Source organism: Varanus komodoensis, unplaced genomic scaffold (genome assembly GCF_004798865.1).
Source record: "Varanus komodoensis strain SLA01 unplaced genomic scaffold, ASM479886v1 scaffold91, whole genome shotgun sequence".
Lineage (NCBI taxonomy): Eukaryota > Metazoa > Chordata > Lepidosauria > Squamata > Varanidae > Varanus > Varanus komodoensis.
This window is the reverse complement of record NW_025336610.1, coordinates 1,764,396-1,903,697: the sequence shown is the minus strand read 5'-3', so window position 1 is coordinate 1,903,697 and position 139,302 is coordinate 1,764,396. Positions and strand designations below refer to the sequence as shown.

General features: G+C 56.7%; 3 protein-coding genes and 1 non-coding gene across 4 annotated transcripts in view; 2 read left to right on the top strand and 2 right to left on the bottom strand.

The window, feature by feature from the left end:
- The first annotated feature begins 11,911 nt into the window (after positions 1-11,911).
- Positions 11,912-12,190, top strand: KCNE3 (potassium voltage-gated channel subfamily E regulatory subunit 3). The gene has a single exon (XM_044418556.1). It carries the CDS (start codon positions 11,912-11,914, stop codon positions 12,188-12,190), a length of 279 nt encoding a protein of 92 aa, XP_044274491.1.
- An 18,867-nt stretch (positions 12,191-31,057) lies between these two features.
- TRNAK-UUU lies at positions 31,058-31,130 on the bottom strand. Its single transcript has one exon. It is a non-coding gene; the product is annotated as a tRNA-Lys (tRNA).
- A 26,139-nt stretch (positions 31,131-57,269) lies between these two features.
- Positions 57,270-106,829, top strand: PGM2L1 (phosphoglucomutase 2 like 1). The gene is made up of 15 exons (XM_044418548.1): positions 57,270-57,310; positions 57,672-57,813; positions 81,460-81,627; positions 87,872-87,978; positions 89,004-89,088; positions 91,570-91,653; positions 92,820-93,013; positions 94,194-94,383; positions 94,490-94,587; positions 95,744-95,924; positions 97,383-97,476; positions 98,468-98,597; positions 100,252-100,441; positions 100,847-100,980; positions 101,920-106,829. The coding sequence occupies exons 2-15, from the start codon at positions 57,703-57,705 to the stop codon at positions 102,020-102,022; spliced, it is 1,869 nt and encodes a 622-aa protein (XP_044274483.1). The 5' UTR covers positions 57,270-57,310; positions 57,672-57,702; the 3' UTR covers positions 102,023-106,829.
- A 31,506-nt stretch (positions 106,830-138,335) lies between these two features.
- TPBGL (trophoblast glycoprotein like) overlaps positions 138,336-139,302 on the bottom strand; it is a 2,854-nt gene continuing 1,887 nt past the window's right edge. The window contains exon 2 of the mRNA XM_044418609.1: positions 138,336-139,267. Coding sequence (XP_044274544.1) covers positions 138,336-139,267 — 932 coding nt within the window. The remainder of the gene's footprint in view (positions 139,268-139,302) is intronic.

Here is a 139,302-nt window from a genome sequence, read left to right as displayed (position 1 = left end):
AGATCTCCTCCCAACGAGCCCTGGGGACTTTGCCCCTTCTCGCAGGAGTCCAGGGTTCAGCACCTCCCATGAAACCATGATCTACAGAAAGTCCCCGCTGCCTGAAGGAGGCACCTGCCCTGCTCACGCCCACCAGAGCCTATGAAACCCTTTGACATGGGCAATTCGAGTGAAACGTCAGTTCATTTCATTTGATGACGTTCACTTGCTTATCTCAGTCACTTATAAATGTGTGCTAAGTTCAGATATTCCTTGTTCAAGACATCTTTTTTGTATGGGGTGGCAGAGATAGGGAGAAAAGAGGTTTTGAGGCTAGGAAGACTGCATGGTGGTTAATGCTCCAAGATCACAGAAGATGGTCACTTGCCTGGGAGATGGCCTTTCTGGAGAGGGAGAAATCCAGATTATTTCCTGGGAATAGCTCTGTCCAAATATTCCCAGTGCTCCCCCCACCCCGGTCAAATTTATGTTCTGGTTGTGCAATTCAAGTAATTGTTGCTGCTATGAGCCACCAAGTCGTCTCAGATCTGTGGTGACCCTGTGGAGGAAATCCCTCCCCCCCAAAAAATGCCCATCCACCAACTGTCGGTGAGGGTATTCAAAGATAGGTTGGACGTCCACATGGTGGGCATGTCATGAGTGGAGCCGGCTGGTGTCAGAGGTCAGACTAGATGGCCTGGGAGACCCCTTCTGACTCGCTCTGCTTCTGTGTTTCTATGTCTGGCCTTCCTTTTCTTCTGCCTTCGACTTTTCCTCGCATAATGGCCAGAAGTAAAGCTCCCGCGTTCAATTGATGTTTCCCAGCAGGTGAACGTCAGAAATGGCCCTGCTCTCTCAGGCTTGGGATTGTCAGCAGCGGTTCCCCCAGGCAGTGGTTCTCCGAAGTTTCAGCTGGGAGGTTTTCCCAGGGCTGAGTTGGATTCAGCTTGGAGCTGCTGGCAGACGCAGACTTTCCCCTCCCCTCCCATGGCTACCCCCTGAAAATGGCGGCACGAGTGGGGTTAGCTGTGTGGTGGCGTGACGGGCCGTCAAGTCACCTTTGACTTGCGGCGACCCCCTGAATGGAGGCCATCCAAGCGGTCAGTCCTTGGCAGCCCCGCTCAGGTCTTGTGAATTCAAGACCGGCTCCCTTGACGCCGTCCATCCATCTCATAGCTGGGCTTCCCCGTCTTCCTCTGCCTTCAGCTTTCCCTGGCATGATGGTCTTCTCCAGGAACTCGTGCCTCCTCATAGAAACAGAAACAGCGCGAGGTGGAAGGGGCCTCCTGGCCATCTAGTCTGACCCCCGTCTCCAGCCGGCTCCGCTCGCGACAGGCCCGCCAGGCACAGGTCTCACTTATCCAGAGTTGGACAGCCTCAGTTTCGCCATGTTTGCCCCAGGAAAAGCTCTGGTTTGACTTGATCTGGGACCTGCTTCTCACTCTCTGTGGGCCCACCTACTTCATCCTTAGGAAGTGGGTGGGTGTGGGTTGCATAGCTGCAAGAAAAAGGATTCTGTGTAGAAGCCGAAGAGCTTGGCGGGGCGTTTTGGAGGGCCGTCATGCCTAAGGCGCAGCAAGCTGGAGGCACTCGTGGCCTGTGGCAGCTGCAGCGCATGAGCTTCCTTGCTCCAGGAAGGGCGGTTTGTCTTCGCAGGGCATTCGCTTCGGCTGACGGGCGCAGACGGGGGAGTATGGTCCAGAACAGGTTTGCCTTCACCTCTCTCCGCGAGCTGCCGTGCTCCGTGCCCAGACCTGGATGCTGCCGTCCTCCAGGGCCGCCTTCGGAGCGTGCCGTGCCGTGACACGGAAAAGCGCGCAGCTGAAATGTGCCTCCTTCCGTGCCCTCCAGTCCATGCTTCATAACCGGCGCTACATCCCTGATACACGAGATCCACAACGCCAAATGGAGTAGCTTCTCAGCCCTGAATTTTTAAAAAGGGGTGGGGGGAATGCCCTGAGTGTGGGTAATCTTGCACCAAACTAACTTGAATCACAACATCCCCCCACCCCCGACTAGAAACAAACAGGGAACTCGCTGCTTCTGCCCTTTGAATAATGCATTGACCTCAGAATAAGCACTATTTTGGGGTGGAAAGGGGTAAAATACATGGTAAACACTTTAAATAAATATCTGTGACAAAGGATATGCCCAGTCAGCTGCCCTCTACTTTTTAAGAAGGTGTCAGAAGATGGAAGGGGTGCCAGGTCTGGTGGGCTCCACCCAGCCCGTGCAAGGCCAGGTGCTGGTGCTGTTTGCCGCTCGCCTGTTACTTCCTGGATGGCCAGCGTGGCACAGGTCCAGCTGCACAGGGTGCAAAATGCATGCTCTGTGCATCCAAGGAAGTGCAAGGAAGAATTTACCGCCCCCATGCCCGATAATCATTCACAAGGCAGGTAATATAACTTCTTGCAAAGAGTGAGGGAATTGTTGTTTCGCTTGTGTGCTGACATCTAATCCAGAGCTCTGGATTGCTTCCTGAATAAATATTGATGGGTTTCTCTCTGGGCTGTGAGAAAGTATCAGGTGAATCAAGGTTGTTATTGTCAGAGCTGTTGCGGTTTGTCCCCCGCAGAAAGCAAAATAAGCAAAGATCCACATGGAAAACAAAGGTCCACGTGAAAATCTCCAGCTGGGCTACAAAACTGGGCCAGAGGGAGCAGAAAGGGGCTGTGGAAGCATTGAAATACCACTAGTGAAATCCAAGGGTTGTTTCAACTGTGTGACGCTTGCTATGGAGAGAATGTGGACTTGGACACAGAAGAGCCAAGCTCTGCAACCTGAAAGCCCTTTTTCAATTTGTTCCCAAGCGTGTGGGAAGGAGGCTTCGGGTGCGAGTGGCAGGTCCTCAGTAAGTGCTCGGGGTCCATCCCTCTGAAAGACTTTGTAGGCGCCTGCAGCCCTTCCGAGAACGGTTCCCAGTTTCTCAGGAGAGTCCCTGGTGCAGAAACTGTGCAAATGTCTCTCCTCGCTGATGCCGGAGTGCAGGACACGGAATAACCAGTTCAAGCTGCAACAGCCCAGCTCCAGGCTGGACATCAGGAAGCGCTTCCCCACTGTCAGAGCAATGCGACGGTGGAACCGGCTGCCTGGAGAGGTGGGGGGCTCTCTCACCCTAGAGACATCCATGGTGAAACTGGGCAGCCCCCCGAGTGGGGTGGTGGGACTTGGTGTCCTGCAATGGCAGGGGGTGGACTCGATGGCCTTCCCGGCCCCTTCCAGCTCTGCCGTTCTATGATGCTCTGATCAACTGAGGTGTCTGCTGTGCCGTAACCTGTGCAAATCAGGACTGGTTTCCCCCTCCCTGAGTCTTTCGCCATTTGTTTGTTTATTATATTTATACCCTGGCCTTTTTCCATTCAAGGATCTCAAAGAGTCTTAACATAATTCTCCCTGCCTCTCAGTCTTCACAACAACGACCCTGTGAGGTAGGTTGGGCTGAGAGTGAGTGACTGGTGCAAAGTCGCCCAGGGGGCTCCGTGGCTCGTGGAGGGAGGAGGCTACTGTGGCCACTAGCCTGGCTGGCCATGGCTCCTTCCTTCCACACCGCGGTTGCTGAGGAGCCGGGCGGTGGGAGGCCTTGCACCCTTCCTGCCGCAGGGATCCTGGACGGCTGAGTTGCCACCGAGTGCACGGAGTGCCGGACTGGACGGACCGTTGTTCTGGTCCAGCAGGACTGTTCTTACGTCCCTCTGGCGGTGGGGGAACTAGGACCCGGGGCGCCCGAGTCCTCACCCTGCACTCTTCGCCACCACACCTGACTGGCCCGCTTGCAACTGGCACTCTTCACGTGCACTCGACCCCCCAGCTCATCCTCCCCAGCTAGCACATGCATGCTGTCACGATGATGAGAGGCGCAGGGAAGCGCATTTCGAGGGTGCCATCGGGAAGGCTGCCCATTCACCGTCTGCTAACAGGGGGCTCGGTTTATGCGAGGTTACTTACTCAATGAATTCGGAGGCTGCTTGGTGGGTGGCCTTGGCGAAAGAATCGTGGCACACACAAATGAAACAGAGAAACAGCGTGAGGCGGAAGGGGCCTCCCGGGCCATCTAGTCTGACCTCCGGCACCAGCCGGCTTCGCTCACGACATGCCCACCATGTGCACGTCCAGCCTGTCCTTGAACACCTGCACCGATGGAGCCTCAGCCACCTCCCGTGGAAGCCCATTCCACCCCCTCGGGGTCCCGACTGTCAGGAAGTGCTTCCCGGCATCCGAATGGAGCCTGGGTTCCCTGAGCTTTGAGCTGGCACAGTACGGAGGGGCCGGGGCGTAGCTCCCTCGCGGCGTTTTCTCAAGCCCTGTCCCACTTGCAGTCGCTGGGACTCCTTGCGATATTCTCCCCCGAGCGCCATTCCCACCTAGTCGCGCGTCCGCCGTTCCCACACTCAGGTGTGCATTACGCAAGCCCGTCTCCACAGTTTTCTCATTCCCACCTCATGCGACTGTTCCATTATGTTTCCCACGACCCTCTCAAATGGAGGCCGCCCAAAATTACCGTGCCACCGAGCGGAGCCCGAACTGCTTCCAGAGGAAGGGCTTCCAGGACCCGCAGTGCAAAAGCGTGGCTGGTTTTCTGGTTGGGGGGAACCTGGCAGGACAAAACGGAGACAGCGGCTGTGAAACTCTGTGGCTGAGGCAGGGACGCCCCGATGCGCTGCTCCCCAGGGGTGCTGGCCCGCAATGCCCATCATGCCCAGCCAGCCTGGCGAGGCTGCTAACCTGAGCCGGTTAACCCTTTCCTGACTTGGCCACGCGCGCTCCTTCCGCAAAGGGCTCCGTGGCTCGGGAGCAGCCGCGCATCCCGGGGGGCCCGGCTCCGCGGAGGAGGAAGGGAGCCGCACCCGCGCAGGGACCCGCCGCCCTGGGCCGGGGAGCGCGCCCGACAGGCCGCGGCGGGGGCTCAGCCACGGGTCGCCACGGCGCGGCGGCTTTGCTGCTGCAGTCCGAGTTAAAAAGGGCACGGGACACCATTCCGGGACGGAGAGGGAAAAGGCACAGCCAAGGCTGCCCAAGTCACGAATCCTGGGAGAACTGCCGCGGAGCAGGTCTCTGGCGCCCGCGGCGGGGCGGGGCGGGCAGGCAGGCGTTCAACAGGTGAAGCCGCCCGCCGGCCGGGGAGGGGGAGGAGGGAGCAGCCGCGAAAGGCGGCGGCCGGGAGGCTCCTCGGCGGCCGGGAAGGGGCGGCGCGCTTCGCCTCGCCTCGCCTCGCCCCAAGCCCCGGGGCGGGCGCGGGCCACGCTCCCGCAGACGCTCGGGGCGGCGGAGCAGCGCGCGGAGCTGGAGGCTTCCCGGGCGAGGTGAGCGCGGGGCGGCGGGGCGCGTGTCCCCCGCGCGGTCGTGTGAACGGGGCGCCTTCCTCTCGGCCGAGCCACGGAAAAGCCCGGGGCGCCCGGGGCGCGTACGGGATGCCTTTCCCCGCAGGAGCCGGGGCGGGCTTTTCCATGGGGACAGCCCCCGAGACGGGGGTGCCCCCAAGCGCGTGCAGAGTGCCCCGCGCTCGGCCGGAAGGAGCGCCTTTCCTTCCCGGCTCAGCGCCGCCCCAGGCCCTTGGGAATGCTTTCGTAAGAGGACGAGCATGTGCAGAGGGCCCGTCCTGGCGGGGCAGTTCGGATGGGGGAGCGGGGTTGCTGGGAATGCGCCAGGCAAGCGTTGGGCTCGCGTCAGAACTGCAGGCGAATGAAAGCAGCCATGCCAAGGAAGCCCCTCCGGGAGTTGATCTTCTCCCCGCCCCCCGAAGTATTCCAGCCTTCCTCATGCTTGTACCCCGGCGGTGTGTTGGATTGCAATTCCCATTATTCCCAGCGAGAACGGGGATTGCAGCCCAACACCCTTGGAGAGTCAAGGTGGGGAAGGCTGGGCCCCATCCTCTCAGACTTTACCCAAGTGGGCATCCTCCAGATGTGCTGGACTGCAAGATCCCATCATCCACAGCTGGGAGGATCTGCAAGGTGCCGGAGTCAGGCTGTGCTGCAGCAAGGCCATTTCAGCCCCTGGACCTCAGGGGCTTCTGGGCAGCCTCTTGAAAAGGCCACAGAAAGCACCCGGCTGGTTTCCCCTGCCTTGCAATCCTTCTCGCTTTCCTGGTATTTTGCAGCAACCCTTGGGCAGCTCGGATTTTTAATTTTCTCAGAAACCCACCCTGAGCGCCTGTGGTGTCACTTGGTTCTTTGCATTGCTAGTACACGGCTCTGCGTCTGAAGGGAGCGCTGGGAGGTGAGCCCTCGAAAAGGAAAAGTGTGAAATGCCTGTGCAAGGGATGCCTCCTGGGCCAAAGGAGGCCCTGGGGAGGCGGTGCTGGGCCCCCCTGACCCTTAGAGGCAGGGACCTCCAGAGGCAGGGAGCCGGCCGGCCGGCCCTCGCTGTCGGGCTGGGGCCCTGCGTAGCCACGGGGGCCTGCTGCCCAAGACCCTCGGGGACTGGCGAGGCTGCCGGAGGAGCGAGGGCTCCGACAGGCATCCGGGCTGCAGATCATTTAGGACTCTGTGCTAGAACCGAGCCTTGCCGTGCGCGTTCCAGAAGCACTGAAGCCACGGGTGGATCGTGGCGATGGGAGACCCTTGCTCTGCTCCCGGGGGGCCTTCATCACCTGCCACCTTCCAGGGGGTCCTTTGCCACGGTTTTCCCAGGCTGCAGAGAGCCCTGGAGCCTGAAAGTCTTGCCCGAGCTGCGCGATGTGGGAAACGCTGCCTGGCACGCCGCCTCTTCTCCCAGTCTGGCCGGTGGCTGCACTTCCAGCGGGGTGCGTGGCTCCGTGCCTCCCCGCAGGACATGGCCCAGCTTCCTTCCTCAGACCCAGGCAAGGGGTTCTTGGTGCTTTGTGGCTGTTTGGTGGCATGCGCTCCTTCTCATGGGGTACGTCGCGTTTCCCAGACGGCCCTTTGCAAGCAAGGAGATCCATTCGGCCTCATCCTGCTCAGCGCCTCCCTCGCGCTGTGCTTTGGTCACCCACAAGAGGAAGATCTTGGGTGCTCGGGGTGGCGGCACTTGGAAAGGTTCACAACTCCCAGCCGTCTGGCGAGGTCCAGCTAAGGAAAAGCGCAACCGAGTGCATAGATATGTTTTGAGGAACAGCCTGCAGTGGGAGCGAAGGCCTCGCTTGGGAGAGTTTTGCTCCCCGTTGCACTTAGAGCTCTAAGCCAGAGCCAGCGTTTCCTAGGGCCTCTGTGCTCCATAATTCGGCGGTTGCCATTTTTGAAGGCCGGTTTAATTTGGCTTTTTCCAAAGAGTTTCGGGGACTCCAGTTTGATGGAAGGAGAGCGCTGCATTTGGTGTCCAGATGAGCAGGATGGCCCTGAGAAATACTGGAGGCGCCGAGTGCGGGTTGACTGCACGAAGGCACAATCCTTTCCAAGTTTAGACAAAAACCTGCCCACAATTCCCAGCATGCCCCAACTGTTGGGGCATGCTGGAAGATGGAGGACTTTCTTGGTCTGGATTTGCGAAAGAGCACTCCTTAAAAAGTCTGCAAATGCCATTTCATGCTCCCTCCTTGGCAACTTTGCCACAGCAAGAGACTTCGCAGCTGGCTTCTGTGCTCGCTTCCGTTCCCGGCACGAGATGCGGCCAATCTCTGTACCCAGACAGGAGTGTTTGAACACCTGATTGCTGTATTTACCTTTTGATGGCTGTGCTCCCTGACGCACCACACAAGCAAAGTGGTCCATTCAGCATCTCAAAGGCCAAGCGGGGAGGAAGGGTTGTTTCCCAGGCCTGGAACGGAATCATTTTGCAGGATGTCCCACTGAATTCAGCTCCACAGACTTCTGAAGAAACGTAACTTGGGCTGTAAGCTTTAAGGGCTGTGGAAGAGCTTCCTCAGCCTGGTTCTGGGGATGATGGAATCTGCAGGCTAGCCCATCTGGAGGGCACCAGGTTGGGGAAGGCTTAGCAGATGAAGGAAGAGCAGCAGTTTTGCTCTTACTGTGTACAGTAAGAAAGAAGAGAGACAAGGTAGAATCGTGCAAACCAAACCCCCAGCGGGGTCACCCCAAGAAGATGCTTGGTGGGACAGTGCGGACAGACCCAAGGAAGTCCTTCACGCAGTGCAGAGTGACACTGTGGAACTCACTGCCGCTGGAAGTGCCAAGGGCCGTCGATTTGGATGGCTTTCAGAGGGGTTTGGACACTTCCTGGAGGAGAAGGCCCCTGCCGGCCACTCATCCCGATGGCTGTGGGCACTGTGCTGGGGAGCATGGGTGCGGAGAGTGCAGTCGTGCGCCCGCCCTGCTGGCCTGAAACAGGCCCGTGGGTGACCCAGCAGGGCTCTCCCAGGTTCTCGGGGGCGTCCTCCCCGGCCTGGACGACATCGCAGCCCCGCATGCCGTCCCTCCGTGCGCCGGTTTGTATCCCAGGTCCGCCTGCTCTCCGCGGGGGGGGGACGGGGGGACCACAGCTGGGGTGTGCTTCCCCCGGCAGCAGCTGCAGGCAGGCCTTTTCTGCCCGGGACCCTGCGGGGACCAGAGCTGGCCGAACGGACGAGCCGCCAGGCCTTGCGCAGGAGCAGCCCCCGCTTCTCTCGCCTCCATCCGGGAGCCTCCGCTGCCCCGCGGGACGTGGATACTGCTGGGGATGCCAGGCGCTGCGGCCGATAGGCGCTTCTGCCCCGGGCTGCTGAGAAGATCGCTGGCCCTGTGCGTGCCCTGAATCTGGAGAGTTTTGTTTGCATAAATCAGGGAAAGCACACCTTGCGAGCGATGCTGAAATAGGCAGCGAGGTCCCCTGAGCAAACAGCCGTGATAAGAGAGCGTGGAGCTGTTCCAGGTGCCGGAAGTGTGAATGGGCCTCGCTGGAGGCTTGCGGACCTCTCCGGAGATGCTGCCTGGGCGAGCCGGGGGGGGGGCCCTCCGGGGTGTCTCGGAGGAAGTTCGGGTGCCCTTCTCAAGCTGGGCCGGAGGAGGTCATTCCGTGACTGCGCTCTGAAATGCAGCAAGGGGGGCTTGCTGGAGCCGCTGTCCAGGACCTGCTGCCCAGGACCTCTTGGACTGGGCCAGGGGACCTCTTGGATCCTGTGTGCCGCTGGGCAATGCAAGTGTGGGCTGGGGCCGCTGGTGCAGCGAGGGGCCTGGATGCCTTTCCGGCACAACCGTCGCCCCCGCACCCTAGAGGGGGCGGGTCAGTGTGGATCCCACTGAAGAAACCCACCGAAGCCTCATTCAACAGCTGATTGGGCTGCCTGGTCCTACCGCTCACAACCTGCCATCCTTCCGAGGAGGGACTGCAGCTCCCGTCCTCCCCCAGCCAGCTTGGCGATCAGACCCCACGTCCCGTATTACAGCCTCCCCAACGGGGGCTGCCAGAATCTACACCCCCCTGCCCTGCCCAGCTGGCCCGATCACTGCTGAAAATGATGGGGGCTGAGGCAGAACACAACCGGCAGCCCCCCCCCCGGGGGGGGACACGCTCGTTAGATGCACAGGCAGGCAGTGGGCCCAAGATTGCGGGCTCAAGACGAAGCACTTTCTTCCTCTGGGTCGGTCTCTGCTGTGCGAGCACCTTGGGGCAGGGGCCTGCCTGCCTGCTCTTAGTTCTGAGCTGTGAGCGGAGGACGCTGAAAGAGATCATTCCTGGCCCCACAGGCATCCAGCACAGCTTTGTGGTGCCCCACCTTCTGGCCCCCCGGCATGGCTGTGCAGGGAGCAGGGGGGCGCACGCACCCACCTGCCCCCCCCCCCCGGGTGCTGCGTGGCTCTGCCTGCTTCTGAACATCTCCCTTCAGGGGGAGCCCGCCTGCCTGCAGCGCTCGGTCTGGAGAAGGGGCTGCGGCAGGCCTGGCTGGGCGAGGGCTGGAGCGGCCCTGTGGTGCGGGGGGGGGGGCTGCCTGCTGGCTTCTTGGCGTTTCCCACCCGCCCTCCCAGCCCAGACAATAGCGGCGTTCAGCGAGCGCAAAGGTGGGGTTCCTCCTCGGTGCCCCGGTGCAACCAGGAAACGCACAGATGCCGCCTGGAATGCGGAGGCTGGCGTGGCCGGGGGTGAAGGAGCCTGGCACGGCCGCAGGAATGTCAGGCGACGGCCTCCCCGGGGCAGGCCAGGCCTCGTGCTGGCGCTTCCTCGCCCAGGCTTCCCCCGGCCGGTGCCTTCTGGATGTGTGGGACCCCGGTGCCCGGCACCCTGGAGCTGCGGGATGGGAGTCGTTGTCCAGAGGCATCCCGCCGGAGGGCACTGGCTCCAGAGGATCCACGGGGCACCCCTGCGTTAGGCTGCTCCGGGCTTGCCACCAAATGGTTTTCCTCGGGCAGAGAAAGAACGTGCCTAAGCAAGCCGGAGCGCCATCTCAAAGCAAACAAGTCTTTTCCTGGCTGAGTTTCTCACTCTCACTAGCTGAGATAAATAATATTTGCCCACTTATCAGAAGGGCAACAAAGCAGAATTCATTCATGTTTGCAAAGCCCTCGAAAATCCTTGAGCAAGCAAAGCCACAATGGAAACAGCTCGGCTGGAAATTCCCAGCCTCCCTCCGTGAAGCGGGATGTTTGCCGTTTCTGCCGTTCTGCAAACCATGTTTCAGCTCCCAAGACATGTATAAAAGAGGAAGGTTCCAGCTCTCATTGTGCAGAGTATAACTTTACAAGCTGATTCTTTAAAAAAACCCCCCACAAAACTCAGAGCAAACCAGCTAAGCCAGTATTTCAGGGAGCTGGAAGGTTTGGGGTGGCTGAAGGTAGTTGGGCTGTGGTGGGAGCCAAGCTGGTGTGTCGGGGTGGCCAGAATCTCCCCGGGCGATTCGTGCCACCCGTCCCCCCTAGCCTGCCCTACTCCACAGGGCTGTTGTGAGGGTCCCATGGAGGGGAGGAGGGCCCCAGGTGGGCTGCCTTGGGCTCCTGGCAAGAGGAAGGAGGCAGGCTAGAAACCCTATAAATCAGACCCCGTTGTGTGTTTCATCCTGCGGGGTCTCCCATGCAAATGGGCGCTGGATTGCAGCCTTACGGTGAGCCCAGGCGGCACCTGCGGAGCGGCCAGTCGGGGTGACCTGGGCCATCGCACTGTGGAGGGATTTTCGCTGCTGCTCTTCCCCATCAAGGAGCAAATGCGGACGCGCCCCATGTCTGAGTGCTGGGATGCTGGCAGGTCTCGTGAGAGCTCAGTCCGGCTGACCAGGCCGCCGCTTTCTGCAGCGGCTGTGCGGGCCGCTCGCCGGGGGTGCTGGGGTCCGGCACGTGCCTGCGTGGCCGCGGCCGTGAGCGAGGAGAGGCCTCGCCCGCCAGGCCTCGGGAACGGGGGGCTCTCCGGAGCAGCCCGCCCATGCCCGGCCCTTTCCCTCCCGGGTGTGGGGCGACTGGGGCCACAGCCCCCCTCTGCCGCACAGGGCCCTCCCGCCTCCCTGCCCGGGCCCCCCTCCCGCCGGGCTCCCCTGGGCCGCACAGCCGGCCGCTGCTGGCTTCGAGTCAGCCGGGGCAGCGATTTTCAGGCAGGCCGTCGCAGCGTGGCTCGGCGGGGCCGCGGGGGCACCCTGCCCGTTGCCCTGCGTCGCTTTCCCGGTGGAAGACGTTCCGTGTGCCAAGGGCAGAGGCAGCCTGGAGGCGTGGGCAGGGGCTCCGTGACTGGCCACGTCCTTTCGTGCTGTCCTCTGTCCGTGGGTCGAGCCTGGTGCTTCCTCCGCTCGGTGCATCCCGCTCGTTTCTGCCTCGACCCTTCTGTCCTCTCCAGAGCAATGAGATTTCTGGCTCCTCTTGGAGAGGGGGAGCTGCACCTGCAGCCCAAGCCAGCTGAACCCTCGGGGATTGTGCTCCTTCCCCCCCACCTCGGAGGACAGCTTGGCTTCCTCCGAGGGGCGATGCCCAAAGCCCCGTGGGAGCAGGGGTGGAGCGGGAACGCCTGCTCTGCAGCTCCGCCGTCCCGCAGGCCTCTCGGGGGCTGCCTGTTCTGAATCGCCTCCGTCGTCGTTCCCGCCAGGGGCCGCGGAGTCTCCTGGGACCAGGCAGCAGCCGCGGAGATGGGGAACCTGACGCAGAGCTGGGTGGAGAAGCTCGACTCCGTGCTGAGGGCCCTGAACCAGACCTACTGGGCAGAGCTGTGCCCCCCGGAGGCGAAGCGTCGCGTGCGGGACGGGGAGAGAGACGCCTACGCGTACCTGTACATCCTCTTCGTGATGGTCCTTTTCGCCGCCACCGTTGGCAGCCTGATCCTTGGCTACACCCGCTCCCGGAAGGGGCTGGACAAGCAGAGCGACCCGTACCACGTTTACATCAAGAACCGGGTGTCCATGATATGACGGGGCGGGCGAGGGGAAGGCGGGGGCGTGGGGGGGCAGAGCCACGGGGCAATTCTCAGCATCCGGCGGGGGCTTCTCCGGAGCGTCCCTCAGGCGCCGTCCCGGCCTCTGTTCGGGTGCGCAGAGAGGGAATCGGCTGGGACGGGCATCCCAGCTGGCGAGAGCTGTTTAAACAACTGAGCCGCGTTACATGGATTCCCTTCCCGCAAGTGAACAGAGAGGCCCTTTGGGGCCCCCCGTGGTGGACCATCTCCTCCTGCCCCTTTCTATGGGTCTCGAGCCTGCGCAGACCCTCTTGCGCTTGTGCGCAAGTCGCCGCGCCCCAGACGTTCCGTTGGGAAAGCTGCCACCTCGTGATGCGGGCCCTGTGGCCGATGGGGTGGGGGGAGCACGGTGAAAGAGGCCCGTCTCTACAGGCCCTGCAACACCCCCCATTGCCCCCTCCCTTAATAGGCCTGAAATCAGGATGCCGCCTGCCCTGGGGCTTCCCCCCAGCAGTCTTTCTGCCTTGTCATAAAGCGAATTGTGGGGCCGTGTGTCTTTTTCCCAGCATTCTTTGGACGAAAGCAAACAGCACCTGGCTCTGTGCCCCACCCCACTGGAGACCCCCCAAGAGCCGAGCCGGGAGAATTGTTCTGTTTTTATGCCTCAGTTCTCAGCAAATCCCACAAAGAACCGGAGGGGCCAGAAAACAGGGCCGCAGGGCTGGGCCTCCGGCCTTCTGCACTGGGCCCCGGCGGGGGGTCTCCCGCTCATGAAGTCCCCTCGTCCTTCTCACAGCGTCGGCCCCGGGTGCCCCTCCCGTGTTTTCCAGCATCTTCACTGCTTTTTCTAGAACAGGGCAAGTGCCATCCGATCCCCTGCAGAGCTGCAAACGAGCGGCGTGTTTTCCGTAGGTGCGCTGTACCGCAGCACCACTTTGTGGTTGTGTAAAAAAAATTACAGGAATGCAGAGAATGAAACCCCGGGGGGGAGGGGAAGCACTTAAAAAGGACATGCTCCCCTTCTGCAATCAAAGCAAAAGAGACCCAGACAAGACGATGCCTCGTCTGGGCGCGCACATCTTTTTGGCGGCTGTGGCCGCGGCCGTAAGGCCTCTGGGCCCATGGACTCGTGCACACGGGGGCTGTTCTGACGACCGAGCCAGCCAGTGAGGTCCGTGTGACCGCAGCCTCCCTGTCTTCTCGCTCTCGCACGTGCCCCCACATGCCGGCGGGCTCGAGGCAGAATGTTTCACGGCACGGCCAGCAGACGAGGGGGCCTGAAGTGGAGTTCGCCGTTCCCAAAAGCAAGGGGGACGCCCCAGCTGGCTCGTCTCACGCGGCTGATTCAGCTCCCCCTCCCTCTGAAGTGCCCCCCAAAAGGGACCACTGGCCCTGGGGGGGCTCTGCCCCCCCTTCCAAGAAGGGCACCCCTTTTTCCTCCTTCAGAGGCTCCGTCATCCCGGCCTTTCTCTTGGTTGCCCCACCCAGGGCAGCTCGAGGGAGCCTCGGGTGGGAAGGGTGGTGGGCCAGAGAAGTGCTCGGCTGGCTTTCGGATGGATTTCAAGCCTCTCCTCCACCCAAGGCCTGGGGGCAGGCGTGCTCCCGTGGGGGGCTTCCAGTTCAGACCCCCACCGCCCTGCCACAGCCCTGCTGGGTGGTCCTCCGAGGCCCGTGGGGGGAGAAAGCGGGCTCTGTCGTCTTGGCTGCCTGCTCTGACGTTCCCGTCTTCCGTCCCCCCCTGGCTGCACTGAGGCCGGGCACGGAGAGCACCGGCGCCCCCTCCCGGGCTGGGCCGCTGCCAGGGGGTTGCTGCCGGCTTGGGGTGCCGAGCCGGCCGAGAGGGCCAGCGTGGCAAGCAGCCCACGGGTCCCAACCCGCGGCAGGCCACGTGCTCCCTCGCCGGGAGGGCCCTGAGCAGGGGAGTTTCTCGGGCTCAGACGGGGCAGCCCCGGCTCTTGACCCCGTGACGCGACGTTGGCAGAGGAGGCCAGCCCAGTGAGAACATTTGACGCGCTCCCCACTCCCCTCCGACCGGCCTGATTACCCCCTGGTCCTGCCCGTGTCTGTTGTGACGCTTCCCTTGGCAATTGCTTGGCGTACAGGTGTGCCAAAATTGAGTTATGGGGCGGAGGGGGCGGGAAAACTTGTCCGCCAGAGGGAGGGTGCTGGGGAGCAGGGCCAGAAGCGACACAAGCCGCCGCTGCCCAGGCGACTGGCCGGAGGGAGGAAAAATGGGGAGGGAGCCGCATGCCCAGGGCCCGGCTGGCCTGGCCTTGTGACGGGCGGCAGAGTCCCCACGAAGGGTGCCCCGCAAAGGGTGTGGGAGTCTAGCTGCTCAGTGGCGAGAGGAAAGAGTTCTGCACATGCCCAGAGGCACTTGTTACCTCACTTTTACTAATGCTTGTGCGATTTAAATAAAACAGCATGCTGCAGGCGGCCTTGGAGAGGCTGTTTGGTGGGAGCGATCCCCCAGGACTTTCTGGCGAGGCAGCCGGTGCCCTGCCCTCGTTCAGGCCCAAGCTGAGGGTCCGGTGTGGCCCTGATGCCCGGGATGGGTCGAGAGGGCGCCCGGGGGGGCCAAGCGGGCACCAGCTGCCGAGTTGCAGACAGACAATCCGTGGACCCAGACTGGGAAACGGCCGTGGACTCGAACAAGAAAAATCCTCAGGAAAGACACCCAGCAAAAGCTCGGGAGGAGAGACAGCCGAAGGTCTTGGAGAAGCTCCGCGCCATCAAGGTGGTCTTCTTGCGAGCGAGGAGGGACTGTAGCGGACTGGTAGAGCCCTCGCCTTACACGCTGGAGGCAGTTGTGTTGCGCCCATACCTCCAGTTTGAAGAAGGGGCGGGGGGGAGGCCCGGGCTGGAGCAGGATGGCGACTGGCAAAGCACCAGTGTTACTGGTCTACGGTGTCCATGTGCCTCTGCTGGTAGCGGAAGATGGGAGAGGCACGTGGATGGCTGCAGGGCCGAGAGGGCTGCCCCCGGCCCCCTCTGGATGGTGGCGCGAATCTGGAGAGGCGCAGGCATCACGCTGGGCGGGTGGGCGGCCGTGACCGGCACCTCGCTCTGGCCCTTTCCAGGCCCCCTGCCCGAGAAGGGCCGGCCAGTGCTCTGCTCACTCACCCCCAGTGGGCCGCAAAGACCCCCGCCCGGTCTTCCAGCGCTGAGGAAGCCGGGCCCCCTTTGCATGTGCCCCACAAAACCACGGGGCAGGCACAGCCTGGGGGGAGAAGCAGGGGGGCCGGGGGCAGGGCGGACAAGGCCTCGAGGCGCTTGCGGGGACGAGCGTCCCCCTTCGCACTGGCAGAGCATCCCATCTCCCCCAAGGCAGGCCGTGCCCTGCGGTGCGGAGCGGAGCGGCGAAGCAAGCCAGATGCCGCCCCGCGCCGGGCAGGCCAAAGAGCCCCTCCGGTCTTGGGACGGGGGCTTCAGGCTGAGCAGAGAAAGCGGAGCAGCAGCCGGATGGGCCAGAAACGCCGACGGCACCCGAGGGGCTCTGTGGGTCACTGGGAGGTCTCGCACGAGGGGGTTCGCAGCGCCAGGCCGCTTCTCTGCCCCCAAAGGCCAGGCTTGCTTGGGGGGCGGCGAGCCCCGAATGAAGGACGAGGGCCTTGCATTCCCTCTGGGCCTCGAGGGGCAGGTGGCAAAGCGCCTCTCGCCACAAACAGTCCACGTGTCACACACACCGCCTCCTCCTCGCTTCCTGACACAAACAGGCTTTTGGCCTTGGTGAATTTCGCACTTCTCCAAACGCTGCGATGCCACGTCGTGGCTCCAAAGACCCAGGCATGCGCTTACAGGTGCGCATTCCAGGCGAAAAGGTTGAAAAGGGCACATTTAAAGATGCATTTGAATGCTAAATCTCGTGCAGTTTTTATCCACCTTCCTATCAAGGATGAATGCAGAATTGGGCAGAAAGGGACTTGGGGTGTCAGATGTGCAAAAGCGACCCAGATCTAAATGGGGAGAATTTCCCCCTGCTGTGCACCATACCCCACTCTCGGGGCGCAGGTCTGTGTAGGAACCTCAGAAAAGCCCAGGGGCCATCCAGGCCTGTGTTCTGGTCCCACGGGCACAAGCGGGGCGGAGGGCGGCCACCGGTTCCCACCCGTGTCCCCCACAGGTGGAGCACATGGCTGCCCAGCCTCTAAAAGGGGCTGGCGAAGAGCCACTGGCTCTGGGAGCCGCGGAGACGTTCGCCCCCATCGAACGGAAAGGGAACGGGCAGCCTGTGGCGGCTCTGATCTGTCACTGAGAACGCGCTTCTCCACCAAAGCGCGGTTCCCAGAATTCCTTGTGCGTGGGGAGGGAGCCATAGCAGCGCATTGTGCAGCCCCCCCCCCCCCGCATCAAAGGAAGGGCTTCCTTGCACGGTGCAGAGTGAGTTGTGGGATTTGCCGCTGTGCTACGGGGCACCGGTCGCCTGTCTGGCTGGCCTCCCCACGAGGCCGCTGCACCACCTGCCTCGGGCGGCTGGCGCGCATGCCGGCTCCCGGGGGGCGTCCGATCCGGCCGCACTGCTGCTCTCTCCGGCGCAGCCAGTAAAACCGGTTCGTTCAAGGCACGGTGGAGGGACAAATACCAAGCCAGTTTTGGTTCCTGTCAATTTCTCATTTTTTAAGTCTTGTGTTCAGTTGCTCTCAAACACTGGATAATTTCCCGCCCTAAATTTGGTTCATCTGGAATTTGAGAGCTTTTTAAAAGCTTGCATGAAAACGCAGAAACACGTTTCTCCCACTACATGCATTTTTGAATAATACACAATTTTTTGCGAGCTGTGTCCTTCGCCTATGCATCTTAGCATTATTCCCCTCCTTTTAAATTCATTTTTTAATTAGAGAATGCCATCACAAGATTTGGAGAGCTGTAGAGTTTGAAAGCTCAAAATTGAACGAAATTATTCTGTTCCTACAAGGAGACCCAAAACAAACGCTTTTGTTCGACTGCTCCGCCTTGTGGCAAAAACCGAGCACCTCGGAGTGGCACGAGTCATGCAATTAGCTGTTAAATGAACATTTATTTAAAAAGGAAACGTGACCCTTGGAATGTGTGGCGGGGTGGTCTTTCGCCCCCTCCTCTGCCCCATTCTGAATTAGGTCATTGGCTTTGGAAGCAAACCTCCCACATGCACCCGAGCAAATGTCTGTTTTTTGGGGGGGGTTTTGGCAATGCAAGTAAGAGAGTTCCTGGACTACACCGGTGGTCAAAGGGTTAAGGTCCCCTCCCCACACCACTGAAGGCCCCACCGTGCGCCCCTGTGAATGTGAGCCCTCCCCACTGGCCTGCCCTTCGCAGCCCTGCTCAGATCCCCTAAATGTACGGCTGGGGCTTCCTGTGCAGGATTCTTCTTTCTCGTATAAGGGCTTCCCCTTCTTCTGCCTTCCACTTTCCCTGGCGTGGTTTTCTGGCTTTCCGAGGATGTGTACGAGGCACAAAGGCTTCGGGTTTGTCAGTTGGGGTGCCAGGAGTCCCTCCGTCTTCCCTTCCCTTCCCTGGCCTTTCCATTTCCCTTTCCCTGGCAGGACGGTCTTCTTCCCCAGGGCACCTGGCCTTCTTGCGATGTGTCCAAATGAGGACGGCCTCGGTGTTGTCTTTGTGCTTCCAGGGAAAGCTCCAGCCCGATTGGATCCTGGGCCCACGCGTCCGTCTTTCCGTCGGTCCAGGCCACTTGCAAAGCCCTCCTCCAAGCGCCTCCGTGTTCTTCCGGTCGGCTTTCTCCCCCGTCCAGCTTTTGCATCCATGCATAGCGGTTGGGAATGCAAGAGCGTGGGTGACCTTGACCCTGCCCCGAGTCGCCAGCGAAACATCCTTTCTGATTCTTTTCTAGTACCTTCATTGTTGCCCATCGTCTGACCTACTATTGATTGACTATTTTCATTTCCCAACTTTCTTCCTCAAGCCGAAGGCAGATTGCAAAGTTCCTCCCGTCTCTCCATTTTATCCCCATGACAACAACCCTGTGAGGTGGCTTAGGCTGAGGGTCTGTGACTGGCGTCCTGAGTGAACAGGGCAGCGGCCAAGGCGGAGCAGTGTCTGATCCGCACTGGGGGCTTCCTCCCGTCCTTCAAAGACAAGGGGCTCAAAGCTGCTCATGGTGGGATAATTCTTTGGCAGGGGGGCAAATGGGCTGAAGGGGAAGTCTGCAAAATGCTGATGTCAACAAACCAACCTCAGAACTGATCACAAGCGCACGCCATCCGTCCCGGCTTTGTAAAACGGCATTAAAAGAGAATCAGGAAAACCAAAGTTAAAGTTCTTAGCGTGTGTTCATATACATATTTATTTTAACATGTAATATTAATTGCTATATTCATGTCCATGATATCCAAATGTTAAAAGCTGCATTTTACAAGCATTTTTCGAGGCTTTACTACAAAGGACTCTTCTTCTACAAGCGACTACGACTGGCTGGCATGGAGATTCCCGACGGGCCAATGATTCCGGGTCTTCCCGCGTGCTGAGGACGACCACCCGTCCTTCCAGGGCAGGTTCTGCAGTGCCTGGATAAGGAAGAGGACATGAGAGGGCCGCCCTGGAAGCCCGTGTGCTCTGGCGAAATGGTCTCTCGCTCAGACGACAACGGAAGGTCCAGCAAGACAGAAGAGCCAGTGGTCCTCGTGAGGCCACAGGGTGTGGGCCGGGAAGGACCGGGCGCCCCTTGGGCCACGCGGGTGTCACGGCCCGGAAGTTCTTGCACACGTCACTCGTCGCCTCCTCTGGGAAGCTGCCTTGCACCAAGTCCTCCTAGCACAGCATTTTCTGCTCTGGTTTTAGGAATAACCACCGTCGCATCCTGCCATTTCTCTCTTTCACCAGGAGACCAAGGTAGCTCCTGGGATCCTCTGTATGTGCCCCATCCCTGGGAGAGATACAGTTGGTGGGTGTCAGAGTCGGGGCCTTGTTGGTGGTGGCCCCAGAGTCCCGGGATGCCCCCTCGGAGACGCAACGGGCTCCCTTTATACCCTGCTTGACCCAGGCAGCCTCTCCATGTCTGCTGGACACGCACATGGTGGGCACGTCGTGAGCGGAGCGGCTGGAGCCAGGGGTCAGACTAGATGTCCCCGGAGACACCTGCGGACTCACTTGGCTGCTATGTTTCTATGCTGTCTCAGGTGTCTGATGCCAACGTGCCCTTTCCATGTTTACTGGGATGTTGCCTCGATCGACAGGAGACCCGAGGAGCTGCCTTCGCCCAGGCCGGGAAACCCACCCACAGATCTGTGCCTGGCCGGAGCTCTCTGGGGTCCCAGGGGCACACTCAGCGCTCCTTCCCGGGAGGGCCCCCAGGGACCCCCCGCATGCACAGCCGCCGCCCGACCTTTCTAGCAAGTCTTTTGGCAGGCCCCCGGCATGAAAAAGCGGGCTGCATGAAAGCAGGACGCACACTGTACAAGGATGCATCCCTGGCGCTGGGAACTCACCCTTCAGCGGGCAGCTGCTTGGGAAGGCGAATGAAGAGCCAGGCAGGGGCCTCGTGCCCAGCGCCACCACCGACCGACAGGCGGGAGCGGTATCCCCCGGGCTCCACGTCTGCCCGGATCCGCCGCCGCCTCCGCAGCCCGGCTTTGCTCAGGTGTGGCGCTAGCCCCGTGGGCCTTTTCAGAGTCCCCCAAGAGGGGGTGAGGGCGCCCAGCAGCAGAATCAGGCCGGGCGGCCTGGTCCGGACAGCCTCCTCTTGGCCGTGCTGGCCACGATCCGGTGGGACACTGGGGAGGCTGGGTTCCAGCGGTGGGTCAGGGAGGGGTCGGACGTGCTCCAGTGCCCCCGCTCGCAGAGCCCCCCCTCCCTCTGCGGGCTGCCGAACTGCTGCGGGGGGATGTGGCCGCCGGGGGAGGCGTAGGGCCCCCCAGAGGCCTCCTGGACCATCTGGATGGCGTGCCACGCGGTCAGGCGGACAGAGGCGTCGGGATCCTGCTTCAGTTTGGCGAGCGCTAGAGCAGGGAAGAGAAGAGGGCGCACGTTTCGTTTTGCACGGGGAGCAGCGGGGCCGGAGTTCCCTTGGGGGGAGCAGAGCCGCTCCCGCCTGCCCTGGCTGCAGTTCGCTTTCCAGGCACCAGAGGGCGCCCCTGCACCATACGGACTAGCGGCGCTCCCAGGGACGGATACAGAAGGATGGGAAGCGAGAACCCTGGAGGCCGGGATCCAGGGCGGGCGGGCGAGGGGCGCTGAACTCGGCAAATAGGAGAAGGAGGATTTATAGCGTCCCGACCAGACCACAGTCTTCTCCTTTTCCATGAATTTATCCCATCCCCTTTTGGGACCATCCGGACCGGAGACGATTTCCAGCTTGCTCGCTGTGCTGCGTGAAGGGGTCCCGCTCCCTCTGGCCTGTCCCACGCTTCCCACTACTCAGCCTCACAGGAGAAGGAAGCTCTCCAGATCTTTCGGACTTCACCTCCCAGAAGACCCTGGCCAATGCTCGGGAATGCTGGGAGCTGAAGTCCAGAGCACCGGAAGGTCTACTTTCCGCCCACCGCGGAGTCTCTTTGACGGGAGCAGCCCACCCAGAGCAGGTCCTTGCACGCCCCCCATCACACACGCAGGCAGGGAAGGGGCCCTGGTCCCGGGCTGGGGGGCCTTTACTTACAGAGGAGAATCAGCTCCTCCTTCTCCTTAGTGATCGCGGCTGGCTCTGTGCACTGGGCGATGCACCCTGCAAGACGGGCGTGCGGTGAGCCCCTTCCCGCCTCCCGGGAGCCCCCGGCCCGGCCCCGTGCCCAGCTGCCCAGCGGACGGACCGCTGTGCCTGGCTCTCCGTTCACTCTCTCCATTGTGGCCGGGAGAGCAAGCCTGGGAAAGCGACCCACGGCTCACAAGCCAGCCACAGCCCATGGGCTGTCCTCCTGGGCTGTGCGTGGCCAAGCATCCCTGGTTTGGTGGCCTGCTGACCCGCGTTCTGAGACCCACCCAGGCCCACGGCAGCCGCACGCAACCTGGACCCAGACCTTGCGTGGGGGTTGTCGTGTCGTCTCGGCCCCTGCTCAGGACGAGTGAGGCGTGGGGCCGGAGAGAAGTGGGGCCCCTTCTGGGCCGGGGGTTCTTTTCCCTTGCCAGAACGGCCCCCCACCCCTGCTATTCTCCGCACGGAGGGAAAGAGCGCGTGGGCCCTGCCTCTTGTCCGGCGCACCTGAGAAGGCAGCTGGGGTGGCGGGGGGGGGGTCATTTGACCAGACATGTGGCCCTCGGGGACCGATGCCCTCAAATGCGGCTCCCTCCCCGGCTGCCGCTGAGGAAACTCCTTGGGGTGAGAGGGCCCCCCAACCAAGGGAGAGGCACCAGCCAGAGCCCCCCGCCCCCGCTCACCGATAAAGATGGCCGCCGCTCTCCGGATGGAGACCTGGGGGCACTGGAGGTGGTCCAGGCACTGCAGCAAGACGGCCGGGATGGCCTTGACCTTCCATGCCTGGCGAAGGAGAGGGAGAAGGGGGGGTGTTTTCTGAGGAGGGGCGCAGCGGCGGGCTTCACCTTGGCCCATGGGGGCCGCCAGGAGCTGCAGCTACGCAAGCACCTCCTCCCCGTGCAGTTGCGAGTGGGCTGAGGAGACGGGGAGAGCCTGGCTCCCCAGAGTCCTGCTCCAGTGTTCTAACCACTGCGCCACACTGCTCCCCTGCCTGGAGCTCAGCGCAGAGCATGGCAGCACGAGGGGCGTCCACGGGAAGCAGCCGCCCAGGTTTGGGCCGGGGTGGTCCCTGCATGGCGCCAAGGTCCTACTTGCAGGATCCACCCCTTCGTGCAAGGAGGAAGGGCTGAAAGTGGGGGCAGCTGCGGGGGCTCCCCAGACAGGCGCCTGCCCCACGCGGCCGAAGCCCCCCGTCCGATCCACGGGCACGGGCGGATCGGGCAGGCCGGCCTCCCCGCAGCCTCTGGAGGTTGCGGGACGGGGCTGGGGGCTCTCCCGGCGGGGCCGGTGGGCGGTCACTCACGATCTGCCGGCACAGGGTCTCCGCGATCTGGGGGTGGTCATGCCAAGCCTTCTTGCTGCCGACCTTCTTCGGAAGGGCCCAGCCCAGGAAGCGGAAGCACCTCGCCAGCGCCTCCTGGCAAGCCTGAGGGAGCAGCGTCAAGGCCGGGGGTCGGTCAGCGCGCGGCACCGTAACCACTGCGCTGCGCTGCTGCCCCGGCTCGCCTCTGCCCCCCTCCACATTGCCCGCCAGTCCCTCTCGTGGGCAGGGGCTTCCCTTTTGTCCTGCTTTGGTGTGACGGGATGGAGAGAAATCCCGCCTCGCCTCGTGACTGGGCTGTGCATCTGGTAATTTATTCTGCTGATGGGGCATGTCTGTGTGAGGGGAGGCCCCAGCAGGCCATGAAAGCCACCCCCCCCCAGTGGCCCTACCTGGGCCCCGGATTTCCCCAGGTGTCTTCCCAGGACTCTTTTAGCAGCCTTAGGATGGAACCCCAGTGTGACCTGCCGCCTAGGCGAGCGTGCGATCGCATCTGTGGGGGCTAGAAACTTGTGTAACGGGAGAAGTGCGGCATTTCTGGGACACAGGCGGTATAATTGCGAGTCAGCGGAACAGGCACAGCCCTGAGGGCAAGGCGGCCCCTGCATCGCCCCACGCGGCCCTTCCGGGGGGCCCGGGCCAGCTCGTGACCCACCTTCGCCACCTCCGGCTCCTCGTCCTGCAGGTGCAGCAGCAGCGGGACCAGGCTCTGGGTCACCTGCTCCTGGATGAGGTACCTCTCCTTCTTCTTCACCACGTTCGGCAGCTCGGCGAAGAGGGCGATGGAGACGCAGCGCGCCTTGGCGTCCACCTGCGGGAAAGGCGCCACCAACCGGGGGGTTCCCAGGAGCCCTCGCACGGAGCCTTTGGCCGAGCGCGTCGGCGGGGGGAGCGGGACCGCATGGGGGGAGCGCGCCGGGCACGGGCACGGGCACGGGCAGGGGCATCCGCTGCCTTCTGGCCCCCACGGACCAGCCGCCTGAGCCCCCACCTGGCCTCCGGCCGCAGGGCTGGAGCGAAGGCAGGGTCGGGTGAGGGCAGGTCGGATGCCTCTGGGGCCGGGCGGGCCGGGGGTGACGGGGCAGGCACGAGCGGGGACCCCGCGGGTCGGAGGGCAAGGGCCGAGCGGGACTCGGCGGGGGTCGGAGACCGAGGCGGCCTGGCAGGAGCGGAGGCAAAGGGCAGGGGAGAGCGGGGGCCCAGCAGAGCGTGGCAGGGCAGCAAGAGGCCAGCAGCCGGCCCCGGCCCCGGCCCCGGCCCCGGCCCCGGCCCCAGCCCCGGAGGTGCGTGGCCGGAGAAGCGGGGGCAGGCGGGCGCGGAGGCGAGCCCCACAGCCAGGCGCTGGGGCAGACCCGCTGGGCGGACCCACGGCGGCTGCAGTGCTCCGGCTGGGCAGAGCAGCGCTGGAGAGCTGCTGGGGGGCTCCCAGAGCCCCGGGGCCACGGCCCAGGTTCCGACTCCTGCGGTGACTCCGCCGCGCTTGCAGGTGAGCCATCGTGGGCGTCACCGCGGGCTGGATCAGGGCCTCGGGGCGGAGAGCCGCTCCTTGCCGGGCAGAGCAGCATAGCATCCTGGAGATCCGCCTCTGGCCCGCCGACATTGCGGGGTCCTCGAGGGGGAGGGTCTGACGGCAAACGTCTTTGCTGTGCTTTACGGAAGGCGCTCATGGCCCGGGGCCCAGGAAGCTGGCCGGCCCCCGTGGGGCTCGGAGTCTCTCCAGCAAGGGGGGTGGCGGGGACGGCCCTTACGCCAGGGGTGCCTGCCCCAGACCCACGGCCACCCGCCAGAAGGCCCGCATTGCCATGGGAGCACCCCCCGGCCACTGGCCAGGGCGGCAGGAGCCCCCCCCCGCCGAACTGGGACGCCGCCCCCGGCTTACGTTGTTGAACAAGGGCAGGAGCTTCTCGGCCAGGCTGACGACGTCGCTTCTCTGCATGAACTTCAGGAGGTTCTGGACGGCCGTGAGGCCCTCGCGCAGCACGCCCCCGTCGGCCTCCTCCAGGCTCGCCAGCAGGGTGGGCATCAGCGCCTTGACGTCCTCCACCTGCAGGAGGGGGCGGCTCAGCGGCCCGCTCTCCCCCAGCGCCTCGCCGCCGGACCCAGCTGGCTTGCGGGAGGGGGTGTGGGCCACTGGCCTCGGTGGCCCGTGAGCCAAGGGCGCCACGGAGGGGGCGGGCCGGTTCAGGGGGCCTCGGGGACCCCCGGAGGCCAGAGGCGCGGGCAGGCCCACGGGGCGCCTGGCTGCCCGGAGACACCTTGCGCCGAGGGGAGGGTGCCGGCGGGGCCCCGTGGAGCGGTCCCCAGGCCCCCTGCCCCCCGCCCAGCCCGCGGCCGCTGCCTCACCTTGTCCGGGTGGATGGCCAGGATGCCGAGGGCTCGCAGGCCCAGGGAGCGGACGTCCGGGCTGGGGCTCCTGGTCCAGGCGGCGAGGCTCTCGCACAGCTGCTCGGCCGGGAGCTGCTCGATCTCTTGGCAGTGGAGCAGCTGCGGAGCAAGCGGGGCGGCCCGTCACGCGGGGCCTGCGCGCTCGGGGGGCGCTCCGGCCGGATGAGAGCCCCCGGGGCCCCTCCTGGCCCGTCCCCCTCGCTGCTCGCGCAGGGAGGCCTCGATGGCGGCCGCGAGACGGGATGCCCGGGGCCCATCAGGAAAGGCCCCTTTCGCCTTGAAGCCAGCAGTTTATTGGAAGGTCACCCAGGCCCCTGCGGTGACTCATGCCGGCATGCGCCCGGGCAGTGGTTCTCACCACCAACTACAAGTTTTTAGAGCATACACAGAGTGTTTTATAGATTCCGAGTCACATGGGCCCAGCAGCTGGGCCGTAGATGGCGAAATAAGGGGAGCGCAGTCAGAAGAAGGGGAGGGGTCTGCAAAGGGGCTCAGTACAATAGCCTTGATTACAAGAGATTAACATAAGGATCACTGAGGCACGGGGATTACTGTGGGCCTTGGCATGCAAATGAGGGTGCTTGCGATGCTGTTAACTGGCAGCCTGACCAGCTCTCACTGGTCAGCGAAAAGAACAGCCCTGGCAGCTTCTAGGCAAGCTCTGAGTTCCCACGTCTAAAACTAACAGCAAATGCTAAACTGTAACCTGGCTTGGAATTGGGGTGCTTTCTGAGAAAGCGGTGCAGGCATTTTATAACATAGAGGCACATAAGCACCCCTTTTCTGCCAGGATTTATCTGAATTTTCCAAGCACTTTGCTTTTGCCAAGCCTCAGTGTTGCATGACCCGCCTTGGGCGCCTTCAGAGAGGAAAAAGCCCAGTTACACACGTATCCCTGACTACTAGTCCTCATGATGCTATGCTGACTCCAGGACCAGGGGCCCTGTGCCTGCCTTGCTGGGGAGCATAGGTGGAGGGGTGCTGGGGCACTTGTGTCCCGCTTCCCACAGGCCACTAAAGTGCCTTCTGGCCTGACTCGGGTAAACTCGTCTTGGGCTTCCGTGACCTCCCTGCTGCGTGGCTTCTTACCTCCACAAAGAAGGCGATGGTGGTCGGCTTGAGCGTCTCGCTGCCTTTGCCCAGCTGAGAGAACAGGAAGTCCAGGATCCTTGTGGTCTCTGGGCAAGAAAAGTGCAGCATGGCTCTGCAACACATGGAAGGCGACCGTTTGGTGGTGGGTGAGCGGCTTCGCTGCTTCGAAGCGCTTCCTTGCAACCCTCCAAACGGGTTTAGTTTGGATTCCTTCTGGCATTCTTCGGAGCTGCGGAATGCCGGGTCTGTGGGCCGTATCCAGTCCCCAGAGGTCCAGCCCTCCCCATCGGCCTCAGCCCTTTGCCCCAACCGCCATCCGGTGGTGCTTTCTGTTCTTTTGCACCTGTGTTCTAAAAATATGGAAATGTCTTTCCTGAGGCTCTCTTACTGGTAGCAAGGACCATCGGGTAGAAGGGACTTGTGCTTTGGCCCCGCCCCTTCCCCCTTGGCCCCGCCCATCCCTGGCATGCGGCCCCCGAGAGCGACTGGGCCGCGGGCCGAGGGCATTTCCACACCTCTGCCGTGGGGCAACTCTTCAAACCCGGGAATCCCACCCTGGCTGAAAATCCTGAGCGCTGCCAGCCCGAGACCTCTAGAGGGGAGCAGGAAGGGAAGGCCGATTTCAAATCTGCGAAGGCACGAGACTGGATCCCTGCAGGAGGTCCCAGCCTCGAACTGGAAGAGCTGGGTGGGGCAACACAGACGGGGGATTTCGGGGGCTTCTGCTCATGGAGTCGCCATCAGCCGAGATGGTCTGACGGCACCTGACACCCGCAGCAAGCAAACGCTTCTGCGGGGTGGGGGGGTGTCCAGAGGCGCCCAAAGCTGCCTCTGAGGAAGAACAGCGGTCAAGGACACAGGCAGGGCTGTGCTGGAGCCGGCCAGGGCCAGCCATGGGGGGAGTCTGGGAAGCGGTAGACCTCCAGGTGGGGATCCGAGGCTGGCGGCGCTCCCAGCGTCCGTCCCGCAGAGTCGGGGGGCTTGCGAGCTGGCAGGGCTTGCATCCATCCTGGAGCTCGATCCAAGCTTTAAGGAGCTGCTCATGGCACCGAACCCTATAGGTTGTTCAGGGCCAGGCTGGACGTGCACATGGTGGGCATGTCGTGAGCGGAGCCGGCTGTTGCCGGGGGTCAGACTAGATGGCCCTCGAGGCCCCTTCTGCCTCGCTCTGCTTCTGTGTTTCTATGCCAAAGCAGGTTAGTTGCCATGGATAACTCCGGGGGGGGGGGCACGTGGCTCTAAGTGGGCCCCGGGAGCGGCCTGCTGGGGTTGCCCACCCGCTGCGGCTGGTCCATGCTGGGGCCGGTGGCGAGGCGGGGGCCGGCCGAAGGGTCGCAGCCCTTGCAGAAAAGGGGAATTCACGTTGCCATCATGCCTGCCCAGCAAAGGGGTGGGGGTGGGGGGATCCTGTGGGTCCTTTGGCCCCCACTGCAGACAGAAGGGAAACTGAGGCACGTTTCTGTGCAGCTGAGGCGGAGAGGAGCCTGCAGCTCCAAGCACTCCAGGTCAGGGCCAGGGCCGTTCGCGCACAGCGGCGGGTTGAGCGCTCTGACTCTGACTCTCTCATGCACAGCTCTATGCTGACATCCCCCCCCCAAGCGCATGGAAAAAAATCCACGAGCAGTAAATAGAGGAGCACTGGGTTACTTTGCACAATATCATTTCAAAAGCATTTCCCCCACCTTCCGATAACGGGCGCAGCCTCCCTTGGCACCGAGCCTCAGTTGCCTGAGAGAGACAGCATTGCGGAGCGGGCGGCACACTGGCTCCCATCTCTCGCCTGTCTTTAACCCTCTCAAGGCAGCAAGCCAACTGCGCAAAAAGGGTGCCAGGGGACAGGGGCGCCCCGGGCTCTGCTGCCGTGTGGAGTTGGGGCAGGGGAGGGCGGTGCCCACCTGGCCAGCAGGGTGGCCCCTTGGAGCAGCTCCCCGGCGCTCTGCAGCATGGCCCAGCCACGCGTCTTCTCCATGAAGGTGGCCTCGTAGCGGCACCCCATGCGGAGCAGCAGCAGCTTGATGGTCTCCACGGTGAAGCTAAACAAAGCAAACCGCCTGGTCAGACCTCGCCACCGCGGCAGGGAAGGGCCGCAGGGCGCACGGGCGCGAGAGCAGCGCCGAGGGCCTCCGGTGGCACGAGGGCCCTTCGAGCAGCCCTACCCGCGAGGGCTCCCTCAGCAGAGGCTTCCGAGAGCTGCCCCCACGACGGACGGACGAACCCTCGGCACGCTGTCCTCCCGGGCACAGGCTCGGCCCCAGGCCGGGCCTCCTCCCCATGAGAAGGGGAGAGACATGGCCACTCCCGGCCCCTCCGTGCCGCCCACGAGCCACGCGACAGGGCAGCCGCTCACCCACTTGGCAACCCGGTGCTGGGGGCCCTCCTCACTTCCCACCTCAGGGTTGGGGGGCTTTTATTTCAGGGCAGGCCCCCTCGGGAAATCTGGGAGCCCGCGCCCCCCTCCTTGGGGGCTCCCGCCACCCGGCAGCTCCCTCCCGACAGTCTTAACGGGAAAATGTCTCCGGAGCACTGCAGGTGCCGCACGGGCCACGAATCTTTTCCAGCTTCGCACAAAGCCCGGGAAAAACCAAGCCTCTCTGGCAGCACCCAGGCCGGCCTCTTGCCTGCTCTGCGGAGGATGTGCCATTGCCGGGCACCTTTGGCCACCAAGAAGCGCGAGGGGAACGCAAGGAGGGCCACGAGCCACGAAGCCCTGCCCTGAGCCCCAGGCAGGCGCCTGTCAGACTGCGGCCTCGTTCTGAGTCGCTCTCCTCATCCCGGCCTTCGCAGCGAGCGATCTGTGCCGGCCGGGCTGCCCAACTGGCTCGCGTGTGCCAGGGCCCGCCTGGCGTGGGGGTCATCGCTGTGGGATGGGGGAAGGCCACTGGCTTCGGTGGAACTCCAGCAGGCTGGAGGGGGACTCGAGGGGGGTCCGCCCCTGGCCTGGAGGGCGCCCACTCGGTGTTGCCAGGTGAGGGAAGGAGAGAAAGGGCAGGAGCACAGCGCCGGACATGGTACCCACAAGCCAGCGCACGGACATTGCGTGAAGATCTGTGCCCTGCATCCTACGCTGTTCGGTGAGCAGGTATTGGCCACTTTACTCAGTCTCTGCCTCCCTGCTCACTCTGGTCTGTTGTTGTTGTATGTTATGGATTTCATTTCTGTATTGCCCAATAGCTGAAACTCTCTGGGTAGCTTACAAGAGTTCATATAAACAATAGAACAAAGCATCATAAAATCTCTCAAAAATTAAAAATAAGACTAAAAATGGCTAAAACTACGTGTGATGAAGGGTAGCCCTTTAATTCAGTTGGGATGGGTAACCCTTTCAAGCCCTCAAACACCCAGGTGCTTCTCTAAAGGGCCTTCTTAATCTGGTGTCAAAAGGATGACACGGTCGGCACCAGGTGGGCCTTAGTAGGAAGATCGTTCCACCGTTCGGGGGCCACCGCTGGGAAGACCCTTCCTGTTGCTCACATCTGCTGAGCCTCTCTCAGAGACGGCACTCAGAAGGGGGAGGCAGGGGTCCGTCACAGTGTCCGGGGAGGCTGCAGTGGGAGAGGCAACCCACCGAGCATTACAGTCCCAGGTAGGGCCTAAGTTAACACCAGACGCTTGGCCTGGGTTTGGAAGCATGCAGGCAGCCTGAGCGAACCGGCCAGAACCAGCCTTCACTGCTCAGACCTCGGAGACTTTCTGCAGGGGAAGGCAGAGCATTCTCCAACGGAGCCAAGCTCAGGGAACCCAGGTTCCATCTGGGTGCCGGGAAGCACTTCCTGACAGTCAGGACCCCGAGGGCGTGGAAGGGGCTTCCCCGGGAGGTGTTCAAGAACAGGCTGGACGTGCACATGGTGGGCATGTCGTGAGCAGAGCTGGCCGGAGCCGGGGGTCAGGCTAGATGGCCCGGGAGGCCCCCTCTGGCTTGCTCTGTTTCTCTGTTTCCTCAGCAAGGGCAGCTGCCTCCCTCTGGATGCTGATGTGACCAGCACATCTGGAGGGCGCCAGACGACCTGCGGGCGAGGCAAGACCCCCCCCCCAGCAGTGCCCCGGGAGCGCCTCCCTCCGCAGCACGCACCTTGTCAGGCTGCCTCCTGGCCCATACCACTTGCTGAAGGGCTTGGCCTCCGGCAAGGCCTCCGCCTGAGTGCTGAAGTGGAGTTCGACGAGGAAGGACGTCAGGACCTCTGGGTAGAGCCGCTGGATGGTGTCTCTGGATTCAGGCACGGAGATCACCTCATACAGAGCGTGCATTATCTGGGGGAGCCACAGGCAAGACAAGGGCTGTGAGGGCCCCTCCATCCCAGGACACGGTTCCAGCCCAAGCGACTGCTGCCGAGAAGACTGTCCAGGAGGGCGCAGGCCTGTCCCCCGCTCACTCAGGACAAGCTCTTCCACCTCTCCCAGTACCCGGACGCACCAAAAAGTTCGCATGACTCACCGGAGCATTTATCTGAAAGAGCAGAGCCCCCAGAGAGGGCCGTGGGGCTTTTCTCTCCGAGGAGGGCAGGGCTGAGGAAGATTCTGCCCAGAGTATGTTCCCTGCTCTCATGGGATGAGCAGGACCAGGTCACGTGGGGCGAAACTTGGTGGCCCACAGCCCAGGTGGGACCCCAGTGGCGATATGATTCAGGTGAGCACCAGCCCAAACTTCAGAGCTTTCCTTTTCCTACCAGGGCTTTCCCACAGTTGTGTTGTTGGCACTCCGAGAGACCAGGCCATCGAAGCAGTGGTAAAACCCGAAGCGGCGGTTGTGGGGCAGAGCAGGGGAGAAGCGGCTGAGAGCGGGGCGGCTCACCTCTGAAATAGCACATGGGGCAGTCGAGTGGCTTCCCCACAGGGCCGCCCAAGTTCCCAACTTCTTCGCTCCACTCAATGGGGCTGCCTCCAAGATGGCGCCGAGCTGACCTGGGGGCACCTCTGTCTCTCGGAGCCGCCGCCGCTCTCAGGGTGGTTCCTAGCCCAAACGAGGCTTTGCTCTACCAGCTTCCCTCATCTCGAGGGCATGCTGCCCTATGGGAAGGGGCAGCCAGACCGGGGGGGGGGGGGGGGGGCAGAGTGGCCAGCCGCTTATCCTTCAGGCCTTTTGGGGAGAAAAGGCTGCCTCCGGTCCGGCCTCTTCTCCCCCCGCTGCTCCTTTGGCTGAAGGCCCTGAGGCGCTTCTGGGGCAGACGGGAGCTGTGCTGGTCCCCCGCTGACCAAGAACCATGAAGAAAAGGGGACGTCTCCCCCACCCCTTTTAATGGCATTACTCGTCCGTAGCCTTTTAGCATTTTGATTGCTTCTTTTTTTTAAAAAAGAGAGATGTTACTCGAATTTTGGGACAAATAATACAGCGGAGTGAAATGGTAGAAGACATTTTCCATTAGAAGAAGAGAGAGCCAGAAGCGGCCTCCCGGGCCATCTAGTCTGACCCCAGCTCCAGCCGGCTCCGCTCATGACATGCCTACCATGAGCATGTTAAAGTGACCCTTCGCCTGAACAGGGACTTGAACCCTGGACCCTCAGATTAAAAGTCCAATGCTCTGCCAACTGAGCTATCCAGGCTCCTCCTCCTACGTCCTCCGCTTCCTCTCTTGCCTGGAGGAAGTGCCATCGCAAGTGGCCAAGGGTCAGTCAGCCCCTCCGTTTGGGAGGGCGGCCACTGGCTTTGCATTAATCCAAAACATGGCAGTGGTACAAATGGGGGAGATGACCCACCGGGTGCAACAGGAAGGCCCGCCAGGGCCCCCCGTGATGACGGTCCACCCACTCAGTCCACCCAAGGCCTCCGCCTGCTCGGGGGAACGAGGCCTCGCCTGCGCTGGCCCCTTCCCGTTCCCATTGTCGAACGGGGACCGCAACTCCGCTCCCTCCGGGGAGGAGGAGGGCCGACTCACAGCGATGGATGCTGGGGAGGCCTGTGGCTCGGAGCTGTGGTGCTTCTTCAACCGTGCGAGGAGGTTTTCCATGAGCTGCTCTTCAACGACTTCCTCGGTCGAGAGGGACTGCCAGAGCTCCGACGAACTGCTGCAGGAGTGAGGCGGGTGGAAGACATGCCAGCAGCTGGGAGCCTTCTGGAGTTCCCAGCGGGTGAGTTCACACAACACGATCACCCACACTCGAGGGCTGGGTAGTCGACATTGAACCATGGGTTGTTGTTGAGATGTGAAGCATCGTGTTGTACGAATCCGACAGAGACAGCCAGCCAAGGTGAAGAACCCACAGCGCCCAACCCAGCAGCAAAACATGCCCCCCCATCCCCGGCAAGAGTTATTCATGGCTAGCAAGCCATGGCTTGGCAGTGGATCTGGGTTCGGACCACGCAACAAGCCATGTTTCAACAACAAGCCACCGTTCCAAACGATGCACACGCAACCCTCGAGGGGTGGGGGGTTCCAATCAGTCTCTGTCATTTGGGGCCTTCCCCTTGGTTCCTCCTGGTGCACCTGATTCTTTTAGGGTCCCTCAAAATAATAAGTTATGTACATGAATGGCAGGACTTTAGGAAGAATCTTCTAACTGTAAGTCTAAAGGGCTGTGGAATCTCTTTCAACCAGAGAGCCAGATTCCCTTCTGGAAAAACTCTTGAGAAGGGGGCACGCTCCGTTTGTGATCAGGGCCGAAGGCAACCAGGGTGTGGCATAATTTAACATAAGGCTTTTTAGTGCTAGGAAATACCTTGGCCCCATCGAATAGGGGGAAACCCTGCAAGCGTCTGTGGCTATAGGAAAGGGGGCAGGGCTCAGAAAGGGCAGGCCGGGAGCTCAAGATTCAGCTCCCAGGCTTGTTTTATTGTACATGCCCCACAGCCTTCTTTCAGGCAGTGACTCCTTTGATTCTGACTGCACGACAATATCATAATCCCACATAGGCTTCCTCAGAAGTAAGGCCATCCAAGTTCAGCAGGAACGCTCAGGAGTCGGACCCAAAATGTAAAAGACACCTGTGTGAACACAGCCCATTTTTGTAGGATTGGGTTGGGGACAAGGTGCTTACCTGTCGGTTGGAAAGGAGTGCTCCAGAAGGCTTGAGATGACCGTGTCCAGGTGCTCGGTCTTGCCGGCCAACACGCCCACCAGCTTCATCACCAGTCTCCTGGCACTGGACTGGTGGATCAGGTCTAGCCGGCTGCAGATCCCGTCAACAATGTCAGATACCTGGAAGGGAGGGCCAGGCAGCTTGGAAGGGAGAAGACCTTCGCCCATAGTCTTGGGGGACACCTGGGAGGTGGCAGACACCTGGTAGAGAGCACCTGTGCAGGGCTGGGAAGGGCCCCAGCTCGTGCGAGAATCAGTGGCTGCAAAGGAATCCGCCCCCTCCCAGAATTCGAGGGGCTTAGCGGAATCCTGCTGCGGTTGGAACTCTGCGTTCCTGCTGGCTCTCGGACTGCAGGATTCTCCTCCTCCCAGGCCTTGTGGTGCAGCTAGCCTCTGGCTCGCTTGGTAGCCAGGCCACAGGTCAGAGGTCTAGTCGATCGCTTCCCTTATGCCAACGGCAAACGAGCAACCGTTCGTGAAGGCCGCAGCCGCTGTCCTCCTGCAGCCACAAGGGACCTGGCCAGCCTCTCCTAAGCTTCCGTGAGGTTCCTGGGCTAGGGGATCCGGAAGAGGGTTGTCGCCAAACCGCCACTGGCTCCTGTGGCCTGAACGGAATTCGCAATGTGCGTGGGCTGCCAATGCAACAGGTAAGGCGGGTCTCCGGATGGGGGCCGCCTCCCTGGCTGCACGTCGCCGAGCGCTGCTTGTCCTGTGCTGGCCCTCTTTTCCACCAGCCGCCCAGCTCCAGGCGCCTCCTTGCAGGCCCGGGGACCCAGCCTGACTCCCATCCAGAGAGCAGGCTCCAGAGTGCTTCCTCCTCTCTGCCGCTGCCGTTCTCACCGGTCTCCCGTGACACGGGCGTGATGGGGGGCCACTTTTCCCGTCCCCACAGAGTAAGCACCCGTGTCTCCCTAGGCATGCCCGCAGAGGTACTTGGCTCAGTCCCGACAGACCCCAGAAGCCCCACCGGCTCTCAGCCCGCAGGATCCCCCTGTCTCCGGAGCTCCCGCACCTTTTCTATTTCGGCGCCACAGTTCCTCGCGATGCTGGCCAGGAGCCCCTCGGTGGTGGCGCAGCAGGTGCTGCTGCAGTGCTCCGTCAGGCCGTCCAGCGCGGTCAGGATGAAGTCCGTCTTTTCTCTGGGGCTGAAGTAGACCCCAAAGACCTGGGGGGACACAAGGGAAGCGCCCTGTTGGTGCACCTGCCCAAGCTCCACTGGTGTGCAAGGTGCCAAAGGGACGGGTGAGGATTGCGCTTCCTCTGGGGTGTCTTAGAATTTACCAAAACTTGCCACATTCTCCATGTTCAGTACAGAAAGCGCTTGAGGTTAAAGCCAACAGAACGTGGGACAAACCTGACAGGGACAGAATGGGCCATCCAGGCTCAGGGAGCGGGTTGGAATCCCCCTGCGGCCCACTATGCTCGTTCTCACAAGTGGAAAACGCTGTGACGAAGGAAGGAGCCGATCACAGTGTCCGGAAGCGACACTGGATGCAGCCGTGAAGGGACCCATGCATCCTCGTGCAGGTCTGAATTGTTTGCGAAACCCGCAGGGCTGCAGCAAGAGCAGCACCTCCAGGCGCAGCGAGCCCGTCCTTCACCCTGAGATCAGGGTGCCGCACACGCTTTCGCTGGCGTGAAGTGGCAGAACTCGGCCCTCTCGCACTCCCTTCCCTCGCCTCCCCGGACGGGGCAGTGGCTCGTCTCATCCGGAAGTTACCACGGCAAAATACAGTGACGGGGTTCAGGCGACACAATAGCCCAGCAACGGCGGGAAAAAAGCACCACGGCTTGTCATGCTCTCTGAACCCAGCCCATCTTTAGGAACAATCCACGGTTCGGCAGCAACCCACGCTCAACCCACGCTCAGCCCCTGAGTGCAGACTGTTGTGCTGCCTGAAGTCAGCCAGTATGTGAAGGAGCATCTCTCCCCACACATTCCCCTTCAGCTGCTATGGGAGGGCGACAACCTTCGCCGCCAGGCCCGCACATTCTGCTCCTCCTAATGGCCGGCTGCTTAGGAACTGGCTAACCGCCTCCCACTACAGCCAGTGGGGTGTCTGTGCCCGTCCGCCCACCCCATCCCCATTACCTCCGCCACCCTGGAGGGGTTTTTGAGAAACACCAGCGGGTTCCAGGTCTCCAAGAACTCCTTGTGCTTCCGCTTGATGGCCTCCGTGTGGGCGTTCTTGTCGTCCAGCTTCGCGACTGAGGCACACCGTAATGGGAAAGCAAGTTTAGCCTTCCTTCGCACATGCTTATCTCTGGAGCAACCTCCTCCCTGCACACGGGAATCAGATTTGCCCGTGGCTCCAGCCCCCGGCTCAGTGCTGCCCTCTCAGCCTACCTAGCCGGAACCTGGCTCCCGGTAGCCGAAGCCCATCGTTCTGCGTCCTGCAATATCCACCCATGGATGGATCACTAGGTACTCCCAGAGAGCATAATTCCCACAGAGAGCAGCACCCGCCCCCGCAAGCGTGGTCCTGCCCTGAGCGCCCTCCCGCTCTCTCCCTGTCCCTGTCAGCCAGCGAGGAGGGGAGCAGGGCCGTTCCGGGGGTCCCTGCAGCCGAAACCTCTTACTCTTTTGGCCCAGCACGATCGTGAGGAGCAGGTGGATGCTCTTCGCCGCCTTAGAGCTGATCGACTTGACGGGGTCCCCGCAGCGGATGCCCAGCACTGCGACCAGGTGGCCAAGCCGGGAGAATTTGGACATCGTCTGAAGGACAGGAGAGGGCGGATTGGTGGCTCCAGTCAGCCGGCCCGCCGGGCCTCCGAAGGGGCTCCCCCGTTTCTGGCCGGGTGAGATTCAAGGTGCCAACTGGCAGGCAGCCATGTCGCACCGTTTTTCATTTCTGAAGTGCCCAAGCCAGTCTTCCAGACAAGTGTCCCGGGGTGCTGGCCACACGCTCACTGGCAATACTTGTGCACGGACTTGGGAGAGGGTGCAATCGGCAATGCGTCTGACACTTGCCCAGATTTTCTTTCTCCGTAGCGTCACAACCCACCCCCAGGCAGCGGGGGGCTCTGCTCCAGCATTCTGGCGAAGGCCCCTCCCAGCCCTCCGACTGCCCGCACAGAGGGCGCTTGGCATGCAACTCAGGTGCTCATCCTGCAGTCAAGGAGGGCGCCAGGGCTACTCACATCCAGCCGCAGTTTGCTGGCCACGAAGTTGAGCAGCGAAGCACCGCTCCAGACGGCTCTCTCGCGCAGGTCGGCTTCGGAGGACTGCAGCCACGGGGTCATCAGCTGTCATGGAGCGGGGAAGAGCACACGTAAGAAGGCTTAGGGTTTAAGATACTGCGCTTCCCTTCTTCTTCCACAGAGAGGAAAGACCTTCTTTCCAGCCAGCTGCTAAGGAGAGAAACCACTTCCCTTTTGCAGTGCTGAAAAGAAGCCGCTCTTATCACCAGGCAGAGATAAGAGTCTTTCCCTGCTTGGCTTGCGGGAAGTAATCAAGGAAAGTGCTCCACTCTCCACTTTCGTTTCCTGCTGAGTTTTGTCATGGACGTGCTTTCCACTGTAAATGGGCAAGAATGGGATTCCGGAAGTTGGAGGCTGGATTTTTAATCCCTGCCTGCCACTGGGATGCAGCCCCTGAAAGTCTCCCTGGGATGGAATGCAGCCCGTGGGGTGAAAACGGTTCCCCACCCCTGCTGGGTGGGTGCGGCTGGTGTTGACTTTATCCATCTTGCACCAACATGTTTTTACTTGTTCAGGCATTTTAAAGTTGGTTGCACTGTTTGTGTGTTTTTGTTGCCTCAGAGATGATTTATGAAGGCTTTGTGTTTATTGTATTTGCATTTTGGTACAGCTGGTTGCATCCTGCCCTGGTGACTGTGAGGCTGAAGGGCAGCCTAGAAACGCCTCAGGTAAATACACCGTTTAAAATCAAAGAAATCTGCCTACCTTTCACCTCTGTGTGACTCCCTCCTTCTTTTAAAGGGGCTTACCTGTAAGATCCTTTCCAGCTCTGAAGCAATTGGATTCTCCACCATCAGCTGCTGCAGCATTTCGCTGAAGGTCTGATATATGCGGATGAAGAGGCTCTGGGAAAAAGTGGAAATGAAGCCCGGCTGGCTCAGGGCAGAGGGAAGATGAGAGCTTGGAAGCGGCCATGTTCACCGGGTCCAGGAAGCCAGGAGTGGCAGAATGGGAAGGGGCCAAGACGGCCACCAGTCCCACCCCTTCCCCGCTCAAGGCAGGACCTCGAGCTAGAGCATCCGCTCCGCCTGGCAGGCCCCTGGGCTGCCGGAGGAGTCCCTCTTCCTCAGGGCTGCTGAATGAGCGGCGCTTGACCTGGGAGAGGAGGCAAGTGGTGTCCTTTTCCAGAGAAATGCTGAAAAGCCTTGGCGTGAGTTTGTGTCCCTCAGGAAAGTTCACACTGGGCAACGCAACCGTTTGCCCGGACACAGCAACCACGCAAATTCTCTCGGGGCACCAGCAGCCACAGGGACGCTGATCAGGACAACGCCTTTACTGCAGAAAACACAACGCAGAGAGGCGGGTTTTGGGCTTCCCAGAACGCCGTCTTTGCCTGGGATGAAACCGGAAGGCAAAGTGCGAAAGTGCACCATGTCTGGCAAGTGGCATGCCGGTGGCCGCTGGTATCTTACTTATTTTCTTACTTAATACATTTTTATCCTGCCTTTCTGCCCAACGGGGCCCCCAGGGGAGTCTGAGAGGGGCCTAGGACAGGTGAAATGAGCTTGCCTGCTCAGAAAAAGGCACTGGGGCTGCATCCCTCTAGGCTGCAGCTCTGCTGCGCAGCCAGTCTTTCTCTTAGCTCTTGGAACTCGCTTACCCGCCTATTCATGTCAGGGTTAAAAAAGCAGGTGTGCGGGGGACAAGCCAACCACCTGACGCAGGCGCAGGGGGGCGGGGGGGGGGGGAGGCAGGTGGGGATGCCCATCCAGAGAGGAAAAGGCGGCTACCTTGGCGTACTGAACGCTGGCATGCTCGGCTCCCCCTTCCTCTTGTCCCAGCTTCACGGGTGAAAGAGAGAAGACGCTCTTGAAGAAGGTGCGCAGCAAGATGCCCTTCTTGTAGGACCCCATGGTCTTTGTGACCTGCCTCTTGCTGGAACGACCGAATGCACAGGCAATTGTTTGGGGGTGCCATTTCATTTGATCCCAGCATTTCTTAAGTCCGCCTTTTTGGTGCAAAGCAAGAGGGGCAGCTCGCGACAACCGCACCCCGTCGATCCTAACAACGCCCTCCCTGCGGTTCCTGCCGAGCACAACCTGAGAGATGAAGAGCCCAGAGAGGCTCCTGGGCCAGCCTTCCCTAACTGGCCCACATCAAATGTACTACAGCTCCTGTCATCCCCAGCTAGCGCAAACACGCTGTTGTGCCCATGGGTTTTCTGGGAGCTTCTGCTTGTCCACTGCTAGCAAGAGGCTCCCAAAGGACACGGGCTTCTTGTCCCCATCCCGTGTGGCTCTTCCTGGTCCCATCCTTTGCCGCCCAGCGAGCCCTGTCCCCAGAAGCTAAACGCCCTCACAAGCCGCTTCCCATCGCTCTGCATCAGGCAGTCCCTATTCCTGAGCCCGTTTCAGCAGAGATAGACACAGCCCTGTTCTAAAGAGGGCACAAAATATAGATCGCATCTTTGCTGTCCCGATATGAATTCCGCACCCTGTGCAAGAAACAGCTCACAAAAGGGCCAAGCGGTGGCTCCGAGAGTCCACTCCTGCCAGCGTGCCGCTTGCTTGCTCGCTCATTCCTCCCACAAGTAAAGAAATGCCAATTAACAGGCAAACCAATAGTTAGTCGCAATCATTTCTTGAACTTGTAGAACCACTCGGGCCCCGGGAATGCTTGCTTCTATTGGCTCAATTCCATCACATTTCTAGGGTGGATTCATATAGACGCTTTAAAGGAAGATGAATCTCTCCAGCAGCTGTCCAGCTTCAGAGAAGAGGCTGGGCTGGGCTTGAACTAAAAGTGGAACTGGGAGAGGATCTCTTTTTGACATGCATTTCTAATTCCCTGGTCAGTATGAAGGTTGGAATCCAGTTATCCTTCAGACCCTCACGTCCCTCAGTTGCTTGACGCAGTTCTTAATCACAATTCCTGCCCCCAGAAAACATGAGCAACTGCAGCTCCGTAAAGGTGGAACCACAACTGCGACTTATATTCTGCTGGTATAAAACCAGTGTGCAAAGCTGCTTATTTAATCCTTTCTCCCTTTCTCATTTCACTGACCTGCTCGTTCATGTTCTCCCCAAACTTCTGAGAGGTTTTTAAAGCTTGTATTTCTCCTAATGCATAGCTTTTGTATGCAATTTTCTCCAATATAATACATGTCTAAAGTGATTTTCACAAATAAACATATTTCTGCATGCACTTTCTGTTAATATACACATATCTTACATGCATGTTTGATTGAAGAGCAGCTGTTGCAAAATTCAGAGAAATGTGAATATTGAAGGACCACTGAGTTTTGGCTTGTGTATTGGCTCAAAAAGCAGAAATTAGGGAAGATAGCATTAAAATGTCAACCAAATGTATTTTGACTCTGTGTCCAGGGTAGATGGGACTTGAAGTGTGAAGAGAACTTATAACCAGTTCAGCGAAACAGAGAAACATAGAAACAGGCTGAGATGGAAGGGGTCTCCCGGGCCATCTGACCCCCGGTCCCAGCCGGCTCCTCTCAGGACATGCCCATCATGTGCACGTCCAGCCTGCCCTTGAACCCCTCACAGATGGGGCCTCAACCACCTCCCGAGGAAGCCCATTCCAGTTTGTACATTTGCACACAGTAACACAGAAACATAGGAACAGAGCGAGTCAGAAGGGGCCTCCCGGGCCATCTAGTCTGACCTCCGGCTCCAGCAGGTTCTGCTCACAACATGCCCACCACATGCGCGTCCAGCCTCTCCTTGAACACCCGCACCGACGGGGCCTCAGCGACCTCTCGCCACAAATGCACTGGGGGTTCCCTTTTCACAAACCGCAGTGGTGGCGGCAGAAGGATTGCTGGGCCAGGGGTCAGCAGTCAGATCGTGAGCTAACAGAGCAAACGAGACCCCAGCGTACCTTAAGTCGATGATGGTGCTCATGGAATAAAGGCAGATGACGCTGGGCTCTGGAAGCTCTCTCTTGACCATCTCCTGCAGGGAAGTGGAAAGAGCCCCCCGTGAGATACCCTGAGGAGCATTTTGGAAGAGATTCTGGAGGTCAGGTGGAACCCTCAAGACGTAGCCAGGCATCCTTACAAATTACCATCAGTATGATACCGACATGGATTTCTGTTGCATAAAAGGCCTAACTCTTCCTCAGCACCCAGAAAACACAGGACAGTTCAGAGCTAGCCAATATTTGAGGGGCATCAGGAAGCCCTGGCAGGATCTGGTCTGGTTGTGGCAAGATAGAACCAGGCAGAAAGAATTAGATCTGGAAACAGCAGGCCGTTGGAAGAGGTCAGGTTGACCGAGGCTGGAGTCAGTGGACAGCAGAGTCGAGAGAAGGAATTTTGGGCCACAGGCTTCAAAGCAGGGCCGTCTTAATGCGTGGGCCTGATGGGCACTTGCCCGTGGGCCCAATACTAATCTGTGCAGGTTAACCCTTGGAAAATTGGAAAACTTCCAAAATTAACAGCAGTTGTAGTTGTCGTCGGGGCCCCAGGACACTGCTTTGCCCGGGGCCCATCATGCTGTTCAGACGGCCCTGCTTCAAAGGACCAAAGGCAGGAGCGGGGAAGCTCAAGACCACGGGCCAGATCCAGCCATCCTGGGATCCCGCACCCTCTGCGCCAACCTCCAGTGGTTTGGTTTTTTCTCCCCCACTAAAAGCTCAAAATATCCCCGGTGAGATACCCTGAGGCATATTTTGAAAGAGATTCTGGAGGTCGGGTGGAACCCTCAAGACGTAGCCAGGCTGTGCAGGAAGTGTTAAGCGAAAATACGTTGGTGCATTTGGTATGTGGGCCTCACCCCTTGCCTTTGTTTTCATCAGCCACTGGAATGCCTCTCCTGAGAATGCCTCTGAAACTGATTTCGGTCCTTGGATTGAAATGGGTTTGACACCTTCGGTTTAAAGGGCGCCCAGATGTGCGAACTCAACAATCTCTCCCTGAATAAATGCTTGGAGGTTTGGAGATTGGCAGTGCATGAGGAGACCCCCCTGACCGGAGGCTTGCCTCCCCTCACGGCAGGCACAGCTGCTCCTCCACGCCTTGAGAAGCGGATGAAGGATGAGACCATGTCGGTTCCCCTGTAATACGACTGTGCTCTGCATAAGAAGGAAGGCTTGTGCAGATCTTCATGGGCTTGGCTTGTCCTGGCTTGGCTTTTTAAAAAGCAAATAAACTGCTGCCATGGACCTGCAGTCCAACCAAGGGTCTGAGAGCGGCCCTTCCTGCCCGTGCCATCTTTTCTGCAAGTTTTCACAATGCAAGGTCAGGGGTGTGGATGCCGTTTCCTCACTCTGCTTTCCTTGGTGACCGTGGTCTGTTGCTACTCCCCTGCTGGTTTGAATTGGATTTTTTTTTCATGCAAGGGGCAACCCTACCCATTTCCAGACAAAAATAAGTCCTGCAGCTCGTAGCCTCTCCCAGCCAGACAGCCATGTGGACTGATTTCTGCCTCCCTGTGTAGGACCGTGCCCTCAGCTGCTCTGAGCATTCCTGGGGGGAGCAGCAGGAAGCAGATGAAGGGGCAGTCCTGTGCATACGCAGGATTTGCTGGCTGGGACAGTGCTGAGTGCTGTAGGTCTTTTTGTTGTTTGAACGCGCCCTGGATTGCACCCTCAGCAAAGCAAGCAAGCGGCCAGCCTACCGTTATGGCTCCCACAACATCGGAGGTAAAGTTGTCCATGAAGAGTTCCGTCATGCCGCTCCAGTTGATTGTCTTGCTGAGAATGGACAGGAATCGCAAAAAACTCTTCTTCATCATGTCATCCTGCAGCAGATGGGAGGGAGGGGAGAAGACAAAATGAGACGTGCCCATTCCTTCGACATGGTTTTTCATTCAGAGGTTCTGCCCCGAGAGGCTGCCCAGCTAGGGAGCAGACCGTTTGCTGGGGAGCGGCACCCCAAAGGTGTGGGGGAGGATGTCCGTATTTTCTGTGGAGCTGAGCCAGACTCGGGAAGAGTTCGATCCAGAATTTAAAGGTTTCTCCCTGAAGCACTGACAATATCTAGAACATTCTGGGGCTAAACAAGGCGCTCTGTAAAACGCATGGCGAGCTGCTAGCCCTGACCCGTTCGTCATCTGCAGGGTAAGCACATGGGGCCCAGATCCAGAGCAGGACTACTGCATGCGGCCACCGAGAGTTACTTCCCCCTTAAATTTAACCCCCCACACACACACACAAAATCCCCTTTGGTATTTCCTATATGCTTTTTTTCCTTTCTTGGTCCCTGCATACTCCAAATTTGGGGGAGATATTGGCTCGATGGGAAGGCAGAGCCACCCCACTGTTCTACTTGCATGCAATGGACTCAAGACTTACATCCTTAGACTAAATTAAAATGAAAACAAGCAAAAATCACAGGAGGGTTCCATTTAGCCTGTCCCTGAGGTCCCTGAGGTCACTGATGGTGCCACATGGACCTTCAGCTGATTGGAGTCCACCTGGAGCAGGGCCTTCAGCGTGGTGGCCCCGTTCTGTGGGATGCTCTGCCTCTGGAGGTTCGGCAGCCACTGGCATTGTCTGTTCAGGGAATTCCGCCATACCTCAGAGGGTGAGGCCTGGGGAATCGGCTTGCCCACCCCAGAGAGGCTCGGGCGCACATCGGGGGGGGGTCCTTCACTGGGGGCTATCAGGGCATGTGGGAGAGGAATCCCCCAGCCTCGGGCAGCAGGGACGATGCTCTTGCTCTCGGCCCTGCAGCTCCGTTGCTTGGCAGCTGACAGTTCTTTTCAGCCTGCTGGGAAACGGGTGTTTGGTGCTTGGCCACATTTTGCCAGGGTGGCCATTTTGTTAATAGGAAAGCCGCCATGGCGGCCATTTTGTGAAGCAGCCACAATGCTCTCTCGACATTCTCAGTGTGCCCACAGACCCCAAAAGGTTGGGGGCCTGCCTCGGGCCCCGAACAGAGCACCACGGGAGAGCGACTGGGGCCAAACCGGGCTCTCGGCCTGCCAGCCGTGAGGGCCACGCTTCAGCTTCCTGGGCTCTCCAGACACAAAGGGGAGCGCGTGCGGCCATGATTTTCCACACCTCTTTTTTACTGCTAAAATAGTCCATGGTGCTCCTCCAGGATTGCAGCAAGAGCTCGGGCTCTTGCGAAGAACCGGGGTGCTCATTTTCCTCCCAGATAGTTGCCATCGCAGAGAGATCAGGGACTGGAAACAGAGTGGGGGGGAGAGAGGGAAAAGGAGAAGGATTTACCCTTTCAGTGTGGACAGAACTATTCCTTGCTAAGAAACCGGCAGCTTGACCCAGCGACGGGTCACTTGTTGCGTGTCTGAAGAGCTGTTCGGCTTCCCTGTTTGCACAAGCTTGGTGCCGCGTGCCCAGATGGTGCAGATGCGGCCTACTTTGAGGTCTGACCATTTGGCTAGTTCAGTACCCTCCGCTCGGGCTGGCAGCAGCTCTCCGGGGCTCAGACATGCGCCCTTCCTGTTTTTAACTGGACAGGTCAGGGACTGAATGGGGGATCTTCAGCACGCAGAACACGTGCGCCACCATTGATCCATGTCCCTCTCAAGAATCTGATGCTGAGATATGCCTACAATAATCTCAGTTCCCAGATTCAAAGTTTCTAGTCCACATGAACGCAACCACATCTTATTCTTTATCTATACATGTTGGATACATAGAACCTTTCCCCCAGAACATGCTCGAGGTGGCTAACAATAACAAAATACAGAGGAAAACATCACAGAATAAGTGGGTACATGGGCAAGCGTGGAATCCTTCAGCTCCCTCCCTCCAGGGTGGGAAACAGAGCCCTGATCTTGGGGCGGAGTATCTGTGCACTGACATGACGCGGCTCGAGGGCTCCCTGGCCAGCGTCCCTTCCCATCCAAAGTGCTGCAGCTGCAGGACCAGAATTGGTTTCCTTGCTGTGCTGCAGAGCATCAGAGGCGCATATGTCTCCGAGCATGCCGTCGGCAGCATTGTGCCGTAGCACGTGGCGGAACGCACCACCGCGCCACCAAGAAATGGCCCTCGGCGGCCCGCTGGCCCGCCCGCCCCAGGCCCGCCTCGGGCAACAGACCTGAAGTCACGGTTCTGCGCCGCCTCATTCTTTCCTTCTTCACCTTGTGGAAGATCCTCTTGAGGCATCTCAGCAGCGGCCCGCTGCCGTCAGGCACGGAGTCTGGGGGCTCGTCCTGACCGTCCCCCTGGCTCGGGTCCGGGCCATGAGAGCTACTGAGCGAGAGGTTGGAGAAGGGACCTTCCCAGCCCAGGGCGGGAGCGTCTCCCAGGAAGTCGTCCTCCTCTCCCAGGCAGCTCTGCAAGTCCATTCTGGAGCTGGAAGAAGCCGCTTCCCAGCGCGCATTCACGGGAACAGGGGGAAGCGTGCGCTCCTCGTTCAGTGCGCTTCACGCGTGCGATTGCGCCTTGCGTTTCTGTCCACTGGGCTCCCGGGCCCAGCCTGAATCCCAGCCAACAGTGGCAGCTGAGGGAGGGATGGGGTGGGGGACCCACTGGACCCAGTGGGCTGCATCATCCAGGTGGGGTCACCCGGGAAACCTCCCGGCACCATTGCCATGAAAGCGCACAGGTAACAAAGGGAGGGCCGGATTGGGCAGGGCCTGGGCTGGAGGGGGTTTTGCCGGGACTGAGCCTAGCGGTTTGCGAGGGCTTTCCCGGCCCAGCTCTGGTTTAAGGATGCGAGCGACTCGCAGGGCTCTGCCTGCCGGGGTGGATTCTGATGCCGTGGCGATCCAGCTGGGGACCTGCGCTCTGAAACGGCACCTTGCATCCATGTTTCATGGCCTCCCATCCATCCATGAATTAAAAGAGAGTGGTACTGGGGGTTTTGTAATTCCCCCTTCAATTAATAATGGTTAGTAGGCTACGGGGGATATGGCTAGGGGTCAGAATCCTACACATGTTCGGGGAAAAGGAGCAGGTTCGTAGCTTGGGGGCGATTCTTCAGCCATCTTTGTCACTTGAGGCCCAGGTGGCTTCCGTGGCTTGGACTGCCTTCTGCCGGCTTCAGCTGGTGGCCCAGCTACATTCCTGTCTGCGATCAATGATTATGCTTTGGTAATCTCTAAGCTAGATTACTGCAATGCACTCTATGTGGGGCTACCCTTGAAGACTGTTTGGAAGCCGCAGCCTGTGCAAAATACGGCAGCCAGACTATTTATTTTTATTTTTATTTTTTTATTTATTAAAACATTACGACTAGCAACAGGGACCAGACGGCCTGATTACAGAACACCGATTCTGGCCCACGTGCACTGCTGCTGAGCCCAGTTCAAGCTGCTGGTTTTAACCTATAAAGCCCTACATGGCTTGGGACGGCGATACCCGACGGAACGCCTTGCCTGACCTTCATGTGTGCGGACCCTACAATCGTTCTGAGGCCCCTCTTTGACTGCCACCTCTGAGGGAGGCTCAGATGGCGGCAACAAGGAGAAGGGCTTTTGAGTGGTGCCCCCCCCCCCCCGTTTTGTAATTTGCTCCCCACTGAGGTCAACCTGGAGTCAACCTTTTCGGCACCAGGTAAAGTGTGTTCTTTACTGAAGGACATTCAAGGACTGGGGCTTTCTAGTTGCTGAACAAGTCTAAAGATTGTCCTTCCAGTTGCATTTTTTCTTTGTTTTCAATTTGATTTTTTCATTTTGTATCACAAACTTCTTAATGATGTTTTAATATGCTGCATTTTGTATTATATTTTTAATGTGCTGTTGTAATCTTTCCAGAGAACTTTGGCTATTGGGTGGCATAGACATTTTTTAAGTAAATTCTACCTGTGCTTGCACTCTGGGGCACCTGTTTCATGGACTGGAGGAGACTGGATGCTGCAAAGACTCTTCCTCACTGGTCACTTTTAATTTGTAAAGGAAAGGAAGGAGGCTTCGGCGAATGGGGCGACATAAAAATGTTTTAATAAATAAAAAATAAAAACAAAACTAGACTAGCTGGGCCAGAGGCATGAATTGGACCCGGTTCCTTCAAGGAAAAGGCAAACTTCACCACGGGCAGGAAAGTGGTTAGCTACCAAACCCAGCAAACAGCTGTGGAGTCTGGAGGGCAGAGTTTGTAAAACTGCACCCCTTTTGCCGTAAGGCTGCAATCCTATACACACTTGAGCTCCAGGAGGATTACTCCAGAGTAAACATTCATGGTTCATGGCACACAAGTTGTGTGTGTGACACCATGAAGGCTTTTGGCTTCTCGCCGGTGCAAAGCGGATGGGAGGCGTAGGGAGGGAGCCAAATGCCAAGGCAGACAACAAGCTGTGCTCGAGCGATGTTGTCAAGGGAGGTTTGCCGAAAGAAAATAATCCACTGGGCAGGGGAAGAGTGGAGGAGGGCTACTGACTCAGTGCTCTCGTGTTCCTGTGCCTCTCAGAGACACCTGGATCCACAGCTGGCTTCAAAATGGGTCACAAAGAGTGGTCATCAACGGCAGCTTCTCCACCTGGGGAGGAGTTGTGGGGGGGGGGGTACCATAATGCCCAGTCCCGAGACCAGAGATGGCCACTAACTATAGACCAGTGGCCAACATCCCGTTTCTGGGCAAGGTGTTAGAGCGGGTGGTGGCGGGACAACTCCAAGCTCTCTTGGATGAGACTGATTATCTGGACCCATTTCAGTCCGGCTTCAGACCCAGGTACGGTACTGAATCTGCCTTGGTCGCCCTGTACGATGACCTGTGCAGGGAGAAGGACAGGGGGAGTGCGTCCCTGTTGGTTCTCCTGGACCTCTCAGCGGCTTTCGATACCATCGACCATGGTATCCTTCTGGATAGGCTGGCAGGATTGGGGGTCGGAGGCACTGCTCTGCAGTGGTTCCGCTCCTATCTCAATGGTCGATTCCAGAACGTGGTGCTGGGGGACTATGTCTCTGCGCCATGGCAGATTTGCCATGGAGTACCGCAGGGGTCCATTTTGTCCCCCTTGCTGTTCAACATCTACATGAAACCGCTGGGAGAGGTCATCAGAAGGTGTGGGCTGCGGAATCATCAATACGCTGATGACACCCAGCTCTACCTCTCGTTTTCCACCAATCCAGGTGAGGCAGTGGCTGTGCTGAACCGGTGCCTGGCCGAGGTAATGGGCTGGATGAGGGCCAATAAACTGAAGCTCAATCCAGACAAGACGGAGGTCCTGTTGGTTGGTGGATCGAGCTTCGGAGAGGGTGGATTGAACCTAGTCCTGAATGGGGTTGCACTCCCTCTTAGGGACAAGGTCCGCAGCTTGGGAGTGCTCCTCGACCCAGAACTTTCACTGGAAGCTCAGGTGGCAGCGGTGGTGAGGAGCGCTTTCCTTCAGCTTCGGCTGATCCATCAACTGCACCCCTACCTAGAGTACGACTGCCTGGAGACAGTGACACACGTGCTGGTGACTTCCCAACTAGACTTCTGTAACGTGCTCTACGTGGGGCTACCCTTGAAGACGGCCCGGATACTTCAGTTGGTGCAGAATAGAGCTGCCAGGCTGCTGACGGGGACTGGGCGTTATGTTCACATGACTCCAGTCCTCCGTCAGCTTCACTGGCTTCCCATTGAAGTCTGGGCCCAATTCAAGGTGTTGGTGATGACCTATAAAGCCCTAAACGGCTTGGGTCCTGGCTACCTGAAGGAGCGCTTACGTCCATATACACCCGCCCGCCCCCTGAGATCTGCGGGAGAGGCCCTTCTCCGGGAACCCTCCATGAAAGAAATTAGGAGGGTAGGTACTTGGAGGAGGGCTTTCTCTGCGGTGGCGCCCAATCTATGGAATGCGCTCCCCAGAGAGGGCCGCCTGGCGCCGTCGTTATTTGTTTTTTGGCGCCAGGCGAAGACCTTTTTATTCAAACGTCATTTTAATTGCTAATATTATTTGCTTAATTCTTCGGCTAGGGCGACTTATTTTATAATGTTAATGTGTTTTATATTTTTAGTGTTTTATATTTTAACTGTTGTTTTGTAAGCTGCCCCGAGGCTTCGGCGAATGGGGCGGCCTAGAAATGTTTAAATAAATAAATAAACAAACATCTTCATTAATGATCTCGATGAGGAAATCCAGGGAATGATAATTACATTTGCAGAGAATACTAAGCTGGGTGGCAGAGCTAACACCCTGGAAGACAAGAAGAAGATCCAGGGGGACCCAGACAAGCTTGAATGCTGGGTGGAAAACAACCGAGCAAAACTCAGCAGGGGCAAATGCCAAGTCCTCCACCTAGGCAAAAATAAAAAAATAAAAATCAGCTGTATTGGCGCAAGATGGGGAATACTTGGCTCAGCAGTACTGAGAGTGAAAGGGACCTAGGTGTTGTTGTAGACGAGAAGCTGCATATGACCCAGCAGTGCAATGCAACTGCAAACACTATTTTGGGATGCAGAAGTAAAGCTCTCACTACCAGAAAAAGTGGGGATACAGGTGGCGCAGGGGTTTAAACCGCTGTGCTGCTGTGCTGGTTGATCGAAAGGTCACCGGTTCGAATCTGCACGCAGGTTGAGTTCCTGTTGCTCCATCTCAGCTCCTGCCGACCTTGCAAGGAGCGGTTCCTCTATGCTCCTCACTAGTCAGACCTCACCTGCAACACAGTATTCAGTTTTGGGCACCCAGGTATTCAAAGGATGCTGAAAATCTGGAGAGGGATCAGAGGAGGGCAACAAAGATGACACAGGCTGAGAAAATACATTTTATGACAAGAGGCTGAAAGAACTGGGCCTTGAGAAAAGAAGACTTTGAGGTGACGCGACAGCCCTCAAAGGCTGTCACAGAGGGGGAGGAGGACAAGACCCCCTCTCACTCATCCCGGAATGTGGGACGCGGAGCGATGAACTTGAATTATGGCACACCAGGTGCAGGCCGGACACAAGGATGACCTTCTGAGCGCCAGAGCAACAGGACAGTGGCACCGGCCTCCAAGAAAGGTGGCGGGCTCTTCTACTCTGGAAGCATTCGTGAAAAAGCTAGGCAGCCAGCTGAGTGGGATGGTGTAAGCTGGTGACCTGTCCCAGCAGGGGGGTGGACTCGGCGGCCTTCTTGGCCCCTTCCAACCCTACTCTTCTGTGATTCTGTGATTGTAGCAGATAAGAAGCAGAAGGGAGGTTGAGGCAGATGCTTGCTCAGATGCAGCGGCTTCTCAGAGGGCCCATCTTCTTCCTCCCCTCCCTCTGCTCGCCTCCGTAAGGCTTTCTGAACCTCGGATCCCCAGAGCGTGCCAATGGCCACGCTGACCAGGCACCGTGAGCGCTGCAGCCCTGCACATCTGGGGAACATCTGGAGTGCTGCCTCTGTTCTTCGGGGTCATGCAAGGTGACCTCAGTGGGCCACCCCACTCAGACACTTGGCATGAGGGGACAGATATCCATTCCTCTTTTTTCCAGGACGCCTTTTGTGGGATCATGACTTATTTAATTGAGGCAGGCCACGTTTTAGCCGGCACTCTCGGATTACAAGGCACTGGCAGCGAGGACTCTCTCTCCTCCTTTGTCTTGCCAGCCCCTCTGTCTCTGCCCACACTTCCAGCGCAACCGTAAACCCAGGCCTTTATGAACGGGTGTCTCGGCTGAATGAGCAGCCCTGCAGCTCTCAGCAGGGGGAAGGAGAAGAAGCCTGACCTGGGCTGAGGGAGGGAAGGAGCACGGAAACAGAAGGGGGGTGCGTGTGCCTGTGCGTGCACGTGCGTGACGCATGCCCACACGTGCAAAGCCGGAACGGAAAGAGGGGAGCACGGAAAGCATGCTTGCAAAAGGCACTTGGGTGCAGAAGTGACAGAGAACCGTCCTGGAATCCTGCAGCTTCCCTCTGGTTGGCTGCCGGTGGCGTCACGCCTGGGCCACGGCCCTCTGGCCCGCTCTGCGTCTCTGCCTTGATCGCAGCAATAAATCCTCCCCGGATGGCCCTGCAGCCAACGCCGAGCTCAGCCTAGCAGCATTTGCAAGGGTGTCACTTTTCTTGCAGTGCAGAGGTGGAACTGCTGCATCATTCTTGAAGTCACCTTTGCAGCCTCTCCCGCCTAAACTCGGCCCTTTCCCCCCACTCTGTCCTTGGGCCCCGGAGCCGCCGCCAACCCGGGTGGGCAGAACTGAGCCAGCCAGCCCCGGCGTCGCCTCGTCCCTCCTGCCGCAGCCTCGCTCAGCCCAGTTCCCTCCAGCAGCGTGGAACTGATGGGGGTGGCAGTGCGTCGCAGCCAGGGGGAGCTGGATTTGGGAAGCCCAGGCTTCAGAATCGCGGGCGAAGGTGGCGAGCAGGATGCGGAAGCCAGACTGCCACGCGCAGTAGCACTGATCCGGTTGAAAGGGTCTCCGCAGGACTCCAAGGCCCCACAGCCCTCCTTTCCACCTCGGCAGCCATTTGCTCCAGTCAGTCAGTGAATAAGCAGGGCCCGAGCTGCCCCCCTTCCCACCCCGCAGGCACCTTCCTGCGGGGAATGCAGCAAGCGGCAGCACGCTGTGCCAGGAACTGCTTTGCCAGCGATGGGGGGGCTTTGCATTGCCCGAGGCAAAGGACACCATGAGGGCCCCCTTCCCTTCCCACGCCAAGTGGACCAGCAGCTGAATGCGAACCACTCCCAAGGCTAACAGCGTCTCGCTGCCCTCCAGCGCAGCAGGCCAGGTTGTTGCCACGTGCCATCAAGGCATTCACGACATGGAAGGAGGGTGAACCGTCTGCTGATCAAATTTGCAGATGCCAGTAAAACTGGGGCAGTGGCCACAACTGAGGAGCAGGTACTCCAGATCCAAAAGGATCTGGACAGACTATGGAAGTGGGCAAGAGAAAACAGGATGACGTTCAATGCAGATAAGTGCAAGGTCTTGCACTTGGGGCGTAGGAATGGGTGTCATAAGTACAGGTTAGGGGACAAGTGGCTGGAGAGCAGCACTTGTGCAAGGGACCTCGGGGTGCTGGTTGACTGCAGGCTGAACATGAGCCAGCCGTGTGATGCGGTGGCCAAGAGGGCGAGCGCCACCCTTGGTTGCATAGCCGGAAGTGTGGCTTCTAGATCAAGAGAGGTATTACTGCCACTCTACACGACTCTGGTGCGCCCGCAACTGGAGTATTGTGCTCAGTTCTGGGCCCCTCATTACAGAAGGGATATAGTCAAGTTGGAGTCAGTGCAGCGTCGGGCCACAAGGTTGGTGGTCAGTTTGCAGGGGATGCCGTATGAGGCGAGACTGAGGGAACTGGGTCTCTTCAGCGTGGAGGAGACTCAGGGGATCTGTTGGCGACATGCAGGTATGTGAGGGGGTGTCACACGGAGGTGGGGAGAGACCTGTTCTCCCCTGCAGAGGAAGGCAGGACACACTCCAACGGAGCCAAGCTCAGGGAGCCAAGGTTCCATTCGGATGCCAGGAAGCACTTCCTGACAGTCAGGACCCCGAGGGTGTGGAATGGGCTTCCACGAGAGGTGGCTGAGGCCCCACCGGTGGGGTGTTCAAGGACAGGCTGGACGTGCACATGGTGGGCATGTCGTGAGCGGAGCTGGCTAGTGCCGGCTGGTGCTGGAGATCAGACTAGATGGCCTGGGAGGCCCCTTCTGACTCGCGCTGTTTTCTTTGTTTCTGTTTTCTAAGTCGTCCCTTATTTCACTGCATTTATTACACTGGTATGCAGCCCCAAAGCCCATAGGACTCTCTGGGTGGCTTCAATAGAGCAAAAAATACATATTCCAAGCAAATACAATAATGCAATAGAGCAATACAGTCAAGCAAGACAATATTTAACTGTAAGCAATACAAAATCAAAACAGACCTTAGTGCTCTTATTCACATTCCTGCACATGTGACCTGAATTCACGTTCCTGCACATCAGAGGATCCGAAAAGCCAGCAGCAGGGAAGGAGTGGGCAGGGAAAGGTCGCAGCCTGCTCCCCCGGTGTCTTGGTCTCAACCCGAATCAGGGCCACTTGCTGCCCGGGAAGACGGGAGCTCTCCCGCCACCTGGGCCGGGCAGCGTGTTGGCAAAAGGCAAGGCCGGGGATGCTGGGTGAACCAGAACCTGCCCAGGCCCCACACACTGAAATGGCTCTTATTTCATGTTTTATTCATTGTCCATGTGTTAAACTTACTCTCCATAACACAATAAAGGACGCAATGTAAAACTCAGTAATAAATATAGCCAGTGCTTTTCTTGTAACAAAAATAGGTGCCGGAACTCACATCTTGCTAATCTTTTATTTAGGGATTTTTTAGGGTAATCTTTTATTAGCAGGACTGGTGGTTGAGAAGTTATTGGTAATTTTTTTCATTTTTAAATTTGGGGTCACACTTTTACACTAAAAATTAAAAAAAGATGTTCAATTCACCAACTTTTTTTAAAATAAAGGAATTATTGACCTTTTGCACATAGTCAGCCACCCTACACACGCCAACACTGTGTAATGAAATATAATGGTTGCCGCCCGCAGTAAGTGTGCGACCACACGACCGGTCACAAGCCAAGCAGCGTCACAACCCGAGCAGCGCCCTCACAACCAGTGCGGACACACAAGCAGCCTGCTGGCACTATTTTAATGATTTTGCCGCCGACCTGCTATGCCCGACACGGCCATTCAAAATCACGTGGAAAAATCCGTCAAAAAAAGGTGCCGGAACGCTGTTCTGGTGCATTCTAGGACAAAAAAAGCCCTGAATATAGCCGTATAAAGAATTTAAATATAAAAATAAAAATATAGGGAGCCACTGCAGCTGAGCATGCAGGAGTGGGAGTCAGGCGACCTGGGTCCTAGTCCCCGCTCAGCCACGGAGCGCCTGGGTGACTCTGGGCCAGACACAGACTCCCAGCTCAGACTCCCTCACAGGGTTGTTGTTGGGAGGAGAAGATCGCAAGCAGGAGGAAGAGAAAGATGTAAGCAACCTTGAGTTCTTTAGAAGGAGAAAAGGTGAGATATAATAATCATAGATACTGAATAGATTCACCATCTACTCCCATCTCTTCCTCCAAAAGTATTAGATTGTGCCTCACATTTGAGTGAATTTAAAGCATTTGTTCTTCCAAAATGATATAAAAGGGGAGATTTCTTTTCAACAGATCTGTGCTCTTGTATGTCTGCATTCTCTCTGTTCTCTGCTGGGGTATGCCAGGAATTTGTAGCCCTTTTTATTTCTTTATTATTTAATTTCTATATCACCCAATAGTGAAGCCCTCTGGCTGGTTCACAACAGCACATTAAAAATAACAATAAAAGATACATCCTATTAAAACATCATTAAAAGTTTACATTACAAAATGCAGGAGCAAATTTAAAGCACATTTTATTTATTTATTAATTAAAACATTTCTATGCCGCCCCTTGCCGAAGCCTTGGGGCGGCTTACAACACCATAAAATACAATAAAATACAAAAATAACAATATAAAATTAACAATATAAAATAAATAACAATGTAAAAGAAGTCGCCCTGGCCAGATAAATAAGCAAATACTGTTAACAATTAAAACCCCACCCCGGAAACTGCAGGTAGCAGTCAACACTGCATTAGCGGGGACTGGGGCACAGGATCCCCACGAAAGTGGGAAAACCGTGTCTCTAGAGTCTTCTTGCCCACAGAGAGACAAAACAAGGGAAGCTGGCTAGCACAGCGGTGCCTCGGCTCACGAAGGCCTCGGCTCACAACCAAATCGGGTCGCGGACAAAAATCTCCTGAAGATTTTGACTTGGGCCGCGAACTCCGTGTTGGGTGGCAACCAAGATCGCAGCCATCTCCCCCTGCCCCGAGTAGGGAGATGGCCACGATCAATGTGCGCGATCACGGGCGCGCTCCTGCAGGAAAGACGGGTGCGATCGCGGCCATCTCCCCGCACAACCGGCGCGATCGCGGCCGTCTCCCCCCGCGACCGGCGCGATCGCGGCCGTCTCCCCCCCACGCCCGAGCGGGGAGATGGCCAGGATGGCGGTTGCATCCGTGCAGGGAAGACACAGAGGAGCCGATGACAGAAGCACTTGCTGAGGGGGTTCCACCGAGGAAGAGGAAGGCGGGGAGGAGGTGAGCGGTGATGTGATACCATCCATTATGGAAAAATGGAACGAGCGCCAGGATTTCTTTGAGAAGCACCACCCCAGCATAACTGAAGCAAACAGAGTTTTGAATCTGATGAACGACAACGTGGTCTCTCATTTCCGGAGGGTTACGCAGCGCAGGAAAAACAAGTGACTATACACAGATTTTTCACCAGAATTGACCCTGCAGCTAAGAGGCAAAGAAGAGAGGAAGCCCCTGAAAGAGATGCCCCCAGTGTCCTTCTGGAGGGGACTCTCCCTCAAAACAAGAACCTCCCCCCCACCCAGGTTAGGGTTCTCCACTGTACTGCACAGTACTTGGTTGTCCTTTGTCACTTTGTTCAAATTCTTCTGATTAAAAAAAAATAGTTACAGAACGGACTAACCTTATTTACATTGGACCTTATAGGGAAAATTGACTTGGGTTACAACCAATTTGTGTCACAACCAGAGTTGTGGAACGGATTAAGTTCATGGGTTGAGGTACCACTGTACTGAGACAAAGAGTGTGGCATCCCCAAGCAGAGGGCATAGTTCCCTAGAGATATTTGTGGTTGTTCCCAAGAGATATTTATGGGTTTTCTACTTTCTTGGGGGCCCTGTGCCCCTAAACCCTGTGCATGAGGGTTGATGATCAACCATGGTTAAGTAAAACTGCAGTAACGGTGACTGTGGATACCCTGTTGTGTACACACACACACACACACACACACTAACATATAAGGTGACTCACATATACAGTGACGTCAGTATTTTGGGCTGCTTTCTGGTGCTTTCTGGTTGGGCATAAAAGCTGTTCCCAAGTTTTGCTTTGCTATTTTTGGTTTCAAGGGTCGTCTTATATAGCAACATACTGTATATAACGCAGGGAAGACCTGCTTAACAGCTAGCAGACCCCAGCAACTTGAATGCCCTGTGACTCTTTACAGAGCACCACAGAGATAGTAAAGTCGGTGCCAGGCGGGCCTCAGTGCTGCGGAGCCACCTCTGCCAAGGCCCTTCTCCTTGTTGTGCCCAGCAAAGCCTCCCTCGGAGGTGGCAGTTGGAGGAAGGCCCCGATCTGCTTGTGGCGTCCAGAAATATGACGGTTGGGAGAGGCGTTCTGTCTGGCATCGGGGTCCCGAGCCAAGTAGGCCTTCATGGGTTACTTCCAGCACCCTGGAAACACAGAGGCGCAAGCAGCGCGGAAGTGGCGCTGTGTGATCACGATCCCCTCGCTGCAGTGTGCTCACTGGAACCTGCTTGTAAGAACATACAGGCTCCTGCTGCAAGGGCATAATCTTATCTGAGCTGTTCCTAGGGAGTAGTTTACTTCTGAGGAGTGCTCCTTGAGGAGCAGAGGAAACATATGCTGAATGCACGCCAGTTTCTAGAGAACGCAACATGCCATTGCTTAGAAGGCAGTCCCGCTGCACTGAGTGGGGCCTGCTCCCAAACCGGTGGATTTGGGATCTCAGCATTCCTCAAAAGACAGGGACACGTTTATCCCTGCGCACGTGCCAGGGCCGAACGTGTTTATTCAGCTGATGCTATTTACCTCACGGGCCGCCTGGAGAAACGGTTCTCTCCAAAAGCACACAATTCAGACAGAATCCACATCACCAGCCTAACAACAATTCCAAAATCTGTTTAGGGCTATACGATACCTGTCAGGAGAATAAAGGGAATATAGACAGAAATGATATGAAGTAAATCCAGATTGCAAATCAGGTATTTTTGCAATTATAGAACAGCATCAAAAGCTTCGGGGGGCCCGGTGAGCTGCAGCGCCCCCCCAGTCACTCCTGTGCTGGCAGCCTTGCGGTCCAGATGGTCCCATCTCCCTGCAGGGGCTGCAGTCACCATGGCAACCGTGCACTGGAGCCTTGGTTCGTGGCTGCTTCCTCTGCCTGCAGCTTGAGAGGTGGGCTGGTTTGTTGCTGTAACACTCGAATTCCTGCAATGGTTGAGCGGGCGCTGTGGCGACTCTCTGCTTCGGGATCCATTTTGGATATCAAGGGCGCAGCCACACCAAATGCCCCTGATTACAAGGGACAGAGACATTTCCTGGAACCCAGTCCTCCTCCTTCAGTTTCCCTCTTTGTGCAACTTCAAATTTTGCTTTCGTGCCCTTGCACGAGGAGAAGTTACCATTTCTGAGTGCAGAAACATGATTCTTGACTCCAGTTGACATGCATATTAATTCGGCTTGTATCCTGCCTTTTATTTTATTCCTGCATGGAGCCCACAGCGGCTCACCTCCTCCTTCCCCTCTTCCTCTCCATTTCCTCTTCACAAGAACCCCGCGAGATTGATCAGGCTGGGAGGCAGTGGCTGGCCCCGCGGGGGTCACCCAGGGAGCGCCACAGCCCAGGTGGGGACTGGCAGCTGGATTTCCCCAGTCTCAGCCCGGCACAGGAAGCCGCACTGGCCCTCCCGCTTATGGAAACTTGCGTGCGTGCGGTGCTGGGGCTGCCTGGGCGCACTCACTCAGCCACAGCCAGTGCAGCGGGGCTTGCTCCAAGGCACAAGGCAAAGGCACTTTACTCCAAGGTAAAGCCTCGGCGCTTGGAGTGCAGGCAGCTGAGGAAAGCCGATCTAGGCTTCACTTCGAAAACTCGGCTCACCTTCCTTGTCCGCAAAGGAGGGGGCCGGCTCATGCCTCCCCCACCTCGAGGCCGCCGGGAGCGGTGGCCCCGGACATGCCGAGGGGGCCCCGTCCAGAAGCGTCTCCCCAGGCCCCTTGGCAGGGCTTGGCCCTCTGCAGCGGCCGACGAGGAAGCTGCAAGGAGCAGGTGACGCCACTGTGCAAGGCCTTCCCAGTCCGCGCAGGAGAAAGCTCCGCGCATCCCGTGGTGCTTGCTGGTTTGCAGCCGGTGAAATGGAAACGCTACAAAAGCGACTTCTTGCAAGGGAATAATATCTGATGCTTGTCCAATTAAGGAAAGGGCCGCACAGGTGCCCATGGCGGTCGATACGGCCTGTGTCCTAAGCGCGCCTGGCCTGGGCGTGCAAGCACCTCCGTGCAGTCCCGGGCCTCTTTACCGGGCAGGCCACCAGAGGAGCGTGAGCAGCCGTGGGGGTGAGAACCTGGGCCGGGGCCAGGGAGAGCCGGGCTCTAGTCCCTGCTCGGCTGCGAAGCTCCCTGCGGGCCAGTCGCTGCCTCTCAGCCTACCTCACAGGGTTGTTGTTGTGTGTGCGAGGGTACAACGGAGCTGTGTTAGCCTCCTTGGGTTCCTCACAGGGTACAAATGCAACGCGACGCAGACATGATAATGAGAATGATAATCGTACGCCTGCTCAGAGAGAGAAGGAATGAGTCAGCAGCACGGACTACATTTCCCGAAAGCCCTCGCGACGCTCCTGGGCGGCGGCGGGTTAAGACACGCTGCGCGCGCAGCGCAGCCCGAGGGGCGGGGAATCCACGCCCTAAGCGCGTGAGGGGCGGGGCCGCGCCGTCCTTCGCCCCAGGCCGGCGACGGGCGCGGGCGGCGGCCGAGAGCCGAGGTGGGCGGGGCCTGCCGGGGGGCGGGGCCTTCCCTCCCTCCCCGCCCGCCCCGCCCCGCCCCGCGGTTGTTGATTGTTTCTCTCCGGCCGGCTCAGCGCCTCCCAGTCCGGCTCGGGAGCGCGCCGGGCGGTCGGGGGCGCGCCGCTCCTGCGAGAGAGTGAGGGGGCGTCCGCGCGCGCGGGGGCTGGGGGGCCCGCCGTGCCGGTCCGGTGGGGGGCGGGCTCCGCACGTGGGGAGGCTTGCGAAGGACCCGCGCCCCGTGCGCCCCCTGCCCGCCGACTTCCCCGCGCGGGGGGCGTTGGCGCCTTCTCCCCCCCTCGGCTGGGAGCTGCTTTCGGGAGGGCGCCCGCCGTGCCGGGCTCGCCCCCTGCGAGGCAGCCCCTCCCAGCGCCCCCCCTTAGGGAGCCGCCCCCCCCCCGCGGCCGTGGTATGCGCCCGCCGGCCGGCCGGGAGGGGCGTCCTTGCACGCACGTGTGAGCCGAGCCGCAGCCCAGCCCGCGCACTCTCGCCCTCTGCAGCATCTGCAGCCGTCGCCCGGCCGCGAGGAAGATGGGGGACCCCCGGGACGTGGGCGACGTGAACTCCAACCTGCTCATCGCCTCCGGCACGGGGGACTCGCAGCTGGACGAGGCGGTCGCGCAGTGGCTCACCTGGGACAAGGTGAGGGCGGGCGCGTTCCCCCCCCCCCCGGCCCCCCGGCCCCTCGTCTCCCTCCCGGACGCCTCGGGTCCCTTGAAGTACCTGTCGGAGGCGATGCTATAAATTCTGCCGGCCATGCCTGCGGTGCTGCCAGCCCCTGAAATAGGAGATGGGAGCCTGCCGTGGAAACCCTGCCCATAAAGCTACGGTGCCGTGCGGCAACGGGCATCCTTCCCCCTGGCAGGGCAGGTGCATTTGGGTCAGAGCGCCAGAGCGCTGCCACCGCAAATGCGGCCGATGGGTGTGCTTCGCGGGTGCAACGGGTAGTGCCTGTGTGAGGTTTCCCCCCTAGTGCCATTTTTCCTACCCTTTCAAAAATAGATAGCGGTATTGTGAAAGATCTGCGTTTGTGAGCGGTGAAGCATTACATTCACATTCCTTTTAAAATTAAAGGGTTTCTGGGGTGCCCATTCAGGAAGACCATGGTTTGAAATGGAAGCAGTGCCCTTCTGGGTCAGAGCAGGGGGCTTGCCATCTTCTGCGGGCTGGGAGGAAAAACGGCTGCTTGGTCTTCTCGCCCGACAGAGATGCTGCTCCCTTGTTTCATCACCGGCTGCTGCGATCCAGAGGCAGCAGCGCTCGATAAACAGCTATGTAGCAGAGTGACTCATCGCATCTCAGCTATGTAGCCGGGGCATGTTGTTGAAGAAAATATTCCAAGGAGCTGGATGGTTTGCATTTTTCTGGCTCACACTGTATATTTTCAGCAAGGGGCAACTCTGATTTTGGCTTGATTTTGCCTTTGCAGTACATTGGAATACCAAGAATAAGCTTAAGCAACTTTTTTGGGAAAATTTTGTTTAAGCTTCTTATGAGTTCCCATTCCTGTAAAAATATAACCCATCAAAGCACAATTTGTTTGCAAGCTGCAGTTCTGTGTTTTGTCTTAAAAGCCCTTCCCTTTTCCGATCTTTGCAATGTTGCAATGCAATGTCTGCTTTTTTGCTTTGCATCCTTTGCTCTCTCTGCAAAGATACTTCAGTCTGTCATCAATTTCTTTTGTACTGGATTTCAGTAGCCTGCATGTGTTCTGGCCAGTGACCTCAGATCTGGTTCCCCATGCCTTGTTCCCAGTTTCTCCCTCAGCCCCCATTGCTTGGTGATGCCATAGAGAGCCTTCGTGATAGTGAGGGGAGAGAACCGTGTGCGATGAGAGAGCGATCCGTAGCCTGGAACATAATGAGCTCTCTCTGAAATTCTCATGCAGGGAAAGCATTCTGTGTAGGACAGGGTACTTCTAAGCACAAAACCAAGTGGAAGCAGATATTAAATTAAGAAAGGGACCTGCGTGGTAGACTGGAAGGCATCAACCCATGAAGGAGGGAGGACATTTTGGTGTTTCTCCCTTCAGAGAGTCTCTAGAGGCAAAATACACTCCAGTGCAAACTGGGAATCTTGGTTAGCTTCTTTATATCATGGTAGGGAGGGCTAATGATTCAGTGAGCGTCACAACCATTCTTTAAAATGGATTTAAAAGCGATTGTTTACAGACCTTTAATGTGCTCTGTTGCTGGTTACTGTGCATGTAAATGTTGAGATGGCTGAGCATTCTTACCGTGAGAGATGTGCCTCCGTGCTGCATCTCCTTGAGGTTAAAACCAGTGCTCTTGCATGCGGTAGAATTTATGTGCGTTATGGCATTCGTAATCTGTCATTCTCAGCAGGGAACATGGGTTGGTGATGTGAACAGCATTGGCCATTGTTTAATTTTAATTCCTTTTATTAATGTTGGGTTTTGCCTCAGGAGAGGCAGCACCAGAGCCGCCCAACTGTAAAATCAGAAGCAGTTGCACCCCAGTGCTGTAGCTTTTTGTGGTAACAGGGAGCACGCATCGATACGTGCGTTATCCGTGCAGCGTGCCGAGTTTGCAGGTTGGCTCATGGGCTGATTGAGTCAGCAGTGGCCTCTGGGGTGGACATAGGAAATGACGGTCATGTATGCCACTGGTTGTGTAGCGAGGGAAGGGGGCAGCATCGCCCGTGTTTGGGACATGCTGGGTGATGCTGGGAAGAGCAACTGGTTGGTGGTGGAGTGTGTGCTTTGGGGTGGGTTCCAGGTTCGTGCAGCAGGTGATGAGAGTCTTCCAGTGGAGATCCTGGAAGGATGCTGCCATCCGATTATTGATCCTGGAGTCGATGGACCAATACCGTGTTCTTCTCAAAACTTTTATTCTGTAACTGGCCTCTTTCATTCATGCACTTTTATGGGGGGAGCGGTAGGTGATGGTCTCTTCAGTTGGTCGCCCCTGTGTGTTTCCCCGCCATGCCTTCAGTCCATTTTTCCCCATCAGAAAAGAATCTGCTTAGGAGGAGAGGAGAGGAAAGGAAAGATGTGTCTTTGTATGGGCGGCTCTAGCAATCCTCTGTCTGATTTGTGATGCCCCAAGGTCTGAATTGGTCCAGTGGCTAGTTGCAGAACCCCATTTAAACCGAAGTACTTCTGCTTCATTGGCCTTTGGATCCAGCTGTCTAACAATGTGCAGTTGGACATGCCTGGTCCTCTGACATGTCTCATGTTTGGACGTAGACGTTCAGGCTAAGGCAAGAGGGGGCAGTACCCTTCCAGATGTTTGGGCCTACAGCTTCCATAATCCCTTATCATTGCCTGAACCAGCTGCAGCTAAGGAACGTGGTTGGCCAAATGATTTTGAAAAGTCACAGGCTGCCTTCATTTGGACTAAGGTATTTGAGAGCCAGCATGGTATAGTGGTTAAGAGCATGGGACTGGGACTCAGGAGTTCTGGGTTCTAGTCCCCACTCAGCCATGGAGCCCACTGGGTGACTTGGGCCAGTCACAGCCTCTCCGCCCAACCCACCTCACAGGATTGTTGTTGTGGGGATAAGATGGAGGAGGAGAATGATGTAAGCCGCTTTGAGTTTGCTGTAAGAAAAAAAGTGGGCTATAAATCCAATAAATGAAGAAAAATAAATGTTCGTTTGAGTTCTGCCAAGAAAAATGGCACTCAAGATGGTATTGTGTGATAATGGGCCGAGCTCTCCTGAGTCATGCGGGGTGAAATGACTCATCTCCTCCATTCTTATCCTTTCCAGCCAGTGGATCTGAGATTGGCATTCTTGCATATGGATAGATGGAAATAGTACCTTTGGATTGAATTGCTTATAATCTCGCTCTAGAGGGCAGTGAAAATGTTAGATGAAACTGGTGTGCGTGTATCTGGAGGTATGCTGGCTCCAGCCAGAGAACTGGTTCTTTCTTGATGAGGATTTAAGTTGCATGAGTTGCTTTCTTGAGGAGGATTTAAGAATGCCATGTCCTTCCTGTGAACGTTGACTTCAAAGAGTTGGACTTAATTCAGGAGCAAAGGGCTTCCCGCTGCTTCTGAGTGCTGCGATTCCCACAGAAGGTCCTGAGAACTGTGGAGCTTGGGAAGTGTCCATGGGAGCGGAGCACTGAGTGCGGCTGCGTCGCTTCCTTTCCTCGGCTCCTGCGCGAGACCCCTTGAGAAACACCGAGCAGCCCGGCTGGAGCAGGCCAAGGTCCATCCCGGCCAGCGCTATGGACATGGTGGCAAGCCTGCTGCCCGCAGGATCCCTCCAGCAGGACGGGTGGGTGGAGGACCTCTGCCGGCCAAGCTCCTCAGCACCTGGCGCCTGCGGGCAGACCGCCCCTGCTAAGGGAGGGTGCGCACAGCCGGCAGAGCTGGTGGCCGCAGACAGACAGCTTGGCCTCTCATGAGTCTGCCCAGTCCTCTTTGAAAGCCACCCGGATCGTGGCCACCCGCACTTCCCAGGCAGCCAGTTCCACAGATCATTTAGATGGTGCGTGACGCGCTTGCTCTCGCCTCTCCTAAACATCCCCCCGGCCAGCCTCATAGGTGAGTTAAGAGTCGTGGGAAAGGGAGAACTTGCGTTTGTCTTAACCGTGACCTTTGGTAATGGACTTGTACAGCCTCTTGGTGTCTGCCGGTGTGATGGAACAAGCTGCCAGCACTTTGATGTCTGTGATTTTGTGCGGGAAGGATACTCATAGAGGCGACTGCCTGGACAGAAGGACTGTTTCATATCATTTCTCAGACAGGAAAAATATAACAGAAACTTGGGAATGCTTGAGTGAAACATCGTGGAGGCATTTTCTTGCTTGCCGTTTTAAAACTGGCCTAATTGAAAAAGTTTTCCGTTGACTGTTATGCTTGAAACCTTTCCGTGACGGCCACTTGCTGTTCTTACCTGTCACCTAATTTAAGCAAGAGGCAAGTCAGCTGAGTGGTAGATAATGGTGGTTTTATGAAGCTGACGGAGCAGTGATGGAATGACCTCGCCTGCTTTCTCCTTGGTGGTCAAGCGCCGTTCCAGGGTTTGAAGACCTGGGACTGGCCTGAAGAGTTCTCAGCCCTGTTGCAGGGCAGAGTTGATGATCTCTACCGCAGCCTTCCTCACGCCAGTGTCCTCCAGTTGTTTTGGGCCGGAGTGTCTGTAGTTCCCAAGGACCGTGCTGGCTGGAAATGCTGGGAAGGCACGAGGGCGGGGGAGACCGACCTTCAGCGTTTCCCCCAATACCTGGAGCCAACCTAGAAAAACTGGTTTTCGGGGCTAAGGTAGGAATATCTTCTGCCCTTGGCTGGTTGTTTTTCCCCTTTTAAATAAAGATCAGCTTTCCGGCTGGTTCGTGGAGGAAGGGGGCTGGCATGAATCCTTTGCACGTGCCATTGCCATGTTCAGCTTGGGTGGTGGGGGAGAGTGAGGAGGCCTGTTGCATCTCTGCCTGCTGCTGTCGGGCTGGTGCGTCACCGCCAACTACAGGCGACCCCTTGAAAGAACGCCCCCCAAAATCTCCTGTCCATGACAGCTCCGTCCAGCTCGCCCAAATTCAGGGCTGTGACTTCCTTTACAGGTTCAACCCATCTCGCATTTGGTCTTCCCTTTTGTTCCTGCCTCCGTTTTTCCCTGGATAACTGCCTTCTCCAGGGAGTCTGGCCTTCCCGTGATGCGTCCGAAGTGAGACAGTGCCAGTGTCATCACTTTTGCCCCCAAGGAAAGCTCCGGCTTGACTTGACCCACTTGTTTGTCTTTCTGTTGGTCCAGGGTTTTCAGGAAGATCTCCCCAAGCTCATGTTTTGGATGCACCGGTTTTCTTCCTGTTGGCTTGCTTCACTGTCCAGCTTTCACACTGATATGTTGTGATTTTGCAATGCTGTTGTTTGGATGATCCTGGCCTTGGATTCAAGTGAAATGTCATTCTTTCTTCACTGCCCTTCCAAGTCTTAGTCTTCTTCACATTTCTTAGTTTCAGTCTCCTTTTGGATTGATGATTGAGCCAAGGTATGTGAAATTATTCACAGTTTTGATTTCATCATTATACTCAATAAAGTTGTGTAATGGCTCTGTGGGCATGCCCTTTGTTTTCTTAATTCTTAATATTCAGCTGCAGTCCGGTTTTTGTACTTTCTTCTTTCGTTTCTATCAGGAGTTGTTTCAATTAACTCCTGTTTTCTGCCAATAGTATGGTATCCTCTGCATATCTTAAATCAGGGATGTTTCTTCCGGCAATTTCCACCCCTTCCTCTGCTTCTGATCTAGCTTTCCTTATGATGCCTTCTGCGTATGGAGAGAGAGGAAGATAAAATACGTCCTTGCCTGACACCTTTGCCCATGGGAAGCCATCCTGCTTCTCCGTATTCTTCTCCGTATTCTGTCATGGCTTCCTCTTCATGATGCAGGTTTCACATCAGGATGATCAAGTGCAGAGGCTTAGCTGTTTCTTCCAGAACCATCCATCGCTTCTCATGATCCACACATCTGTGGATATAGGCTGTGCATTATTTATATTGGGGAACTTTGAAGGATACTTATGAGTGTGGTAGGATGGAAGCATTAATCAGGAATTTAATTTTGATAGGAAAATATTAGTTTGCCTTTTTCACTGAGTAGTTCTCCTACTGGATATCTGAATGTAGTAGCAAATTTCAGAGTGTTTAATTTTGGGTGGTGATAGGATTAAACAGCAACAACATCGGTGCTTCCTCCCTGCCCTGAACTTGTACTCATATGCACCCTTGTCCAGGGAAAAGCCCCATGGAATATAGTGCGACATTATTTACAGCAGTTTGATTGCAAAAGATGATTAACAGAGCAAGATCAGCAAAGGACTCGGAGTCCACTGCTAGACTCAGGGCAAGTTGCCTTAGTACGTTGCTTTTGAGTAGCTCAGATTTCTCCCATGGGCCAGTCAGAAACAATCCCTTAGTTCCTTACTAAAATCTGTCTGTTCAAACTGTACAATATGTCCTAAGGAGAGCTGTGTTAGGGGTCGGAGAAAGAAGGAACATTGGTGGAAGACACATTAGTAATTTAAGATGTACAGATTTGAACATACTGCTGGCAGAAAAGAGCAGTGAATTTAAACTATTCCTGATGAAAGTGAAAGAAGGTGGAAGATGCACCTGCTGCTGAATAAGTAAATAAAAATCACGAACACGGAAGAACGGCGTGATTTTAATGTCTGTAGTCGAGAAACTAAAATTATGAGAGGTTTTGCCTATCTCGGATCTTTAATCAATCCAAAGGGAGATTGTAGCCAAGAAATTTGAAGAAGACAGACTTGGAAGGGCAGCAGTGAAGGAACTAGAAAAGATAATCAAGTGTAAGGAGCAAGGCCAAGATCTTCCACATGCTTGCATTCCTGATCACTGTGTATGAGCGTGAAAGCTGGACAGTGAAGAAAGATGACAGGAAGAGAATTCATGCACTGGAAACATGGAGCTGGAGGAGAGTTTTGCAAACGCCCCGCGCCCAGCAAAGATGGAACAAATGGATCCTAGGCCAAAGGAAGCAAACCTAGTCCTGAAAGCAAAACTGACAACACCGCAACTATCATAACTTTGTGCACATCATGAGAAGGCAGGACTCACTGGAGAAGACAAGGGGAAGTTGAAGGCAGCGGCAGAAGCCAGCTACGAGGTGGCTTAATTCCAGCAAGGAAGGCCCAGCCTTGCGCTTGCAAGACCTGAGCAGGGCTGCTCAGGACAGGGCACCTTGGAGCGCATGATTTGTAGGGTCGCCATAAGTTGGAATTGGCTTGCCAGCTTGTAACAACAGGCAATGAAACCTTGCTTATTCTGACGCAAAGAATACAGTCCATGGGCAACTTTCAGTACCAAGCCAAAGTTAGCTCACAGACTGTAGGTTCCTTTTGTGTGCACGCCACACAGCCTAGCTGCCCAGTTGTATTGCTGATGTATCGATTTCTCTTCTGGTGACCCATCCAGGTCATGACCGAATGCAAATCTCTCTATGCAGCTGCTTTTTGAGGAACTTGATGGCTGCCGGAATCCTCCATAGCCCTTAAGGTAGCGAGAACACATCCAGAAGTCTGTGCTGGCTGTGCCTTTTGTCAAACCTAATAAACCATAGTTGGGAGGAGAGGAACCGTCTGTATACTGCATGTACTTCTTGGACACATACAGTTGTGGATAGTTGCGAAAGGTGTTTGACACCAGTTGCGGGCTGTCTGTGAAAGGGATCTTTCTTCTGGGCAACTGGGTGGTGTTTCTGGGTGCAAAGAAATCTTAGTCATTCGTTCTTAGGAAGGCGAAGGAACCTTGTCAGGATGGTCCGCTGAATCTGTATGGACGGGGTTTGCACACCATGTGGTCTGTAAGCCGAGGTGGGATAGGGAATTATCTGAACCCAGCTGCAGTCTTCCTGAGCAGCGGTTGATAAGCCAGGCTGGCGTGGTTCATGCGCCAGGCCGGTGGCCTGTTCTAGAGTTTAATTAACTCACTGTGGCCGGACATGTTGTCTGAATGCGGATGACAGGCATTAAGAGAGTTCTTGGACAAGAGCAGTGAGGAAGAGTTTTGAATGGGCGGGGGGCTGCGCCTGTGTGGACTGGGCTGGTGTGCTTGGCTGGGCCTTCTCCTGGGAAGATCCTGCTGAACCCGAATCCTAACCCTTCCCTTCCCTCAGACTCTCCCTGCCCCCTGACTCCTACTATTTGGGGTGTAAAGGGGGGTGAGTTTGGCTTTCCTATGGGGCGGTGGGCTGCATCATGATATGGGCAAAATTCCTGGGAGGTTATCAGGTTGCATGGTCCTTTTTATCATTCTTCTTCAGTGGAGTTACGATCAACTCCTTTATCGGGTTTATGATTCTATGGAAACTTCCCAGGGAATGGAATGGAAAAAGACGGGTCTTAACTTGCCTTTATTTCTGTGCAACCCTTGGTATTTTGAGGTCAATAGATCACTCACCATGGGTACAGATAACTGAAAAACATCTTGCTGGACTATTTTTAATCATCATTTGGATTGCCTGCACTTTAAGAAATCCATCCTGTTACCTTTAAGATTATACCATTGTATGCATTCACATAATTCGTTTTGTTATACGCACTCACAACTCTCTAGCCGTATGGTCCGGTCTGGTCCCCTGGCACTTCCACACCTGTTTGTCTTGCGATTCTCCCTCCCATTGTCTTCCGAAACTGCTTTTAGGCCTCCCTGAGGAGGGACGGGCTGCTGCTGCGTGCTCGGTGCCCACTGAAACTGCGCGGACGTTTTGGCTGGCGCAGCATGCCGCACTTGCCCCCAGGCAGGTGCAGGATGATGGGAACACACTCGGCGAGCCTCGCGGTGGCACAGCTGCCCCGGTCTTTGGCTGTTACCTGGACTCAGCTCGGAGTGCGGCTGTTGACCTTTCAGGCCCTTTATGGTCTCATATCTGCCCGCCCTTTTTGAGGCCCAGGGCGCCTCGGCGAGGAGTGCGAGCACCGTGGCAGGGAGGGATAGGGCTCTTTTGGGGGACCGCAGCCCCCAGGCCGAAGAAGGAGTTCTCCGAGGTTGTGCGTCGGCGCGTTTGCTCGTTTGCTCTAGAATGCGAAGGGAAGGGATGTGGCTCCATTTAGGCTGGCTCCATTGAGTTTCTCGGGGACCTGCTGTGCGGAGGGGGCGGCTTGCAGCCTTTTCCATGCATATTTATTTGGGTTCCGTTGTTCACAGACTCACAGGGTTGGGAGGGACACCGGAGGGCATCTAGCCCAGCCCCCTGCTCAGTGCGGGATCTGCAGCTGGAAACAGCCGCAAACAGATCCGAAGAGCTGAGCTATAAATACCTAGAGCAGAGGCCACTGTAGGTTGTACCAGGGGGAAAGCAGCTGCATCTTCCAGTGAGTAAACTGGTAGTAATCGAGCTGCTGCTGCTGCTGCTGCCGCCCCTGGCGAAGGATGGCTTCCCCTGCAAGGGGGGGCCCACGGCTTTGTTTTGGTGGTTCAGTTTTGTGCCTGTTATTGCAGAACTATTTGAAATGGTGGGGGGAGCGGGGGGGGGAGGAACTGCCATTCGGCTGCTTAGATTAGGAGGCAGCAAGCAGCTGGAGGCTGCGTGAAGCTGCACTCCAACTTCCTTTATCTCTTGGGTAGACTCCTGCTTAAATGGACGCAGCCTAGGTTGCTGTTTTTTCCCCTATTATATTAATTAGAAACTTGGACTGAACCATCCATTTGTATGCAAGTTTTTGCACGAATAAGAGGAATATCTGTCATTTGTGAGCCGCCCCGAGGCTTCGGCGAATGGGGCGGCATAGAAATTTTCTAAATAAATAAAATTGCAAATGCTACAAGAGCCCTGCCACTCAAGGAAAAGGATCTTATATTATTGTTTATCATTCCAGAGTGTTGCTGGTTCGTTTTCAAACCACCTTTGCTCAGAAGTGTAAATGGACCAAAAAGGCCAAGCTAGCGAGTTCATGATAAACCGCAACTCTTCTTATAAACTTGACAGTTTTCAAGTAAAGTTTACCTTTCATTTTTTGAATGTGGCTGTTTCAGAAATGAACAAACAGCCCTGCCTCCTTTCTGTTTTGTTATCCGTTTTGCAAATGTTGCTTGATTCCTTCTGTCCTCTCTGTGTTCCGGATAGAGTTTAGAAATGAAACTAAGTTTTGCTTGCCGACCTCTAGAGAAGGTGTGCCGTCGAGTTGTATAGTGGGAGGTTTGTTGGTGACGCAAGCTCGCTCTCTCCGGGCTGTGGTATGGTGATGAAAGCGGCGTACGTTCTTAGATGCGAGCAGAGTTCAGCCAGGGTCAGTTTCCGGAGGCCCATGATTCATCTGCCTTCGAACTCATTGTTTGAAATCACCTGCATCTTATATAAGCTGTAGGATTGGTGCTGTGCTCTTGCTCGCTCCTTCCTGTGAACTTCAGTGCCAGTGAATTGGCGGTTGAGGAGACGAGAGGAGGCAGTGTTCCCGCTGCATTTCCTGGCCATTTCAAGCCCTCTTTGCCCGTTTCATCCTGAGGGTGCGGCATAGTTGATTGCAGCCCCAGCACCCTCGGTAGGCGCAGAAAGTTTTAGCTGCTCAGCCGTTGGGCGAGAGGCAGAATGGCTGAGGCAGAATGTGCTTGCCGCTGTAAGTGCTTCTGCCCCGAGCTCTGCTTATTTATGTAACCTGACCCCTTCGGCCTCTTCTGTAAAGGATCTGAATTCTGCATAAGCGGAATCCAAGTTCTGCGCAAACCTGGCTGACTTAATCTTTACGCTGACCAACTGTTGAATTTGCGTATTTGCATCATCCTGCCCTTTTTCAGCTTTTGGCCTTCACGGTTCATTCTTTGCCCACTGGAATTTCTGCCTCCTTTCCTTTCTTGTAGCTTCGCCAACTTTAGTCTTTTTGTAAAGATCTTCTTCTTTTAAAAAAGAAAGAAAATGTAGTATACCAGGGTGCTGCATTCTGGATCCAGTGCTCGGTTTTGGAGCCAAGCTGCTGGGCAGAAGAACCTGCAACCGCCACTCCCCAGCCAGACGCGTGCATTTGTTGGTGGAAACGTAAAGAAGTTGGAGGAACTTGATGGCTCCAGCCAAATAGCGAACCCCTTGAGTGCGGGTACAGTCAACCCAGCTGCTCTGCCGCACTTCAGGCTCTCATTCTGTGCTCTCCATGTGTGACATGGGCTGAGAGCTGGAGGTTGTTTTTAGGAATAATTTTTCTCTCTGTGGAATTATTCGCTGGTTTAACGAGGGTTTTATTGCAGCCCCTCCTGGGAGTTGTAGCATATGGAACGGGTTTTTTCGGCAGTCTGGCCAGTATGTGTGTCCGTGACAGACCTTGCTAGCTGCCGCGTCCCACACTGGATATCTTAGAACTTGACCTTCGTAACTGAGCGCGATTATGGCACCACCTGGGAAACTCACTTGGTTAGTCCACCCTCCTGATAATGTGGAAGGTAAATAAGCTAAAACCTTCCTGCTCTTTCGCCAGACGCTACAAATATTTTAACTGTTGGCACTGTAGTTTGACATTGCCTGGTGCCGCAAATAGAAGAAATCCAAAATGTTGATAAGTTTGCTGGTCTGTCGTTTAGGTCCCTAAATTGCAAGCCTTAAGCGTGTCTTAAAATTATGTTCCAGTAAAATCAGTGGATCAGTCTTAATTCCATTCAAAAATGCGTAGACTTGGTTTTCCGATAGCATATGAATGAGCTGGGCAGATCAGGTGAAAGAGGGCGAGCGCCACCCTTGGTTGCATAGCCAGAAGTGTGGCTTCCAGATCGAGAGGGGTATCACTAGCACTCTATGTGACTCTGGTGCACCCGCAACTGGAGTATTGTGCTCAGTTTTGGGCCCCTCATTACAGGACGGATATAGCCAGGTTGGAGTCAGTGCAGCGCAGGGCCACAAGGCTGGTGGCCGGATTGCAGGGGACGGGGTATGAGGTGAGACTGGGGGAACTGGGTCTCTTCAGCCTGGAGAAGAGGAGACTCAGAGGGGATCTGTTGGCGACATACAGGTATGTGAGGGGGTGTCACACGGAGGTGGGTAGAGGCCTGTTCTCCCCTGCAGAGGAAGGCAGGATGAGCTCCAACGGAGCCAAGCTCAGGGAGCCAAGGTCCCATTTGGATGCCAGGAAGCACTTCCTGACAGTCAGGACCCCGAGGGTGTGGAATGGGCTTCCACGAGAGATCGTTGAGGCCCCATCGGTGCGGGTGTTCAGGGATAGGCTGGATGTCCACATGGTGGGCATGTCGTGAGCGGAGCCGGCTGGAGCCGGGGGTCAGACTAGATGGCCCGGGAGGCCCCTTCTGACTTGCTCTGTTTCTACGTTTCTAAGATCCACGTAGTTTAGCACTCCTTGCAATGCTAGGAGTACTTTATTCTAGTGGGCCTTAAAGACTCCCCAGCCTTTCCTACCATGGGACCTGTGCACAACATAAACAAGAGGCAATACTTTGGAAGATGTGCAGAGTGCAATCTTCACACTTGGAAAGTTGAGCAGTTTTGATGGAGGAGCGGCTCCCGTGAAGGCACGGGCCTGATTACCAGCACAATACGCTCTTTTGAAAAGTGGTGCACCATCGGTTGAGGGGTGTTGCTGCTGTTTCGGGGTGGTAACAAAGCCTTCCTGGGTGTAAGGAATTTTTCCCCTGCTTTGTTGGAAAAGCCAGCAGTGAGGTTTTATTAACGGTTTGAATGGGAATAGTTAGAGGGAGGAAAGAGAGGAGGAAAGAGAGGAGGAAGGTCAGAAAGGAACCCGAGTGCTAGGAGAAAGAGTGGAGACCCGAGGTGGAGGTGGAGGGAGGGAACTATTAGAACGAGACTTTGAGAAGAAAAAGGGCCAAAGGAAAGCAAGAGGAGCACAGTGAGGAACTGGGAGATTGTTGGAAGGAGCCAAGGAAGGAGGAACTGTGAGAAGGATGATAGGTGAGCGCAGAGCGCAGAGGAGATCGGAAAGAGGCAGGAGGGCTGGAAGCGAGCCCTGTGGCAGAAAGTGCTCACATGTTAACTCTGGCGGGTGGGGGCAGTGTCATCCAGGCACCCAAACTCGTCCGTTCCATAGGTGAAGCCTGCGTTGGCCTCGTGTCGCAGCATGTGCGGCTCCTCACAATGGTTCGTTGTGTTACGCGAGCCCCGGCTGCGTTGCCCAGGGTGACTGGTTCGTGAGGAGCAAAGCACCCGACAGCCCATGGGCTGTTGCAGGGTTTGCCTTACCCAAACGTTTTTGGGGTTCTTTTGGTATGAACTTGGCTCGCCAACCCCATTGTGGGTGAAGGGGAGCAGCTGTTTAGCCCCATGGCAAGAGTGGCAAAAAACCCCTTTTGCCACTCTTGCTGTGGGGCTACTGGGTGAGTGTCAGTGCCAGGTGCCCCCTCTAAAATGGGGGGGATGTGCTCCTGCCACTTCCCAAGCCCATCGAAGGTCAGGACAAAAGCTAAAATTTGCTGCCTTGTGTGGACTAAAAGGGGCAAGAGTAAACTGTAAATCCCCAGCCTCCTTTTCATATCAAAAGATGTACGAGGTTTTTAAAAAGGGGATCAACAACTCTTTTTCATCAAGACCTGCACCTTTTCTCTCCCCTCTTCTTTATATCAATTCAGGGTGCAAAGTTTGGACTTTGTCCTGAGCCTCTGTGGACTACAAAGAAGGTCAGAGTGTACCCCTCCTTTTTGAAGGGGAACAGAGTGGCATCTAGCTGTCAAAACACACCGTCCCTTAAAAAAGGGGATTTTGAGTGGGGTGGGGGTTGGATAAGAAAAGTGTATCTGAGCAGCACTCTTTCTGATTTGCTGTGGTTTTTCAGAGGAAATTTCAGTAAAAGAAGCAAGACAATTTTGAACTCTTGATACCTTTTATTTTGGCCACAGTGCATGTGTGGAATACTGTAAAAAGTTCAGCAATGTACCCCTTAAATTCCTTCATTTATAACTCAATGTTTCCTGTTGCTGTCGAGGACTCGCTGTGCATAAAACATGCGGTATTATGTTAAGGCAAATTCATAGTTTTCCTTAGTCAAGAACAAGATGGTGATGGTTCCATTATTGTAAGATTAGGAACTGCATAAATACTCAATTCTTCAGTAATGCCATTATCTAAATGTGAGAATTCACTGTGGAGACAAAAAGTTGTCAAAGTTCTTTGAAAAATTTATTATGTATTGTTAAATCAAGACCTAAACAAGGATGAATTTTTTAAAGCTATCTGGGCTAAAGTAATAGCATTAGGAACTAGTGAAGAATTGGAAAGTAGTTTTTATAGAAGGAATGACAATTCATCAATGAAAATGCTTAAGAGAAATGATTAAAAAGATTGATTCCTTGTATCTCACCACTCATAAAGTCACATGTATAGAAAGGATAACCGTATGTTGAAATGTGGAAAGCAGTTGGCAAATTGCGTGTACATGTGAGGGATGAGTCCAAAAATCCATATTTTCCATATATTTGGAAACAAGTAAATAGAAATAAAGCTGGGAGAATGGTTTACAACTTGTCCTTCTTCGCAAGGCTAAGGCTGGTTATGAGCTGAGACTTGCCAAGAATATCAAGAGCACCAAAAAGGGCTTCTTTCAGCATGTAAATAGGAAGAGGAAGGGGAGACAAGTGGTGGGACCACTAAATAAGGAGGAAGGAGATCCAGTGACTGATACGAGGGAACAGGCACAGATGCCAAATGACTCTTTTGCCTCTGTGTTCTCCCCAAAGCAGGACGGGGGAGATCCGCATAGGAGATTAGATGAGGCCGGGGACTTAGGGGCACAGATTAGAGTCACCCCCTTGAAGTCGAGGGGCTCCTCAGGGCATTGGACATTACAAAGGCGCCAGGCCCTGATGGTTACACCCGAGAGGACTTAGAGAGTTGGCAGGGGCTCTCTCACGCCCGCTGGCCCCCATTTTTGAGGCCTCGTGGAGAACGGGTGAAGTTCCAGAGGACTGGAGGGTGGCATCAGTGGTCCCAATTTTCAAAAAGGGTAGTAGAAGGGACATGGGGAATTACAGCCCTGTTAGCCTTACATCCATTGTAGGAAAAACAATGGAAAGGCTCATAATGGAGAGAGATCTAGTGATGCTAGATAGGGAAGGGAGGCTGGCGGCCACACAACACGGCTTCTGCAAAAACAGGTCCTGCCAGACAAACCTTGTGGGATTCTATGGCAAGGTTTGAGATGGCTAGATGGAGGGGATGCAGTGGATGATGGTTTACCTGGATTTCAGCAAGGCCTTTGACAAAGTGCCCCATGATATCCTGGTGGAGAAACTGAGGAGTTTTGGGATACACCAAAGCACTGTCCAATGGATTAGGGCATGGCTGACTGACCGAAAGCAGAAGGTAACCATTAGTGGGGAATCATCGGGATGGCGGCCAGTGACAAGCGGGGTCCCCCAGGGCTCTGTCCTGGGGCCGATCCTGTTTAATCTTTTCATAAATGACATGGAAGAAGGGGTGAACAGTCTGCTGATCAAATTCGCATACAACACTAAAACTGGAGCAGTGGCCACAACTGAGGAGCAGGTACTCCAGATCCAAAAGGATCTGGACAGACTGTGGAAGTGGGCAGGAGACCACAGGATGGCGTTCAATGCAGATAAGTGCAAGGTCTTGCACTTGGGGCATAGGAATGGGTGTCATAAGTACAGGTTAGGGGACAAGTGGCTGGAGAGCAGTGCTTGTGAAAGGGATCTCAGGTGCTGGTCGACTGCAGGCTGAACATGAGCCAGCCGTGTGATGCGGTGGTCAAGAGGGCAAACGCCACCCTTGGTTGCACAGCCAGAAGTGTGGCTTCTAGATTGAGAGAGGTATCACTAGCACTCTATGTGACTCTGGTGCGCCCGCAACTGGAGTACTGTGCTCAGTTTTGGGCCCCTCATTGCAGGAAGGACATAGCCAGGTTAGAGTCAGTGCAGCGTAGGGCCACAAGGTTGGTGGCCGGTTTGCAGGGGATGCCGTATGAGGCAAGACTGAGGGAACTGGGTCTCTTCAGCCTGGAGAAGAGGAGACTCAGAGGGGATCTGTTGGCGACATGCAGGTATGTGAGGGGGTGTCACACGGAGGTGGGGAGAGGCCTGTTCTCCCCTGCAGAGGAAGGCAGGATAGAGCCAAGCTCGGGGAGCCAAGGTTCCATTTAGATGCCAGGAAGCAGTTCCTGACAGTCGGGACCCCGAGGGTGTGGAATGGGCTTCCACAAGAGGTGGTTGAGGTCCCATTGGTGCGGGTGTTGAAGGACAGGCTGGATGTCCACATGGTGGGCATGTCGTGAGCGGAGCTGGCTGGAGCAGGGGGTCAGACTAGATGGCCCGGGAGGCCCCTTCTGACTCGCTCTGTTTCTATGTTTCTATGTTTCCTTTAGCCCTAAAACAATGTTATTAGGTCTGTTACATTCTGAGATTCCAAAATCTCATCAGCCAGACACATCTATTTTTTCAAGGCAGCAAAAATGATTATTGTTAAGAACTGGAAAACATTAAACCAATTGCATGTACATGGTATATTAAAGTTAGGCACAATTATGGAAAATTAATGGGATATAAGACTGAAAGGTGGTAGAGAAAAGAATCTACAAATTATGAGGAGTGGAAACTTTTTAGTGGAAACTAGTTACAGTATAGATATTTAATTTTCTTGCTTTTGCTGCTTCCTAAGTTATGGTTGTAAAGGTACGTGACATGGTGTTATATGCTAATATTTGTAGCATTCTGCAGGTTCTTTTGGCTAAGTAGCTAATATCTTTGGAACTGATATTATGTTGTGTTGTTTTATGTATTAATAAAATAAAAGTTGTTTGAAACACAAGCATAAAGAAAAGTTGTGTGTTGACTCTCTCCTGAAGCGAACATGAGGTTGCATTGCCTAGTTGTATTAGTTTTGTTGTGTGGCTTGAGGGGTCAGCTGTGATGGACCATTGTTGCAGCGGGTGGCTCACAGAATGGGCAGAGCAGCATGCCTGAAACGGCAGATTTCCACGCACAGGGAAGTCGCCACCTGGGAGGAAATGCCCATTACGAAGGACTGGTTCTCTCCTGGTGGTTCTAGGGATGCCTCCCCACCAGCGACAGACCCCGTGGCGGGGGGCAGTGCTGGGAGGGAAGGTTTCTCCAGGTCCGTGCCAGCCTGGCCATCGGCTCAGGAACTGCAGATCGTCGCCCCTGGCGTGGAAGGTTGACCTCTGCTTCACTGCCGTTGGCTCCAACAGCGCTGCCTCCTCCCGGATCCAGATCCAGATCCCTGGGCTCCATGGGAATGCAGCACGGTGCGAAGCACTGTGCAAACCTCGCTGAGGGCAACGGAAGCCCACCAGTGCGCCGACGATTGTGCAAAACCTTCGTGGCTGAGCTCTGCATAGCTCCCTTCGTCTTTCCGGGAAACAACACCTTCGCGCTTCCCTGTGCCTTTCGGCCTGTTCTCTGAATCTGTTGAACCGTCTGTTGTGCAGCTGGCTCTGGTTCGGGATGACTTGAAAATGGCGCTGTGGCCACGTCTTCTGCTGACATGTGTAAACCCCGCCGCCCGGTCTGTGCCCGATAGCTTCTGGGCATCGGAGCTGGCTGACCTCTTGAAGGTAAATGTCAGAGTTGCTCACTCACCCTTGAGACTTCGGATTCTGTTGCCTTTTTTAAACCTCTGCTGAGGAGTATGGTTTACCCTGCACACTGCGGAGGACAGCTTGAGATCCGGCATGCACTCCAGCGTGCTCGCTATTATGCCCGATCCAGCAGTGCGGGCTTCATTAGGCCGTCCAAGCTGCACTCCAGATTATTCCGTGCAGTCTGCCAGCCAGCTCCAAATCCTGGCAGACGCTTCCCTGCAATAGCTTGTCAAAGTTGCTGTGATTATACGCCCTTTTCAGAGAATCTCGCAGAACATATGGCTGTTATGTGTGCAAGGTTTTCAGAAGGTTTTCCTCCTCTTCAAACAGGTTCCCACTCGCTTTTAGCATTCAGTGGGTATGAACTGTAAATGGGAACATATTTATTTATTTTATTTATTTATTAAAACATTTCTATGCCACCCCTTGCCAAGGCCTCGGGGTGGCTTACAACATCAAATACAAAATACATTAAAACAATAACAATTAAAATATATACAGTAAATAAAATAAGCCGCCCTGGCTGAATAAAATTCAATAATATTAACATTTAAAATGCTGTTTAAATATTGCCAGCCTGTATCTCCTGCAGGTGTCCTTGGGACACTGGGAGCTGGAAAAAATCTGATGAGTGAAATCTGAATTCGCTAATTGGAGGACTACTTTGCCGTGGCGCTGTAGCTTTCTCCTCCCCAGGTGACTTGTTCTGTGATATATTTTGTAGTTGCTGGATTTAATCTCTGTAGGTGTTCTGAATAAATTATTCTGACAGTAAAAACCACTGAAATGGTAAGAACGTGCGTTTTCCAGTGAGCTTTTCCGCTTGCTCGGCGTGTGATGAGTAAAGAGTTAGGCAAGGGGTAATTCTCAGGAATTGGTGAGCAGTTGAAACATCCTGTTGTGACGTTGTATTTCCCTCGTCCAGGGTTGTATTTTGCAGTGGCCGAGGCGCAGAGTTTCCTGTCCGTGCATGCAGTCTTCAGAGCCTTGAACGGGGGAGTGGGAAGACCGGAGGTCTGGTCCGCACTCTCTGAGTGACTGGGCCAGTAGCTCTCTCCCCATCTAGCCTGCCTGACTGGGTTCTTGCGGAGATAAAATGGAGAGGAGGAGGAGGAGGAGGCGGAGGAGGGGAGAGGGAATATGTAAGCTGCCTGGGGTTCTGTGCAAGAGGGAATGAAGACACGATATAGTGCGAATAAAAATGTCTCAGACTCCATGGAGTGCTTGTGTTCTGTGTGGCTGCCCCTTCACTCATGGCCTCCCGTCCCGCTTTTCGCCACATACACCAGCCAAACCTCAGGTGCCTCCTCTTTCGTGCTTTACTGCACTTGGCCAGAAATTTAAGTTCTGCAAAAATTGGGTCGGAATCCCAATTGCTTACTTGCTTTTCAAAAAAGGATCAGGTTGCCCAAATTTTCTCAGTTTGCATAACAATGGCATTTTCTAACGGTGCTTATATGCGGCTTGAGTGTTTTTTTGCACAGGGTTCAAATCATGTTTGAGTCCAGTTTGCATTTATTTAAGTTGGATACTATCCAGCGGCTGAAACTCTCTGGAGAGCTTGCAGCAGTTCCTGCCAGGCGCTGAGGATCCTCCTTCGTGCATTCAAAGCCACAGACCCTTCCTTGCAAACCGCTCTTTATTGACCAAAAGCACAAAACACCCGGAATGACTCTCTGAGCATGCCCAAAGTGGCTCGTATTCACCTTCAGGAACTCTCCTTAGGAGCATGCTTGGATCCCATCCCTTGGGAGGGGGGCTTCTGAAAACAAGCCCGCCTCCTTCCTGCATGCCGATCCTCGAATCGGGCTGGCTGCCTCTGCCCACGTCCTGTCATGGGGCCAGGAGCCAGCAACCCTTGAGAATATGCACCCAGAACAGCCCTCTTTCTCGCTCCCCAGCAGTTCCTGAATGGGGCGCAATTGAACTATAGGCCACGATTTAAATGGTCAGTAATACAGAATTTACGAACAGTTTCAAAATTTTAGAACAGTGTAACAATGGAAACATTTTAACACAAAACAAAAATGCTACGATTGGGCATTGGATAGCCTTAGATATCTCTGAATGAAGCACAGTGATCCTCCTTAACATGGCTTCGAAGGGATGGAAGACGGTGCCATGTGGGCCTCCGTGGAGATCATTCCACATTCGGGGTCGCCGCCGAGAAGGCCCTTCCTCCTCGCTGCCCTCCTCAGGTGTCGATCCCAGTGTCCAGGCGGATTGCAGTTGGGAGAGGCTGTCCATCAAGTATTATGGTCGCAGGTCATGGACAGCATTGCAGGCAAAAACCAATCCCTTGAACTGAGCTCAGAGGCTTTAGCGCCTGAAACGTGGGGAATGGTGAGCCATGGATGGAGCAAGGTCACCCGGCGTAGCAGCACTTTCTGTCTTAGTGCACTCTTTGCGAATTGGACCAGTGTGACCGCCGCTTCTTACCTGCTCCATTAGCCATAGAGCATTACGTATCTGTCTTCCTCTGCTTTGACAGAGGGAGTCTTAGGCCAGCTTTCTTCGTAGTTGCGATTACGCCTTGGTAGATGAAACGGACTCTGGGTGGGTCTGTGGTACTGTCCCTCATGCGCTGAATCAGTTAACCAGGTAACGTGATCCATACTATATTTACCAGGCAAATATCCCGTCCAGCACTCACAGTAAACTCCCACAGGTTAAAAGGATCCTTGGGCTTAGCCAGCTTGGGTGTCCAAGTTCTCTTCTACAGCTTGGTATAAACACTTTCTAACCTTTAGTTAGAAAGTCTCCCACAGGTAGCTTAGCGATTAATTGAAACAGTGGGAAGGGGCAGTCCCTGCCCAGAGGCGTGCGTGATGGATTTCCCGCCCATGCAGAGAGCACCGGAGGAGCACTGTGGGTCAGACTTTCAGCAGGGGGGCAGCGGTCCTCCACCTCCCCTCCACAGGCACGTTTGTTCAAGTGAAATTGTGGATTTATCTGGTTTAGCCTTTACTGTGTTAGCTGACCCTCCCAAATAACTCAGGCACCTGCATCCCCCGTGGTCTTGCTGCCTGCCTTCTGAAATGTATGATTTCAGTCTTTGCTTCAGTTGCGTCACGGTCTTGGGTCATTCCTTTAATGCTTCATTAAACGGGTGAGTTAAGATATAGCTCAGTCCTCGAACTTGTGGCAATGCATATGAAACACCATATGTGCAGGATCTGTGTGTTCGAAAACGGATGGGTCCTTCTGGGCATTTAAGGTGCTTCTGAAAGACCTTACCTGAATATGACAATTTCAGTTGTGTAGAGGACGACTGTGCCAGATGTGGAGTCATGTGTAGCTTTGCCCCAAGGATTCTGCTTGGGTTTTGTTTGTACAAAAGGTAGTCATGGTGGCTGCAGTCTGAAGGGGGAGACTGTTAGGGGCTCAGGAAATCCGGTTCAGCTGGGCAGCAGCTCCCTGTGCTCTTAGGACTCTGCACCATGCATGAAGCAGCACATTTTTCTGCCAGGGTTCATTTGAAGGAAGTGGGTCCTGCATGTTGCGATTTGTGTGGAAGTGTGTTTGTCGACCCCAGGACTCCCAGCATCCTGTTCTTTATAAGTGTTTTTATATCCCTCAGTCATATTCATTGGTTAGTTTCAAAAGAATAAAATGCTTCAAATGTAAAACAAAGCAAAAGCTAAAGGTGGCTGAAGAATAAAAGTACCCTGAAATTATCAGTGGGGCTGAAACTGCATCTGAAGCAGCAAAAATGGAAAGGAAGGAGAAAACAGACACCACGCTCACTTCTTTAGGGAGAGTGTTCTGCAGCTGGGGAGCCACTGCTGAGGAGACCTCATTCTGGTAACTGGCTACCTTATCTTGGGTCATGGGGGCACCCATGAGAAGCCATTCCTTGAACATCTTAATATACTGGTAGGTTTTTCTAGAAAAACTAGTTTGGGAACGCTGCCCTATGAGGAGAGATTGAGAGGCCTGGGCATGTTCAGCCTTGAGAAGAGGAGGCCGAGGGGGACATGAGATCCCTCTAGAAGGACCTCAGAGGCTGCCACAAAGAGGAAGGTCAGGAGCTCTTCCTGCTGATGCCAGGGTGCAGGACACGGAATAATCAAGTCAAGTTGCGACAACCCGCATTCATGCTGGGCATCAGGAGAAGCTTCCTCGCTGTCCGAGCAACACGAGAGTGTAGCCAGCTGCCTGGAGAGGTGGGGGGCGCTCCCACACTGGGGGCATTGAAGGCGAAACTGGGTGGCCATCTGTCCAGTGCTGCTCTGAGCAAGGCATTGGGCCTGATGGCCTTCTTGTCCCCTTCCAGCTTTGCTATTAAACATCAAAGACAACGCCAGAGCGGTGCAGCGGTTAAGAGTGTGGGACTGGGACTCGGGTGACGTGGGTCCTAGTCCCCCCTCGGCCATGGAGCCCACTGGGGGACTGGGCCAGTCACGGGCTCTCAGCCCAACCCACTCACGGGGCTGTTGTGGGGATAAGAATGAGAGGAGGAGGAGGATGACGTAGGCCACCTTGAGTTCCTTGGAAGGAAAAAAGGCATAAATATAAGTGATGCTAATATTGCGACTAATAATACCACCTTCGAGTGAGCCTACAAATAGGCTGGGAAGCACAGGCTCCCTGTGGTCGGAGTGGGCCGTCCCAGTTCATGCTCCGGTGCCCCTTGCAGCTTCCAAGCCCTCTTCCAAGGGTGGCGTTGCACAGGATGCCTGCCCGTAGTCTAGCCCGGGCATCAGAGCATGGAGAGCTGGGGCCGGACGCTTGGCAGCGAGATAGAGCGCCTGGCGGGCTGCCACTTGCTGACACGTCAGTTTATGCTGGGTGGGCAGCCCGGCAGCCCAACCTGAGCTGGATTGGCCCTTGCCAAGCTGCATGTTCTGTGAATTCTGCCACAGGTGGCGTGAAGCATAAAGTCGTCCTCCTGTCCCCGAGGCCTTTGGGGTCGGGCTCTGGAGCCATCTGCCTGGCACCCATCTTTGCCATGGGAAAATGTGCCAGCACCTCTGGTTTGTTGCAAGGCTGGCACCCCTCTGGCCCGCCCTGCTCCAGAACGCCTGTGCCCATCTGAGGGGGCTTCATTAAGACTGCCTGGCTTCTCCTCTCATTTAGAACGAGAGCGCTAAGGAGCTTTCTGAGTGCTGCCACGATGTGGGCAGCTGGAAACCGGATAGTTGTGTGGGATGCCAGACGAAAGCAGAAGACTTAATTCTTGCAATCCAGAAACAGCGGGAGGAATATTTGTAGCCAGGGCTGGCTCACCGTGGGCCAGGGGCAGGGGATTGCAGCACTCCCGGGGCCTGGCTGCTGAGGTCTTCCTCAGGTGAGGCTCCAGAAAGGGACTGGGTCTTGCCGAGTGTGTCGGCGAGCTGGAGCGTGCTTCAGGTGGAGACAGGTTGGTGGGAGCTGCCAGCTTGCTGGCGTGTGGGGAACGGCATGAGCCTGACTAGGGGAACAAAGCGTAAGCATTCAAAAAGCGAGGGCAGACTCCCAGAGGCCCATCGGGCTGCGGCAGAAGAAGCATCTCGTTTAGCCCACACTGACGTTAGCCAGACCACGTTATCGGGGGGTCTTGCTGCATGAGGCAAGATCCCTCTTTGGCACACCGCTGATCTCGAGAGGCTGGTTGGCGGAAGGTGCGTGCTGGTAGGAGCTGCGAGTGGCATTAGACTTGGCCTTGGGAGTAACCCAACGTATGTACCTTATTGCTGATAAAAGACTGTGCCAGCTTTCCAGAGAAGTCACCAGGGAGGGCACAGCAATTCCAAGTAAAGCGAGGCTAGCATAAAAACATGGAAATCAGGGCCATAGCCCTGATAAGCCGCCAGAACTGTGTTAGGAAGCGGGTTAAAAGGCCACACCAAAAAGATGCGTCATAACAGATTTTTGAGAAGTTGGGAGGGTGGTGGAGGCAGGGGGCAGTCCCCGTTCTGAAGGGGGAGCATTCCGCTCTTTGGGAGCAATTCACTGGGATCCCTTCCCTGGGTGTCCAACAGATGGGCCTCTGAGAGAGGGCGGCCTCGAAAATTTGCACCTGTAGTGACTGGGCAGGATCACAGGGAGACAGGTGGCCCCTCTGTGGACTTGAAGGAGTAAAACCATCTCCTTGAATTGAACCTGGAAAATTGAACCCGCTGTCCTCCAGATATGATCTCAAGACCGAAAACTAGCCGCGCTTTCCACCAGTCGAAGCTGCTGCCTCAGAGTTGCCTGGGTTGCCAGTGCAAATAGTTGGTTCTGTCACGCAGCACCGAAACTCCATCGGAGCACTCTTCACCTCTGATTGTCATTATCGTAAAACTCCACAGAATGACGCTTTTCATTTGCAGAATCCTAAAACAAGGGAGCAGATCGAAAACCTGTTACGGAATGGAAGGAATAAGGAGCTGCGGGACCGTCTGTGCCGGAGACTGACCTTTGGGACCGCTGGGCTCCGCTCCGCCATGGGGGCTGGCTTTTGCTACATCAATGATCTTACCGTGATCCAGTCGACACAGGTGAGTTTCATGGAGATGACAGACACGTCTCCCGGTCCTTTAACACTGGCTCTTTCACCGTGCGTGCTGCTTTCTGTCCCTCAAGTTCTCATACAACCTTGTTTTGCAAATGAAGAGTGTCTCTTCTGCTAACTCCTCCTAACTTTCTGGCACTGTTGCCCCACAGAGTATGAATGACCTGGATTAGTATAGCGATTGAGAAGTTGCTTTTTTTGCACACGACACTTTATCGATTAAAGGCATTTGTGCCCTCTCTTCAGCTGAGCAGACTCTGGCGCAGCTTACTCGAGGTCGGTGGCAGATAAGATAGTCCCTGTGCACAGGTGTGGAGGACCTGCCCTGCACGCACACGAACAGAATGAGCGGCATGCGCTAGGTGCCCCTAGCCAGGTGGCGCGCTGTGGCCCGTCCTCTCGTGTGAACCCAGGTGGCAGGTGTTGCTCTAAGGTTAGACTGCCTTCAGGTCACTCCAACACAGACGCTGGTCTGTTTGAGGGTGGCCTAAATTTGAAGCCGCCCTTGCCACCTGCATTCATGCGATACGGCGAGAGGCACTTGCGTGACTCGAGCCCTGCCGGCAAATTAGCCCTCGGGGGGCTGTCGCCCCGCGGGAACCAGGTCGGTGCCTGGGCCACCAGACGCCCAAGCGCTGGGTTTTGTCCTGGGTAGGAGCCCCAGGGGAGACTCTCTGGAGCAAACAGATCGCAGCCTTCTTGCCCATGACACGGCCACCGGGGGGCTGCCCACAGAGAAGCCAAACGCTGGTGACCCAGCATCCACAGCGGGCTCTGCAAGTTGCCCCGTGCCCAGCGTGGTCCCCGTCCCACAGTTCAGGGTGGCACGGCTGAGATTTCCGAGTTCCTCCAGAGAGCCATTCCCCACAATGGGCTGCTCTTTAACTTACTGTTTGCATGTATACACTGAGCCTCTCACATTGTCGACGTAATTTCCTGTATAGGCATCAGTAACATGCTGAACGCTTCCACGCACACCTGCTTGTTACCAGCCCCACAGAGCGATATGTGTGCCTGAGGGGGGCTTCTAGGAGCGGGGTCTGGTTCAGGTGTACCTGCTCTCCTCTTGGAAACTTGCCTTCTTGGGGGCGGGCCTGGCTTTCGGGGAGGGCCGTGCACGTGGGTGCATCTTGTTGAGCGGTTAAGGAAGCAGGCAGAGCTTTCCGGCTGGTGTGGGCTGTTGACATTGGAGCTGTTCATGCGCTGACAGCCTGGAGGGCACGTGCTTCCTTTGTGTTTTGGTTTGCTAAAAGCATGAGGAACTCTGGATTGGCTGACAAGAAGGAATAAGCACTCTTGGCAGAAAATGCCGGTTTGGACACCAGGGAGTCTCCCAGGCTGCATCGTTTTGCTCGCTCCGTAGGTCATGTTCTTTCTTGGCGCTTGTTTACTTTGGTATTTATTTTGGGTTGCATAAGTAAGCTTTCTCTGACAACTAGATTAAACCAGAGGAGTTTTTGTGGCTTCTTAGGTTTTTTCCCTACCCTCAGTTTGCTGAGGGCAGTTTTTTCCCTCCTTAACTCGAAGGTTAAGTCCAGAAAGTAATCTGGGCAAGCTGCCAGCTGTGTGGCTTGCTTTAAACAGACCCAAACTTGTTTTTCCATGGTCCTGAAGAGAAAATTAATATGGTCCGGGCTGGTCTGTCTTTACCATAGTGAGTAGCTACAGCTTATTGTCCAAGCTGCACCAAAGTAGAGGGTTCTGTGGACGCATCTTGGGTCATGTGCCAGGCCCACATCCGTTGGCCAGCTTGTAAGCAGAATTAGTGCCTTTACTGCAGCCGCTTGTAATGTTCGTGCCTCTGGTCTCCCCCGCACGTGGTGCCCTTGGACAGGTGTGCTCCCGTGCCCAGGATTCTCTTCTGAGCTTGCTTGCAGACAGAGATCCACCTGCACAGGTGTGTACACGCCCCCTGTTCATTCCCCCAAGAAGGCTATGGTGGCTCAGGAAATGTTCTCTATGCAACACAAGCATGGCTGTGGCCTGCAGAAAAGGTCTTGGGTTTCTGAAGGTGACTCGCAGTTCTTACGTCGCTGCTTTAGCTGTGGCTCACTAGGGTTATGCAGCTGCCTCCAAGGTCCTGGATTCCCCCCTCCCTTGCTTAGGGTGGCAGACTGCCCAGCTGGAGATGGGGCTTGAGGGTTACATCCCTGTGAAATTTCACTCCCCGCCACAGATGTGCTGTTGGTGTTAGTCACGGCATTGGCTGGTAGCTGGGGAGGAATGAACAGCTTTGGGTTATGTTATGTTCTTCTTTTAGCATATCTTGGCTGGCTTGCGACGGCCACTGGGAACTATGTACAGCTCTTGCTTTTACTCTGGGACACCTGCTTTATTTAATTTTAATTTTAATTTTAATTTTAATTTTAATTTTAATTTTAATTTTAATTTATTTAAAACATTTCTGTGCCGCCCCCATCACAACAAAGCCTCGGGGCGGCTCACAACAAAAACTTTCGGACACATTTTGTCCTGGGATGTCCTGAGCAGGTTGCTGCATGGATGGGGAGGGGCTGGCCAGAGCGGGCCTCTCCCAACTCTGATTCTGCAGGTGGTCCTCCTAGCATCCCTCTGGCTGATTCTGCTTCGTGGTTTTGTGGTTAGGCTGGGACCAAATCTTTTGAGTCCAGATTTAGTTTACCCCCAGGTAAGTTTGTGGAAGGTCGCCTGACAGGCATCCTCAGAGCCTTTCCTGCCCACAGTCTGAAGGAAATAAGCCACTCCTGGGTTTCCAGTCCTTTTGCAGAGCTGCTCCTTCTAAGTATGTCTGTGTGGAAAATAGAACGGGCATGAAATGGCACCTGCAGTTCTTCTCATACGAATTTGCACTCCCGTTGTGGCATCCCAGCTAAATCCACAGAGCGGTCAGAATGACAAGGGAAAGGCTTTGCATTCCAGTCTCACTGAGGATCGGATGAGCGCGCCGACTAGCTGGTCAGCATCCCATGACTGGGATTTGTCTCGCCAAAGTGCCAGGAGCTTAATCAGCATTCAGGTTCTGAGTCTCTGTCCGTGCAGGCTTTTTGCTGAGTTAGAGATGATGTAGCCCGTGGTGCGTGAGCGGAGCCCCAGCCCAGCAGGACTTGTGCAAAACTGGACAGGACAGGACAGGACAGGAAAGCTCTCCCTAACCCGGCAGGCAGAAGTGAAGCAGGAAAGATGCTGTTATGTCAGGTACCCTAAAAGCGGCCTTGGTACCCAGAGTTTTCAAGACAAAGTGAAATTACAGGTTAGGGTGCCAAGCATTTGGAGATGGTTACGGTATGCAGTGAGGTCTGCCTGTAATTCTGGAGGTATCACAGGATAGTATCCACAGAGCTAGAACATTCTAGCATTTGAATCAACTGCATTTGCACTAGCACATTTTGGGAGAATGTCGCAGAATCACAGGATCATGGAAGAGTAGAGTTGGAAGGGGCCAGAAGACGTTGAGTCCACCCCCTCTCCACAGCACAGGGCGCAGGTTAAACCATCCAGGTCAGAGGGCTGTCCGGATGGCTGTCCAGCTGCATCCTGAACGCCTCTAGCGAGGAAGAGCTCACCACCTCCCTAGGTCATGGCATCCACTGCTGTACTGGTCCAAGAGTTAGGATTTTTTCCCCTGGTATCTGGTTGGAATCTGGCTTCTGGTAACTTGAGCTCGTTATTCCATGTCCTGCACTCTGAGAGGATCAAGAAGGAATCCTGCCTTCCTCTTTGTGGCAACCCTTCAAGTGCACATACAGTGCTGTTCTCTCCCCCTCAGCCTTCTCTTCTGGAGGCTGAACATGCCCAGCTCTTTCGCTCTCCTTTCAGGGGGCGTTGCCGCCGGTCCCCGGATCATCCTTGTTGCCCTCTCTGGGCCCTTCCCAGCTTGTCTGCATCTTTCTTCAGCTGTGGTGACCAGAACTGGACACAGGATTCCAGATGCGGTCTGACTAGTGCTGAATAAAGGGAGCTAGTACTTAACTGGGTTTGGACGTGATACTTCTATCAATACAGCCTAAAATAGCATTTGCCCTTTTTGCAGCAACTTCACGTTGTTTGCCCATATTTAGCTGGTGATCGGCAACAATTCCAAGATCCTTCCCATCTGCAGTATGCGTCCCTATTGAATTTTATTCTGCTGCTTTCAGCCCACGGCATTCTAACTGACCAAGATCACCCTGGGCGTTCCTTCTGTCCTCCAGGGTACTGGCTGTCTCTCCCAGTTTTATGTCATCTGCAGATCTGACCATCATTCCCTGCACTTCCTCATCCAAAACATTAATGAAAATGCTGAGCTGAACTGTGCAGGACGCCACTGGTCACCTCTCTCCAGTTTGAGAAGGTGCCACTGATGAACATCCCCTTTGAGTCCAGTTCCATAGTCAACTTTGGATTCACCTGATCGTTGTTCCATCTAGCCCAATTTTAGCTAGGTTTGCTAATCAGGATATTATGGGGCACTTTGTCCGAAGCTTTGCTAAAGTCAAGGCAGATGATGTCTGCAGCATTTCCACAGTCCATCAGGGAGGTTGCCCAGTCAGAATATGAGATAGAATCAGTCTGGCAGGATTTGTTCTTGAGAAATCCATGTTGGCTTCTTGTAATCACTGCATGGTTTTCAAGGCGTGGTTCTGAGAGTTCTTCTGCCAGCTCCTTTATCTCCTCTAGGCCCTGGAGATTTGAACTCATCCAACCCAGTTTCTTACTTTCTGTTTGTTTCTGCTGCCCTTACAATCCAGTGGTCAGTGCTGGACTGAGGACTGTGGTTGATGAAAGACGTCCACGAGGAGCTGGTTAAGAAACCCACAGAAATTACCCCCACTTTTAAGAAGCAAGCCTGCGTTTTATCATGCCCCCTTTTCTGTGGCCAGCATGCAAAGGCAGGATCCCAGTCTCCGAGGAGGCTAGTTTAAAAACTACCTTCTGCCGAACAGGCTGGCAGAGCGGGTGGCATGGGGGGACGGGCTTCCTCCTCCATGGGTCTGCCCACTTGCTTTGCTGGGCACTGATGGGGGAACGGAGCCTTCTGCTTCTCCTCTGCCGGCCCACAGTCCTGGGTGGAATTCCTGATTGCCTGTAGCTTCCAGGTGGAACGGGTCAGAAAATTAAAAGGTGAGGCTCAGATTGTTCTGATTCTGAAAACACGAAAAGCATAACTTAGTTAATATTAATAATCAGAGCATCTGCCTGTCAGCCTTACAGGTACATCTCTAGCATCGGCCTCCTCGTTCAGGTGCCGCTCCATAGTCTGCGGCAGGACGGAGCCTGGCCGCCCCCCCCCCCCCCCCCCCCCCCGAACCCAGCAGGCCCCTTCCTCTTCTAGAGCGGCTGCAAAGAGCTTGCAAGCTTTTCCTTCTGTTTCTGCCAGACCACACCTTGTGACATCCAAGCTGACAAACCAGGATTAACATTAGCTTATTTTGAACAACCCAACTTTAAACCCCGTGTTGGGAAGTTGGCTTGTTTATGCAAACCACACTTACTTGGCAAGCACACGGACTGCACGCATCACCGGAATGCCTGTCCGCAAGGGACGGGGCCCAGGCATATTCATCAGGAGAGTTCCCGGAGGTGAATACTGGATCGGGTTCAACAAGCCACTCTGTGCGTGCTCAGAAGTCCATTCTAAGTGCTTTTTTTTGGTCATTAAAGGGCACTTTGCAAGGAAAAGGTCTGTGGCTTCTGCACGCATGAAGGCGGAACCCCAGCTCCTGGCAGCTGTCGTGAGAAGGGCCCTGTGTGGGCCTTGCAGGCGTGCATAGCGTGGCGAGGAGGCGGCCCGGCCGTGCGAGTGAGGCAGCAGCGTAAAAAGGACGGCAGTCTCTGTCCATGTGAAGCTGCGACTCTCGGTTAAATTTGTGCAATTGTTTAGGAACCGTTTGACGAAGTATCAGAAGAGTATCTGATTTAAATTGCATCAGCAGTTAAAATTGGCCTCCCTCCCTCCCTTTCATTTAAACCCTTGGTTTAAATTCACCTCCACTGCACCAGGGCTGTGCAATTCACTCTGCGGGAGTGGTGCAAGATGACGATGTGATTATGCTGTATTTGTAGCTAGCTTTCTCCAGGGCCACCGAAGAACAAAGGAAGGCAATCTAAATGAAAAATAGAGCTTGCCTGTCCTTGTTTAATACAGATTATATGTCCGTGGGGCAGACGATCCTGTGCCAGGATCTGCCCTGTGCCAGTGGGATAAGGAGGATCTAAACATTTTAGCAGACGGTGGCCTTTCATGCACCTGCCTCTCTTCTGCTTGGTTGCAGGGGATGTACAAATACCTTGAGAAATGTTTCTCAGACTTCAAGCAGCGAGGTTTTGTCGTCGGCTATGACACGCGAGGCCAGGTGACCAGCAGTTGCAGCAGCTTAAGGTAAAAGTTTACTTGAAGTCTAAAGACGGGCTTGGAATAGCTCGGTTCCTCTCGGAACAGCAGCTCCGAACACTTTGGGAGCGAGATGAAATCTGGAAGATGTCGCTGTTCCGTCTTCCACACTGCGGATTTAATTTCACTCTGAAGGGGGAGGAGAAGAGCAGAAAAACCGATTGGGAGAGGTCTGTGTTGAGTAACTCAACCCATGGATCCGATACCTTTCCCGGAACAGCACCTGTTGCGCAGGCCTGGCTCTTTCCGTGGCTGCGTGTTTACACATGCGCTGATGAAACCATTGATCATCGTCTGTTGACACCATTGCATCAGCTCTGGAGCCACGGCTCCCCCCCTTGCCCCACGGAGGTAGGGCTGGGATCCCGGGGGAGCACGGAAGCTGCCCACAAACCTTCACGGTGCCTTGTAAACGCGCCATTGATGACGCAGGCAGTTTGTTTGCTCATTACGCCCGCATGGCATGGTGCTTAGCGTGTTGGGCTGGGACTGGGGCGTTTCCATGAAACCCGCTGGGTGTCTTTGGGCCAGTCACTTAGGCTCAGCCTAGCTCACCTCAGCAGGTCGCTGTCAGGATAGGATGGAGAGGAGGAGGGAGACCATGTGAGCCATGATGTGGCAACAGCAAGAATGGGACAGCTGAACAGGAAAAATGTGTGTAAGTCGGGGTTCAGAAATCCGTCCTGTGTTCATCCCATTTATGCAAGTAGAGAATGTCTCGGGAGGGGGAATGGCAGAATTAGTGTGCAGAGATGTAAAGCTTAAACCGCTCAGAGGGCGTTTCTGGTTTGTTCATTTGTTTTTACAAGGCAAGATGTAAACCTGAACGGGCGCAGTCCTGGGGGCAGCCTTAACCCTGAGGGAGCAATGGACTGCCTGCGACCCGGGTCCCTGGCCTGATTTCAGCTGGGGAGGTTCCTTGGCTGAGGACTTGGGGGGTGGCGTGGGCCTTGTTCTTCGCTCGTGCCTCGTTCATCGCGCCTCGTTCATCGCTCATGCCTTGCCTTCCATAGACTTGCCAAGCTCACGGCTGCAGTCCTGCTCGCTAAGGGAGTGCCCGTCTACCTGTTCTCAAGATACGTTCCAACACCTTTCGTGGTAAGTGGCTGCCTTTTCTTTAACGCTTGTAGCCTACAGACAGCAGTTTATGACTCGGATCCACCGACTTTACTGAATTCCGTGGTGGTGCGACTTCAGCAAAGTTGTGTTCTGTCGGACTTCACGTACCGGTCTTGTTATAGCACCAGTCTCTGCATGCAAGAATGGTGGATCGATCTCTTTGACACTTAAGGAAGAAATTATGAACCAGAACAATGGTTAGCCCTCTGTCTTATGGATCAAATGATGTTTTTGTAGTGGTTATATGTTAGAGTTGAAGGAGACAATTTGCATCCCTGTCTTAGACGCATTTTAAAGTTCTGTTTGTAGCAGTGTCAGCACCTGCAAGGGAAGCGGCATTCCTGGTCGACCGTCAGGTGACGTCTTGTTTTATTCTAGTAGCAGTAATTTTGATGTGTTCATGCCAGAGATGGAGAGGCTGCGCACTGGGCGTGTGTTTCTTTTCTCAGATGTCCTCTTTGCCATGGCTACAGCTTGTAGCTTGGGGATTTTAAGCAATGAACAAGTAGTACAACGACTAGTTACGGAGTCCCAAAGTCATGGAGGGTGGAGAATCCTGAGCTGTAACACACTGAGCGAGCCCCCAAGTCCTAGTGGACTTCACACTCTTGTGTCCCACGGCAAGTTGTAGAGCAGCCTGCGCTTTGACCGTCAGCGGCTTTCAAGCGCCCACGGCTGCTTTCCGCCTGCAGCGCTTGGATGCCTTAAGGAGAACGCTGAGCACACTTAAGACTATTCGAAGTCGTGTAAACACGCCAGAAGAACTGGACTGAAAGCAGAGGCGTTATTTGGGAAGAATGCAAAAAGACCATCACTGGAGCAGAAGGAGAGAAAAGGCCCAGATGGGTGACGGAAGGCTCACCATGCCTAAGGACGAGCAGGAGGTGACAGAAACAGGACCTGCGTCCTGAGTGCAGCTTTTCAGGGACTGCCACACAGAGGCAGAGAGAACTATTACAGTGACTAGTGCAAAGCAATAGACGAGAACAACGAAAGAGGGAAAACAGGAGACCTCTTCCAAAAGACCCAAGGAATCGGTAATTCAGACCTAGATTAGGAAGGTTGAGGGACAGAGGAACATACTCTCTGACCAGAAGAAAACAAAGGCAAGGTGGAAGAACTATGCACGAGAACGAAACAGAATAGATGGAAAGATGGCAGGATGGTTTCTTACAGGCAAAGGTATCGGACAAGAATATTTTTTATTTCCCTGTCTGTTCAGTCTTTATATAAAACATATATGGAAAGCTGGATTAGGATCAGAGGAAGGAGGAAAATCGGTGGGAGATACATCTATAATACAAGCTATATAGGAGATTCCATATTATTGGCAGAAAGCAGCAGTGAATTGAAACAACTCCTGATGAAAGTGAAAAAGCAGACTGCAGCCGAGCATGAGGAAGATACAAATCACAATTACAGAACTGTGTGTTAACACCGAAGGCATTGAAATTGGGAAAGATCCTGAATACTTTAGTTCAGTCCTCATTTCAAAGGGATGCTGCAGCTGAGAAATTTGAGGGAGGCAGACGTGGGAGGGCAGAAATGGACCAGAAAGGCCACCCGGTGTAAGGGCATTTCACTGGAGACCAAGGCCAAGCTCATCCGCATGATCGTATCCCCAGTCACTATGTCTAGGGGTGAACATCGCACAGTGCAGAAAGCTGACCAGAAAAAATAGAGGTGTTTGAGACATGGTGCTGGAGGAGAAATTTGTGGATTTCCTGAAAGGACAGACACCTGAATAGGTGTGTCCCAGATCAAATCAAGCAGCACTGTCCCTGGAAGCAGAAATGACAAAGTTGATGCTGTTACGTGTCGGGTGCGTCAAGCGCAGGCAAGACTCCCGGCCAGGGAAATTTGAGGGCAGAAGAGGAAGACCAAGCACAGGCCGGGTTGACGCCATCAAGGGAGCCACCACCTTGCGCTTGCAAGAGCGGAGCAGGGCTGCCGAGGACGGGGCAGTCTGGGGGCTTTCATGCGTGGGGTCGCCATCAGCAGCTGAGGTGGCAAAAGAGGTCACTTTCTGCAGCTGGACGGCCACCTGGAGAGAAGGCTTAACCCAGAGTCCAGCCCTGAGCCGAGGAGGAAGCCAGTGGCCCTCGTGGCCCCACCCAACTCAAGTAGTCCAGGATTCTTCTAGATTGCACCCATGAGCTGCCGGCCAGAGTCCAGCCACGCATGTTAGTGTTTCTGTAATGGTTGGGTATGTGTGAAAACTGCTGACGCCGTCTTGGATGTCATGAGACCATGAACTTACATAGAAAGATATATCTAAGCAGTTGTAAATTGTGATGTCTTTTCCTTGTTATTTTAATGCTTTACCTTGTAAACAATCTGTGGTTGGCATTGGGCATTCCGGGTCCGCGTTGAGCAGATGTGTGGCGCACCTGTGACGGGTTCCCGAGGCTCCGCCAGGAGTTCTGGTGCACTGGGACCGACAGGGATTTTCTCTTGCAGCCGTACGCCGTGCAGCAGCTCAGAGCAGTCGCTGGCGTGATGATCACCGCTTCCCACAACCGGAAGGAGGACAACGGCTACAAGGTACGCTGGGAACACCGTCCGTGCCTGCCAGGGTCGGACAGTGGGCGAAGGGGCGGAGGAAGGGCCACTGTAATCTGTTGTTGGAAGGCGTGTCCACAGATCCAGGATCTTGAAAACCGGCATGGTATGTGGGTTGTACTCTCTCTTACTGGGAGCCAGTTAGGGCAACCTTGAAGCTGCTGGATATTATTATTATTATTATTATTATTATTATTATTATTATTATGACATTTCTATGTCATAATAATGTCTATTATTATGTCTATTATTATGTCTATTAAATGTCTATTATTATGACATTTCTTGCCGAGGCTTCGGCAAGGGCGAATAAAACACAACAAAATAAAATAGAATACAATACAAAAATAACAATATAAAATTAAAATTAATAATATAAAATAAAAAATATAAACGATATAAAAGAAGTTAAAAAAGAAAAGTTGTAAAAGAAAAGAAAAGAAGTCGCCCTAGCCAGGTAAATAAGCAAATATTGTTAACAATTAAAATGACGTTTAAATAAAAAGGACTTGGCCTGGCGCCGAAAAACAAATAACGACGGCGCCAGGCGGACCTCTCCGGGGAGCGCATTCCACAGACTGGGCGCCACCGCAGAGAAGGCCCTCCTTTGGGTACTTTGCCTCCTAATTTCCTTCACGGAGGGCTCCCGGGGAAGGGCCTCTCCCGCTGATCTCAAGGGGCGGCCGGGCATATATGGACGCAAGCGCTCCTTCTGTGCAGCAGACCCCTCCTTCCCCTTCTTGACGTCACTCATTTCTGCACTGGCCACGTGCTCCAACCGTAGATAACAAAATACTGAACACGCCCTCGGTGGCTCTTCTCTTCCTGACTCTCGCATGTCGACTGTGCTGCCCTTCCTTGTCTCTCTTGCGAACTCTGCTCCGCGGTGCTCGGGTTCGGGTCGAGGTTTTGCTTTATACGTTTTGTTTATTTTTAATGCAAGCCACTTTGAGAATGCCTGCACAGAAAAGCGGTAAAGAAATACTGTAAATAAATACTGTACATGTGCCACTACTGTATTTTGCTGAGTTAGCCCCACTGCGGGCTTTTCTGCAACTGTCACTGTATCTTTAATATTTGCTCTCGGTGCGGCTTGGAGCTCGAAAGCAATGCAAGCCCTGCGTGCACTGAATGAGCTCTCACTCCAGGTGTACTGGGAAAACGGGGCTCAGATCACATCTCCGCATGACAAAGAGATCCTGAAATGTATCGACGAATGTGTTGAGCCCTGGAATGACTCCTGGAATGAGAATCTGGCGGACAGCAGCCCTCTCACCCGAGACCCTCTGCAGAAAATATGTGCGAGCTACATGGAAGATCTGAAAAAGATCTGTTACCACAGGTAAGAAAGGCAAGCCAAGCCAAGGCGTATTCGGAGAGCGTGGCGGGCGTGTCGTGAGCGGAGCCGGCTGGTGCCGGGGGTCAGCCCAGATGGCCCGGGAGGCCCCTTGTGGCTCGCTCCGTTTCTCTGTTTCTGACTTCTGCTCCTTGGCGGTCCTTGGAGGCGGGAGGCTCAGAACTGGGCAGGGCAGAATGCAGGGGCCGTGGCGGCTCCCCCATAGGCTCGCGGGTGGGAAAAGTGAAGGGCAGCTGTTGGCCCCGCGGATGTCTCAGAGCAGGCATGTTCAGATAATTTGCAGGCAAGTAAGAGATGCCAGGTGCTGCAGAGCCGACTTTCAAAAGTTCATGCTTGACTGTGGGTATCCCTCCGTAGCTCTCATTCCGGTGGGTAACGCGAGAGATGCGGAGCGGTCAGAACAGTAAGCGCTTCTCCCGAAGTGCTCTCACGCCCTTATTCCTGCCGTCGTCATCCGGATGTCTCAGCTTGCTTGTTGATCCATCCAAGATTCCAGGGCTGTTTACTGAAGTAGTGAAAAGAATATGCCAGCAATAAAATAGCACACACCGTATGATGGCGATGCGGGTCTGGTGTCCAAAGAGAGCAGAGTGACGCATGTGACTTTGGTCTGTGCTGGAGAGGCTGCTGGCACCTGCATCCAGGGGGTCGCCGTCCGCGGCCTGCCAGGAGGGCAGCGGGGGGTGTGGGCACGGGGGGAACAGAGTAAGTGGCACCGAGGAGCCAGAGTGGGGCTGGCGAGGGCGCCTGGGTTGGGATGCATCTGCAGGACTGGCCGGAGCGGGTGGGGTGCCCCCAGCCCTGCTGCAAAGGAGTCCGGGCAGTTGCAAGTTCGGAGGGGAATGGAAGTTGGCTCGGCCTGGATGCCACCGAGAAGCCCGTGGCCCTCTTCCTGGGGCAGTCATGCCCGTTAGAGCTGCCGTGAAAAATCACAGCAAGAATGCAGCAACTTGGTGGTCTTTTGCGCAGCCTTTTCGAAAATGGAATCTAGAAAGGGCAGGGCTGGTGGCCAATCCAGTGTTTGGTTGGGATCCCTGGTATCCCCCTCAGTCGCCCTGCCCGCCCGAGGGACGGGCCTTCCTGGCTTGCCACCCTCTCGTGCCTGGCTGTGCCCCCCTTGGAAAGAACGGCCCCTTTCCGAGGCCTGCTGCTGCTTCCCTTCCAGGGAGCTGAACACAAAGACCCACCTGAAGTTTGTCCACACGTCTTTCCATGGGGTTGGTCATGACTACGTGCAGCTGGCTTTCCAGACGTTCGGCTTCCAGCCCCCCATTCCAGTCCCCGAACAGAAGGACCCGGACCCAGACTTCTCCACGGTGAAGTGCCCAAACCCCGAAGAGGGGGAGTCCGTGCTGGTGAGTGTGGCGCACGACCCGGGGGAGGCCCTGGGTGCCGGTCCCCAGCCGGCGTCCCGCGCGCAGGCTCACCCGGCGACTGAGAGGAACGAACGGCCTCTTCCAGGAGCTGTCTCTGCGCCTCGCGGAGAAGGAAGCCGCCCGAGTGGTGGTGGCCACTGACCCGGATGCGGACAGGCTGGCTGTGGCGGAGCGGCAGGAGAAGTGAGTTCGGGGGGGGGAGTCCACCCCCAACTCCTTGCGGGCTCTCTGGGAGGCGCAGCCTTCCATCTCTGGCTTGTCTGATCGTTGAAGCTCATTTTCCAGGTTGGGGTGGGGCCTTTCTGTGGCTTTGCATTAAAACATAAGAGAACCCGCCTGTCCTTTGTCACCGGTATTTCCAGAACAGAATCAAATGGCCGGAGGGGGCCCATTGGGAGCCCTGTGATCCCTCCTTTGGCCGGCAATGTTTCTGCGCCTGCCTTCCCCAGGCAGCAAAGGTCTCTGCGCAACGGCTGGGCCTCCAGTTGTCTCCTCCTGGCTGTGGCTTCCCTGCCGGCCGTGCTTTCTGTCCCTCCGGCTCTGCTGAGCGGCGGCTGTGCTGTCCACGGTGCTGACGGCGTGCCAGGGGAGCCCTCTGGCGAACGCCAACGCCCGCGGAGTGGCTCTCGCCCTCTCGCCCTCCCCGTCGCCCGCAGGGCTCCTCGCGTCCTCCCACCCAAGCCGAGCCGTGCGGCCTCCCTCCGCTTTCTCCCCCGCCTCCATTTCCTTCCCTGTGGCCCTTCCTGCTGGAAGGCTCTTCCGCGCAGCTCCTCCCTCGGCGAGCTCTCCCTCTGCCTGATCTTGGCCTGCTAAAAAGCCGTGTTGGATCGGGTCCGGTCCAGTCTAGTCCCGCATTCTGCTCCCACCGAAGCCAAGCGTGAAAGCCCCCACCCCACCCTTCACATCTGGTTTTGACCAGGTGCCTGCCTCTCGGTACCAGAGGTCACTGTGGCCGGTACCGTTGATGGCCTGATCCTGCACCACGTGGCCCATTTCCCTTTGAAAGTCCTCCGTGTTGCAGCCTCTGCTTTGTCCGGTCTTGCTTTTCCCTGAGAACCGTGCAGAGGTGCCCCCAGGGAAGGGAGGGGCTGGTTCAGATGGGAATCGGTAGAGAAGTGTTCCATAGCGTGGATGCTGGGCTGCGTGGCCCAAAGCAGGCGGGGGCGCTGGCATCGCTCTTGATGGCCGGATGTTCCTTGGACAGAACCGCTCCCCTCATCGAACAGACCCCAGCCGAATGGTTTCCATAACTGTAGAGGGAGCGGGGCTGAGTTCCTCTGCCTTCGCATCCCTGTGGGCACGCCTGTTGCTTTCTGATGCTGTCTTTTTTCTTCTTCAGTGGCCGTTGGAAAGTTTTCAGTGGCAATGAGCTGGCAGCTTTGTTTGGGTGGTGGTTGTTTACTTGCTGGAAGGAGAACCGCTCGGCCGGCGCCGATGTCGGGAACGTTTACATGTTGGCCACTACCGTCTCCTCCAAGATCCTGAAGGCCATTGCGCTCAGAGAGGGGTTCCACTTCGAAGTAAGGGCCTCATCCTCTCTTCCGGTCCTCATCACCCCTCCCGGCACCTGCAGCTCGTGGGCCCTTCCCTTCCACTGCCCCGGAGACTTCTGGGTCCGGGGACACTGACTCTCCTTTGGCTCCCTGTGGGGAAGGACTGTTGCCTGCGCCCAGGGCGGGTTCAGGGAGACACCGAGGCATTCAGTGGGGTGCGTCAAGGTGGCGCATTCATGGTAGAGTGCAAAATCTTCTGGCATTTGTGGTGGGGTGATGGGACGCTGCCCTGGTAAAGGGTTTGCGTTCTGAGGGGCAGCAGAGCAGGTGGGAAGAGCAAGTGGGTTGTTAAAGGGCATGCTGGAGCAGGCTTCAGGATGTTTTCGACTGCAGCTCCCATCATCCCCAGGCAGCAGGGCCGGTGGCCATGCTGGAGGGCAAAGCTGTTGGCCTTTGACCAGCCTCTTCAGCTTTGGGACTGTTTCTCCAATCCGGAACGTGTGCAGCTGTCTGTGCTTGGGTTTTGCACAAAGAGATCCCCGCCCTTTCTTGCTGCTGGCGCTTCCCTTGTTGTGGCTGGGCTGAAAGCCTTCCAGCTCCGGCTTTCTGTGATTTAAAAGCTCGCAAAGCAAACCGCTGGAAGGGCTGAGGAGAAGCTGGCTGCAGGAACCCTCCGGATCCTCCCGTGGCTGCAACCCTGTCGGCCCTCTGGCGGGCGTTCTGGGGGTGGCGGCTGCAGCCCCTCTGCTGCGGGGCTCCTTCGTTCCTGGCAGCCTTCAGTCCAGGCCCTCCCTCCACTCGCCCTTCGCGGAGATTATTCTGTGATACCACGGCCCGCTGAGCCCGTCCTTCCATGTGCTTGCGGGGTGTGCGTCTGTCTCTGTGTTTCGGAAAGGAAACGTCTCCCATTGCTTCCAGCGTTCGAGAGCCAGCTGGATAAATCCCCTAAATGCGCACACCCTTTTGCAGCGGGTGGCGAGTGAGACTCCCGCACTGATTCTGGTTTTCAGAATGCTCTCATTGGAGCCGACTAGGTTCCCTCCTCCCCCCACATCCTAATCGCCGTACTGGAGATGGGGAGAAATCCCTCCCCTCCGCCCCCCCCACCAGCTCCAAGGGGAAGCTTTTCTTCCGCCTGGCTGCCAGGGAAGGGGGGCAGCCCTGCATGTGCCTGCAGGGCAGCAGTGGGCATCGGAGGGGGGGGAGGCCCTGCCCCCCCTTGTTTCACCTCCGCCCACTCCTGCCGGCATCCCCGGGGAGGGGAGCCCCGGGGGATTTCGCCCCTAGGATGGAAGTGCTTTCCCACACGCTCATGGGGCAGGCGGCCTTGGACGCAGGGTCACCGACTCCCGAGCTCGCTCGCTCGCTCGCTCTGGCTTGGCTCGCGCAACTGCCGCTCTAGGCCCCTTTGGGGTTGCGCACACAGTCGGGGCTCTCCGGAGGCCTTCCGGGGCACCCCTTGACCGCCCCCCTGCCTTGTTCCAGGACACCCTCCCCGGCTTCAAATGGATCGGCAGCAGAGTGAAAGACCTCCTGGACAGCGGCAAAGAAGTCCTGTTTGCCTTCGAGGAATCCATCGGTGAGCCGGAGGGGGTTGGGTGGCCACGCAGTCCTCGTGCTGCGGCCGCTGGATTTCTCCCAGGGTTTCCCGTCGCAGGCTGGAACGGAGCCTTCGCACGAGAATGCCTCGCCTTGTTCTCCCCGTTCGCTGCACGGACGTGCAGTTTGTGTGGTTTATTGCCACTTGCCTGCTCTGTGGGATCCAAGGGGCCCTTCAAAAGGACCAACAAGGGCGGGGGGGCTCAATGCATCGGTTGTGTTTGTTTAGAGTTCCCTTAGCCACTTGGTTCATTGTCATTTGCGTTGTCGATTTTAGCCTGCTTCGTTTCGTATTCCTTCTAATGGATTTGTTCATGTTAAGGAAATAAAACTCAACCCCCCCCCCCCGAAATGCTCAGGGTGCAACCTGCCGGGGGCTCTCCTGGGAGTCCTTCCATGGAGTGGGAGTGGGGGCCCATCTGAGGGCACGCCTGGGTCTCCCACCCCACTCCTTTCTCGGGGAGACCCGGAGGCACCGGGGCTTCGCGGCTGCACCGTCCAGACTGGTTGCAGCTCTGGCTGCCGGGTTTCCCTTGCAGAGGGCCCAGTGCGTGGGGGCTTTGGCTCACACAGGGCGCGCGGCCAGGCGGTTGCCGTCCCTGCGGGCCCTCGCGGGGGCAGCCGGCTGCCCTTCCCAGGCTGCAAAGCGTGCAGTTGACATGTCTCTCCCTCACTGCCCCCGGGACCATTTCCTGCTCGCTGCGCAGCCGCCACATTCCTGTCACTGTCACTGTCACCGACCGAGATGTTTGCCAGCCCCGCTCAAACCGCAGCCAAAGAAATACGCTGCGGCTCTCGCAGGCGCGAGGCCGAGCTGCAGCCTGGCCCAGGCAACCCGTGGCCCCTTTCTGCCGCTCCCCTCTCTGGCTTTGTGTTTGTCCGTCAGTGGGGGGGTCAGGTTCAGGGACGCCCGCATGGCCCGTTCAAAGCGGCGGCGCTGCTCTTAGGGCGGACGGTCTTCTGATCCCCAGGTTTCATGTGCGGCACTTCGGTGCTGGACAAAGACGGCGTGAGCGCAGCCGTGGTGATCGCTGAGATGGCGGCCTGCCTGGATGCCCGGGGCCGGACCCTGGCCCAGCAGCTGGCCGAGATCTACAGAACGTGAGTCCCGCTCTCGGCTGGCAGAAGAGCGCTGCGCCGCGCCTCGGCCGCTCCCCCGGCCGATTTCCCTGCCGCCAGGACTCCCCTGTGGCCCATGGGCCCTCGCCGTGCACTCTGCCCCTGCGCCCTGGGCAGGGAGGTCCCGGGGGCAGGCTGCCGAATACGGCCGGCAGCGGCTGGCTGGAAGCGAGGGGACTTTGGCTCAGTGGCCGGGGCCTGTGGGCCGCGGGGAGCCGGGGCGGGGGTTGGGGCGAGGTGCCGTCGGCGTACTGGAGCTCAGCTCCTCTGGTCAGGTATGTCCTGGCCCTGCAGACCGCGCAAGAGCGCAAGAGCGAGTCAGAAGGGGCCTCCCGGGCCATCTAGTCTGACCTCCGGCACCAGCCGGCTCTGCTCACGACGTGCCCACCATGTGGATGTCCAGCCTATCCTTGAACACCTGCACACTCAGCCACCTCTGTGGAAGCCCATTCCACACCCTCGGGGTCCCAACTGTCAGGAAGTGCTTCCTGGCATCTAAATGGAATCTGGGTTCCTTGAGCTTGGCTCCATTGGAGCGCATCCTGCCCTCCTCTGCAGGGGAGAACGGGTCTCTTCCCATCTCCGTGTGACACCCCCTCACATACCTGTATGTCGCCAACAGATCCCCTCTGAGCCTCCTCTCCTCCAGGCTGAAGAGACCCAGTTCCCTCAGTCTCGCCTCACATGGCGTCCCCTGCAAACCGGCCACCAACCTTGTGGCCCGACGCTGCACTGACTCCAACCTGACTATATCCTTCCTGTAATGAGGGGCCCAAAACTGAGCACAACACTCCAGTTGCGGGCGCACCAGAGTCGCACAGAGTGGCAGCAATACCTCTCTGGATCTGGAAGCCACACTTCTGGCTATGCAACCAAGGGTGGCGTTCGCCCTCTTGGCCACCGCATCACACAGCTGTCAACCAGCCTGCGGTCAACCAGCACCCTGGGGTCCCTTTCACAAGTGCTGCTCGTGGTCTTATTTCACAAGTGCATAAGACCTTGCACTTATCCGCATTGAACGCCATCCTGTTGTCTCCTGCCCACTTCCATAGTCTGTCCAGATCCTCTTGGATCTGGAGTACCTGCTCCTCAGTTGTGGCCACTGCTCCAGTTTTAGTGTCGTCTGCAAATTTGATCAGCAGACAGTTCACCCTTCTTCCATGTCATTGATGATAAGATTAAACAGGATCGGCCCCAGGACAGAGCCGTGGGGGACCCCGCTTGTCACTGGCCGCCATCCCGATGATTCCCCACTAATGGTTACCCTCTGCAATGAACAACGAACAAGAGACAATTAAACAGTGCACAGCTGAGGGCAGTGAGTTAAACCTGTACATATTAAACAAACAAGTTGACATTATCAGAATAAAATCAATTATTAAAATGCCCGGAGAAACAAAACTGTTTTTGCCTGGGGCTGAGGGCTCCAGGCGAGTGGCTTTGGGGGGGGCTGTTCCAGGAGTGGGGCGCAACTGCGGAGAAGGGCCCGCTTTGTCAGCCGACCTCCCTGCCTCCTTGGGGGAGGGCTCTTTGGGAAGGGCCTCTGAAGCAGATCTCGGGGCCAGGCAGCGCATCCGGGAGCGGGGGCCTTGGGGTGCCCCTGGCGTACCCCAAGCCGTGTCTCTGGTCGCTGCAGGTACGGCTGCCACATTTCCCGGACCTCTTATTTCTTGTGCTACGATCCTGCCACCATCAAGAGGATATTCGAGAGGCTGCGGAACTTCGATCTGCCCAACACGTACCCTGCCTGCTGTGGCACCTACGGCGTCCTGGACGTCCGGGATGTCACCACGGGGTACGACAGCAGCCAGCCCGACAAGCGGTCGGTGAGTAGCGTGGCGTGTTTGCTCCGCCCGGCGGCCTCCGACTCGCCTGTTTCGACCCGCAGCCACACGCAGGGCGTCCGTGGGAAGCCGTTGGTTCTTCCTTGGGCTTCCCGTGGGGGAGGTCAGAGAGGAGCCGGTGGGTTTGGCTGTTGCTGGAAGGAAAGGCCGGGTCCACCCGCACGGTCGACCTGGCTTGCAGCCACGGGGCTCGCTGCTTTTGGACGGGCACCCGGAAAAGATGCCGCTTGCGCAGCTGGGATGACCCTAACGAGCTCATCATGGCGGCAGGCGGGAGAGCCGGGGGGGAGGGGGGAGGAACAGCTTCTGGGAGGCCCTGTTGACAGAGCGGGGTGGGAGGTGCGGCCAGTGGCCCAGATTCGGATCCGGCTGATCTCGTTGCGGCAGGTGTTGCCCGTGAGCAAAAACAGCCAGATGATCACCTTCACCTTCCAAAACGGCTGCGTGGCCACTCTTCGGACGAGCGGAACGGAGCCAAAGATCAAGTATTACGCAGAGATGTGTGCCGCGCCAGAGCAGAGGTAGGGGCCCTGGCCTGCCTCGTCGCCAGGGTGGGCCGGCTGCTGGCCCGCCTCTGGTCCCGGGCAGCGGTCGGCTGGAGCCCGGCCCCCGCGGAGCGGAGGGCCACCCGGCGCGTGATCCGAGCCCGGCCTCGTCGCTGCACGGCCTCTGGCCAGGCCGCGGCACAGCCAGCCGTTCCCGTCCTTCCTCCTCTCTGCGAGCCTGCCCCTCCTCGAAGGAAGGATCCCGAGGCGCACGCGTGTCCTCGTTGCTCCCTCCGATCTTCACAATGCCCCCGTGAGGCAGATTGCCTCAGATGAGAGAGGCCGGTCGAAGCTGCCTCGCCCACCACCACCACCTGCATGCGCACCCCGCACTCTCCCTCTCGAGGGAGCCTGGCGTGGCTCACAGGCGTCACCTGCTTCCCGCCTTCGCCTCACGCTGGCAGCCCTGCCAGGTAGGCTCGGCTGGCAGTGAGTGACTGGCCCAGCGTCGCCCAGTGGGGGCCGCGGCCGAGCGGGGAGTAGGACTCGGGTCTCTGCGTCCCAGCCCGGCGCTGGTAGCCGCTGCTCCGCGCTCGCTCGCAGCCCAGTGAGCGACGGCCGAGCAAGGACTAGGCTTCCCCTGGCCCGAGGCCAGCGTCGCTCCAGTTGCTGCCGCAGAATGGCTCTTGCCGACGCCTCGCTTGCGTCCGGCCTTTGCTCTTGGCTGTGGCTGCATCCGTCAGACCCGCGCTGCCAGGCCAGGCCTCCCTGAGCCGGCGGGCCTGTCCCTGGGGAGAGAACCAGGCGGACCCCTTGCTTCCCCGCCAGCAGCACGGGGTGATCAGCCCAGCCTGAGAGCTGTGGGGTGGGGAGCCGTCCGTGGCACTGGGCGCACGTCAGTTCCGAGGGGGGGCTGGCGTTTGGGAAGCGGCCAGGGCATCTCCCTGAGCTCGGCTTCGATTGCTCTGCTCTCAGTGACACGGCCTTCCTGGAAGAAGACTTCGAGAAGCTCATCGATGCGCTGGTGGAGCACTTCCTGGAGCCCAGTAAGAATGGACTGATCTGGCGCTCGATGTAGCCCCCCTCCTGCGATCGGCTGGCAGAGCTGCCACTCCATGCACTGTGTCACGTGGAACAAAGGAACCAAGACGAGAACTCCTGTTTGCATTAATTCGATCTCCCTCTCTCGGTCTCCCTCTCCCTCTCTCTTTCGGTCTCTCTCTCTCTCTGTGTGCGTGTGTGTGTTTCCTAGCCAGTGTACCTATATGGAAGCAGTGCTCTTTTGCCAGCCTTCTGCCCAAGGTGGTAGGCAGCTTTGGGCAGGGCTGGGGGTCCCTGCCGGGGACGCGTGATGCTGACCCGAGGGGATCGCACAACCTCTTTCACCACCACACTAAGCAAGTGAATAGAAACCCTTCGTGATTGTTCATGGGCTGCATCTTGGATGTCGGGTATCTAGATTCTTCGATGTACCGCTGCCCTTGGCAGTGGGAAAACTCTCTCCAGGTGGAAGAAGAGATGATTCGGACTGGCAAAAAGTCCTGCTTCTTTGTAGCTCTTTTGAGTGTAGGAATCTGTACTGTGAGTCTTAATTTTTATCAGTCCGTCAGTAGAATCCAGTACTTCAGATTTGCTAGTTCAATCCGAGTTGTTTGGTAGCCATACATTTTCCTGCTATTTAAATCTCCTATTCTGAAAGGTGCTTTTTGTGCATCGGATTCTTATCTGTTTATACGTTTACTGCCGTTTACTCGATGTTTAAACAGCAGTGGCCAGCTCTGCTGCTGGAGGGGTGCTGTGTCTCAGGATGAGAACGGGCCGGGTTGCCCACCTCGGGTCTCTTGGCCCCGGGAAAGCTGGCCTGCCGGACTTCCTGGCCACAAGGTAATGAGCCTGCATGCCAGCCGCAGGGTTCAAAGGGATGCAAAAGGCCTCAGGAGAGCTAAAAATGGACTTGCCGGGGCTGCCTTCACTCGCCTTGCGGAAAAGCCCCTCTGGGCGCTCCAGTTCACAGAGGGTCGTGACACAACGGCAATTGAGTGGCTTGAGTCTAGATGGCATCCTGAAGAGACACCCCCTTCCACTTCAGTCTGCAAATATGCCTTCCCTACTTCTTTCCCAAGAGTGGTTAAAATGGTATCGCGGTTAAGATGACTAGTGATGGAGATTGTTAGTTGCTTTTTAGGACAAAGAAGGTGAGCCTCAACAGTATTTTATTTCCGGGCCTGCTCCTTCCTGCTGCGTGCGCTGTCAGCTCTTCCCGGCAGTGCGCGTTAACCGGCATTTGCTTCCAGACCAGCACAGGCATTATTTGGTACCACGGGGCCGGGGGGGGGGGCTGCAGATTGAGAGCCAGAGCCTCCTCCGAAGAGAGGGGATGTTTTTGGAAGGTCTTGGCGGGGCTGGGCGCCTCCAGAAGAGGTTGGGGTGTGGGGAGGGACGCCTGTGGGTCAGGGCTTTTCATGCTCTCTGTGCTGGAGGCGCTCTTCCGCCGCCTGGGTGTGCCACAGATGCAGGCCGTTTTCAGTCCAGTTGCCGGCACTGGGAGGGACTGGGAACGGCGCTGCTCCGTTCGGCGCGTGCGCAGCGGTGGGGGCCGCGATTCCCTGCACGCCGGGCTGCTCCTTGCAGCAAGGTCTGGGGCACGGCATTGCCAGGCGGGTAGCTAAGAGGCACCGGGGACGGGCAGCTGAGCTGCGCGCAAGGGAGGTCCCGGTGTGCCCCCCCGCGGTGCCTGCCGATTGCGCTTCCACGCTCGATGCTTGTTTCACGCTCCTCTTTGGGCAGCGCCACTTAGGGCGGCTGAGTTCTTGCCGAAGTGAAGTGGGAACCCGTGCCTGGGTCACACCCAGACGAGGGGTACTGCGGCTGGTGGCCTAGTTGCACACTCCGTGCGTCTCCAAAGCACGTTTTCTCACGAGGAGGCATACTGGCATATTTTATGTTGAGCGTGGAAGCTGGTGGGGCTGTTGCAGCTTAGCCTCGCCCTGCCGCTGGCCTCCGTCCCTCCTTTTTCCTGGAGGCCCCTTTTGGCCGAAGCTGGCAAGATGATGGAGGGAGCGTCTCCCGCCAGGCCGTTGGCGCGGGGACTGCAGTGGTGCCAACATCACCAGCCGATCCTGGTTTCCTGCGAATGAGCCGTGCAGCCATGCACACACGGCCTCCCCCGCGCACAAGCGCGCAAGGGGAGCTTTCCGTGATGCCTGGACCCGGGCCTGCGGCCTGCGTCCAAACAAGCCAGAACTTGCAAGCCAGCAAGCAGCTCTGCTTTGCGCCCGAGTTGCAGCCTGGCTCGTTTGGGCACAGGCGGGCAAGGTGCCTGCTCACATTCCTCGCATCCTCTCACCCAGAGGTAGAAGTGAGGCAGCCCGCGCCGGAGCCTCGCTTGCTCTCGGTAGACCTGGGTGGGTCCCCAGTCCCAGCCGGGGCTTTTGGGGGAGCGGTGCCGCCTGGCGCTCTTCCGGCGGCTTTGTGCGGTACCCGCGTCGTAGCTGAATGTATGCGGATAGCAGGGCGCTGCTGGGTTTGGACGAGAGGCGTGGAGCGCCGTTCGGCAGGAGTGCCCCCTTGGCATTTCCGTGGGGCTTGTGCAAGGGGTGTTCCTGGGGGACTTCGCCCTGGATTTACATGCAATATTTATTTATTTATTCTTATTTAAAGCAAAATGCCTTCCAGATGGCCCATACCTTTAAGTGAAACTTCTTGAATGTCGAACCTCCCCCATTTTTTTTACTCTCTCGTTTTTCTTTTTCATTTACTGTATATTTGAAAGTGCTGCCGTGTAGAGAGGAAAAATTATGAGGAAGCCCTAACATGGCGATTTCCATTCGTGTGCTGGAAGGCATCCCAAGAAAGTTGGGCTTGCTCTTTGCCTCTTGGAAGTTCTGTCATCCGTGGTGCCCACCCTGAAGCGTGCCGCTTGGGTACAGAAGGAGCCAAACTGAATGGCTTAGTGATTGCGGAAGGAAGGTTCTCCCCCGTAGCGTGAACAAATAAATGTACCGCAGTAAGGTTTTGGTTTAATTTGTGAGTGCTCTCTCCATACAGCAGCCTTCCCTTTGGGCTGCGGCAGCCACAGTTCCCGTGGCCGTTCGGCCAGCGAGGGGGCTGCAGTCCACTGCATGGGGGGGGGGCATCGGGATGGGGGAGGTGGCTGCTGAGCCTGGTCCTCTGAGCTCGCTTGGCAGGGCAAGCACGCTGGCAGTTGCGAAGAGCGCTGCTCTTTCCTGGACTTCCACGGGGAGGAGGACCCTGTGCCTGTGCGAGGCGAAGACCACCGCCGCTCTGCTTTGTCCAGTGGCGTGAGATGGCCGACCGGTGGAGGCTTTTCATTGCTCTGATCTGCTGCTGTGGGGATGCTTTCCACTGATCAGAATGTTGGAAACCCGATTCCATTCGGGAAGCCTCTTTGCTCCCCTCCCCTCCTCTCCCCTCCCCTCCCCAACTGGCTTCTCGCGGCAGCATCGTGGCCCTGCGGCTCCATGGGCCCCCTGCACCTTTCCGTTGGGGGGCCTCTTGCCAGATGGCAGGAATACCCACAGTCAGGCCCGAAGGACAGCTTCCTCGGCTGCCCCGTCAGAGGCGCAGTGTGGCTTCTTTGCGACGCATCTTCTGGGTGAGGCGCTGGTGTGGCACGGCTTTGCCAGTTGAGTGTGCAATGACAATTGATCGGGTGGCGGCTGTTCTCCTCCGATCCTGCATTTCTTTGCTTTAATTTCCTTTGTTCTGGACTGTTAAGACAATCTTCTGTCTCATGAAATCCTGTAGCAGAGCCCCCTTTGCTCTCTCTCCATGCAATTAAGATACCGGCCGTGACAAACGCACCGGGCCCCCACACCGCATGTCCCAGGGGCTCCGTGTGCCACTTGGCCGTGGAACGAGCTGGGCGGCCACTTTCCTGCCCAGCAAGAAGCGCTCTGGACGGTCCTCCTCCTCTTTTCTGCTGGGGCAGCGCATGGAGGCCCCTGCACTTGGCGTGGGCGCCAGCAGCCCCCTCTGCTCCGCCAGGCTTCTACCGAGGCTGCCGGCAAAGCCGCTCACGTGCAGCGGCTGTGCAATGCACCGGACTGCGTTTTGGCGGGCCCTCGCGGCCACTGGGGGGCATCCGGCTGTGGGCGGCACGTGTGCAAGGAAGCGGTGGCCGGGGAAGCCCCTTTTCCCAGCCCTGGCCGTAGGTGCGCTGCAAAGGAGCCTCTGGAGCTGCCGGGGCCCGTCCAGCTGGCGTTGCCCAGCGCCCGACGCCACCCGGGTGGTGGCGGGAGCGGGAAGGGCTTGGCGCAGGGGCCTGGCTGTGGCTGGAGGGTCCCGCAGATGCTGGCGGCCCCTTTGGGCGCACCCTTCCAGCCCAGGGAGCGGAACTCTTCGTCATCTTGGAATGGCCCTGCTTCTCACGGCCGCGAAAGATGCTCCTGGCCAGGTGTGCCCGCACCCATCGCTCAGGTGTGTCGGGGCGTGTGGCGCATGCACCCAGCTACAAAATACACCATGCAGAAACCAGAAGGAAGCGAGCTATTCTGCAAATCGCTCCGCCAGCTTTCCAGCCCAGTTTGCAGCCCATGTGGCCTGAAGGGCGGGGGGTTTTAACCCGGGCACCATCCAGTCTGTGGCATGGCTTTCAGGGCACTCTCTCTGCATTCCCCCCACTGGGATGAGCGAATCACCACAATCTTGGCCCCTCATCAGTGAAACTTAATTACTGCCAGAGAACCTGTTTGTTATCCTTCTGTACTTTCAAATGTGCTTTTCTGCCTAAGAGACAATGGGTGTATTGTAAGCGTGGACTGAAAATTTGCACTTTTATTTCTGTTGGACGTTGTTTGTGTCTGGATTATGACATGGATTTAATTCAATGAAGTGTTAAGTGAATAAAGCATTCTCTTCATAGATGTGTGCTTCCAGGTTTGGTTTGTTCAGCTTCCTGACAATCATTCTAGTGGCTTCTATCCTGGAAGGAAGGAAAGCAGAAAACCTCCATGGCTCTACCGTCTGACTGGGGAAAGGCAAACAGGAACGATTTCCCCGGAACCACCCCTTTGCCACCCTCCAGCCCAAAGCCGCCTCTTTCCCAAATGAAAGCCAAGTGCTCTTTTGCTAGGACTGTAGCACTCATGCAGCCTTTCATACGGGCGGGGCGTGTGTGTGGGGGGGGGGCAGGAATTTATTTATAAAACACTGTGTGTTCATTTTTACATGTTCAAACTTCAGCCACCTTCAAAGCACTCTCCATTTGATGCCAATCACTCGTCGAGAGTTTTTTTTCCACTGCTCAAAACAGGTTTTGCACTCGTCGAATTTGATGCCCTTTAGTGCTTCTTCTGGTTTTTGTTTCGCCTCTTCCACATCGGCAAAACATTCCCCTTTGAGGACTTTTTTCACCCAGGAAACAGAAAAGTCTCATGGGGTGAGATCGGGTGAATAGGGAGGCTGGGGCACAAACCGCGGTTTTGGTCAAAACCTCTTCAGCGCTCCGTTGAACAAAATTTCAGCTCCGCACGTTGTTTGTGTAAATCAGCTACACGAAATAAGCAAATGCGTTGAGTCTCCGAGAAACCTCACCGAAGGCAAGCACAGCCTCTTGCAAGAACCCACCTGGCTACACTGGTGCAGGTGGGCTCCTGGAACACTCACCTGGCGGGGAAGGGCCTGCACTCCCAGCGGCTCCAGAGGATAATCTCTGGTCCTGCCTTGTACATACGAGCAACCATCCCTGCGGACCTGGGGAAGGGACTGGGCGCCGAGAAGGTTGCGCGGACAGTTGGTCGTGCCTCCGTTGAGCCACAGTGGAGGGGAAGGGGCCGTCCGGGGAAGGTCTGCTCGCTTGGCGGCAAGCCCTGGGCGAGCCAGCCGATGCCCAGCCTGCCACGCACGGCCTGGTGTTCACGGTCTCGACTGGAGGCATTTCCCACGCCCGATTTTGCAAGCCCTTTATGGGCTGTCGGCACCTTTTCACTCCTCGGGTTGCCAAACCTCTGACTTGTTGAAATCGGTGCCTCGAAGAAGGTTCCCATTCCTCTGGAGGAGAGAAAAGAGTGTGGTCCAGCCCCCCCACCCCCCACCCCAGTACCCCCCAGGATGTCCTCTGGAATTTCAGGATGGGAGACCGCTGGGTGCAAGCGCGCCAGTCCTGTGATGAGTCACTTCCCAGTGAGGCAGGCCCGCCTGGGGACGGGCGGCCAGGGCAGGCGCGGGCGACTACTTCATCCCGTTTCTCTACTGCTCAACAGCCAAAGCGCTCTTGGTGGGTTCCAATAGGGCATAAGGCCGCAGTGAAATGCAAGATGCCATAAACCTTCCTAGAAACAAAGGATGAAGCAGCCAAATCCACGCAGTGAAGACGAGCCCTGTGGCAGAAACGTACCTTGTCTGGGTCATCCCCTGAAGCCCTGGGATACCGGAGTCCAGCCTTGGAAGTCTTGGTGCAGAAGGCCGTCTTCACCTGGTGCTGGAAAGATAACAAGGTTTATTTATTTATTTTATTTATTTAAAACATTTCTATGCCGCCCCCATCGCAACAAAGCCTCGGGGCGGCTCACAAGAAAAACAAAAACATACAAAATCATACAAAAATTATACACTAAAAATATTAGAACCCGGTGCATCTCGGCTTAAATTTTTTTAAAAATCCTACATAATAAATTAACACTTAAAATAAGTTTTAAATAAAAAGGTCTTAGCCTGGCGCCAAAAAGCAAATAACGACGGCGCCAGGCGGACCTCTCTGGGGAGCGCATTCCATAGATTGGGCGCCACCGCAGAGAAGGCCCTCCTCTGAGTACCTACCCTCCTAATTTCTTTCCCGGAGGGTTCCCGGAGAAGGGCCTCTCCCGCTGATCTCAAGGGAGGCCGGGCATATATGGACGTAAGTGCTCCTTCAGATAACCAGGTCCCAAGCCGTTTAGGGCTTTATAAGTCATAACCTACAGCTTGAATTGGGCCCAGACTCCAATCGGGAGCCAGTGGAGCTGACGGAGAACTGGGGTTATATGAGAACAACGCCCAGTCCCCGTCAGCAGCCTGGCAGCTCTATTCTGCACCAACTGAAATATCCGGACCATCTTCAAGGGTAGCCCCACGCAGAGCGCATTGCAGAAGTCTAATTGGGAAGTTACCAGCGCATGTGTCACTGTCGCCACGCAGTCATTCTCCAGGAAGGGACGCAGCTGATGTATCAGCCGAAGCTGAAGGAAGGCACTCCTCGCCACCGCTGTCACCTGAGCTTCTAGAGACAGCTCCGGGTCGAGGAACACTCCCAAGCTGTGGACCCTGTCCCTCAGAGGGAGTGCAACCCCATTTAAGACAAGGCCCAAGTCCCCCATCCTGGGTCCCGAACCACCCACCAACAGGTGGGTGCCCGGCAGGCCATGGTGGGGAAGTTGTTCCATCTGCCGGGGGCCACTGCAGAGAAAGCGGTTCCTCTAGCTGCTACCCTCGAAGCCTTCCCCGAAATCGGTGCTTGGGGGAAGGCCCCGAGGGTGAGCATCACGCCTGGGCAGATTACAGCTGGGGGAGGTGCTCCGTCACGGTGGTCCCGAGCCATGCAAGCCTGCATGGGTTCAAAGCAGCCCCTCAAACTGGGCCCAGAGGCAAGCAGGCAGACAGCGCGAGCAGGCCAGCACTGGGGTTGAGCCTGGACCTCCAGGTCCCAGGTATTGATCTGGCTGCCATTTTCAGCCTGAAGATACCGGGCCAGCTCCTCACCGTCTTCCTGCCTTAGACTGAAATCAGCAAACATCAAAACCTGTTAAATTCCGCACCTCCTGCTTGTTTTATTTATCTGTCACTCAAGATCTTGATGCATCATGTTTTTCCAATGTTCCCCTGAAGATGATTCAATGTTTCTGTGTTTTCCTTTTGTGCTTCTCTTGTTCTTGTATTTCGATTATTTAAGGTCTCATTCCCCTCTCTCTCATCGGAACGTGATTGCAGGTCCAAAAACACTCTGAACATGCTCTGATCCACACAGCTGGCCCGCTACTCAGTGCCGTTGTGTTGATTTCGGTTGCTGTAAATAAACTGTTGAGTGCTGAATCGTATGTTTCCACTGAACCGGAGTATTCATTCCAAGCAGGTCTGGAAGCCTGACACGCGTGGTTCCTGCAGCCATCAACACAAGGCCTCATTCCTCGGGTGCTTTTCGTATCGAGATCTTTTGCAGACTATTAATCGAGCCCATGCTGTGTTTGCAGCGCCGAACAACCAGCAGCTCCAGGAAGCGCTCCCTCCATTTAGTCGGCCATCTCTTTTCCAGCCATTTTTAAGCGATTCGTTTGGGCCCTACAATCTGGACCGACAGGAAACCTCTGGGTGATCCCCCGTCATATATGTGAAGACGAGCAAGGGTCTCTTTGCTGGGCCAAAGCACCCCTATGCCTGGAAGGGTTCCCCCTGGGCCCCCTGCCCAAGGCCCTCGCCGTCCCCATCCTCTTTCTCCAGGCGTGTTCCCGCTTGGGGACTTCGTATCCCCCGTGACCTGGGCTGCCTGGAATGGGATTCAGTGCTCCAGGTGAGACCAGCGCCCAGCAGGACCGGTGCCACGCTTCGCTTTCCACCAGCGAAGCACCGACCACCTGGTGATGTTTCCCAGAACCGGCTAAAACGCCGCAGTCGGCGCAGGTGAGCACATGCCCTCCAGCACCCACAGCTTCAAGCATTGCGCCCAGAACGCCCGGAAACACGCCGGGAAGGCCGCCTCGGCCCAATTCCACTCGCAGTTCCCAACTCGGTGCGCTTGGTGGCGCTGTGCCCTAACTCCAACCTGCAGCAAGGCTTTGTGTGTGTGTGTGTGTGTGTGTGTGTGTGTGTGTGTGAGAGAGAGAGAGAGAGAGAGAGAGAGAGAGAGAGAGAGAGAGAGAGAGTCTACACATGCATTTCTGTGCTCCCCTGCTCTGCACACATGCACAGACCAATTGCAAACAGAGTTTAAATGCTGCCTTTGTTTCAAACCTCTGCTGTTAAGACAGCGGAATAAACTCACCAGAGCTGCTCCTTGAAACCGCCTTGCCTTGCACACGGTTTCTGCTACTCATGAGCCAAGTGCAGATGAGGACCAGATCCTCACAGGGCTGAAAAGGGAGCCCTTGCACTTCAGGGGTAGATCTTTCCTGAGCGAGGCGGTTCTTCCTCTGCGCACAAGGTAAAGCAGGCACAGGACAGCAAGCATATTCGGTCCGTGTGCAGAAGGCGATAAATGAACGCCTAATCAATGTCAGTTTGGTTTACAAAGATATTGCAATGGTATTGGAATGCAGCCTGGAATTATTGCAAAATTTTAAAAATGCCGGCACGAGACCTGGGTTCATTACTTTCAGGAATTACGGGCTTACTAGATCTGACCTACACGCCACCCACAGCGGTGCCTCTGTTTCTAGGAGAAGGAACTATGTGGCAGTATTTTGCGATTTAACATCAGATTATTACCTACACCGGAGAGGGCAGGATGGAACCCGGGCCTTTCTACTTCCAACGTGTGCGTCCCCTGTGCGCCAGGGCCTAAAAAGAAAGATTCTAGTCCTCATGGGGAATGACTTAAATAGGAAGCTGCCTTACCTGTCAAACTGTCAGACCATCTGTTGGTACTGCTCACCTTGCCTAGAAACAGAACCAGAGCGAGTCAGAAGGGGCCTCCCGGGCCATCTAGTCTGACCCCCGGCTCCTGCCGGCTCTGCTCAGGACATGCCCACCATGTGCATGCCCAGCCTGTCCTTGAACACCCTCCCCGGTGGGGCCTCAGCCACCTCCCAGGGAAGCCCATTCCACACCCTGGGGGTCCTAATTAGGGGCAGCTGTGCGGGGTGTCAGGCAAGAGCTCTTCTCTAGCCCCAGAGCCGCCCCTCCGGGAACGGGAGGCTCTTGTTCACAGCATGTGCGCTGCCTTTCCCAAGGGGTGGCCAAGCGCACGCAAGCGCCCTCGGATGCAAGGCAGCGGAGCTCAGCTCCTTGCAGCCTGGCGGCCCAAACTGCACTGTGGAGAAGCCCCGGGGGCGCTTTGTACTCGTGGGCGGCAGGCAGAGGGGCCGGGCCCAGGCACCCAGAGCACTAACTGCACCAGTGTGCCGTCGCTTTAAGCTTTCCCTGCCCGTGGCTAAGCTTTAGGAGACAGGATGCAGCTTCCTGAATGAGGGAAACAGAGCAGACACTGGGAAATCACCGATCTGCGGCCAGGAGAAAAGGGAGGTGCCGGGAGGGGGACCGGTCTGGGACCCCAGCCGGGCCGGCTCTGAGCCTCAGGCCTGAGGTCAGCTGCCACAGCGTGGAGCCATGCCCTGGCTTCCTCGTTTGGGATGTGGCTCAGGCCTTGCAAAGCTAGAGCCCAGCAGCAGGCCAGTCCTGGCCTCTACATCCAGCTTCCCGCAGCCAGCTCTCTTCCTCTCGCCGAAGGGCCCCTCTCTGCGCATGCCCCGTGGCGTGTGTGTGAGTCCTCTTGCAGGCACGCGTGCTGCGGCGCCCCCATTTCACCGGCGAGCGACTCCTGGCCTTCGCTCCGCTTGCAGCGGCTGCGGGAGATCGGCTCTCGCAGGCCAAGCTTAGAAGTGTCAGGCGGCTGCCGCAAGGCCCTGGGCCACTGGCCCTGTGCCCTGCCTCCGTGCAGGGTGGCCCTCACCCGGGGGGAGCCTCCCCGTTGGAGGCGTGACAAGGAGGCCACAGCCCAGATGTGTCCAGATGCCCACGAAGCGACTCCTCTTCGAGATGGGCCGATCCCACCCGATGCTCCTCGTGGGCTCCAGTTTTGCCCTCGGGGTGGGTGCTGGGTGGGCTGGATCCGGGGGCCGAGCCGGGTTACCTAACGGTGGCTCCGTCCCCATCAGCCCTCCCTTTGGCGCTCAGAGCCACATCGGCCTCATCCGGCGCCTTATGTAAACCACGGAGAGGCCACGCCTGCCCGTTCGTTCTGTCCTGTGCTTTGTACTGCTGTCTAATGGGGAATTAAGGATGCCTCCATAATCTCGGTAATATTCCAAAGCAGATAACGCTGCTCCACACGCACAGACGGTTATCCGTGACCTTCATGGCGGACCGAGGCGGGCTGAATTATCCGAGTGCTGCCACGGTGGGTGGGGTAATCCAAAAGCAGATGCCTGGAGCGGATGCACAGGCCACGCAGAGAGGGAGAGCATCGCTCGTGGGGTCGGCGGCACGTGAATGCTCATAATGCAGAAACTCGGCCACGCATGTGGCTGGTCAAGCCCTTCACAGAGCAGGGATGTCCGGAGCCTGGCACTGGGAAGCAGCCACGCTGGCTTCCATTCATTTTCCACCAGGATTTTCTCCTGTTTACGTTTCTCCAGCGAATGCAGAGTCGGGTGCGATTCCAGGCTTGGAACCCGAACCACGAACGAACAAGAAGTTTAACAGCATGCATTCATTTTTTGGAATGAAAAACACGGCAGCATAGACGTGTCCCAAACATGAAGTGTATTTAAAATGCATATGGGAGAATATGCACAGATTTCCATGCAACATACACGCCCCCTCCCCCCACCCCCAACCTGAACTCTGATATGGAGCTGAGGCCAAAGGTTTGAGGCAGAATTTGGAGAACTTCGGTGAGCTTAAGTGCTGCTGGTTCACACATTCCTGGCGGGAAGCAGGACCCGCGGAAGGCTTTCTGGGGGAGCGGAGAGAGGCGGCCGCAGTGCGGGGCTGCAGCTGCTGGCTCGCATGCAGGAAGCCCTGCCTTCAGCTCCCGCATTTTCAGGTGCAGGATGCAGGGACTCCCACCCAGCCGAGTTGGCGAGAGGCGCATGGCCAGCTCGGAGAGGGCCCGCCCGGCCCGCCCAGGGTCGCCTTGGCTTGCGGCAGCCTCCCCAGCTGTTCGCCGCCTCTCGGCGTCTGTTTCGCGGCAGGCCCCTCTCGGCCTCTGCCGCTCCGTCTGCGCAGCATCCTGGCAGAGCCATCTGGGCCCCCCCTTCCGTGGACGGGGAGCCTCCTCCATCGCGAAGCCCCCGTTCCTGGACCGGGAACAGGCCGGTTGGCTGGGAGAGGCTAGCGTCCGCACGCGTCTGTCGCTCGCCCTGCTGCGACGGATGCCGGGAATGACGGCAGCAGGTCCCCGTTGCTGGAAATCAGCCGCAGGAAGGGAAAGGGGCAACGCGAGCTGTCCCAAGCACGGGGCCAGCCCGTCTCTCCCAGTCAGCAAGGCAGGCCCCCCGGCCCAGGCGAGGGCAAAGGTGGGCCGGCACTTCGCTCCCTGCACAGCCTCCGTTTCCACCCCGGGTGAGTGCCGCTTCTCGCACGCTGAGAAGCAGCAAAGTCCTCATCATCCCGCCTCCTGTTGGCCTGCCCCATGCCATGTTCCCCCACCTGCTGGTCCTGGGACGCTTTCCTGGGCTTTGCGCAGCCCCCCCCCCCCCATTTTAAGAGGCTGCAGCGTCTTGTGGTCTGAGAGCTTGGAGAAGCAACTTGCTGGGGCCGGGGAGGCCTCTCTGGCCGCACCCTTTGCCTTCAGCGCCACCCACCACTCAGAGGTGCCGTCCCAAATTCTTCCGCACCCTCAGGCCCAAAGAGCTTCCCCCACCCGGCCGTCGAACGGCCAAGACTAAATTCCGTATTTAACGTGCACGCCTTCTTTCCTTCCTTGCCGGCCCCGGGAGGCAAGCGGAAGGTCTCTTTGCCTGGAACACCCGTGCTGGGGAGACACACGGTGGCTGGGGAACTGGGCATGGGGTGGGAGGGCCAGGGAAGCGTCAGATGCAGGCGCAGCCTGGCGGGACCCGAGGCAGAGTGGGAAAGGCCGGGGTCAAGAGGGGAGGCTGAGCCAAGAGCCCCAGGCCGCCACCACGATGACACACGTCGGTGTGGCAAAGCACAGCAAGGCTGGGAAGCCTTTTGGAAGCCTCCTGTGGAGCCCAGGGGGCCTGCCTGCCTGCCTGGACTGGCCCTGTTCCTGCGGGCACTTGCAGGGCCAGTGCGATCCTGCAGGCACTTACTTGCAGGGCCAGTGCGATCCTGCGGGCACTTACTTGCAGGGCCAGTGCGATCCTGCGGGCACTTACTTGCAGGGCCAGTGCGATCCTGCAGGCACTTGCAGGAGAAGCCAGGGTCCACCGTTTCTCTCTGCGGGCAGCCAATGGCGCTCAGACGGGCTTTGGATCAAGAGCAGCCCCTTCTCTGATTGGCTGCTAAGCTGCCTTTGTGCTCCTCCACAAATGTGGGCAGCATCTGGCTTGGTGAATGTTTCCATCGCCAACCCAGTTGGCATCGAACGCCAGGCTAGGGGATGGTGATTGGACTGGATGACCTTTGATATCCCTTCCAGCTCTACCATTCTATGGGTGCAGGGAGCAAGCAAGGCCGATTTGGGAAAGTCCAGCTAACCAAACCATAATTGCTCTGCAAAAGAATCAGCATACTCGTTAATCCAGGCCTCGCCCACAGTGGTGGCCCCTTTCCTCCTTCGGGTACCCGGCCCAGCCGTGGAAACCCCCTGTGGTTGTGCGTGTGGCGGACAGAGGGACAGCTGCCTATCAAATCCTTCTGCGCCCCAGCTCCCCCTGCCCCATCTCTCCGGGGTCAACCGATCTCCTTTCCAAAAGCCCTGCATTAATCTAATAATCATGACCCTTCTTGGCTCGCAGCACTTAATCCTCCCTGAAAATATTGGCAGATGCCCTTTTTGTAGATTAAAGACCAGCCGTTCCCCAATCGACTCAGCGGCACCACGGCAGGCCAAGAGGGGTGGGCAGGTGGGCGAGCCCCCCCGGTCAAGCGGGGTGGAACCCGGCACCTCTTGGTGCTTCTCAGCAACAGGCCAAGGAAAAGCTCACCTCACCCTGGCTGTATTTTGAGAACGGAGCTCCTCTCTCAAGGCAATGTCTGAATAAGAGCAAAGAGAAAGAGAATTTGTCCTACATAAGACACACACACATGCAGGAATCTGTGAAGGTGCTGGAAGCTGGTTTCAGGGTGGGACCCCGTCCTCCAGGGCAATCCCGCCTTCGGGCCCAAAGCGGAGGACTTCCCTTTTGCACAGGGCCAGCCGTCCCTTCCCTTCCACTGCCACCCCAAAACTAACGCTCTTCATCTTAAACATGGCTTTTGGCTAAGGTGAGAAAGGTCAGGAGGCAAACCAGATCAGAAGTACCAGGAAAATTACCAAGGATAAGTCCTCCCTTAATAAAAGGTAAGACTAAGTGAGAAAGCACAATATTTAAGATCACTGTTACTCCCGTAATGGAGCTGATCTGGTTGCCCTGGGCAAGTTCCCAGATCTGAGGCCTGGGACAGCTCTCCTGGGAGCCCTGCTCAGCCCCATTCTCCCCCCATATGGGGGGTGTCTCCAAGGGCGGGGGGGCATCCTTGGGGAGGGCCAAAATGGGTCCTCTGGAGGGTGGGGGGGTGGGGACAGGAGGCATCCTGGTGGCAGCCCCACCTTCTCCCCCCCCCCAAAGCACCCGGGTGGAGGGCTGAAATCGGGCACATGGGCTGGCCTGCAGGCCAGGAGGAGTGGGGAGGTAGGCAGTGCCCCTGCTGTCCCCCCTTTGTGGGATCCCCCAAATCCTTCAAATCTGGAGGCTTATGGGCATCCCAGCTGGAGGATGCCCCCTACATAAGTTTTATCTATGATTCCTTTCACTGCCAAGCTGGAGTTAGTGGCCTGTGTCAAAACTTGCGGAGGGCATCCAGTTGTGGAAAATGGCCCTGTTGGAGCTTGTACAACTGAACAGAACCCCTTTGTCCTGGGCCGGCCCTGCCCACCTTTCCTCTGCATCAAAGCTTTGGCCGGCGCGTTGGACTTTGGGCCAGCAAGCAATACTCTGGCTCTCACGGGTGCTGCAGACGGCCACTCTCCCTTCTCCTGGCCGTGTGGCAACGTTTTGGCCTTTGGGCAATTCTGTCCCCTGCAGACAGGCTGAGCTGCAGCGCCGTCCGGGGGGGATCGTGACCCTGCCCCCTCGGCCCTGGCTCGGCCCATCCCGGGGATGCCGCCCTCCGGTGCCGCTTGGGCTGGCAGAGATCCTGCATCGGTCCTCAGGCTCCGAAGGGCTGGAAGCAAACTGAGCTCTCGCCCCCCCCCCCCATGCATTCTATGACTATATAATGGTATAGATAATATAGATAATAATTTGCACTTGCGGTTGTGCTTATATCACACGTGCATCCTACCGTTTTGCCTCTTCTGAGGAATCCGGGGCAGCATCCGTAGCTCCGTTTTATCCTCACAGCAACCCTGCGAGGTAGGCTGGGCCGAGAGGCTGTGACCGGCCCAACATCCCCCATGGAGCCTCACCGGCTGGGTGGGGACTGGACCTGCGTCTCCCAGCTCCCCAGTCCAGCGCTCTCGCTGCAGCACCCTCTGGCCGTCTGGACTGACGGTGGACGAGTCAGCAGAATTTGGGAACGCGCGTCCTGTTAAGCGGCAGGGAATTCCCATCCGTGTGGGGCAGAGGAGCTAGAACATGGGCAGAGGGCCGCACGGGCAGGTTTGCCCCGTCCTCTTGTTACTGGGGTGTCCCCAACATGGCTCCTGGGGGCAAGGAAGCAGGTTTTCAACCTAACGCTCCCAAGAGTTGCTCTGAAGAGCTGCTTGGCCGAAACGGCCATTTCCAGCAGATGCTTCTTCCTTTCTCAGCTCAGAGCCAGACGACTCTTATGCAGAACCCAGAGGCAGAATTGCAGGACGCGCCCCAGCGGAGCAAAGCCCAGGGAGCCAAGGTTTCGTTTGGATGCCAGGAAGCACTTCCTGGCAGTCAGGACCCCGAGGGTGTGGAATGGGCTTCCACAGGAGGTCACTGAGGCCCCATCAGTGCGGGTGTTCAAGGACAGGCTGGACGTGCACATGGCGGGCATGTCGTGAGCGGAGCCGGCTGGTGCCGGAGGTCAGACTAGATGGCCCAGGAGACCCCTTCTGACTCGCTCTGTTTTCTATGTTTCTAAGCTCAGTGGGGTCATATGGCTTTTGTTATTACTTCTGCAGTAACTGTCATCAGATTTTGGGATTGATGGCAGGAAAGCCCCCTCCAAGGAGCAACATGCCAAGTTGCAGTCTGGAGAACTTCGGCTCGAAGCAAACGTCTCTTTATCTGTGGCCGTGACAAATATTGGAGCCAAACCAGAATAAAACTGCAGCAAAGCCTGCAGACTGAGCTGCACGGTGTATGCTTAGAGCAATTAAACCAATGAAATCGGCCCTGATTTGTTCCCTTCCCTTGAGTGCACAAAATCAATATCTCTTCAGAGCTGAGCACATTTATTTATTTATTCAAAACTTTTATGTGCCATCCCTTATGCATAGCATCTCAGGGCAGCTTACAATCATTACGATCAAAACACAATAAAACAATCTATAACAATATAATAAATAACATATAACCAATAAAAATAAATTAAATAAAAAGCGACGGTTAAGCACTGAAATACTAATTTTTAAAATAACAATGAAATAAAAAGGTTTTAACCTGGCGCCAAAAAGAGTATAAGCTCGGTGCCAGGCGGGCCTCTCTGGGCAACACATTCCACAATCTGGGCGCCACCACAGAGAAAGCCCTACTCCAAGTAGAGAACTTTTTACCTCCTTCAGGGAGGGTTCCTGGAGCAGGGCCTGCAGATCTTAAGGGGCATGAGGGCATATAAGGAAGGAGACGTTCCTTCAGGTATCCTGATTCAGGACTTTATAGGTCAAAACCAGCACCTTGAATTGGGCCTGGACTTCAACTGGAAGCCAGTGGAGCTGGTAGAGAACTGGCATTATATGAGAATAACGCCCAGTCCCTGGCAGCAGCCTGGCAGCTCCATTCTGCACCAGCTGAAGTATCCGGACCGTTTTCAAGGGCAGCCCCACATAGAGCGCGTTACAGTAATCCAACCGGGAGGTTACCAGCACATGAATCACCATCTCTAGGCAGTCTTTGTCCACGTAAGGGAGCAGCTGATGGACCAGCCGAAGCTGCAGGAAAGCGCTCCTCACCACCGCTGCCACCTGGGTCTCCAGGGACAGCTCCAGGCCAAGGAGCACTCCCAAACTGTAGACCCTGTCCTTTCGAGGGAGTGCTGCCCCACCCAGGACAAGGTCAAATCACTGACTTGAAATCTTGATCCACCCACCAACAGGACCTCCGTCTTGTCTGGGTTGAGTTTCAGTTTATTGGCCCTCATCCATTCCCTTACCTCAGCCAAGCACCGGTTCAGCACAGCCACTGCCTCACCTGGATTGGTGGAAAACGAGAGGTAGAGCTGGGTATCATCAGCGTACTGATGATTCCGCAGCCCACACCTCCGGATGACCTCTCCCAGCGGTTTCATGTAGATGTTGAATAGCAAGGGGGACAGAATGGACCCCTGCGGTACTCCGTGGCATAGCTGCCATGGTGCAGAGCCATAGTCCCCCAGCACCACCTTCTGGAACCGGCCATTGAGATAGGAGCGGAACCACTGCAAAGCAGTGCCTCCGACCCCCAATCCCGCAAGCCTGTCCAGAAGGATACCATGGTCAATGGTATCGAAAGCCGCTGAGAGGTCCAGGAGGACCAACAGGGACGCACTCCCCCTGTCCTTCTCCCTGCACTGGTCATCGTACAGGGCGACCAAGGCAGATTCAGTACCAAACCTGGGTCTGAAGCCGGACTGAAATGGGTCCAGATAATCAGTCTCATCCAAGAGTGCTTGGCGTTGTCCCGCCACCACCCGCTCCAACACCTTGCCCAAAAACGGGATGTTGGCCACCGGTCTAAAGTTGGTGGCCACCTCTGGGTCCAGAGATGCCTTCTTCAGGATCGGTCGGATCACTGCCTCCTTCAAGGGGCAGGGACCCCGTCCTACCTCAGTGAGGCATTGATAACCTCCTGGACCCAGGGACCAACCCCATGACTGGCTTCTTTCAGTAGCCGAGAGGGGCAAGGGGCAAGAAGACAGGTGGTGGGGCGTAGCATCTCGAGCACCTTGTCTGCCTCATCAGGCCGCAATAACTGAAACTCATCCAATAATGATGCTCTGGACACCTCCCGTACTGGAATCAGATCAACCGTGGAGTCCAGAGCGTGGTAAATCTGAGTGATTTTTCCTTAAAGTGCTGGGCAAAGTCACCCGAGTGGGCTGCCGAAGGTGCGACTGCGTCATTTTCCTGGCCAGAGGGTATCAGGGCTCACACGACTCGGAAAAGCTGCGCTGGACAGCACTGTGAGGAGGCAATGGAAGCAGGGAGCTGCCTCTTCGCCGCCCTCACCGCCACAGCGTAGGCTCGATAGTGAGCGTGCAGCGTGTTCGGTCAGGTCCGTCCCGAGATGTCCTCCACCTGTGCGCTAGCCGTCTCCCAGCCTGCTTCATTGCCCGCAGCTCAGGCGTATACCATGGTGCCGAGCGGGCTCTGCCAGGCGGGAGAGGGCGCTTAGGAGCGCCGTGTCGATGGCCCTGGTCATCTCCCTATTCCACGAATCGACCAGGACATCAACAGGAGCACCAGCTTTATCAGCCAGAAACTCCCTCAGAGCCCTCAGGAATCCATCTGGATCCATCTTGCTCCGAGGGCGGACCATCACAATAGGGCCCGCACCCTTCCGGAGGGAGGAATCAGCCCGAGCACAAACCTCACGAGGAAGTGGTCTGACCATGACAAAGGAGTTAAGGTCAAGTTTCTCGCTTCCAGGCCACCCTCTTCCTGCCCCGTCGAGAAAACCAGGTCAAGCGTGTGACCTCTTTCATGGGTTGGGCCGGTGACATGTTGAGACAGCCCCATGGAAGCCATGAAGTCCTGAGCCGCCCCGGTCAGAACAGTCTCAGCATGGAGATTGAAGTCCCCCAGGACCAACATCCTGGGGGTCCTCAACACCAGGTCCGAGACGATCTCCGTAAGCTCAGGCAGGGAGCCTGATGGGCAGAAGGGTGCATGGTACACCAGCAGAGTCCCTGCCTGAGCTGCCGGAGATCCTCTCGCTCGCCCAACACCAGATATAAGCACTCCAGGCGTGGTCTCGAAGGGGCAGGAAGCCTCACGAGGAATGCTTCTCAGGAGCTGAGTACAGCAGAGGAACCAGCTCACACTGGTTCTGGAGACAGGTAAGTAGGCACTGGAGTGGTGTCCTTCATAGTAAACCCTGCATTGCTAAGCAGGGGTGGACTAGATGACCTCTGGAGTGCTCCCAGGTCTATGATTCTAACGAGAATCACTTCTCTTTAGCAGAAGTCCTGCTTGCTTGTCCTCTCTCTTTTCCTCCTAAACCCATCCCCTTGCATGTGGACTACATTTTCTACCCAATTCACATGGGCATTTTTGACCTTAAAAACATTTTCTGTTCCACCGTTCCCAAATTAGAGTCACTCACCATCTGGTTACAATTTGGTGAGGAATGGCTTCCTTTGAAAGAAAACTTGGGGCAGTCATTAAATAACAGAGGCTGCTCTGAAGTACGCCACTTTCAGGTCATACGACCATTTGTCAGATTGCTGATTTTCAGGGCAGTAGAAAAATATTTAAAATAAAGAGTAGCACATTTGTGAATTCTGCTGTGGACCTCAGAAGGATACATTTTCTCTGGACTTGGAGCAAGGCACAGCACGTTGTGTTACATGCTAGATTTTCTTTGACAGGTTTTTGAGATGTTCTCTTCATAGAACAAAATTAAACCTTTCCAAATCAGCCTCAAGGACTCTTTGAAAAATAGACATAAAGGAGCCCCTTCTTCAGACCTGCGTGCGTGACAAATCTGCGTGTGTTTACAGTTCCAAGGATGTGTATTTTACTGCTATTTGCAATGTGGAACATGGCTTGGGGGACACATTAACTTGGTAAAAATACCGACTCCAGTAGGACGTTTTTTAAAAATCCACAGCAACGATAACAGCAAAACTCCCCTCACCGATCTGGGCCTTACTGGCCTCCAACACAAATGAGGAAATTTGGAAGGTCAGTAGTGCTACCATCCAATCCAGCCTCGACTGATGGACTTGCCTCCAACCATTTTCTATTGTTAGCAGCACTAAATTGCCTTTGACGGAAACATCTCTTTTAGGAGTACAAGAAACCTTGATCTGAAGCAGGCAGGTAAGGAAGAACCCTTCCTGTTGCCGGCTGTGACAGAGATTTAAACTGTGCCGTTAAACTAATACGTGTCTTGTGTGTCTAATTTAGGTGTTCTTGCCTCTAAATTTCTGAGTCTTGGCTGTTTTTTATTTATTGCCGGCTTCTGCCGGATGAAGAATGGGGCTGGCGTCCAATATTTTCTTCTCCTGAAGGTTCTCATACATTGTGGATTAGGTGAGCCTTGAGATAAAGATGAAGAGGGCAGCACAAGCTTGGCTTGACTGAGCTCCAGGAGGTGCCGCGGCTGACGTTGTTGGTCTCCCCCATCAGCCGGTGCTGGACGGTCCCCGCAGGGCCACCACCTCTTTTGATAGCGCGATGGCCAGAAGCTGCAGGACAGCATCTTCGACGTACAGGTCTCCCCCCACCTTGGCCTGGCCCCTCCTACAACAAGGGGACTTCCTGGGACACACCGTCTCCGGGCTCACCCAGTGGGTCACCGGCTGTACCTCGGGGAACAGATTTCAGGTGGCACGGTGGGTGCCCAAGGGGGAAGGGCAAGCTGAGGGGGACGTGACAAGAGTCGCTGCAGGATTTGGGCCGCTCTGTGCTCAGCGGTTAGAAAGCCCCTCTGTTTAGTGCCAGTGCACGTCCGGCGACAGCATGGGGATGGTGCAGCGATCAGTCCTGGATGAGGCCTGGGGAGGTCCGGGTTCTAGTCCCCAGTGGTCACAGGGTGGTGTCGGCCTGCAGCGGCTCTCAGCCTAAGCCACCCGGCAGGGTTGTTGTGGGGATAACATGAGGTGCAGGAGGAGCACGTCAGCTGCCGTGGGAAGAAAGGTGGCACGTGAAGGGAATGAAAGTAAAAGCCCACATGTCAAATAGGCGCCTTGCCTACAAGCGGAGCTTTGGGACTCGTTGCTTCTCCCGCCCAGACAAGCGGAATGGCCCCCTTCCTTCCCCCGCGGGTGCGGGAAAGGCCAGCTCGTCCAAATCAAGGACAATTCAGCCCCGAATCAAGCTCCCAGCCCTGTGCCGGTTCTGCAGGCCCCATAATGCGGGGCATGGAAGGGGCAGCAGCCCCCCCTCAGGCCGGCTGCTTTCTGGAAAGGGGCCTGTGCCCGCCTTCGAGAGACATGTGCAAGCACATAAGTCACGCAGCGTGGAGAGGAGTCCTGGACATTTTCGCCAGATCGCAAAAGTAATGCCAATAAAGCAGATGTGTGGTCTGGGCAGCTGGAGGAGGTGCTTTAAGGATGGGCGGGCAATGCCTGTGACCTGGCGCTCCCTTCAGTCCAGTGCACACTTGCTTGGGAATGAGATCCTTGGACACCGGAGAGACCTGCTTCTGTGCAAGCCTCTGTTTGCAAGACCGCAGCTCCTTTGCACAATTGGGTTGCCAAACCTGAGCTGTTGGGCAGAACACTTGAGCCCGCTGCCTTGAAAACAGCTCAGTTCAGGTTTAGCAAAGCTGATCTGCCTGGGGAAGCTATCGGGGCACCCCGCTAAGAACTGGATCCTGAGCAGCGCCGAAGTCTGTGGCCATTTTGGCCTTTCCTCTGAAGGTGAGAGGTAAGAACAGATAGTGGCAGCTCCTGGTACTTTGGAGCCCAACGCAGCTGGCTGACTCGAGCGAGTGGAACAGGCCAAGGTGCTGAGAGGGACAGAGAGAAGCAGGCCGAAATGTGGCATTTTCCCTCTCCCGCTGGTGAGCGGCTGCTGCCCCCTTTGTTCTGGCTTTCCAAAGCAACATCTGCCAAGGCGACGTCCGGTCTCCGTCGTCACTCGTCTTGACTAAGCACCAAGGTGGTCTTCTCCTTTCTGGTCGGCCCTATTGAGATGCCCCACTCACACCCTGCATCTAGAAAGCTCCCAAGCCAGGGAGCGCCAGCCGGGACCCATGGAGTCGGCACCCTCCGCACCAAGGGGGGCACCTGACCCCAGGGCCACGCACATGCCCTGCTCCCCCACTTCTAAACATGGAGACGGAGGAGGATCGGGGTGCGCCTCCTTCTCCTCAGGAACGGGAGCCAAGTCTGGGGTACGTAGCCAGGGCGTGCAAGCGTTGGCCAGGCCAGCTGGGGATTATGGGGGGCGCAGCCCCTCTTATCTGAAGGGTGCTCAGTTGGGGCAGGCGGACGATGGACTCGGCCGCATTTCTGGCTTGCCGAGAGGCCGCGGTGGCTTGGAGCTGTCCAAGGTCCTGTTGCTCTCGAATCGCTGCGGGTAGGAGACGTTTTAAACTGCTCCGTTGCCTCACCTCGTCCGTTTCCCCTGCTGGTGCCTGGGACTGCAGGTCCTCCTCCCCAGATCACTGATACAGCTGGATATGGCTGATGGGAGTTGCAATCCAAAACGTCAGCATGGCTTCTGCAAAGCTAAGTCCTGGCTCACTTTGAGGGTATCAATAAATATGCAGACAAAGGGCGATTCCCAATGCAAAGGACCTTGTTTGCAAAAGACCTTTGGCAAAGTTCTTCTCCAAAGACTCCTCATCAAAGTTAGCAATCGTGAAATAAGGGAGGGGGTCCCCTTATGGATCACTACCTGGTCGAAGGGCAGAAGGCAGAGGGTGGGGATAAATGGCGACTTCTCCCAATGGAGTCCCACATAATTCTGTACTAGGGCCAATGCTTTTTAGCGTATTCATAAATGCCCTGGAATTAGGAGCGGGCCATGAAGTGGCCAGATTTGCTGATGATGCAAACTCTTTGGTGGTTAAAGCCAAAAGGGATGGTGAGGCTCTCCAAAGCTGATCCAAATGGCAAGTGCAAATCCGTGTCGGCACCGTGTCAAGCAAGGGATGTGGGCTGGAAAAACCTCCCGGCTGCCACATCGATGGATGGGTAGAAGCTGGCAGGGAGGGATCTTGGAGCTGCGGCCGGCGGCTCGAGGAAATGCCAGCATCGTGCGCAGCTGCCGTGAGAAAGGCCAGGCTCCGTGCTAGGCGTAATTAGAAAGGGCTTTGCAATAAAACCGCCACAGCCGCACTCGGATCATACGGCTCCTTGGTGCTGCATGGAGCACGGGGCGCAGTTCTGGTCACAAGAGGCGACCAGAGGGGCTTTGCGAAAAGGGCAGCACAAATGAGCAAGGGACTGGAGCAACTGCCTCATGATGAAAGGGTATGAAATAGCCGACAGTTTGGCTTTACAAAAAGGAGAGACAGGAGAAATGGCGGAGGTGCGTGGGCTTTGCACAGTGTGGGGAGAGTGGGCAGGGAAACATCCCCCCCCCATACGAGAATCCAGGGCTGTCCCATGAAGCTGATTAGTGGGAGATCCGGGACAGTGAAAAGGAAAGATGCCTCCACCCAGGGTGCCCTGCATATCTCCCTCCCTTTCCCCCTTGCAAATCAAGGCAGTCCTTCACGGAGCTCACCCAGCCAGTCAGGGATAGCTTTGCAATACGAAGTGGGTAATGATCCGGTTCTGGACAAGGAGCACCCGTCCAGGCAGTGATCTCTTGGGTGGGGTTAGTTCCAGGTCCAGGCAGAAGCCCGTCCTCACTTTTCCTCCAAAAGGGGCTGGTTCCACCCTCAGGGAGGTTCATGCCGCTTCTGGGCCAGAGCAGGGGAACATGGGACATCGTTTGATTGCTCCACGTGTTCGACGCAGCGATGGAGAGCTCAGTTGAGGGGCTCACACCCCTCCCGCTCTGATCCTCTCTGTTCCACCATGTTTTCCCCCAAGCCAGAGGGGTCTGGCTACTGGTGCTCGTTCACCTCAGCATTTCAGGAACCCCTCCTCTCCCTCTCGCTCACCTTCAGGCTCTGAACTTTCTAGTGCCTGACGCTGCATTTTGAGCAAACCCCGCTCAGGCCTTGCACACTGTGTAGCCCAAATATGGAGCTCACTTGCACAAGCGAAGCTTTAAAATGGTCTTGGACGAACTCGGGGAGGAGGGGAAGGCTATCCATGGCTACTAGCCTGATGGCTACAAGCCACCTCCAGGATCAGACCGTGTGCCTCTGTACTCCCCTGGCTGGGGAGCATGGGTAGGGAGGCTGCTGTGGCCCCTGCCCTGCCTGCAAGCTTCCCGTGGGCAGGAGAGTGGCCACTCGGGGACAAATGCTGCGGGCGATGGACCGACCCCTGGCCTGGCCTGGCCCCGCCGCAGGACACCCTGTTCTTCTTCCATCCAGGCAGTGGCATCTCATGCAACCTTCCCCCGGACAGGAGACCCCGTGGGGTGCGATTCTGCACTGCCTCCCACCCCTTTGTCGGCTGTGCTGGCTTCCGACTTGCCGGAAGGGCTCCCCGTGGAAAACCTGCATGCAGCCTCGACGGCACCATCTGCTCTGCTCTGGCGCCACATCCTGCCATGAGCGCCGCCTGGGGTTCTGCGGCAGAATGGTGGCCGCAGGAGCCGGCCTCGTGCCAGCTGCACGGCAGCCCTGCCCAGTCCGGTCTGCTCCCCTGGAAGCAGCCTCAGTGGAGGCCTCCTCTGCCCGAGGCAGAGAACTGGGCCAACGAGGCCTTCTGCTCCTGTGGAACAATGGCCTGCCATCTGCTCCGCGCCCTCCAGGAGGCCCCTCAAAGCCCACGCGGGCCGGGGATGATGAGGATGGGAGGGTATCGGGGCAGGGGAGGCTGCTGCCTATCCCCCCTCCTCCCAGGAGCTCTGCCGAGAATCTCTGAGAACTTTGGTGGTCTTCCTGCCAGGCTGAGAGGACTTGGGAGCTCAGCACATGCTCTGGCATCCTCCGCGATGGCCACCCAGCCTCTGCAGAAGTGCCTCCAGCAGAGGAGGGCCCATCGCGAGGCCTGAGCGCAGCCTCTCCAGAACCGGACCGGTGCACCCCGGGTCCACTCACCAGGAACCTGGGCCCTTGGTCACTGGGAAGTCCAGGAAGCTGAAATCCAGGGAATTCGGCCCATTTCCACCCTAAGTGGATCCCTTGCACCTCCCTACCCACCATTCCCAAGGCCACCTTTCTGCCAAGCAACGCTTGCCTTTCGGGTGCTTCGCCTAAAGGGTTAAGTTCCCCAGAAGAAGGACTTTGGAGGCTGAAGGCGTTTCTGTCACAGAGTTTATTTACAGACACACACAGGCCGAGCAAAAGAAGAGGCTCTGCCCCATTGACACCCCAAGCTATGCCCCATTCAATTTCTCGAGCCCCCCAAAGCACCACATTTCCGGCAGAGAGCAAATTCAACAAGCTGCCCACCTTTTGGACCAGGCTACGGCCACGCACGGACCTCATTTCTGCCTCTTGTCTGGCAGAGAGAAGAAAGGGGAGGGCCTGCGCCCCCCGCCGTGGACGGGCATCACCGGAATGCCCCTTTCCGAGTTCCAGGGAGGTTGCCTTGGGGCACAGGATGGCGTGGTGCTGGGCGGCAAGGGGCCTCCCCGGGCTGTTCAGAGCTGCCTGCGCCATCCCTCTGTTGCTCTCCAGGCAAAAGTACGAGCGGGAAGTAAAGGGAGCCCCTGGATTTTGCGAGGTTCCAGTGGGCTGGCCCAGGGCTGGGGCTAGAGCCAGCTTCCCCCTTGGGCTGGGGAGGAGGTCTCTTCTGGGCTGCCTCAGGGAGAGAGGCGCATTTACCAGCAGCCGCCAATCGGCTGTTCCGTGCCGATCGGCTGCACCGTGGGTTGCAGTGCGGGCCCGGGACAGGACCCAGGAGGCACTGCTGCAGTGCTGCGGGTCTGTGCTGAGGGGCTTCTTTGGCGCACACAGATCAGGCTCCTATTTGCCCTCCTCCTCCAGACAAGCCCTGAGAACTGGCATGGGGAGGGGAGGGGAGGGGGCGGGGTGGTCACTATTCTCTTGGGTTGCCTGGCTCACCTGCCCCATGGACCCCCTCAGGGTGGCTTACGCTCATGCCTCCGCCCCTCCGTGTCTGCTTTCGGGCCTCCCCGAGAAGCCACCTCCGTTTCTTCCTCCATTCGTCTGTCTGCCTCACTGCTCTCCTCCCGGCATCCACGACAGGCCAGGACCTTGGCTGCTGCACGCGGAGAGTCGCCAGGCCCCTGGGACAGTCACAGAATCTCAGAACAGCAGAGCGGGAAGGGGCCGAGGAGGCCCCTGGCTCCAGCCCCTGCTGTGGCCGCTCCCCAGTTCACAGCCTCCGACTCATTGCTAGGATGCTGCTTCCTTCTCGGGATCTCCAGTGAAAGGAGTGAAAAACAGCCGGTCGGAAGGACAAGCTGCTGACTGCCTCCCCATGCCCCCATTTATTCCTCCCGACCTTTGAACTGCCCGTTTCCCCAGGATGCCCCCCGCCCAAATGCAGCGGTGGAGCAAGAGCTGCCTTCCCTCTTAAACCTGCCCTCCTGCGTTGCACCAGGAGCCTCCGCGCTCCGCCTGAACCTGGCCTAAGGCCGAGCTTTGTGGTGTTTCGGCTGCTCCTGCGAGTGTTGCTCTGTGAAGGGCAACGCGAGAGCACCAAGCCCGTCCTTCCAAGGAATCCACCACGGGGCCGGCGGTCTCCCGCGAGAGGAAGGGCCTCTGGGATTCACTGCCCCGGACGCAGCAACGGCCCCGCCGGTCCCGGTGGCTCTCAGAAGGGACTGGGCACTGCGGGGGATGAAGCTGCCCAGGGCTGCCGGTCCCGGAGCCTCCATGCTGCCTCCCGGCTGAAGCGCGCCTCCGTGCATCGCCTGCAGGGGAGCATGGGTGGGGGGGGCACTGCACTCCCGTCCTCCTTGCCGGTTGGCTGGGCGGCCGCTGCGTGAGGAGCAGGGGCTGAATCCAGCACAGCTCCGTTCAGCTCCTAGCTCAAGAGCGTGGGTGGCTCGTCCGTGTCCCGCACGGAGGACGACTTCCTTGGCACGAAGGAGGCATGGTTATTGCTGGCTCATTGCAGAGCATCCAAACAGTCTTACTCAGAGCAGCAAGGAGATCCCTCAGCCACCCTGGGCCCCGTGCAGGGGGGGGGGGGCGCTGCAGGCGGTGGGTTTGGGGGCAGCATCCGGAGTCAGGAACATATTTGCTGCTTACTTTGCAGTCCGATGCACCGTTACCCTGGCACAGGTCCGGCTGAGTTTGGTGGGAGTCCCACGTGAGTCGACATGTCTGGGCCGCCTGGTTAATGCCTTCGATCTTGACTGGTGGACCGGCTGGGCTGAAACCTTTGGGTGCTCCAAGAATGACCCAGAACAGCGAGCACGCGAGTGCGCCTGAAACACGCTGAGCATCTCTCCTCACATGGGCGACGGCGAGTGATCCAGGGGATGACAGACATCATGCTGCTCGAGAGAGGACAATGCCTCTGGGCACACCCAGAGTGCTCCTGCCCAGCCGCCAAGTGAGCACGGATGACTGTCCTCTGCTTCCCTTCGGCCCAAAGAACCTTCTGCTTCTCTCCAGCAACTGTGTCCTCCGAGGAGACCCCGGAACGGAAGTGTTGGGGAAATGCCGTGACATCCGAGCAGCCCGGCCACCGGCAGGGCAGGGGCCCGGGAGCTTGCCGGGCCCCCCTCCGGTTTTAGCCCCACTTGGGCACTGCCATCACTGGCCTGAGGGGCCTTGATTCCAGGAGACCATGCCAGCAGGGGGCATGGAGGCCAAGGCTGTCTGCTCCGGCAATCCGCCCCACTAGCAGCCGGCCAGCCAGCCAGCCCGCCCCTCTGCTTTGCTCACGAGGAGGCTGTGGCCGAGGCAGCATTGCCCTTCCTGATCAGAGGAGCCCCCTGCACAGACGCAGCGTCCCCCAAAGCGCCAGGCACTGGGTCGTCTCCGTCCCACTCTGGAGAGACCCTTCTGCAGCAGAGGCTGTGGGCCTCACTCTGGCACACGTGACCTCCCCCTTCCCAATGGCAGGCACCCATGTACCCCCGACACCCTTCGTGATGACAGCCAAGGTGCCAAACCCCTTCCGATATTGTCTGTCTGTCTGTCTGTCTGTCTGTCTGTCTGTCTAGCACATTTTCTCACGGACAACTTGGATCATTAGCTGCTTAGGTGCTCTGAGTGTTGTTGCTTTGTTGCTGTGTGTGTTGTTGCTGCTTTGTGTGTTGCTCTGACCTCACGTTTGCCTTGGACACATTTGTCCAGGCAGGGTCCTCGCCTCTGGGGACTAGCCACTCCGCCAGGGCAGCCATCTTGTGGCGGTGCCCACAGCGGCTTGGCAGAGTGGCGTGCGAGGCCATGAGCCCCCGAAGCTCCCCTGCCCCTGGGCTAGTGCCGAAGAGGCTGAAGTCTGAGCCCGGAGGGCCCCGGGTGGCTTCTTGAGCCTGGCACGACGGCAAACGGAGCCAGACTTCCCTTCTTCCTCTTTCGACATTGGGGCTCATGTGGAAGACGCACCTGCACTGCAGAGGTTGAGAGGCTGACAGGAAAACGCACTGGAAGCCCCTTGGCTGGGCCTCCTCTGCCGCCACCTGGACCTCTGGGACCTCTGAGGGCGTCCTTGCCAAGAGCCACCAGCCTCAGCGGCACCCGAACTGAGCGCTGATTCGCACCGCAGCCATGCACAAATCTTGCGACGGGACAGAAGCTCCCCCGAGGAGCTTCCCTTCCAGCACTGCACGGCTGATGTATTTTTAACAGACGCTGAGAACAAACAGAGTGCCCATCATCCTGCCCTTCTCGGAAAACAAGAGTGCCCAGCGCGCTGCCAAGAGGGGCTGCTCCCCAGCTGCCTCTCCGGACGGGCACTCAGAGGGTGCTGAGCTTGGCTTTCAGGATAGGGCCCAGACAGACACGGCGGCAACCACGCTGCATCTCCCTGGGCAGCCTGCCACATGCACGGCCCCTGGACCAGTGGGTGGGTTTCTTCAATCCCCCCCCCCGACACACACACACACACAGAGTTTCCCCAAATAGTGAAATCTCTTCCAGTCTTTTCCTCGTGATCTGTGCTTTCAAAAAGCCCAGTTCTGAATCAAATGCCATCAAGTCTCGCATCCTGTCCCAGGACTCGTTGGAACAGCCTGGCCTCTTGCACGCCCGTCCCTATTTTGCACAATGCATCTCATGTACATGCGGGGAAGGATGCGGGAGGCCGTCACCCGCATTGCTTCAGCTCCTTTAGGACTAGAAACATAGATGGGGGGGGGGAGGAGGAGGAGGAGGAAGCAGAAAGCCCGCCAGTGCCATCCCACCGGCACCCAGATATGGCGCCTTCCTCTTCCTTCCCTGAAGCAGAGCCGCTCCTCTCGCAGGCACCCGGCTTCCCCTCCCCAAAGGGTGCTCCCGAAGGTGCTCGGCTCCAGCGAAAAAGACCACGCAGGAGGCCCCTCTGCCCCCGCACCACACGCGCCCTTTGGCCCGGATGGGCGGGCGGCACCAAGGGCCGGAAACGGCTCCAGACTGGCCACTCCCTCCTGGGACTGCAGTGCTGCGAAGATTGTTCCTTGAGGATTCCTGATGAACCCGGCAGAAGGCGCTGCCCTGGGCAAGTTCCCACCGAACATCCTCCCGGCCGAGGGGCTTTCTGGGGCCGCTTCGCTGAAGCTCCGCCTGGGCACGCCAAGGCTGCCTCCCGGGGCCGAGGACCAGGGCCCTCCGGGCTCCGAGGAAGACGGAGGCCTCGTCCAGCCAGCCAGTCCCTGGCTCTTGGCAAGGGTGCGACTTCCCGTGCCATTTTGCCGGATGCCCAGCAGCAAAGCCACCCGTGCCCAGGTGGGCCGGCATCTGGGTCTGCATGGACCGTCTTCCTCAGCTGCAGCCTCGCCTTGTTCTCACTGTCTCCTTGGCCAGCTCGATTCACAGCAGCCCTGGACCAGATGCTGGGACAACGGCTCCCATCAGCCCCAGCTGGCCAGGCTAATGGGAATTGTGGTCCAACAATGTGGAGAGCACCAGATTGGGAAAGGCTGAACTGTGGAATTCTCCTGTCGCCAGTTCTGCATGGTCCCAAGCTGGGGCCATTTGCATCACCAGCTTGTACAGTGGTTAGAGTACTGGACGAGGATTTGAAAGACCCAGGTTCTAGTCCCCACTCAGTATCGATTGGTGACTATCGGCCAGTCCAAACTCTCAGCCTCACCTACTTTGCAGGGTTGCTTTGAAGATGAAATGGAAAGTAGGTAAGCTATGTTCGCTCCCTGCCAAGAGGAAAATGGTGGCATTTAAATATAGCAAGTTCCCCCCACCCCCTCTGCCAGTTCGTAAAGCCATTCTGTTTATATCGTGTTTTTTATCATTTCATTGTCCACCACTCCAGAATCTAATTAGATGCGGAGTGATACATGAATGTGGAAAATAAATGTAACATGAAACAATAAAGGAACACCTTTTTAAACCAGAGGTGCTGGGGTTCGAACCTGTGGCCCTCTGCCATCGGGTTTGGGCTCCTGCCAAAGCAGTCCAGCTTGGCAACGGCCCCCACAGCTGGGGGAGAGCCAGGGTCAGGGACCCCACTGGCAGCCCTGCTTTCCCTCTCATCAAGACTTGAGATGGCTCATGTTTATTCATGACCTGGAAATCAGCAGGATGGAAAAGGGCAGCGGGAACCTCTGGCAGCATCTGGACGATGGGCCCTCGCAAAGCGAAGGGAGATGTGGACGATCGGCTGTCACAAGGCCTGCCAGAACCGAGGCTCCAGAGCCAGAAGACACCGAGACGCCACAGAACTGGGGCGGTTCTTCCACCAGCCCGTTTAAGCAGATCAGCAGCCCGGAGCGCCTCAAAAGCAGCGGTGGGCAGCAGAGTCGGGTCACACGTCCTCCTCCCACAAACCCCCCACCCAGACCAAAGCACAAATGGGGCCGGATCCAGGCGGCTGCACAGGCAACGGGGCTGGTGCCTCGAGGGTTTGTTTAACTTTCTGATTTATTTGTAAATTAAATAATTACATAATTATTTATTATGTAAAGCTTTTATATGCCATCCAAGACCACGCGGGTTCCTCAGCCCTCCTCCACCAGCAGCCCCTCCACCGGCCAGGAGATGCTATGCAGAAGGTTAAGGGGCCCTGCTGAACAGCAAGAGCGGTAGGGAGGGGAAGCGCCCCCAGGCGGGGTGGACCGCCCCTGCCTCAGTGGAAGGTGGACCCAGCCCACCCCCCTCAGCTCAGGTTTGACGCAACCTGCAAGAGCAGCAGAGGTGGCCGGACGGTGTCGGCACGCCCTTCACAAACACACCGAAAGCACAAGTCAGCACCTCCTGGTGGAAAACCGGCCTGCAGCTCACTGGGCCGGACGGCGTCTCCCCGTTGGCACACAGGCAGCTGCGGGCTCCGCCTGGGGGAAGCAGGGAAGCGGCCCGAGGCGGCTCCATGGGGCCAGTGCCCGTCTCACCGAGCCACCCCGCAGCCGTGGGCGGCTGCCTTCGAGCCTGGCGTGGCTCTCAGCAAAAGGCGACCCCGGGCCGGCTGTGCCAGCGGTCCGGTGCGGGGTGGGGATCCATCAAATCCCCAGGGCTCGGCTCCCCAGACTCCGGCCTGCCAGCGCCCCTTGTCTGGGTCCCTGGCAAGGATGCCCAGCTGTGCAGGCGCTGGCAGGCATCAAGCTCCCGCACGGTGTGTGCAGCCCCCCCCCCACGCCTCCTGCTGCACCAGAGGCAGGAGGAGGCCGCTGCCTGCACCACTCCCTTCCGCGAGCGTTCGCTGCCCTCCTCGCGGCTCGGCTCGTTTTCGGAGCCCCCGCCCCCAGGCGCAGAGCCGGGGGGGGGGGGGGTTACTTAAGTCTGCTGCGGTCAGAGCAAGAGCTATGCGGCACACGATTTTCGCGGACTGTCGTTCTGTAGTGGGCAGGCGCATGGGGCATTATAGAGCGTCAGGGCTTTTAAAAATGCAGGATATATTTATTTCTTTAGTTCACTGATACACTGCTTCAAATAACACCCTTCAGAAGACCGAGAAGCGCTCTCCCACCGGCTTCTGAAGGGGGTGATTCTCAAGAGACCACCCAGCCACCACTGAACCCCTGGGTTGTTGGGCCACGGATCTTACAGCAGCCAAAATGCAGCAAAAGAACCTCAAAGGGAGCCCAGAGCAAGACGGCAGACTCAGTCTTCTGCAAAAGGTTTAATTCTGTCCCCAGAAGCTTGAATCAGGATAAAGATTTTTTTTCTTTTAATCAAGCTGCATGCGCTAATTCCATTACCTATTGCCAGGCGGTTTGAGCCACTGGCAGCAACTGGACTGTGAAGGGCCCCCGTTAATGATGTGGTTATTAACTTTTGCACCCAGAGCTTTTCCACAGGAGAAATTTCTTATGCACTTGCAATGCCTCGCTCAAAGGGCATGCTTTGCATGACATCTTTTTTTATACTGTTACTTATTTTATATTGTTACTTATTTTATATTGTTATTTTTTGTATTTTAACTTTATGTTGTGAGCCGCCCCGAGGCTTCGGCAAATGGGGCGGCATAGAAATGTTTTAATAACCAAATAAATAAACAAATCTTTCCACTCGAAGGCCTCGCAACCATTTCTGCCCCTTTCTGAACCAGAAAGTCTCCATAATACTCCACGCATGATGCAGTGGGCGAGAAGACCGTGAAAGATTATGCCACGATAACCGAGTTACGGTCTTGGAGGTGTCAAGAGGTTCCTTCTTGTTTTCAGATACATATCTAAATTATACAAGCAGTTCTAACGTTGCAACTTAAAAAACAACTGGCCAAATCAGAGCTGACACACCTCTTTGGCACAGAAAGCAAGTCACTGTGACCTAGTGACCAGTTTGGTAGAACTACTGGTGAAACTGGGTTTACTCGGCAGGAAAAGTCTCCGCCGTGGCCATTCTGCCTTCACCAGATCCGTCTGTGCAGCAGCCCCTGGCGCACGGTCGGATGGGGTCAGTCCGTCGGGTTCACTTCCCTTTGCCTTTGAATTTTTGAGAATTCAAATTCTTTTCCCCCAACTCTGCACATTTGGGCAAAATCTTATCAAAAGCAAACAAGCAAAATTCTCAGCCATCTGTAAATTTGGTCAGTACCGTCCCCCTAAGGTCAAGGGCCAATGCGATGCCCGCCTGCCGGGCAATGGTTAAAGATGAAAGACTTTTCAGAGCAAAAGAAGTGACAAGCCCGGTTTAACTCTGATTATGCAGGGATTCAAACCCAGACTTTTAAGAGTACGTGGCTGAAAGCCCTGGGCTGCGACAGACAACTCTCTCCACTGTACTTCCTCCTGAATTCAGATAGTTTCAATCTCGAGTTTTTGTCTGAATATGGGAAACTGTGCAAGTTTTGGAAATTCTCATCCAGAGCAAAATGAAACAGAATTCTCACCCATCCCAAGCAGATTTTCCCATGGGAATGTCAGGAGGCTCGAGTGCATGCTCCCCCCGCAGCTTTCTGAGTAACGAAGAACCCCCGTTTGCCCTTTGGGAGCCAGGCAGCCCTGCGCAGGCTTTTCTTCGCATCGGCTCGCCCCATTCCCTTCCTGGTGCACATAATGGTCTGAGTCAAATCTGCATCAACGTAATCCACATCTATTTTCAAACACTGATGCGAAAATGGTTCCAGCATGACCCCGGTTGCAAACCCATTTCAAACTGCCCTTCAGTTCACTCTTTCATGGGGAACTGCAGCGGCATCAGCGCCCAAGCAGTGCGGAATCCAGGTTAGCCCGAGGAAGGGGAGGAAAAGGAGGAGAAGAAAGTATTTCCAATTCAGCTCTCGGTTTGCAAACCGTGGCTTGCAGGGAGGGAGGGAAACGCCTGCAATGCACTTCTGCAAAGGCATAAAAGGAGTAAGTTTGCAACAGCCAAGAATATTCTGAAATTATTGCAATAAGCTTTATAGAAAAATACAATACAGTTAAGAGATGCATGTTTCAATGTCCTTGCTCTAGGCGGAGACTAACAGCTCACCTTCAGGTGGGATGGGAAGAGCTGCCAGCCGGGCGCCCAAGGACCTCGGGCCTCCGGCTGGCAGGACTTCCAGTCACATCCAAAGCTGCTCTAACAGGTACTGTGGAAATTCAAACTAGAACGAGCACATTTTCGCCCGATATAAAGATCAGCGAAATAGCCCTAATCTAACTCATCATAATATTTCAACATTTGGGAAATCAGTAACTTCTGCATGCTTCAGAAACATGCAGGGAAGGTCAGCTTGCCTGGGAGAAGGGGTCCTTCCTGGGGGGTATTTGCATTATCTCGTGCCGGGGTCGGGGAGGGGGAAATCAATCCATGAATTTTGTCAAACAAATCCAAAGAGAAAATTACATCTCCTCTCGCTGGTCAATCTCTTCCTTTGTATGTTTTCTGCCTCTCATGGTCCCAGCTGCTGGATCCTTTGGTGGCTGCGGAACAGAAACTGAAGCGCGGAGGAGGCGGGAGCGGCTTTCATCCGGGCGCAGCGGGAGCGCAGGGTGCAGAGTTCCAGTCGAATCCAGGAGGATGAAAGACAGAGAACAGTACGGAGCCTGCCGCATTCAGACACTTGCAAAGTACAGATTCTCCCCAACGGGATGGCTTTGGTCCATAATGAGCATCCGGCAGTTCAAGGCAACGGTCGGAAATCTTAGCTTTTGCCAAGAAAAACTGGTTTCGCCAGAGGAAGAGGTCTGTGCACAGGTTAAAGGTCTGCCTGACCTCCTGACTCAACCCCAGGTTCTGGAGGGTTTCCCTGACTTTGCTAGAGACCACTTCCCAACGCGTGGGGTGGGGGAGGCAACGAAACCGGAAAAGGGAAGAGCGACTTCCACTTTCTTTCCACCTGATTATTCCAGAGACAATGCTGTGACCTTAGAGGAAATAAAGCTTACAGTCCGAAATCCACTTGACTTGTGGAGTAGCTATACTGAAATCAATTGGTCTACTCCAGAAGGAAGCTGTCCGAAGAGGCTGGCATAGAGCAACTTTTCTAGAATTGTAGGGCAAACCCACAAGCCACGGTCGGTTGTCTTTGGAACAACCTTGATTTAAATGGGACCACTTAAAAGAGGCTTGTGCTGGGTTCCTTGAGACATTTATATCCTGGGCAATGGAGTAGCCTGGTGTGGGGGGGGGGGACAGAAAGGGGGGGGGACGGCGGGGGGGGAGACCCATGGCCCATGCTGGGAAGGCCTGATTCTGCCACATGCACCTTGTGCAGGGAAGGTCTGCAAGGAGTCAGATCCTGCACAAAGGCAATGCTACATCGGAAGATCCTGGGCATTTTTTATGCTGCTAGAACCTTTTTCTTGGGACGTGGTGAGGAGAGGCGGAGAGAAGGACGGAGCTGAGCACTTCACACCGGCAACCATGGATGTGTTCTCCCCCTTCAGTATGGGGCACCGGAAAGGCTCAATCGGTGTGTGTGGGGGGGGAATGAAGAAAGAGCGGCGTTCCCACCTCTTGCACATAATATCTGGAAGGAGTCTCTGACCAGCAGGAGGTCATGGCGCATTGGCTCCAAGGCCAGAATCTGCCACCAGAGGTCAACTCCCACAGGGGTGGGGAAAACAACTTTTTAAAAATTTAGACAGACCTGCAATCCAGGTCACAGGACATGAAACATGAATGTATATCGGGATTGAAATCCATTTTTTTCCGTTTGGAGAAGTGGCAATCCTCCAACCCAATCCTCTGAGGGTTTCCTTGAAAGTAAGCCCCAAGGAGGCCTGTGGGTTTCCCCATTTGGGAACAGAGCAAAACAAGGGACAAAATAGCCCCCCTCCCGTCAGAAGTGGGGCAGAGGCACCCCAGCCATGTAAGGGGTCTGGAGTGGAGAAGCGTCGCCTGCAGCACTCCCCGTGTGTGGGGGTGGGATGTGCAATTTCGGGGCATCTGGAGCTACAGACAAGCTTTCCCTGGCCTGGTGCTTTCCAGGTGAATCAAAATCCAACACGATCAGAAAGCACCCGATTGGGGAAGGCTGGCATGGCCAGTTCCTGGGAGTCCCCAGCCAAGCAGGTGCCTGGGGGCTTCCCCAGCAGGGAGCCCCACATGCCAGGATGCCCAGGATGGGGTGGGGTGGGGGGGCGCTGCTGGGTGCCCCAGAGGCTGGATTTCGAGGGGCTGCAGCCTCGGAGTGGGCCTGCAGACCACTGCCCCCGGTAATTTCCTAGCTGAGAGTGAGGGAGCCACCCTGGGGTAGGAGCGGGAAGGGCAAAGGGGCTCGAGGGTGTGAAGAAGGGGAAAAGGAAGGAAGGTGCCTACCTTTCCGCTGGGGGGCTTCCCCGGGAGCCAAGCCACGGGAGAGCTGCGTGGTTAAAATGCGGATTTTACTAGCCCGGGACAGGACGTGCGGATTTGGCCGGCTTAAAGGGGTCTAAGCAGATTCCCGAGCAGGAGGCTGTCAGCAGCTTCTAGTCCGGATGGCTCTGCGCTTCCCCCAGCGCAGGAGACAGACAGGCTATCTGCGCACCGGCTGCTGGGGAGCCTGGGCAGGGGGCGCCGCTGGAAGCGCGCCTGGCCGGCCGTTCCTGGGGCACTGCGGGAAGGGATCCCTCTCGCCCGGCCCGCAGGCACACGGCGCGCCTTGCCCGGGGCGAGGGGTCTCTGCCGAGGGTTTGGGGTGCCCTGAAGAGGTTGCCCAAGCGGGCCGGGGCTCTGCCGCCCTCCCGGCCCGCCCGGGGAAGCGCGGGGGCGGAGCGGGCGAGGCGAGGCGGCCGGCCCTCAGAGGTCGCCGGGGCCGGCGCGGCGCGGGTCGCTGTCCTGCTCGTAGCGGTAGTGGTAGCCCTCCATCTGGTCCCGGCACGCCTCCCGCAGGTTGCTGAGCCAGCGCGTCATGCCCCTGCGGTTGAGATAGAGCACCATGAGGAAGACCACGCCGATGAGCGCCAGCACGATGCCGAAGAAGACGTAGGAGGCCGTCTCCAGCTCCTCCGCGGCGGCGCCGTCGGGCTCCAGCGGCCCCCAGCCCGTCCCGTCGAGGCAGTCCAGCTGCTCGGGCCGCAGGCGCAGCACGGCCGCGTCGCGCAGCGGCGGCGGCGAGGCGCAGCGCAGGCCCCGCGCGTCCGGCGCGCGCCACGAGGCGTTGCGCAGCCACTCCAGCAGCGGGCGCAGCGCGGCGCACTCGCAGTGCAGCGGGTTGGCGGCCAGCTGGAGCCGCAGCCGCGCCAGCGCCCCCGGGCTGGCCAGCTGCTCGGGCCGCGGCGCCCGCAGCGAGTTGTTGCGCACGTCCAGCTCCTCCAGGCCCGGCGGCAGCGCGGCGGCGGGCGGCAGCTCGCGCAGGCGGTTCCCGGCCAGCTCCAGCCGCGCCAGGCTGAGGTTGAGCAGCGCGCCCTCCAGCAGGCCCGCGAGCGGCGGCAGCGCCGGCAGCGCCTGGTTGAGCCGCAGCGTGCGCAGGCGGGCGCAGGCGGCGAAGGCGCCGGGCGCGATGGAGCGCAGCGGGTTGTGGCTCAGGTCCAGCGTGGTCAGCGCCGGCAGCCCGGCGAAGGCCGCCTCCTCCAGCGCGGCGATGCGGTCGTGCGTGAGCACCAGCAGCGTCAGGTTGCGCAGCGGCCGGGCCGCCTCGCCCGCCGCCCAGCCGCCGGCGAAGGCGGCCGCGCGCAGCACCGTCAGGTTGCCGCCGACGATGGAGAGGTTGTGCACGGTGCGCGGCAGGTCTGCGGGCGGCTCCAGCAGGCGCACGTAGCGGCAC

What these genes read in the sequence shown, in the direction of transcription:
- KCNE3 (XM_044418556.1), top strand. Translation starts at nt 11,912, where the DNA reads ATGGGGAACCTGACGCAGAGCTGGGTGGAGAAGCTCGACTCCGTGCTG.
- PGM2L1 (XM_044418548.1), top strand. Translation starts at nt 57,703, where the DNA reads ATGGGGGACCCCCGGGACGTGGGCGACGTGAACTCCAACCTGCTCATC. An exon ending in ACGTTCCAACACCTTTCGTG is followed by an intron (nt 89,089 to 91,569) that starts GTAAGTGGCTGC and finishes TTTCTCTTGCAG; the next exon opens with CCGTACGCCGTGCAGCAGCT. An exon ending in GAGAGGGGTTCCACTTCGAA is followed by an intron (nt 95,925 to 97,382) that starts GTAAGGGCCTCA and finishes GCCTTGTTCCAG; the next exon opens with GACACCCTCCCCGGCTTCAA.